This window comes from Takifugu rubripes, chromosome 8 (genome assembly GCF_901000725.2).
Source record: "Takifugu rubripes chromosome 8, fTakRub1.2, whole genome shotgun sequence".
In the NCBI taxonomy this organism is placed as follows: Eukaryota; Metazoa; Chordata; class Actinopteri; order Tetraodontiformes; family Tetraodontidae; genus Takifugu; species Takifugu rubripes.
Genome location: NC_042292.1, coordinates 6894024 through 7017606, shown reverse-complemented (window position 1 = coordinate 7017606; position 123583 = coordinate 6894024). Strand labels below are relative to the sequence as shown.

The 123583-nt window shown below is 43.4% G+C and overlaps 12 protein-coding genes and 1 long non-coding RNA gene across 24 annotated transcripts; 7 read left to right on the top strand and 6 right to left on the bottom strand.

Moving 5' to 3' along the window:
* Nucleotides 1-3414: 3414 nt before the first annotated feature.
* Nucleotides 3415-6340, top strand: LOC101066038 (ras-related protein Rab-9A-like). The gene is made up of 3 exons (XM_003966515.3): nt 3415-3568; nt 4784-4869; nt 5448-6340. The coding sequence occupies exon 3, from the start codon at nt 5515-5517 to the stop codon at nt 6118-6120; it is 606 nt and encodes a 201-aa protein (XP_003966564.1). The 5' UTR covers nt 3415-3568; nt 4784-4869; nt 5448-5514; the 3' UTR covers nt 6121-6340.
* A 719-nt stretch (nt 6341-7059) lies between these two features.
* Nucleotides 7060-22163, bottom strand: LOC101077481 (neuronal membrane glycoprotein M6-b-like). Its single transcript, XM_003966562.3, has 7 exons — nt 22006-22163; nt 11522-11708; nt 11285-11444; nt 10837-11005; nt 9817-9890; nt 9665-9730; nt 7060-9302 (listed from the first exon to the last, which is right to left on the bottom strand). Exons 1-7 carry the CDS (start codon nt 22073-22075, stop codon nt 9153-9155), a joined length of 876 nt encoding a protein of 291 aa, XP_003966611.2. The 5' UTR covers nt 22076-22163; the 3' UTR covers nt 7060-9152.
* Nucleotides 22164-25644: 3481 nt separating this feature from the next.
* On the top strand, nt 25645-39235 carry LOC101077028 (OX-2 membrane glycoprotein-like). Of its 3 annotated transcripts, XM_011606253.2 has the most exons (8): nt 25645-25729; nt 33867-33905; nt 33990-34082; nt 36665-36754; nt 37274-37525; nt 37884-38213; nt 38587-38680; nt 38760-39235. In XM_011606253.2, the coding sequence occupies exons 3-8, from the start codon at nt 34040-34042 to the stop codon at nt 38794-38796; spliced, it is 846 nt and encodes a 281-aa protein (XP_011604555.2). In that variant the 5' UTR covers nt 25645-25729; nt 33867-33905; nt 33990-34039; the 3' UTR covers nt 38797-39235. The 3 variants fall into 3 exon arrangements, with proteins under 3 accessions (XP_011604555.2, XP_011604554.2, XP_011604552.2); XM_011606252.2 differs by lacking the exons at nt 25645-25729; nt 33867-33905; nt 33990-34082 and adding exons at nt 34649-35584; nt 36388-36480; XM_011606250.2 differs by lacking the exons at nt 25645-25729; nt 33867-33905; nt 33990-34082 and adding an exon at nt 35664-36480.
* On the bottom strand, nt 31222-32976 carry gemin8 (gem (nuclear organelle) associated protein 8). 2 transcript variants are annotated; one of them, XM_011606254.2, is made up of 4 exons: nt 32885-32976; nt 32578-32646; nt 32004-32340; nt 31222-31932 (listed from the first exon to the last, which is right to left on the bottom strand). In XM_011606254.2, exons 2-4 carry the CDS (start codon nt 32578-32580, stop codon nt 31673-31675), a joined length of 600 nt encoding a protein of 199 aa, XP_011604556.2. In that variant the 5' UTR covers nt 32581-32646; nt 32885-32976; the 3' UTR covers nt 31222-31672. The 2 variants fall into 2 exon arrangements, with proteins under 2 accessions (XP_011604556.2, XP_011604557.2); XM_011606255.2 differs by lacking the exon at nt 32885-32976 and adding an exon at nt 32756-32797.
* An 863-nt stretch (nt 39236-40098) lies between the features above and the next one.
* LOC115250717 (uncharacterized) lies at nt 40099-45763 on the bottom strand. Its single transcript, XR_003889285.1, has 3 exons — nt 45500-45763; nt 40287-40333; nt 40099-40126 (listed from the first exon to the last, which is right to left on the bottom strand). It is a non-coding gene; the product is annotated as an uncharacterized lncRNA (long non-coding RNA).
* Nucleotides 40748-48282, top strand: LOC101076804 (OX-2 membrane glycoprotein-like). Of its 2 annotated transcripts, none has more exons than XM_011606248.2 (7): nt 40748-40904; nt 41709-41926; nt 42159-42482; nt 42869-43198; nt 43835-44119; nt 44210-44311; nt 46466-48282. In XM_011606248.2, the coding sequence occupies exons 2-7, from the start codon at nt 41872-41874 to the stop codon at nt 46468-46470; spliced, it is 1101 nt and encodes a 366-aa protein (XP_011604550.2). In that variant the 5' UTR covers nt 40748-40904; nt 41709-41871; the 3' UTR covers nt 46471-48282. The 2 variants fall into 2 exon arrangements, with proteins under 2 accessions (XP_011604550.2, XP_011604551.2); XM_011606249.2 differs by having other exon boundaries at nt 40758-40904; nt 41837-41926.
* A 790-nt stretch (nt 48283-49072) lies between these two features.
* LOC101065658 (splicing factor U2AF 35 kDa subunit) lies at nt 49073-53153 on the top strand. Of its 3 annotated transcripts, none has more exons than XM_029840454.1 (8): nt 49073-49227; nt 50051-50138; nt 50621-50687; nt 51425-51486; nt 51648-51746; nt 51866-51999; nt 52710-52802; nt 52871-53153. In XM_029840454.1, the coding sequence occupies exons 1-8, from the start codon at nt 49184-49186 to the stop codon at nt 52977-52979; spliced, it is 696 nt and encodes a 231-aa protein (XP_029696314.1). In that variant the 5' UTR covers nt 49073-49183; the 3' UTR covers nt 52980-53153. The 3 variants fall into 3 exon arrangements, with proteins under 3 accessions (XP_029696314.1, XP_029696315.1, XP_029696316.1); XM_029840455.1 differs by having other exon boundaries at nt 49074-49227; nt 51437-51486; XM_029840456.1 differs by lacking the exon at nt 50051-50138 and having other exon boundaries at nt 49168-49227; nt 51437-51486.
* A 547-nt stretch (nt 53154-53700) lies between these two features.
* On the top strand, nt 53701-61002 carry cbsa (cystathionine beta-synthase a). The gene is made up of 15 exons (XM_003966558.3): nt 53701-53857; nt 55859-56120; nt 56232-56338; nt 56422-56556; nt 56629-56708; nt 57108-57312; nt 57381-57472; nt 57566-57691; nt 57764-57848; nt 58402-58507; nt 58771-58848; nt 58936-59070; nt 59147-59255; nt 59940-60024; nt 60306-61002. The coding sequence occupies exons 2-15, from the start codon at nt 55867-55869 to the stop codon at nt 60437-60439; spliced, it is 1731 nt and encodes a 576-aa protein (XP_003966607.1). The 5' UTR covers nt 53701-53857; nt 55859-55866; the 3' UTR covers nt 60440-61002.
* A 426-nt stretch (nt 61003-61428) lies between these two features.
* Nucleotides 61429-72190, top strand: LOC105416776 (uncharacterized). Its single transcript, XM_011606246.2, has 10 exons — nt 61429-61609; nt 63386-63531; nt 63668-63749; nt 63887-64022; nt 64208-64410; nt 64493-64629; nt 65035-65176; nt 65254-65535; nt 66152-70925; nt 71040-72190. Exons 1-10 carry the CDS (start codon nt 61436-61438, stop codon nt 71048-71050), a joined length of 6087 nt encoding a protein of 2028 aa, XP_011604548.2. The 5' UTR covers nt 61429-61435; the 3' UTR covers nt 71051-72190.
* Nucleotides 72191-75560: 3370 nt separating this feature from the next.
* hemk2 (HemK methyltransferase 2, ETF1 glutamine and histone H4 lysine) lies at nt 75561-107098 on the top strand. 3 transcript variants are annotated; one of them, XM_029840674.1, is made up of 9 exons: nt 75561-75670; nt 78065-78228; nt 103218-103367; nt 104973-105059; nt 105137-105227; nt 106334-106417; nt 106493-106634; nt 106709-106822; nt 106956-107098. In XM_029840674.1, exons 2-8 carry the CDS (start codon nt 78209-78211, stop codon nt 106813-106815), a joined length of 681 nt encoding a protein of 226 aa, XP_029696534.1. In that variant the 5' UTR covers nt 75561-75670; nt 78065-78208; the 3' UTR covers nt 106816-106822; nt 106956-107098. The 3 variants fall into 3 exon arrangements, with proteins under 3 accessions (XP_029696534.1, XP_029696533.1, XP_003966604.1); XM_029840673.1 differs by having other exon boundaries at nt 75567-75605; XM_003966555.3 differs by lacking the exons at nt 75561-75670; nt 78065-78228 and adding an exon at nt 100297-102990.
* LOC101076347 (vascular endothelial growth factor C-like) lies at nt 79238-83560 on the bottom strand. Its single transcript, XM_003966557.3, has 5 exons — nt 82545-83560; nt 81352-81595; nt 80683-80873; nt 80282-80412; nt 79238-80197 (listed from the first exon to the last, which is right to left on the bottom strand). The coding sequence occupies exons 1-5, from the start codon at nt 82644-82646 to the stop codon at nt 80002-80004; spliced, it is 864 nt and encodes a 287-aa protein (XP_003966606.2). The 5' UTR covers nt 82647-83560; the 3' UTR covers nt 79238-80001.
* On the bottom strand, nt 106855-115040 carry gart (phosphoribosylglycinamide formyltransferase). 4 transcript variants are annotated; one of them, XM_029840672.1, is made up of 23 exons: nt 114452-114534; nt 114245-114307; nt 113114-113263; nt 112725-112820; nt 112472-112646; nt 111973-112084; nt 111724-111792; nt 111522-111647; nt 111358-111445; nt 111197-111282; nt 110656-110824; nt 110291-110522; nt 110005-110098; nt 109782-109892; nt 109424-109622; nt 109109-109360; nt 108524-108676; nt 108245-108451; nt 108003-108143; nt 107792-107922; nt 107574-107715; nt 107382-107497; nt 106855-107140 (listed from the first exon to the last, which is right to left on the bottom strand). In XM_029840672.1, exons 3-23 carry the CDS (start codon nt 113256-113258, stop codon nt 106937-106939), a joined length of 3048 nt encoding a protein of 1015 aa, XP_029696532.1. In that variant the 5' UTR covers nt 113259-113263; nt 114245-114307; nt 114452-114534; the 3' UTR covers nt 106855-106936. The 4 variants fall into 4 exon arrangements, with proteins under 4 accessions (XP_029696532.1, XP_029696531.1, XP_029696529.1 ...); XM_029840671.1 differs by lacking the exon at nt 114452-114534 and adding an exon at nt 115022-115040 and having other exon boundaries at nt 109109-109622; XM_029840669.1 differs by having other exon boundaries at nt 109109-109622.
* LOC115250757 (uncharacterized) lies at nt 114680-116524 on the bottom strand. Its single transcript, XM_029840676.1, has 5 exons — nt 116326-116524; nt 115843-116117; nt 115484-115750; nt 115264-115404; nt 114680-115180 (listed from the first exon to the last, which is right to left on the bottom strand). Exons 2-5 carry the CDS (start codon nt 116102-116104, stop codon nt 115017-115019), a joined length of 834 nt encoding a protein of 277 aa, XP_029696536.1. The 5' UTR covers nt 116105-116117; nt 116326-116524; the 3' UTR covers nt 114680-115016.
* Between the last annotated feature and the right edge of the window lie 7059 nt (nt 116525-123583).

The window sequence follows — 123583 nt, the reverse complement described above, 5'->3', positions numbered from 1 at the left end:
TGTGTGTGTACGTGTGTGTGTCATGCAATACATTCTGTTCAGAGGCGGAGACAAATACAGGATGTGATACAACCAGACTTCCACTTCCCCAGACATGCCCCCGTGGCTTCAGCACAGTGCAAAGAGCGCCTTCTATTGGTCACCAGGTGTCACAGCAGTGGTGTGCTGGTAAAATTCCATTGCCTCAGATAAGGGAAAGACTGGCCAGTGAAATTATTTTGATAAGAATCTATGGAATCTTGCATCTTCAGGAATCACAGTCATGTGTGGTTGGAAAAAGAAAAAAAAAAAGTCTGATAGAAGATTATTCTGCTCCTTTTCACTCTTCCATGTGCTCCCTGAAGGCCCGGCCAGACCCCACCCATCTTAATGCACAGAGACCACGCAAAGCTTGAGGTGAGGTGGTCGGGGAATCCAGAAAGGAAAACTGCAACACGAACCTGATCCCTGACATTACACATTACCACAAAGAGAATAAAATCGCCCCGTGCTAGCGTTTCAAAGGGTTGTTAAAGATTAACGCTGTTAAAAGCTTCGGCGCTCCAGCCTCCATTTGGGGATTTGAAAGTGCCGGAGGCTTTTATACAGAGACAGCGTCCGGCTCCAATCTGGACCACCGCTGCCTGACACCTGAAAGGCAGATTTTAATACAAGGACATGACGTCATAGCTCACGTTATGCAAGGTTTGTGTGAGTAATAGCATGTGTAATTCTAAGGTGCCTAAACCCACTGCATTAGGCAGATGGTTTATAAAAACACATGAGCAGCCATCTTTCAATAAAAAGATTGTGTAATCTTAAGAATTTAATTAAAGTAAGAGGGACTGTATGGAAATGTTTATAGTTCGTGAAGAGGAGGCAAAGAGAATAGAGAGCCCCATTTGCACAAAGACTGGCAACGACGGTTGATATCTGAGGTGTTTGTGGACAGTGTTGTTTTCTGCAACTATAAAATAATTGACTTAAATACTTGTTTTTGGTGGATTTAAGAAACAAGAGAAAACGTGTCTAGACAAAGCTCTTTTCAAACTGGGTCTGAACTCTAGTCTTTGTTCAGTGACACAACTTTTTAGGATTCACATCATGCTGAATAAATCAGAGTGAGACTTTTGAACCACCCAGTGATTATAAATTTGCATACGCAGAGGTCAGTCTCAAGCATATCATTATCACGTCAGATCCGAGGACATAATGACCACGGGCTTGAACCTGGCCTGTCTCCAGGCCTGGAGTTATCCCAAACACTCGTTTGTCTTCTGCCTAAAGAGCATTAAACTGGTCAACAGCTGTGTGGGGCTCGTCTCCTCACGTCATAGGCTTGTAGTCTCCCCTGGAGACCCCGGGACTGTGTATACAATGATTCACATGAGTGCCTGCCAATGTCACAGACGCAACAGGCCAGTCAGCCCTGATCATACAGATTAATCCATGAGCACTCTTGAAATCATTCCTTTACTGAAAGCTTTAATCCCACCTCAGTGTCACTGAGTATACATTCATCCGCTGCTCTTGTATACACATAAGTCCTTATAGGAAGATCTATTTTGCATAAATATTGTGCATAATTCAACAAGTTTATTGCTAACTTGCTTCTACTGAACATATCCCCCCGCCATGGGGTTGGAATGAAAGGTGAACAAAAACTCACTTTACTTGTGCCTTGATTTTCAAATCATCATAGCCAGGGATTCTTTGATCTCCAAACTACCAGGCTGCTACGACCACTGTTTCTTTTTAGCACTATGTGCAACTGAAACTTAACTTAATATGCTCTCACCTGTATGTGCGCAACGCTAGATAGCAACTCCAGGTTCATCACCTCTGCAACCTGTAGCACTTTATGCTTCTTACCCAATCTCAACTTGTGAGTAAAACAAAAAAACACAGCCAGATCCATCTGAACCTTTCTCCTGAAACTCCTTGATTTTGTTACTGGAACTATAGTCCATAATATATCGGCTCATTCAGCGAACACTCGAGTCTTACTCTCGAATATTGTTGTCATAAAATGACTTAACAAGATGAGATAGAAGTTAAATAAGGAATAGAAAGAGCTACCTTTTGTTTCGAAGTAAATGTTGGGCCTACAGCACCACCTAGAGGCAAATTCGAGCATTTATTTGACTGCATACAGTAAAGTATGGCGGCTCCCATGTAGGCGTGTTGTAAATTATTGCAACTACGCAGGACCGTTTATATTAGCATATAAATATTCAAAATATTGCCAAGTACTGAATTTATTGGCAATTTAAATTCCACCTCTTTCCAGCTGCCATGGATATTGTCTATTCTGTGCTGCAGCGAAAGAGAGCCTGCACAGAGAGGAATTATGGAAATATTCTGACTCTCCTTGGTGATCTTGATAAGGTTGCCATTACAGGGGAACAGCTGGATACGACAGAAGTGGTGTCCCGTACGGGATCCTGAAAACCTGCCCTCCAGACGATACAAAGAGGGCAGCAAAGGCCTTGTTGTCCTGATGGAAGAAACAGTCCTGCAAAGATAACCCAGCTAACCCCTTGGAAAATAATCTAGAGTGTGGAAGATCGAAGGGACTATAAAGACAGCTCAACTTCAAGGTAGAGTAGATAAAGTCAGGCTGAAACTGCAACTTTTCAAGAAGTGTCTGTAATCCTCCTGTTGTCTTATTTCCTGTGACCTCAACCTCAACGTTCCCCTTTTCATTCATGGCAAACCTTGTGAAACCATGACCTTTTCCTACACACCATCACATTCAAGAGGAGCAAGTGGTCTGCAGGGCACAGACATGTGAGCGTAGAGGGCTGAGCATGTGAGTCAGTAATCCACCCTCCCTCAGCCTGAGGCGAGGGTATCCCATGGTGCTTCACTGTGTCAACGTGGCTCCACTTCACGACAACATTGCGTCTGTGGGCCTTTGAGTGATGCATCTGGTCTTTGGTTTTTCAGGATTTTTCTTATTATTGCATAGAAAGAAAGGTCATATTTTTTTACCTGAAAAGCCTTTGCTGTTCTGCTCAGCCTCCCTTCTGAGGGGACGTGGAGCTTGTATCTTATCACCGTGCTTCTCTGTTTAACATCCATTCATAGATGCCTGACATGTTCCATTTTTAAAGGCAATGCTCATTATTCAGTAATACAAACAAGCTGGTGCAAACCTCCACAAAGCAGGTAATCCTATAATCCCATCGCAAAATAGATTACAGTCGATGCAGAACCAGAAATAAATTATATGTATGAATGTAGTGGTGTAAAATCTATTTTTTCTTATACAAGTACAATTCTTGTCGTACAAAGGAAGGAAAATAAATCTTCAAAAACACAGTAAATCACGCACAAACACGCGATGCGTAACTTTAAAGCGTAAAGCTTAAAGATGTAACGGAACCGTGTCAGGCAGCGGTGTGAGGGGAGCGCATGACGGGAGGGGGCGTGTCCTTCCCGGGTCATGTGAGCGTCATCAGCCGCCGGGGGCCGGACAGCTGCGGGCATCCCCGGCGCCATGTCAGCAGCCGACTGCGGCGCGTTCCCGCTCATGGATGCGGGGAGAGCCGCCACAGGAGCCGCGCCGTGACCACCGCACCCACAGGTAACCCCGCGGAGTTTAAAAGTCAGCACCTTTCCAGTGTCTGACCTTTTCTTTTCTCTCTCTCTCTTTTTTTTTAGTCGTTTTAAAGTCGTTTGAAGTTTTGTTCGCGTGCTCAGAGCCCCGTTTCAATTATCGGACAAGAATATTACGGAGGTTTTTATTTTCTTGAAAACAGCTCGTAACTTTCCCTCACTGCGTCCAAAACATGGTTTACTAATCTGAAGGGGAAACTAATTTTCGACTTAAATCGTCATATAAAAAAGTTATTAGCTAGCATATTGAAACTTTTATGCCCATCGACTTGATTTCATAGTTTGTGTCATGTCACAACAAGGGGAACCTGTTGAAAACATGAAAAACGCATTTGCCACTGCAGCACAGAATCCAATGTTTCTGTCTGTCTGTCTGCATGTCTATCTGTCTGCATGTCTGTCTGTCTGCATGTCTATCTGTCTGCATGTCTGTCTGCATGTCTGTCTGTCTGTCTGCATGTCTGTCTGTCTGTCTGCATGTCTGTCTGCATGTCTGCATGTCTGTCTGTAGTGCTATCAGATGACATGTAAAGCAGCGGAGAAACATCTTACATCCACACCTGACAGTAAAATACAAATTAGGCAGCTGTTAACCTGACAATTCCGTTATTAATGCGTTATTACCATAGAGTGATAAGACTGACTTGACCAGGACTTGACTTGGCACTTTCTTTTTTTAAAAAAATGTTATTTTAACTTTAAATAATGTTGAGAGCACTGTTCAAAATCAGCGTTGCACATGTATTGACATCAATAACAATAAAACAGCCGTTATATTAACGACCGTGATGAGTTATTGCCAATGCAGCAGTGTTATTGATGAGATTTGTGGATAATCACACCCCTCCATTTTTTAATAAAGCTGGCGTAAAACTAGTTTGTGGTCAGTGTGCCTGGAACACATTTATGTTTGTGTTTGTCTTTTAACTGTGACAATACACAAAGCTCCTCATCGTTCAAACCACCCCTTTGGTGAGATTTGCTGCTTTCCTCGCAGATTTGCTCTGGTATGTGGGTGGAATGACTGTCATTTAGTCTAACCCGGTATGCTAAGCATGCGAGTGTGTGGTACGTGATTAAATTTCTGCCTAAATCCTTGGGTTTTTTGCAGCTGAGTCTGGGAGGGCGGCCTCCCGTGGCCGCTGATGCAAAGTTTAATACTTGCTGTCTCTTTGTCCTGCAGATTTGACAAAAATGGCAGCTGTGTACGCAGAACAGTGAGCTTGAGCTCTGGTTTGTTGGCTCTCACCGAGTTGGATCCAGTCCGAGGTTAGTTGACTCACCAGTCCTGTGATCAGGGTCCTCATGACCCACAGCAGCGGGGGTTATTCCACACATAAAACATGTAGGAAGTTTATTAATGAGCAGATTATTTAATAGGATTAGTGCAGCTACTGACTTCAATCAGCTCTGCTTTTAGTCTGAGGAAACAACAATGGCGCGAAGAGTTTACAGGAAGTTTAGGTGAAAGCTTATAGGGAAGACTTTTCTACTTATCTCAACACGAGTCCAACTTTATCCGTTCAACATGTAAATTGTTAAATTATAGTTTGCCTTTCGGGGCTGTTCTGGTGAGAACAACTTCTCACAGCTGACAACCACAGTTGCCTGCAGCTTCTTCAACACAACTTAAAGGATCCTAAATCAACACTATTGCAGTTTCTACTTGGTCAAAGACACGTTTAAGATCTAAAGAACTCCAGCTCAACGCACGGATATTTCCTAGATTAACTCCAGAGACCAAAAGTAGTCCTTGTTTCAGTCGTCCTACACCTGCTTCGTATCATTAAATGTTATCCTTATTCCCCTGTTTTGTAATGCTAAGATGACATTTTTGTGCTGCTCAGGTGAATCCGCATCCTGAAACATCCCGTCTCAGTAGCAAATTTTCCCCCGGCCTCGTTGACCGCAGCCATGATGTCCAAGTCTGCTCTGGTGAAGGTCATCCTTCTGGGCGACGGCGGCGTGGGCAAATCCTCCCTCATGAACCGCTATGTAACCAACAAGTTTGACTCGCACCTCTTCCACACCATTGGCGTGGAGTTCCTCAACAAGGAGCTGGAGGTGGACGGCCAGCAGGTCACGCTGCAGATTTGGGACACGGCGGGTCAGGAACGCTTCCGCAGCCTCCGCACACCGTTTTACCGCGGCTCCGACTGCTGCCTGCTCACCTTCAGCCTGGATGACGGACAGAGTTTTCGCAACCTGGCTAACTGGAAGAAAGAGTTCACATATTACGCTGACATCAAAGACCCTGACAATTTCCCGTTTGTCTTGCTGGGCAACAAAGTGGACGTGCCCGAGAGGCAGGTGACGGGGGAGGACGTGCAGAAGTGGTGCCGTGAGAATGGCGGGTGTCCGTACTTTGAGACTAGCGCTAAAGATGCTACAAATGTAGCATCCGCTTTCGAGGAAGCGGTACGTCGCATTCTGGCTCTGGATGACAGAGCGGATCACCTTATCCAGACAAACATGGTGGATCTGAAGAAGAAGGCGCACCAGAATACGAGCTGCTGCTGAGCCTTCAGGGTGATTCCAGCTCACACGCTGCCGACAGTAGTTACCGTATTCTCGGTTTGGTCCGGTTTAACATTTCTAAACAAATACAATCTTTTTATTCAGACTGTTATGTGCCAACTATTGCCCCTCACACCACACAATATAAAACTACATAAAATGGGTTCATAAAATTCAAAGAACACACAAAAAAAACAATAAAATTGCTGTTCTCTCTTATGCACCATGTATTTGTTTCTGTTTTCAACAGTATTGATTTTGCCACAGTTCGGAGCACAGTTGCATGTTTTGACATCACTTATGCAGCAATTTTTTTCCGAAGCCACAAAAGGAGTCATGATGTTATTTTCTGCCCCAAAAAGCAGAAGTTGCATCAAGCCGATGCTCCACAACTACTATTCCGTAGAAATGGGATTCTGAGTTTGCACAAACCTTCTGTGAAGGTTGAGGAAAATACTAAACAATTGACTTTACATTTCATAGAAATATTGAAAGAGCTTTTCCGATAGGGATTTGGTATTTTTGGTGTTAAATGGAGTCTTGTGCAAGAAGGCGTCCTATCGTTTTTGTCCGCACGGGGGCGCCCACGTGCAAAGCTTTTATGAGTTACAGGTTGCAATAGATTCTACAGCCCTCTGCAGGTGTTGTCAGTAAATAACGTTGAACAGGTTGAGTTTGGAAAGTTCAGCTATAATGACGTGATTTCATAGGTAGACGGGTGTAATTATTACTTGCTGTTATTTTCATTCTGTCCAGTGAGGTCAAATGGTCAAAGCATCAGTGCTGTTTGAGCTGATTGAAAGAGAATCTTGAGTGACATTATTGCTAGTCCCTGTGTTCCTGTTACAAAATTAATTAATCTGCTAAGGTTTTCTAACACAAACAGGATAAATGTGCAATACAGAGACCCAAACAAAAAGGACGAGGCGGGATGCAACAGTGTCACGATCATAAAAAATATCGGTTTTACTAGAGAAGGTTACAAAAATCATCACTATATAGGAGCAGTAGAACTACTTCCAACTTAAAAAATAAAACCATAATGAAAACAACTACAGGGACTACAATGCCATCAAAGTACAATGGAATTTTCTTTAGAAAAGGGGGTGGAGGAGGGGGCAAACACCGCCTACCATAACTGTCAGTACAATTGACTACACATCACCTGAAAAAACTGACATATTCATGTCTCCTTCATGCAAATAACGAGGAAACAACAACACCCTGACAAGTATCGCCTTATAAGAAAGTTTGCCTTTACAGCAGCCTGTAGGCAAAGCACGTATATCTATCAACATAACACACATGGCAATATAGTCCTTTTTTATACAGAATAGACAGCTGCACACATGGACGATACTGACATGCTTTGTTTGGTTACAATTCAAAAGGGTTTTTTTGTCTTCAGTGTTTTTCCTCGTTTTTTTTCTCTTTTTTTAAGGTTAAAATAACCAGTGGCGGTCGATATAGGATATAGCTCATGATTATTAAAGAAGATCTGATTATAAAATCAATGTATGAAAATTCCTGACTTGTTTTATCCAGAGTGTAAACAGTCTCTGAGGCTCATCATGAGGCATCACAAGTGAAACAAAAACAGTGAGCTTTTTTTTGTCCTCGTCTCAGATGTGGACGAGTCGTTTGGCTGAAAAAAAAATGCACAAATGGGTTCAATAAATTCATCATTACGGAATCACAAGAAGAAAGAACTAAACTTAGCTGCTTAAAAGTAAAGAAACCACAATTCCAGCTTATTTTCTTCCACATTTTAAAATGTATAATGTCACAAGCACCTCAAGCCATCAAATCATACCATGACTGCACTGCATCCCTCTCACAACATTGTAATTATTATATCAAATGCAGAACTAGTAATTGAGTGCTAAACACATATCTCAAAGGGTATAAGTACATCTATCTGGGCGGGGGGGGGGGGCAAAATAAAATCAAAGCATGGCAACACAATGAGTGTTTTATCCCTTTTCGGACGTTTGGGTCAATTTGGCTGATTCAGCTATTTACAGGTGAAACGCCAGCCCATCAAATGTGAGCTGGGGCTTTGGAAGAGTAGCTAAAATCAAGTTTTCACCGTGATATCTGCAGTGTGTCACTTTGAAGATATGAACACATTTTAGCGAATAAGCATGCTAGGGGTAAAAGGAATAAACCAAAACTGCAACTGCCTCCGGTTACACTAATTAAATGCTAAGCTAACGCCAGCAGCCCATCAGCTTTCAGTGCAGCGCCACTAAGCTTGAAATGGATAAATAAATTCTAATTGTGTGAATGCACAGAATTCTATGAGATACCACATTATTTGAGTCATATTAAGAAAAACTGGGCACGAGGAATTTTCATTCTCCCAACTTTGCTGCAGTGCAACCATAAATTGAGTATCAACAACAGAAAGTTTCAAATGGAGAACAAAGTTAAAGGGGACGGGGATCCATGAGAGAAAATATAAGGAAGAAGAAAGATCAAAAGAGTTCCTGGCATACTTAAAAAAACATTTGTACACATTCGCACAATATATTCATGTTCATATATATATGCATATAAAACACCAAAAAACAGGGAAGTTGAGTCACTGCGGTTGTGGCTGACAGTGACAATTTGTATGTTTTGGATTTTTGTGTGTGTGTGTGTGCAGTTGTGTCGACAGGCTGTACTGGCTCAGGGCGCGAAGCCATCACAGCCGGGCCACGTTTCATGGGTCACCGCCCAACAGCACGTAGGAGGAGACACTTCCGAACCGCTGGGTCGTACCTGAGCTCGACCTGCGCGGGACGATCTCTCAGGTTCTGAAGCATCTGCCTCCGTTCGGGCCTGCCGCTTCTCCTCATCCTCTATTCTCTTCCCCGCAGCTCTTTGTGGACAGGAAGAGGATGGAGAATGGGGAAGCTGTGGGACTATCAAACATGACCGAGGTGGGGGGTTTTAACAGCAGGTGGGGGGGTGGGGGGGTTGCTTGGTGTCGGAAGGGATGGCGGCTGACGTGCGGAGGTGATGGGTGGTTGCAGAGGGGCAGTTTGTCCTTATGAGTAGGAGGAGTTCTGGCCCTCCTTGGACCGCGCCTCAGCCTCCAAATCCTGGTCGTCCTTGGTCTTGATGTCCTGGTAATCGTGCGTGGAGGCGGCACTCTTCAGGTAGGCCCAGTTGGCTGACAAGATCATCAGATAGTGGATCTGGAGAATGGAGATGCGAACAAGTTCCATTTCAGTTTCACATCATTTGACACCGCTCGATGTCGGTTCCTCCTATCTGTAGTAGTTGGCTGGAAACTGTGCGGTCATGTGACCCGGCACTACTCCTGCAGAAATGCTGAGTGCTGTTTTTAGAATCTCTGTGGACACACTGCGAATCAGTCCGCCTACACAGCTGAGTAAAACACTGACCCTGTTCTGCACATACGCAGCAGCCTGCAGGCCCGCTTTCCAACCTGCCCGATGTAAGACCATCAGAGACGGGGTTGCTACGGCAACTGAAATAGTGCCATAGCAACGTGCATATGAGTAACTCATCATCAGCGGGATGGCCAGAAACTTACCAGGGCGATGACGGTGGCGCCGGCGCCGGCGAGCGCAACGATGTAGAGATGGTAGGACAGGTAGAACTGCGGATGAGAAGGGGGGATGTAAGCGAGGAGGCGCAGGCGGAGATTAAAGCAGATAGAAAAGGGTCGGGGCGGCGGGCTCTCACCTCGCTGGTGTTACAGATGTCTCCCAGTGTGGCCCCGCAAGCTTTGCCCGGTGTGGCATTCCAGGGAATAATACCTACAGGATCAGAGAGATGAAACATTACAGGGCTGCCACCCCTTTCTCATCGGAGACAAGAAGCTTTTTCCTCCCCCGAGACTGTATGATTGAAGGCATTATGAATTAGGCTCGGATAAAGATTAAAGGAAACGGGGCTGCTGCTGCTGCTGCTGCTGCTGCTGCTGCTGCTGCCTCTCCTATTGAAAAATATGGGTCATTTAAATTCATTTTACTACAAGAATGATTGTTTAAAACCACGCTTGCAAGAGCATCTCCCAATCATAATTAATAGTATCATTGTAAATATGATTAGCATTAGCGGTTACTTGTCCTGAAATTCTGAGGATAATTTGATATGTGCCAGTAATTGGGGTTAATATTTCTGTGCGGTATAGCACAGCTGCCAAATGAAGCATTATGCGGTCCTCATCCTGCTTTGCTATCGGGCCAGCTGTTCCTCAAATGTGGGTCACATACTGTACATTAGGCCATCAAACAGATAACCAGATAAGCAATCACAATCGAGTGTTACTGCACTCTAATACTGCAGGAAGGTGGATTTTCACTGAGATTCAATCAGGATTTCAAGAATTCTTTTTTTTATTTTTTTTTTAGATCCGTTTGCTGATGTTTGAAGGTGGTGTTCATATTTGAACAGCTTCACCCAGATGATGTCAAATGATGTCGCCATGAAAAATAGTTGTGTACCAATTTTAATCATGTCAAAGCAAAAAGAAATGTTTTTGGATCACACCCTTGATAACATGAAAGCTCAGCGTGCAGTCTGACCATTTTTGGTTCAACTTTAAGTTAAATTACCCTGGAAAAGGGGCCGGGGTGGCACGCTAATGTGTGAGCCGATTTGAAAGAATCGCTTCATTAGCAAAGATAAAAAAAAACGTTTCTGATATTTTTCTGGGTTAGTATGACATCATTGTTGCGGGAATGGACAGTGATAACTCACCGTACTGCCTGACGTCCACACAGATGGAGTCAGGAGAGGTGATGTTGGCGTCAGGGGATCTCATGGCTGCACAGGTGGTCCACATGTTGAAGAAGAGGAAAACGGGTACCGCTGTGAAGACGAAGATGGCGATGAAGGTGAGAGCGAGGATGTAGGTCAGGAACATGAACTGCAGGAGAGGACAAAGGTGACGGGAAAATGTTGAGAGTTTAGTGCTTCAATTAATGTTACTGGACATCTGCAGGGTAATCAGGCTGGAAAGGATGAACTGTGCCAGAGTTCCCCTCCAGGCTTCAGGCGAGATTATGAGTGTGTGTGTGTGTGTTTATCATCTCTCTGTATGTGCCAGTGGATGCGGTCACGAGAACTTACACCACTGACTTGGAAAGTTAACATTTTCCCTTCATTTAACATGAATCGGAGACTTTAGCCAGTTCTGTTCACGTACGAAAGCAGTGATGCAGCGTCCACAGACGGTGGTCTTGAAGTCACTCTGCAGCTCCTTCTTGATGGCGCTGGTGGTGTAAAAGCCCTCAGCCAGAAGGATGATGGCGTATACAAAGAAGAAGGAGGCAATGCCGTAGATGATGTACTGAAAGATCTGGATCCTGGACACAAGCAAACAAATCTGAATTGTCGTTTTCTTGGAGCTGTGTGTTACTCAGACCGTGTCCCTTGAACTTACACCAGGGCGAGGGTGGCGTGGTCACTGGTGACCCTGGAGAAGTGGTTCTCCAGCATCGTGAGGGTGCCGGTCAATGCCACATGGCCACAGCCGCAGAAAAGGGCCACACCCGAGAAGCAGAGGATGGTCGCCACCAGGGAAGCGTAGGGCACCCCGCCCAGACACTTGATGCAACACTCGAAACATCCTGCAGAGGAAGATGACGAAGGTCGTACAGTTGCGGTCACCTTCAGTTCAACTGTTGCCATATTGTTTTACTGCTGTGGAAACCAGTGACTCGCTCAGAAAAGAGTTTGCATTGGCAGAAATCAGTGGCAAAAGTCAGTTATGTCTGAAGAATCAGCACAAATCTTTATAGGGAGATTTGTTGCCATCTAGTGGTGAGGACAAGGGCTTCCACACCTGTCAGTGGTGACCCAGAATAAAGTAGACTATTCCGAGATTGCATCCAAAAGTATTCAGAAATATGAAGTGGAATTTAAAGTTCTGCTTTTATACCTCAGCAATCATGGCTGACCAATGTCTAAATGATCGATTTTCTATTCTGGGCCCCTGTAGAAAGATGAAAACATTCCATGGAGAGGGACCCACATCAATATTTATAGGCCGCTAAATCAACAAAAACCACAACAAATAACAGATAGAGTTGACTGCATTCTATAAAAAGCAATCATATAAATATTAGATTTTATGTTCCTGGATGCTAACATGCCTGAAGGGGACGAAAGTGGCTGCCGAGTGAATGTGGACCACAATTTTCCTTCCTTGGATCAGCCCTGGTGAAACTCGGTGCAACTCCCAGCCGCCTTTTGTCCACTGCCGTTTAACAGCGGAGGCTCGTGCGGACACCCTTGTCTGTTCGCCTCTACAAGATACGCGCTGGCCTGTCAGGCGTGTCGTGCACCTAATCAGAGCATCTTCCACAGTTGGCGTTCCTTCACTTTGAGCTCAGTTGGCGAGTGCTGAATATTACATGGAAACTGCACTGCACACCCATCACCCGCTCAAAAATATATTCCATCTCCCTTTTGTCCATTCACAAGCCTTTCTACTGGTTCCAGATGGAATAAATAACTTATGTCTTCACCCAGGCACCACAGAGGTAATATTTAAGTGATATATCTTATAAAATACTGAGACGTCTCTGGTGCTAGATGGTGCTGTGCAGCTTGGTTTATGCCCAAGATAAGGGCGATAATAGGGTCGCAGAATGGTGATCAATGTGCGTTCGTGCTGGTGGAATCTTGATAAATTAGCAAAATTTGTTGTCCATTGAAGGCGGCAAGCGAGTGAAGAGTGATTTGGGATTCATGCGCTGCGCGGGATTGATTGTTGGTGCATGCTTTCTGCTGCCATCATGGTCAGGAGGATAAAGAGCAATGAGAAAGCCGAGGAAATAACACATTGTGTTGCACACAAGAGTCCCATCTTATATAACAGCCGGTAAAAATAGCTCCTCCAGCAAAGGGGAAACTTACTGTTGAAAAAAGGGACGATCTAAATGAACTGTCTTGTGTGCCACTTTTCTGTTTCCATGACAACATGCTCCAATTGGCAGCTGGGAAGTAAATTTATGACAGGTTGCATCTGCCAATTGGAGCATGTTCAGAATGTGTTGAATCTACACATTTCTGTTTGTAAAGGCTGAGCACACATCAGACCTGCGCTAATGGACGTCCACGCTCATTCTAATCGATCTCCTTGGTCAGATGAGAGAACCAGACTGAGACCTCAGACTGACGGATGGGGAATCCAAGCTAACGTCGCCCTCGGGAGAAACTGTTTGGCACCACTTAGAACTTTCACGAGAATCGGGTTTCAGTTCACTGAGGGAAAAAAAAAACCTGCGATAATTTTACCAGCATGATGGGGACTTTTCTCTGGTCACGATGAGGGGGAAATACGGCCCAGGTCTCTGCTGTAGCTGCAGGTTTAGCCTTCATGGGCTCATTGTATTTCTTCTGGGGAGCTTTCTTCAGGGCTCACTGCTGCAAAGAGTCCTCGAGTTCTGAGACGAGCAGCAGGGAGGTGGGTAGAACTATGGGTGGGAGGATATTTGCATATTCAGAGATGCTCACATGGCTGTAAGGAGGAAGGTGAAGGGACGTTTCTAAAATGGTCTCCCGGTTGTTGAGGTTCACCTCAGGCTCAAGTGATATGTGACCATTTAGATCCACCACATGGAGAGTAAATGAACACCCCGAGCTTCAAATGTGAGCACCACTTCTCCAAAAGTGTGCCACTGCTACTGTGGAAGAATCTGTGTTGTGTAACCAAGTGGAGTCTTGTTGCATAATAGATCCAAATCCTATTAATGTTAATGAAGGAATCACATTGATGGAGTGGTGGAGCTGATAAGGCTCTAAAATCCTGAGCTGAATGTGAGGGCTGCAAACGGACTCATGGGCAACGCAGCAGCCGCTGCCAGGCCGTTTGGCCGGAGTGGCTCAAGCTCAACAGGTAATTTGGTGTCACGATCCGCCGCAATTTCTGTGATTTGAGATGGGAGAAAAAACTGTCGCGGAATTCGTTTTCAATAGAAAATCAGGAGTCAGCTTTAACTCTCTGGAAGCCTATTTTTACTTCACACCTTTGAACCACAAACCTGCATTAAAGTCTCTTCCTCTCAGCCCACACAGTGTCATAGACGAATTAGCAGTTCAAAAAGAGGAAAAACAGCAAACAAGAAGCTTTGAGCAGCCTCTGGATGTGGCTGTTAGTTTGAAAGCGCACTAATGGGACCCAGGCAGTCGGAGTGACCAGTTTAAGCCAATCCAAACAGTAATCGATAAGCTGTTCATTAGAGTAGAGTTTAGGTGACACACAGGCCGGGCCCCCTCTCTTCTATAGCTCAATGCATTTCCCTCAGCCTGTGTTGCCAGTATAACTTTTCATTTCTTTGAAATATGACTGCACGGGCCACACTGCGCCGTCAATGGTCCAGCTGGAGTTAAAGCGCAATAAGCAACGCTCCAGTTATAAGGTTCTTATTGTTATCTTAACGATCTCGGATGATGTCGCATCAGGTTGGAGGGACTTTTTCCAAGCGGTGTGACAGATGAAAGCTTGTAATTAAGGTTTTAGGTTCCCCACTGTCAAAGCTTTGTTTTCTGCAGCAGCTTGAAGGAAGAATTCATTTGGTTCCTTTCAATTAGCGTCTGAGGGTGACAATCAAGCAAGACTGTGATTACAGATTCCTGATCTCGCTTTTTTCTGCAGAAATGAGGAACGAAGACCGGATGCATGAGATCGATATAGAGCGAGCAGAGGAACAAAGGGAGAACGAGAGAAGAGGGTGAAGAACAAGCGAGGAGGAACGGAGAGAGCGCGATTGATAAAGTGTAAGCAACAAGCAGTTCCTGGCCCGAGGGCCAGCAAACAGCAGTTGCTATGGCAACACGTTACCCACGACCCAATTCAGCGTTGCGCACACGTTCGCGTAGCTGTAGATGGACGTGAAGGGCTAAATGGTGATAAAGGTTGGGAAACTAGAGAGATGGAAGTCACACAGATATATTCCGTTTTTGTTAGTACATCTAAACATCAATCTGTGGTTTTTGAATTAATTCTAAAGTCAGTTTCATGTTTTAGGTCTCGGCCGTACATTTAACCAGCCATCGATGCCGGACCCACCTGACGGTCGTCTGCAGGTGGGCTGCAGGAGACGCCACACGCCACAGAGCAGAGCCAGGCCACATCCCAGCATAGGTTTCAGAGCTGCGCTGTGCAGCAGCATCAATTGACCAGCATGTTTCATACATTCTCCCTGAATATCAACGCTTGCACGTATCTATTAGAAGCCCAACAACAGTGGCGCAGCGAGCTTATGGCCAACTGTTCATACATTCAGTTCATCTGCCAGGAATAGCAGCATTAATAAAGCTTTGTGAATATTTCAGCGACCGGTCTGGTCCCTGCCTACGGCCGTACTCTAATTTAGAAGTGCCGTATTCATTATGGGGCGAATTCCTTCCAATGCATTGTGGGTAGGTTTTCACAAGAGCTGGGGGAGAGGGTGAGGAAGGATGTGGGGAAATGAAGGAGAGAGCAAGGAGGGGAGGGGGGGTTAAAAAAGCAGTCCCATCTGTTTGATGGCAGCAGACGAAAAGTCGTAACTTCGGCTTCATCCTGGGACAGTTCCGTCGTTTTACTCAAGCCAGAGGATAAAACGCTCCGCTGCGCTTTAATAGAAGTCATTTAAAGAACATTGGACCCACACTGAGGATGAGATCAGAACCGAGCCGCAGCATTTCCTGAAAGCGTAGTTACAACTGTCGCTAAAGGCTTGTACCAGGGAAGACAAATATCAAATCACATCTGCAGCTTCTCAGGGTGTTTTGGGTTGTGAGGTTCAGCACGTTAGCGTATCAGACGTTTTCAGTAAACGCCTCGTGTCCTGTCATTGATCGAGGGGCCTTGTTGTTTGCTAGGTAAGAGGATGACGCCTCTGCTGGCACTGTCTTCGATCCAGGAGTATTTTTCGACATAACTGACCCTAATCTGTTTGTGACAGACCCTGGGCAGCATGTGCTACTTTATAAACGCCACATCTGGCCGAGCATAATGGACCGTGACAGAGGCTAGAATCAATTTCTGGTCGATACTTTTATCCCGCCGGTTGCGCCTCTGTTTATGTGGTCGGTTCTGGGTTAAATTCCAACAGTGGGCACAGCAGCTCAGCCCAGACGCACCAATCACACCCGGCAGTGTGAGGCACCGCTCAGTCAGGCCAGGTTACAACCAATTACACTCCATCAAGCAAATAAATGACAAAAAGTACTGAGAAACAACTGCTTTTTAAAGAAATTCTTAAACTTTGACTACTGTATCTGGAAATTTGTTTTTCGTATTCTATTATTCAGTATTTTTCTCATGGGGCAGTGGTACAATATTATCACCTGCTATTATATAATTAGGTTTTTGCCCTCAAGGCTGTTTCACACAACGAGTAAACTACCATTAATGGTGTTTATTAGCTGTGCTGCAGGGTGTTCGGCTTAAGCTAAACTAAAATGGCAGGCATTTCTTTTGTAGTGTGAAAACTGGCTAATACTTGAGGTAGGATCACCTGTCCTGAGCTGCCATCCTAAAAGTCACCTAAACATGGCCCTAGGCCTGTTGGATTGTGTAATGCCCCTATCTAGCCGAATATGCAAACAATTTGGCTGGTGCTACTTATTCTCGAGCTGTTAAAGCAAGATTAACCTCCTCCCCTGATGTGATTATGAAGTTTCATATTCTGGTGGCTTCAGGGGCTGATGAACCCAGTGCACACAAGGACTGACTTAATGTGCAGTCACAAATAAATGCTACTGCACACTGATGTGATCCCCCCCCCCCCCCCCCCCCTTTAAACTGGCAGACTTACTTAAGCCAGGTGGTACAGTCAGGGATACAGTTTGGGTTAAACATTGGAGATAAATGTAGCTGCAAAAGGCGGGTAGATTATAAATCCACACATGGATGCATGAAATAAGAATGACTGGCAAAACAAGCATGCAAACTTTTGCCTCTAACCCTTAAGTGGGCAGTGAAATCATCAGTCAAAAGGGTGAAAAACTGGCTGGCAGCCAGCAACAGCACCTAGGTGGGCAGTAGCGGTCCCGGGGTGACCCACTCCTCACCCAGGCCCTGTCTTTTATTCATGTCAGCCATGGCTAATGATGACGAGTGCTAATCACCATCAGGGCTTTATGGGCTGTGGATGAGAGGAGCAGCTTGGACATCAGTGGGTGATGGAGGACGGCCAGGGGAGGCTGGCATCAGTCAGGAACAGGGCCTGCTGTGCCATCCTGCCACTTGCTGCTATTCATATTCTGCAGACTCATCTGTACATGACGGAGGTGAAAATCTCAAACTTCGGTGATAAAAAAAGCCTTTCATCTGATTGAAGGTCCAGTCCTTCAGTAAAGATTCTAAACAGGTCAATTAAAATGCTGAACTAATTTCTGTTTTTTTACACACTACTTGTGTCCTTTACATCACTGTGATAGGTGGATTGGCTGCCCCCTCCAGTTGTGTTCCCTTTGTCCTGTCTTTCCTATAAGACTGTGGGTTCATTTAAATACCTCAGACCCAGATTGTTCTGACTGCTGTCTCCGTCAACATCCTCTAATGTTCTCCAATTCATTTAACATCATTAATGTCAGGAAGACAAGCCTCTTGTCTGTGGGTAGATGTGCACGCCCCCCAGAGTGTTGCCTTAAATAGAGCTTTGAAAAGATGTGCTAGAGAGTGAAGGGATTTTTAATATAACCTAACCTGGCTTTCAGTATGGACCCGCATTTATCAACAAAGACAAGAACATGTCTGAGAGACATCTCTATCCAGTCTTGCTACCAGTACAGATGCACCTTTTCTTTAAAAGTGACTTGGACTGTCCGTATGTAACAGGTTCATGAAAAAATATTAGCACCAGAGGTGTGCAGCACAATGGTCATTACAACAAAACAACAAATAAACCACCAACAACACGTAAGTTCCTGCTATCATCCTGTTACCATATCTGATAACGACCAGTTTGCCAAAGATGAAGCTTTGCATCGGCCCTAAATAAATAAGCACATTTTAATTATAAATGTGACAACAGTGTCAGGGTCTGCAACTGTGCTTGGGTAAAAATAGCCCATATGCCTTTGGTGCAAGGAAAGCACCACCACAGACGTTTCCCTGAACCTCTCCTGGTCACTGACACGTAAACAAATAGGTGAGCACGCACCAACAAACAAACACACATATACATCCAGATGGAGGCTGACAGTGCGCCCTGTGTGATGGCTTTCACATGCTTCCACTACCTCACACACCTCCGGGGTGAGAGCGGAATAGGCCAAGTGTGTGCGCATATGTGTGCGGCTGAGAGGCAGATAAGCAAACGGGGGGGAGGTATGACGAGATGGAGAGGAGAAAACAGTATAAACAAAAGGCTTTTTTTTTCTATTAATGTTACAATTCATCCGGTTAGTGGAACATAAGTATGTATTGCTGAATACAATCAAGTGTTTTCATGAATACTGCAGGTTCAGCAGTTCGACCATGTGTCTCATATTGCAAAGGCTGTAGGTTCGAGTCCCTCTGGACCTGTGTGTATTTGTCCTGTGTCCGTGTGGGTTTCCTCCAGACCTGTGCAGGGTGTGTTCCTGATTCTCTCCCAGTGACTGATGGCATAAATCCCCACCATACCGATCAGGAAAGATCTTTGATATAAAGTGAACCCATCAACAAAGCAAACAAAGGCCTTTGTTTTTAAGGCACCGTTGCTATTAGCAACGCTATTTAAAATGATGTGGCTATTCCTTAAAATCCATCCATTTTCTGCTCTGAGAAAGCTAAAATGGTGGCAAAGAATCTTTTTAGGATTTAAAATTGAGTGTGTGTGATTTGGGTTGTAAAGTGGATTAAGTACAATAACACCGACAAGTTAATTCAGAAGCGGCGCGTGCCGGCCTTTTCCTAATATTTACAGTACAACAGTGATCCGTGAAGGATTCATTTGTTTTTATCTAAAGTGTGGCATATTGCGCATGACAGAAATGTTCAGTGTTTATTATCAACACAAACTGAATATCACCTTGAGCACGGGTAACAGTCCACCATCCCAGGAAAGAATAGCTAAGGCTTAATAATGATCATTTCAATCATTTGACCAGCTGTCTGTGCATGAAGAGGACACTTCTTTAAATTTGTCCCTTAGCTGAAACCACATTGCATTACCCTCCTGTCAACATCCTGCATTGCTTAAGTCAAACACCACAGCAAAGTGGTGAATGTTTTGGAATTTTTTTACGCTTCATGGGCAGGAACAGATCAAAACAACCTGCACTCTTCCCAACAGTGACATACAACCATGATTCTGACCTGAGCATCCTAAGGGAAGGGCATGAGCCACCAGCAATTAATGCAAGACAGGGCACACATATACGGAAGGTGTGTAACTAATATTAACAACAGAGTGGATACAAGCCACCTCCAACAGAGGTTTACAATGCACTCTCGGTCATCTTAAAGGTAAAAAAAAGATAGTAGGTGTAACTGCTCCTCAGATCGTAGATGACACGTCTTTATCTTCATCCACTGTGACTCATCAGAGATGAGAAATTATGGGACAAAATCCGATGATCTGCCAAAAACCCACAAACACCAACGGCATCATCTATACTACAGATAATAAAGCCCAAATTTCCCTTTGCAAAAATGATGGAAGTCAGGAGCAATTGGCTTGACAGACATATGATGTATTTGCTGCTATCTGACCTGTTCTTCAAAGTGACACCTAAACATTTGATGCACATTATAAGACTTATAATGTGTTGCAGGGCTAGCTGATACAGCTTTGGAACACCTGTTGTCATGGCATGATATAGAGGACTTGTTTCAATAAATCAAGTGTTGAACGCTGGATCATCAAGTTATTCCTGTATTGCTACTTTCCCCTCATGGATTTTCTCTAATTATTCATCTCAGGGCTGCTTATATGGCCGTTTATACGATTTGCTAGGTTTAATAAACACAGATGAATCACAGCTGGAACATTTTGCCACATGTGCGTCGTGATGCAGCAGGAAACTATAATATTTATCCTCAAACTTCTTGTGCTCTGAGTCAGAAACATGCCTGTTTTTAAAGGAAGGGGAAACGCTGGCACACAATCTCCACACCAATCTCCTTACTTGACATCCGTTGCGCTTCTTGCTCTGACAGTAAATCTTCAGCTGCTTAAATGATGCTATAAGCTTGTGGGTAAATTCCAGATGTCAACGCCAATGATTGCAGCATCAAATAAGCCGTCCTTCGGTCCGGTTATTTTCAGCACAGCGGTGTGGGTGGAAATGAGTTGCACAGTATCACACCTGGAGAACAGCACCCCAAACCGCTGATGGTGACCCGCAAATGCACCATGATAAAAAGTTAAATTAAAAAACAGATGGGTAATTGCGGGGAGTATAAATATTCCTTACGCCCTCATGCAGCCCGCAGCCTCGGGATCCCGAGGGGCGTAAAATATAGTGAAGTTGGAGCTCAAAGGCTCTGATTGGACAGCAGCCTGTGTGTGGCAGCATGCCCCATGAGAGGATGATGTCATGTCTTTTGAAAATATCACCAGAGAGGGACACCCCACTCTTCTGCGTGTTTACGTCAGCGACGTTGTGACCCAGGACGGTCGCAGCTGCGGGGTGCAAAGAAGCGTCTGCCTTTAAATGCTAACATCCTTGCTATTGCAGAGGGAGCCACAGTTTCTGCACAGGTGTGCACTGGTCGACTGTAACCTCATTTCTTATAGAGAGCCTTATGTCTAACCTCAATAGATGAGACATTAGTGAGAATTTGCTCATTTTGGAGCTGCTGATATTTGTTTAAAGCACACGGACGCCTCTGACACCTCCACAGGTGACGCTCCAGAAAACCTGAGAAGAGGCAACGATGCTGGGTGTTGGTGTGAGGTGAGTAAAGCCCCTCCAGCTACCTCCTCTCTCTCTTTACACACACACACACACACACACACACACACACACACACACACACACACACACACACACACACACACACACAAACATTCTATCTTTCTCTCTCTTTGGTGTCAACTCTGCTACATGCAGGACATAAAAAATCACCCCAAATCCATCAATGTAAGGCTCATCGTCCTGCTGTCATCTAACTCGGGTCAATTTCACTGTCAAACCACAATGGAAATAGTGGCCATAGTGCATGGCCCTCTTCCAACGCACAGTGACACGCCTACACTGTTCACGCACATATTCAGCTCGGAATCAACAGCTGGACTGGATACAAACGCACTTGATTTGCGTGCGCGTATTAACGGCGGCAGTGTATTTTCACGCAGGCTGCGTGAATTCTTCTGCATGCCTGAGCGCAAAGGTAGGGACAGACAGCCACGTCCATCCGCGCACCGTCGACTGTGAGTTTCTGCAGCAGACACAGCATCCGCGCACAAAACAACCCCCGTGCGTTGACTAATCGCTGACAGACAAGAGAGCGACGCTCCGGTGGGAGGATCGACGATAATCGAAGCGGCTGCGGCGGAGTGACAATCATGGAGCCGCCGCACCTGAGCCTGCAACCGCGGAGCCCGTGCGCGGCTCACGGTGGCAGCGATAATGCTTGCGATGTAGACGCCAATGCACAATTAAAAGAAAGAAAAAAAAGGAAGAAAATTGGCATTCATCTGGTGGACAAACCACACGCCCGCCAACGCTGTCGCCTGCCTACAAACCCGTCTGAAGGCGCACAATACTGAATAAGGTGCACGCGGGATTGGCGCGATCTCTGGAGTCTGGAGCAGAGAGACGGAATTTGATTTTGTGTTTAATTTAAAAAACATCTTCAAATATAGGAATCCAATTAAAATATGTTTATTACGCCGCTACGATGTCGCAGACAAAAGCCAAGTGGGGCGCTCGGGCTGGCGCAGACGCGCATGTCTCCCGAGAGGCGCAGAAATATACAAAAACGCGGTCTGGGCGTACCTTTGCTCTCCTGTCCTTCGTCTTGGTTCTCCTCTGCGTTGGAGTCCATGTTAGGCTTTGTCCCATCCATTATTTTAGGATTATATAGTCTCCCTGTGGCACTGGTACCTTATGGTCTTGATGGTGGAGCCTGTTCTGGTGACTTGATGCTCTCTCTCTCTCTCTCTCTCTCTCTCTCTCTCTCTCTCTCTCTCTCTCTCTCTCTCTCTTTCTCTCTTCATCCCTCCCTCCCACCTTTCACCCTTACTGTTCATGCTGAGTTCCGTCACCATTAAAGATAAGTTTCAAAATAGGAAAGCGATTTCACAGTAAAAGAAGATCAATTGTGTTTTTCTCTTCATTGTTGCACCCATCTGCAAATCCTTCTTTTATATTCTTTGAACAGGAGGGAAATACATTGTGAAATGATGGTAAATATATAGAATATGCAAACTCATGGGTAACCAACCATGAACACACACAGGCGCTCACGCACACACAACCACACCGCCCCCTCTCCATCTGGTGAATTAAAATCAGCGAGGAAAGGAAGAGTGAAGGGACAGAAATAAGAGGGGAAAATGACTGATGTCACTTTTCAGATTCTGTTTCAATCATAAAGCAGAAATGTACTGATGCATGTACGTGCGCCTACACACATGGTACAAAAGAAATATCAAATTAGCACCAACACAGAAAGAATTTCCACTTCTTCAAAGAGCTGTTTGAACTTGGGAAACAGTGGGACAGAGAAGCTAAAGGGACTGGTTATAGTGGGAGAGAGAAGCTAAAGGGACTGGTTATAGTGGGAGAGAGAAGCTAAATGGACTGGTTATAGTGGGAGAGAGAAGCTAAATGGACTGGTTATAGTGGGACAGAGAAGCTAAAGGGACTGGTTATAGTGGGACAGAGAAGCTAAAGGGACTGGTTATAGTGGGACAGAGAAGCTAAATGGACTGGTTACAGTGGGACAGAGAAGCTAAAAGGACTGGTTATAGTGGGACAGAGAAGCTAAATGGACAGGTTACAGTGGGACAGAGAAGCTAAATGGACTGGTTATAGTGGGACAGAAAAGCTAAATGGACTGGTTATAGTGGGACAGAGAAGCTAAAGGGACTGGTTATAGTGGGACAGAGAAGCTAAAGGGACTGGTTATAGTGGGACAGAGAAGCTAAAGGGACTGGTTACAGTGGGACAGAGAAGCTAAATGGACTGGTTACAGTGGGACAGAGAAGCTAAATGGACTGGTTACAGTGGGACAGAGAAGCTAAAGGGACTGGTTATAGTGGGACAGAGAAGCTAAAGGGACTGGTTACAGTGGGACAGAGAAGCTAAATGGACTGGTTACAGTGGGACAGAGAAGCTAAAGGGACTGGTTACAGTGGGACAGAGAAGCTAAAGGGACTGGTTATAGTGGGACAGAGAAGCTAAAGGGACCTTTAGGTGTCTTTGCACCTCTAATCACTTTAACTGTATTCAGCAGACTGGAATATCGATGGTGTTCTTGCTGCCTCGTTTGCTTGATGCAGTTTCCTGGTTCTCACCAAATCAGCATCAGGCAGCATCAAATGAGTCACACATAAAATACAGTCCCAGTACAATTAAAAACCCAACAGCCAAGCTCCGTGAATATTCTCCTTCTCATTCTCTCATGAGAAGTCAAGACAGGTTCAGGAATTGAGGAGGACTGGCTGGCATAAGGGTGCTGGTGGTCCCCTTTATTCAGAGAAGCGACCACCAGGAGGACTTCTGCTGTGGTTCTGTGGATCCACGTATGAATGATAGACACATCCTGTAACAATGGCGGGCCATCTGTTGTGAATCCTCTTAAATAAGGTTTTAAATCGAGCACGCGCAGCCCCGATTGAGACAAAAGATCAACACAACAGTCCTGGACCACCCCACCCCCACCTTCCTCATAGACACGGTGCAGGCTGAGGTGACACCCCCCCCCCCCCCCCCCCCCCCCCCCCCCCCCCCCTTGTGTCCTCCAACAACGCAGCTAATGTGACAAACGCGACAGTTGGTGGACCCTTTTAGCCCGAAGGCTGAAACACACACCCGCGACACACCAGACCAGGGAATCAAAGCGGGTCGGCTTCAGCTCTGGAATTTTGAAAAACTAACAGCGAGACACCAGAAGGTCTGATCAAACCGCACGTAAAAAATGTTTCTCACTGCGATATCGGCCCAAACTCTGAGTCGAGCTGCCTGACATGAACGTGGGAGGAATTTATCGTTTTCTCATTTGAATTTTTGTGATCCTGTTCGATAATTGTACAGATCAAATAGGAAGTATTTAACACAAAGCCCTCCATTGTTGATGAAAGAAGTGTGTCAGGTTTGAAGGGTGCATTTAAAGTCCCACTTTCCTCCTCCCAGAACCCCATAATCCCTCGCTGGGTCACACAGATTAAAGACTTGTCCAGAAGATGAGATACAGCATCCGCTGGCACTCCTCGCTCTTCACCATCAACCTCTCACACACAAACACACACAATGTGCACGTAACGTTCAGGCCCTTGGACGAATGCCCAAACCACCCACTGTGGTCCATAAACGCCAACATGTCCAACTTCAAATACGGCCAAACGTCTCTTAAAGTTTGGATTCCGGGAAGTGTTTTTCAGCCCACAGTTCCCCGGATTTGGTGACAGTCATCGCGTCGCTAAGCCGACATATTTGCCGTATCCGTGCGTGAAAAGACACAATTGTGGGGCAGAGTTTAACTTTAATAACACTTTTTAAACCGTGTCTGTGAGCAGGCCTGAGGAACTTATGATGTCGGACATATGTCAGGTGTCAACCCCCCCAGAAATGCCACTGGTTCTGCAGAAACAGACACCCACAGAGAAATGGAGAGGAAAATGGTCATTGCTGCTCCAATCAAAGGATTACAAAGTGGGTGTTTTGGGGGTGGGAGTAAATATATGATCCCCTTCATCCTCAGGAGAAACGAGAAACAATAAGCAAGGTTTAAAGTGGGTAAAACTGGGATAAATCCACCCTCACGGTCTGACAGGCAAACCTGTATCAACAGTAAAAGTCACACTTTGACATCTGATCTTCTCCCTCTGATCTTGTTCAATCACGGATCATCTTCAAAGATTTTGTGGGCTCCTGAAAGCATTTTTTTTTTTAAAAAAAATCTGCTTCCTGGATCCGTGAGCGCTCACTGAATGCTTGACTTGCCTCATTGCAGTTAGTCAAATGAAGGAAACGGGCCGACTCAGAGTAATGAGGGCAAAATGTTCCCCTTCTTGCCGTCAGATATGAAAGAAACAGGAAAAAAGAAGACGTAGAAGCAGAAAAAAGAGGAAACGGCAATCTCTGGGCACCTCTCAAGGCAGTCCTAACTGCCATTAAAATTGATTTTGAACTTCAGTACAAACAAAGGGAGACTGCTGCGGTCGTACTGACAAACATCACAGTGATCTCGAAGAGATATCGATTGCGCTGTTGCCATGGAGACTTGTAGCTCTGCTTCAGATCTTTTCGACGATGCTATCAGCTCCAAGAGAACTTGTCATACGGCCTCGTAACGGCTTGAATCCAGGAAGCGCCAGTCACCAAATTTATAAGGCAGCCATGAAAAGGGATTGTATCAGGGAAGGATCAGTACAGCGATTTCTACTCCCACTGCTGAGCTGGTGGCTGGAGTCGCTGCCAACGTGTTCTAAGCCTTCAGTGTGAAAGCAGCGGGAGGAGAAGCATCACTTGAACAGTTAAAGTGGCCTGTAAATAAGTAAGTTGTCCTTTCTAAGAGTGCGTTGTTCACAAACCATGCCTCCTGCTGTCACATTGGTTTCATCGTAATTCTAGTTTCGCTGCATTTGCTTGCGTTCGGCTATGAATCGAGAAGTTTTGTCCAACGTGAACAGGCACATGTCTGGTAAAACCTCCCCAAAATGACAGGAAATTTGTCTGAGAGGGAGTGAATTTTGGCCTCGAACCCTCGCTGAAAAAATGAGGGGGGAGGGGTTTGTATCCTACGCTGCAGTCTACCAACAGGGGGAGACTGAGAGCTTTTTCCTCGTGTATATAGTCTTTTTGATCTATGGACGAACGGTGGATATACGACACTGAAGCGAGTGCCTCAGTGCCGTATATCCACTGCTCCCACATGTTGACCCTTCGTGACCCACATGCTGCTGACCCACTCCTCTGTCGGGCCTGTACACTGTCAGACAGACAGACCGTGGTTTTCACTTTATCAGTGTTGAGTTGGACATGATAAAATCTGTTCTGGCACTGGGTAGAAAAATGAATGAATAGTGTGTGATCGAATAGGCACGGAAACATACACATGTAATGTCTCAGCGCCGGCTTCATGAGCCTCCCGCTGTTGCTTTAGTTTAATCCTTGTTATTTTAATGGGCTCCTGGCTTCCTGTAAGGAACAACTTTGGCAGAGAGTGAGACTGAAGCGTAGCGCCACGCTTCATTCCTCACCTGAAGCTCCCTGTCGTCCTATCATCCCATTCATTTGAGCTATTATGTAGCAGTGTGTTCTTTGGTGAACTTTGCGATCTGCGCCCTTAATCTGTGGTGGTGATGATGACCCAGTTTTACCCCCTACCCCCTCCTGCCTCCCAACCCGCCCTCCATTGTCAGTTGCTGAGAAGCTGCTTCCTTCTCTTCACCGAAAAGAACCGTCAGATGCTCACAAGAGCTGGATCAAACGCACAAGTCAGCTTTTTCTCATTTTTAAATGATGCTTCAGTTTCTTTTATTTTGCTTTTATGGGGTTGAAATTCAAATGGTCACTTATGTACTTGTGCATTTTGAACCACTCCTTTAATTGCACGTCGTTAAACTTATTTCTAAGCTGAAATTGAAATTGGGTCTCTTTTTTTAGGAATAAATTATGCTTTTCATTGCAAGTGAGGAAACATTCAATCACCAAAACCTTTTAGTGCTGTTGGACTGTGGAGATCTGCCTTATATGAGCACTCCTGGTCAGATTTTAAAGAAATTGGATGCTATGTAAGACTGCTTTGCTTTTCATTACTGGCTGCAGCTATCGTGTACATCACTGTTCCCTATATGCTGCCACACAGTGCTCATATTTGTGTGTTCATAGACCTTCTCAATGGCTGGCTTTTATCTATAAATCTATTACTGGACTTCTGCCCACATAATTGTGTTTACACCGATGATGCCCATGTTCTCAGGACATCATACAGATTCAGGTCCCGAGAGGCAGAACTGAACTGGGCAAAAGGGCCTTTAAATTTTCTTCCTGGACTACCTGGAACGGTGTAAAAAGGGATTTCAGATTGACATATCTTGTGGAGAAATTTAATGCCATTATAAGGAGCAGCAAATTAAGCTCAATTAGATCTTCATTTGTGTTTTGTGTTTGCTGCAACCCTTCTGTCTTTTTGTTTGTTTCTTTTTTTCTGCTGTCAGGTCAAATTTTTAGAACCCCGTTAAATAGCAGATATTATATTGTATTAAACTATTATTGCCTGACTCCCGTTGCACCTTTCTGCAGTCAGCAGATGAAACAGAACCATCACCATGGCTACTTTGATGCAAATTCATGCAAACTAGTCCTATTGAACCACGATCTCCATCTCTGTGTGCTTCGGGGATTTGGGTCAGCATTTTACCTTACTGGCACAAAAGGCTCCAAACCATCAATATATCTCACCTTTTTTCCAAGACCTGACTTCTGCCATCAGATGGCTCAACCTACACACACCTCCACCCACAGACGTCTAAGCGCCGCCCCCCCATGCCCACCGCCTCTTTCAGCATCCAGCAATTTATCTGACGAGCTGCTAATCCTGCTGGCCCAGATTTGGCCCACAGTCTGCTTTGCACACATAAAGTTATGTCGTCATTCCAATCCCCCCCCCACCCCCCCCACCCCCACCACACACACACACACACACACACACACACAATCTGAAACACCACAACCGCCGCTGTTGCTCCCGCCCCAACTTTGCCCTCATGTGCTGGAGTCATGTGACTCAGGAGCTGTAACACCTGTGACCTACTGTAACGCCGGCAGCCATCCATCCATCCACCGTATCTAAGCATGCGCATGAGTCACCGCATGGAGGAAATGCAAATGAGAGCAGGCTTGACTTCACCATCCTCATCATCATTACGACAGACAAGCTGTCTCTCCTGTGAATAAATGCAGGGCTTAATTTGTCATTTCCATCTTTTTTTCTGTGTGGGCTTGTGTGTTTCAGCGCTTCGTACTTGGGATAGTGCCCACCTCGGAGCTTTGTGCATCTCCACATCACCATAGCAACAGGTCTTCTCAACGACAACCTACTCTGACAAATCAGGGTAGCTGTTGACCTGCTGCTGAGCTCGAATACGCTCACATGGATGGAGAAAGGACAAGCAGAATGTGGCCTAAATATTAAGGTGAAGGAATGAGTGGGATGTAGAAATGATGGTTTTTATTTATAGTCTAGTAGTGGATGCCCTGTATGGTAGAGGTGGTCACAGTTTTAGAGATCCAGAGAAACAGTCAGACCTGCTGAAGAAGAACGCTACAGTAACCCAGGATTCACTTCTCTATGACTCTCTGTCTGTCAGGGTTCATGGCAAAGCTGAGTCTTTTCCCTCCATTCTCATCCTACCCTTTAGTTTGCTCCACTTTAAATGTATTTCCGTTTAAAATTGATTGTTATGGTAGTTAAAATAACCAAATCTGATGCGTCTTCCTATTTTTATCAGTTTCATCAGCATTATATAAAGACTCTCAATTGTAATGTCTTCTGTCCAATTTAATTAACCTACAATAAAAAGCCCCCAGTCTAAAAATATCACATCTTAACAGTTTCATGAAATTAATTATAGCTTGTATTTGGGTGTTCCCAGGCCCCCATTGCTGCATTTGAAATGTGGATGTGACGCCATTCTAATCAGGTCAGAGGAATGCTCCAATTTCTCCTCTTTATTTTCATCATTTCTTCCTTTAGAGTAACAGGAACGGACACAATCCTTGTAAACCTGCAGCCTTTAACATGTTTGCTTGCTCTATTCTCCAAATCGGTGGGGCAAGAAATACACACGAGGACGCAAGAGGTACCTGAGATTTCAGATGAGGAAAAAGTCTGGCAAAGAGAGAGAGAGAGAAAGAGAGAGAGAGAGCATAAAGACTGACTTCAGGGAGGCCAAACTTGGGGGGGAGGATGGGGATGGAAATGAAAATGATAAGGACAAAGAGGAGGCGGATGATGAGAGGCACAGATGAAAGATCAGATGATGATGATGAGACTAAAGTAGCAATACTAAGTTCGGAAAAGAAAGAGGTTTACGATGGCTGCTCCAGTTCCACTCGCAGTAAATCATGTCACTGGGCTACATCCTGCGTCTCAACTTCTCCACGTCCTGAAGGCGATAAACGTTATTGGAAGCAGATGTTGGGAATGGGAGAAGCAGAATGGCAGAGGAGGGTGAGGGTGGAAGTCTGTGTTTAAAAAGCAGCTTAAATACTAACAAGCCTCCATTTTGACTGGACCTGTGGCAACTGAATGATTTTTTTTTATATAGTCAGCAGTGTTGCTCTTGCTGATCGGCCTCAATATTATTTAAACCAGCAATGTCGACTACCTTTGTACATTCAATCCAGCTGCACCATAAGATGAGACAACGAGTAAAGAGTGGTAATGTGACGAGATCTGAACAAGCAGTGAAAGCACCGACATCAACAAATATGATGTGCACCTCCAGCGGCGCACGTTTTCATCATAACATACAACGTCTTGTCATGTTCAGACCTCCCTCCCGTTTAATCCTTGGTGAGGAACAGGATCACTCCTTTAATCCAATAAAGTCTCACATGCGGAGTTGGCATGGGGAGGGTGACGCAAGTATGGCGCTGACCTGCATGTCAGGCGAGCTCACATTTCACCTCGCAACACACGACATCCGCCTCAAAATATTCCGAATTTGGAGCGCATTTGTTAATATAAGGAGTTTAGCAAGTTTGCTGTTTGTTTTGTTTGTTTGTTGGAACATTAGAGCGCTGCACATTTGTCCTACAGCTGTTGCATTTAATGGTATATATATGATTTTTGACAGAATAGTGCCAGAAAATAGAGCATTTACCTTTGCCTACGACATGCTGTGCTTTTGTTCCGTTTGCTGTCAAACATCAAATTGCTAGATTAATACTTCTTATTTTGAATTATCTGTATTCTGGTATGCAAAAGTGCCAAATCTTTATACCCTGCACCTTTAATGTGCATGTTTCTGACAGTTTGCCCCATCAAACATGGGAAAGATAATTTTCAGCTTTTAGTTTATTGATTTTTTTACAAGGTTTTATTATCAAACCATGAATTGCCGATAACAAAATCGCCTCGTCTCGTCTTCTTAACTGCTTTGTCCCTTTTGGGGTCGGTGGGGTACAGATCAAAACAATAACATACGAGGAGCGCTCCATTACGCTCGGTTTAGGTGGCACGAGTTAAAATAAAGCGCGCGCTCGTATGTTTAGGCCACGCGCTCCCTGCCGCTGCTGCAGAAGCAGCGCGTGCACAAAGCAGCATAACCCAAAAACTGACCGGATTAGTTGTGACGACAGTAAACATAAACAGGAAGTAGTTCGCTCACCCATTTTAGCGGCTCCTGCAGTAACGGACCGTGAGCAGACGGAGGAACCTGACAGATTATTGTGACGTCCGGGCGTATTTTTGGAGGGACGGGGGTGACTGTTTGAGTAACTGGACGTCCCGTTTTGGAATGGGGGCGTGCATGGTGGCGTGACGTCAGAGATTTGATTTATCTGAGGTCTAACTCGGGAGAGGAACGAGGCTTTGAATACATTCATTCATACTGATTATCTGCATACCAACAAAAATAAACTCTAAGGATTGAGGAGCATTTCTCTAACAAGTTTGAAAAAGAAAACGTGTAACAACAGTCTTTTTTCACCCCCGATGTAGAAATTACATCAACAACAACCTTTTAAACTTTCAGGTGGACATGTGCTCTGCTGCTGACATTTCTCCTCTAAAGGTCACATGTGGTTTTAGGTAAATTAAAGCATATTTTTTCCTAACGTGCCCTTTATGCAGGGAATACAGCAAAAAGATGCATACAGATAAACACAACAAGAGAATAACCTTATTAACAGAAATGAATGAAAATGACAAAGGGAAAGTTCACAAATTGTGAAGGCAAAAACTTTTTTTTAAATTATCTTCACTCCTGTTATCTTCCACAGCATATTGGGACAATATGAACATAATATGAACATATGTGCCAGACCAGGCCTTTTGGGCAAACTTTATTAACAAATTTAAGACATGTCCCTTAAAATGAGGGTCACATGAACAATAAAAACTCCCCAGAGAAGGCAGACTACTCTCAACATGCAGCAAAGAGTTTAAAAGCAGCACTGCACTCTTTTTGTGAAAGTAAAAGTAAATATCAAAAGCAGCCATGGAGGGATGCTTCTCCATTTGAAGAGAGGAGGGGTATTTTTGTGCTTAACGCAAGCTGACAGGCATAATCGGAGCCACTGCAGCATGTAATATCAACACGCCACAGGCTAAACAAACACAGATTAGGTGGAAACACATTGGGTGGATGCATTTACATAATAGACAGTCGCACGTTTACAGTAGCCCCACTTCTCTGTGCCAGCACCAGCTTGTTCACATGAAATTTAAAGACAAATTGACAGCAACAGTCTGATACCGAAAGCGGCCTCATAGTTTAAGTGGGATGACGGGCCAGTACTTGGGCTGTTTGAGGTCATGGTTCCGGTCAAAAGTCAGCTGCATTGCTGCCTCCATGGCCATGATTTTAGCTGCATCTTCACCATACAATTTCTTCATCTCTGCCTTGCGCCTCTCACCAGGCTTCTCGTGAGGAGGGGCTGTAGTGCCTCGCCAAGATGCGCGGTGAAGATCCTGGTCAGCTGGCACATAGCTTTCGTGTTGCTCGTCCTCCATTTGCTGCTGTATTCCTGCAAGCATAGAAAGTGAATTATTCTAATGTGGACTTCAGACTGGCACCAAACCACCAATGTGTACTCACTCAGCTCCTCTCTGTGCTTCTCTGTCTGGGCAAAATATTGCCGCAGCTCCTCGCTGATCTCCATGTTGCTGACGTCACACTCTATTTCACTATCTGAGCTGCTCTCCTTCTCATCCTTGTCCTCTTGGCCATCACTCTCTCTGGCCTCCCAGTCTGCATAACGGCAGTAGCTGCCAAAGTCCTGCTCATGGCAGTGACCGGGGCCATAGGCAGCCTCCAGGGCCTTTCGGTAGGCACGCCTGTGTCTCTGGTGCCAGGCCATACCCTGCTGGTAGTGCTGCCAATAGCGCCTGTACACAGAGCTGGAAAACCAGGACATCACAGTGCTGACGTCGTCCTGTCAATGACAAATCAGAGCATCTACTAATTTAGTGTTCCTTAATAGCTGCCTTTACATCAGTTTAAATGTAGAGCAACTGATTTCACACATATGTAGATTTTTAAAGATATAATGCGTTAGCTGATCTGAAAAAGTTATGTTTTTGCTATTAAATTAAGGATGAGCTCCCACAGCATCGCCTCCGTTCAGAGCTAACCAGCTAGCCGTTAGCACTGATCTGACATCGGGACATACCATGATGGACGATGTGATGATGGACAGTTCAGGGAATGTTCCTGTTATCTTGCCATCAACGAAACGCTTCTGGGGGAAACAGTTAATCAAAGAATAAGGAAAAGACCTAGATTGCGTGTGCAATACAGCGGTACCGTACTTTGGCTAAATGCAACATTAACAAAACATAGTGCAATACCAAAAATAGACGCGTCTTCTATGTAGGAATTTACTTTTTTTTTTAAAGAGCATTAAACTATAACACCAATTTTAAAATCAGTCTGTAGTTGAACCTATGTGTTGAGAGAACACGCTTAGAATTATTTACCTGCGTGGTTTCAGTAGTTTACGGCTCTGGAGGGAAAATTTCCCAGCATTCTTTGAGCGACCGATAAATGAACGCTGACTAAGTGGCGCCACCTGCTGGATACTGTTCGAGCGTGCAATATATGGCCTGTAGTTTTTAGAGAAGCATAAATAAAACCACGTAATGTGTATTAATTTTAACTTTGATGTTTGTTTGTTTTTTTAACTTGAAAACGAACTGGTGCTTTTTAGCAAATCTATCACGGTATACAAGTTTCATTTTCTTTAGTTCTTTAAATAGAATAGATATTTGTGTTTTTTCCCCCTCTTATATTACGACAGGAAACATGAATAAATAAGCTCATGAACAGATGCAGTAAGACAGCAGTGAGGCTAAGCATCAGCTGTTTTTAGACATTGGTGTTGAATAGAGGTTCATATTTACCCTTTCCTGATCCAAGGCTGTGACACAATGTGTCCTGCTCATTTTCTGTTTCTGTTACCTGCAGTGTGAGGTATGATTGATCTACTGGATTGAACGATGATGCCGGGTCTCCAATAAATGACTTCAGCGTTACAGTGCCACTTTCATGTGGATTCAAGACTTTTCAGACTTGCAAAGGCAGATAGATGCCTTTTCCACACACAAACACAAACACACACACACTAAATCAGTTATCCTCTGACAGTGTTTGTGTCTTTAAGATTGGTTAGAAAACCATCAGTCGATTGTGAACTGCTGTTACACAAACTGAACTGTACAGCCAGAAGTTATGTGTCAAAAGAAAACTTGCAGCTTACTTGTGGTTGACACCCATGTTTATGATTTATTAGTGTTAATTGTAAATATTTTAAAAAATCAGTGTTTTGTGTGTGTGTGTGTGTGTGTGTGTGTGTGTGTGTGTGTGTGAGGGAGGGAGGAAGGGTGAACACTGATTAGATCATTCAACACAGTGCAGACTAATCTGATGGCCTGTATCGCAGTAACAAAGTCTATTTTGCAGGTGTTGGTGAAGCTCATTCATAGCAGAAACCAATCAGAGGTAGTTCCCCCATGAGTTATTTTCCCAATGAGTATCCCAGATAGCCTTCATTTTAACTTTCGCTTTCATTTGTTGGATTTAAAGGGCAGCCGATCACGCAGAAGTGAAAGCGTTCTCTGATCGCCTCGAAAACGATGTGGGTTCAAATCCTTATATTTTCTGTTGTCCTACAGAAAGGTAGGTTTGCCAGACACGTCCTGTACTTTACCTGTTTTAAGCAACATCAAGTTGCCATTAGTATTTTTAACATTCTTAACATTATTGCTTAGGATAAAGTAAATCAGCCCAGTCAGTTTTTCTTTGGCTTTGGTTTCCCCACTTTCTAATGAAGTCAGCTCACATTTTCAGACTGATTCAGATGAACGTAATACTCACATAGTATCTCCTCATCATGGTTGCAAAACAGGAGAGCAGCGCCACCGCTGGAGTCCAGGCTTCACTCCAGGACCTCAGAATGCAGCAGAGGTGAGCTTGGTGGAAACATTTCCATCCGTCCTTTTCTTGTTGCTATTCTCTGTGCATGGAGAGGCTGCTGACACCCTCATTTGTTATATTAAAAAAGTTCTTCATTTTCAGACAGAGGTGTGAGGTGATGCAGGGAAACAGCAACAGGAATGCACCTCACCCTAGTCACAGAGAGCTCCACAGGAAGGTTGCTACCAGCTCAGAGGCTGGGAATACAACCCAGCTTCCTTCATTGCTTCATCTGTTCGCACGTCTCAGGCGCTGACTCTGGCCAGCAGCAGTCGCCCGGAGCAGAAGTTAAATGACTGCCTTTGGGCCCAGGAGGTTTTCATCATCCTGGTGACCGGCTTGACGGCCTTGTGGAGCATCACTCCGTACATGTACTTTTCATCTAACTGCGTTCACTGGCGGAAAACTGAGAAACAAATGGAAACCAAAAGGATCTTAACATTAAAAATGAATGATCTGCCAGGTTGTGTTCTCACTGTCAGGAACAACATCGATGGTCTAGAAATATTAGACAATCTGATTGGTGACAGAAGAGCAGAGTGAGAACCGCAGTCCAAAAACAGTGGCTGGTCGCTCTTCATCGCCTTGGTTCTGTTCTTATCACAGGAGGTAAAAACACAGCCAAAGAAAGCAGAGAAAACTGTCTTGGCCTGCTCATCATCTCCACCGTACTGTCACAAACATGGATGATGATGACAATGGATCATCAGTGTCAGAGGTAACCTCATAAAGAATCTTTATTCATTGGAACGTGAGATAAAAATATAGCATAAAGAGAAATTTTTGACCTTATGTTAGAGGACTGCAGGAAGAAACCTGAAAGTACACCTGAAATCAACAGCCAAACACCTCTGATAGCATCTTTGATAGCATCTTTGATAGCATCTTTGAATCTAAAACTGTTTGTGGCGACCGTTTTGCAGAGGAGGTTGTGAAAGTGAGATGTCCCTCCTGCATTTTCTGTGCACGGCTTTAGTCTCCTCCTTCCTGTAGCAAACACTTGCACTGGTAAGTCCGGGAAAGTCATTCAAGTTTGCCCGTCATGATGGCTGGAAGGATCATCAGGATAGAGGCAGTGCAGGGAGCAGTGCCTAACACTCTAAAGATGGCTTTGGAAACCAGTCTGACTGCAGCTTCACACGTGTGTCACAGGACAACACTTTGTTCCTTTCACTTCTACTGTCTCCAGAAAGAACACAATGTTGGTAAGACTTTCATTTTCATTTTAAGGTCTCAGTTAGATGACCACTTGTCCTCTTTCTTATCACCAATTTGCACCTCGGTGGGACCTTTGGTCCATCTCATGTTTGTGAGAATTAGTGTTGAAAAGTACATCAACTGTTGCTGGCAATAATTCATTTGTTGTGTCGATGAGGGAAACAGTCCGGCAGAAGTGAGCTGCAATGTTTTGCACGTTGAAGTCTTGCGACCATATATTGAAATCGGACTTTGAATATATGCGTCATAATTCAACATAAAAGATGGACCTGGCTGTTGCTAGTCACCTGCTTCTGCAACACCTGAAATGTCCACACGGTGGAGGTTTTGGATCCAATTCAGAGGGAGAAGTCCCTATTCGCGTCATTCTCGCTCACGCGCAGTGAATTTGCGTTTCCCCGAAGGACGTCTCTCTTATTGATTTCATATCCATTTGTGAAAATCCCGTGGTTTTGGAAAATGTCCCCTTGAGTCATCTGATCTAAATGAAACACCACATGCAAATCCATACAAAGTACATGTATGATGGCTGAAAATCATCAGATCTCCGAGAGTCCAAACAACGAATGCTTAAACAACTTCCCTGAGAGGTTAAAGATGGGCGTGGCGGTTACAGGTATTGCTACCTGCCGGTTTTATCTGTGACGAGTATTTACATTTTCATCCTGTTATTGCGGGACCTAATGTTGAGGCATTACCTTGTGGAACTAGAGCTTTCTTGAGAAAGATTATATGACCAATCCCAGACAGCCTACATTTAACTTTCGCTTTCATTTGTTGGGATTTAAAGGGCAGCTGATCACCCAAAAGTGAAAGCATTCTCTGATCGCCTCGACAGCGATGTGGGTTCAAATCCTTATATTTTCTGTTGTCCTACAGAAAGGTAGGTTTGCCAGACACGTCCTGTACTTTACCTGTTTTAAGCAACATCAAGTTGCCATCAGTCTTTTTAACATTCTTAACATTATTGCTTAGGATAAAGTAAATCAGCCCAGTCAGTTTTTCTTTGGCTTTGGTTTCCTGACTGGGAGACAGGTGGATATTTAAACATGTTTATGTCCTTTCAGCTGTGGAATCCCTGATCAGCGGGTTTGGGAACCGAACAGCTGGCTATGGCGGTGAGGCTTATTATGGATGCGCTGTCAGCGACCTGCCAGGTTTGTAAAGGTTTCTCTTTTAGAAGCCGCATGAACCTTTAATAGTGTGTAATAACTTCACTAAAGCCAAAATAACACACTACTCCTAATAATAATAATAATAATAATAATAATAATAATAATAATAATAATAATAATAGCCCTGCGATTGACTGGCGTCCAGTCCAGGGTGTACCCTGCCTCCGCCCATTGTGCTGGGATAGGCTCCAGCCCCCCCGCGACCCTCAGTGGAGGAACAAGCGGTAGAAAATGAGTGAGAGAGAGATGATAATAATAATATAACTTGCTACGGGTCTCCTCCAATCGTATTTCTACAGTGGCCAATAATACAAAAACTGACTGAACTGTTCATTATTTACATTTACTAATTTTAGTCTGTATGTTTCACCATTAGGTGACACTAACTTAGACTTTGAACCAGTTTGCTGCCACAGAACTGAAATAACGTCGAGGTTCAAGTATGAACCTGGATGAAATGGATAAGAATCATAGTAAATGCTTCTTTTTTTTAATTTTTAGGTGTCTTGCAGGTCACCTGGCAGAGGCTGGCTAAAGACGAGCGCGTTGAGAACTTGGCGACATACAGCAAACGATTTGGGCAGCAAGTGAATGAGCCTTATCAGGGGAAAATGGTCTTCACAGAAGCTTCCCTCAGCTCCACGGTAATCAAGGTGAAGAATGTGACCTGGGAAGATGAGAGCTGTTACATTTGCTCCTTTAACGCCTACCCCGATGGATCCAAACGGAGGCAGAGCTGCCTCAAAGTGAAGGGTAATTTCTTATTCATATATAGTCTGACCTTTGAATTGGTTGAACGCTTGATTGACAAAAGAAAATGTGCCCTGACTTAGGCAGTTTAAGCATGGGCTCTGAAGCTTGGGAAATCTGAGCTAAGAACAAAGTTTCCAATCATGTCACAAGATCAGTTTCACTTTTAGTATCTTTTTTGTTGTTGTTGTTTTAAACTTCAGTTGATACGAATCAGAAGGTCGGGTTTTCCAGAACCATTTGCGATTACTAACGTATCCCTGGATGTTCTCCTGTTTGATTTTTTGATGATTTTGGGGCGTTTCAAACAAGAAATGAACCCAGTAAAATGCCACGCGTGACATTTCCGACGTTTCTCCAGGGATCTCTGAGGTGACAACGGCTGTGCACACTTCCAACACTGAACACGAGGAAGAAGCTGTGGAGGTCACCTTTACCTGCTCCGCTACAGGTAAACCACCACCTACCATTCAGTGGGACCTCTCCAGCCGGGACCTCAACGACAGCCAGGCACAAACCACCACATTAACGAACAGCGACTCCACCTTTACCAGCAGTGGCAACATCTCCCTGCGAGTGCCCTCAGGCTGGAAGGGATATGTGGATTGTCTGGTGAACAGCGGAATGGTGGGCGAAAGGCGGGAGAGGATACCGTTAGCTTTAGATCCTAGGAGGAAGAAAAAAGACCACGGTACGTATGTATGGATGTGTATTATTCGGGGGTTGCTAACTCAGGTGTGTCTGCCATGATCGCTTTAGAGATATGCTACATTTGGGTGATCAGAGCAGAGTTTTAGTAAAATTGTGAAGGACTCATCACTGACAGGTGGTAATAAACCTGTTTACATAATTACATTAAATGGTAATTACAGAGATTAGCTCACTGGGGAAGTTCCCAGTGATTCTTTGGTAATTCTGGTGTATGGCCCTGACCTTTGGCTTTGCGTGCATGCATACAGTTTCATTTCACGTGAATCAGATAGTTTTACGCTGAGTCACAGAGTCAAAATACACAAAATATTCCCAGGAATTGTCTAAAGATCTTTGTTTACTTTCTTTTCCAGCTGATTCATTTCCAAAACACCTTTTCATCCTGGTGATTGCTGTTGTGTTCATTTCCTTCATCCTGGTTGTCGCAGTCACACTATGGAAGAAGAGGTGAGTATTCATTCAATGTTGATAGTAACAAGAGGGAAATGCTCAGCCGAGTAAGACTCCTTTTCTTTCCTCCCACCAGGTTGAAAAAATTCAGACGACCTGAGATCATTTTATGATTTCCACATTTGCAGCCACCTCGAGATGTGAAGTGACCTGAAATACGTAATCAAACAATGAATGTAGCTCTAATCTTCTTTTTTAATTTATTCAGCAAATCTAAATGCACTTTAATTGTATGCATGTGGTTCTGAGAGGAAGAGAAACAGAAAGTTCAGGAAAAATGAGCTGGATGCATAAACAAACAAGAAACAAACAGAAAGCACACTGTATGTAGTCACAAGATACCTGTGGAAAAAGGAACTGAATTGATCTTCTGATGTGTGAGGTTGTTGGTCATCCCCTTAAATGTGTGATCCTCAGTTCTGTTTTTATTTATTTATGAAATTCTATATATTGAGTAACATTCAACACTTTACTCTAATCTTGTCTGTTTGCATTATATTCTCAGCGTAATAAAAGTGGCACTAAATAAATAATAAAATCTGCTGTATAATGTGTGTGGGTGTGGGTGCGGGTGTGTGTGGGTGTGGGTGTGTGTCTAAATAAGCAGTCCTCACATGCTCTTGTCTAGTATGGCACAGGGCTTTGGTTCTTTCATTCAGTTCCATGGCAAATGCATCTATTAAATAGCTAAATAGCTCCTGCACTTATAGTCTAAGGCATTTAATGTAAACACCATCTGTAAAATATGTTTATAGCACAACCTGGTAAACGACTGTAAAAATAACCACACATACTGTATTTATTAAGTTATTATCCTCACTTGCTGCTTCTTTTGCACTTCTGGTTAGATGCTAAACTGCATTTTGTTGCTCTGTACCTGTACATGTGCAATAACAATAAAGTTGAATCTAATCTAATCTAATCTAATCTAATCTAATCTAATCTAATCTAATCTAATCTAATCTAATCTAATCTAATCTAAATTCTCTCTCTATCTCTATCTTTCTATCACTTTCTATTCATTCTTTTCCTACTCACCTGTTAGGTTCAAACGACCATGAAACAAATGAGGCAAAGACAACAGTTTTGAATTTTACTTGCAAGGAGAACGGAGAGATGTGCTCAGTTCCAGATCTCCAACACGTTTTGACGCACAAGTTCTGCCTTCCTTCTTTTATTGAAATTAGGAGGTCCCTAGTTACACAGAATTCACATGTGTCTAAGGGAGGGGGAAAACACAAGATAGCAGGTCCCAAACAAAGCAAAAGACTGTAAATCATAATGGTGAGATTATACGTAGGTCTTCACTGATTTGACTATCTTAGCTCGCACACAGCACATTCTTCCATATCAGACAGATTAAAAGAACAGCTCCTGGGTCAGGCCCTGCAGCTCTATCTCCGGTCAATGTCACTTCCCCACAGCAGCTGTATTTCTGTCGCCCTTGACCAGAGAAGTTCGAGTTCACACATCAAGCATCATGAACATTAAGCATTAACAAATAATAAGAAACATTAAATAATGAGAAACAATATAACAAGACTAAAGAATATAACAAGGTAAAAGCAAATAAATAACTTTAATATAATGGACATAACATCACCTTTTCAGCAGAGGTCTCTCTCCTCTCATTCTTTGTGCTCCTTTGCCCTATAGGGTGGTGGAGAGATTAATAATATAATAATAATATTATTATTATTATCATCCGCTGATGATACTTGTAGCTCAGTTCTGTCACCTTACATATTATATGGGGTCAAGAGAACGCACCTATCTCAAGACACCAGGACCTTCACACAATATTTCAGTATCTCAGTAGCAGCGTTCCTTTACAGCTGGAATGTAACTTTTGGCCGTAAAAGAAAAAAGTGAAGACTTTTGCAGAGATGGTCGACAGTGTGTAAGCCAGGTTTTTATCTGTCAAGAACGGAGCATTTGATTTATTAATTACATGGTAGTTTCTGCTGTTAGCTGGGGGCTGGACCTGACCTCAATTGAAGTTTAATTGCTTTAATCTATCCACCAGAGGGCGCCGTTTCCCCCCTTTTTTCCCCTCAGATGAAGGGTTTATTTTGAGGAGTTCGGTCAGAAGCGGAGCATCGAGCTGCACTTCATCGGCAACGAAATCAAACAAATCTGGATTATTTCACCAGTTATTATTTCATTGTCTTCACAAATGTCGCCAAAGAACTGACCGCTGTGACCCACATCCCGAGAGACGGTGAGTAAGCTCTTTGTAATTCGATAAAAGGATTAAGTTGTTGTCCTCAAATTTGTTTGGAATATAGTGTCAAACAGCTAAATTAGTTCATCTTGGAAGTGGACATTTCAGAACCCTCCATGCATAGCATAAACACTTATTGTTTGGTGTAGTATGTTCAGCAACAGCACTGCCAACGTTCATGATTACAAATATCAATGCAACAGTTCATTTTTATTCGGATTTAGCTCCGTTAGTTTGCAAATCACATAATAAATGGAATAAACAAATCAGAATGTGGAGTTTATCCTCTGAGTTCAAGTTGATATGGTCAAATGGAATATTTTAATAGTTGTTGGCAGACATGAGGAGGGTTTTTAATCGTGGAAAAGTGATTTAAGTGCTGCCACACGGGAGCAGCTGCGAATCTGAATGCAGATGCCTGGCACCATAAACCTTGAAACAGCGCCTGTAATTCCGGACCTGCTCTATCATGTGGTTCAGACAGGTTTCTGCTTCCCATCAAATCCACTTGTGGAGTCTGAAACCTGCTGTTTGCAGCTTTTCTCCCCCAGCATTACACCTCGTTGCTCTGTTGCACTGAAATCTTTCTGCGCTGATGTGGTCACCTTCATGGCACACCTCTTTTCATCTCGTATTACCTTGTGATTAAAATTGATGTCATAATCTCTGCTTGGTGTGGTGTAACCCCTCCACTGCACCCACTTCTGAGCATTGCTCTATTGGAGCATTGTAATAGAAATGACTCAGAGTTTGCAGTAAATATTTGTCAGTGCTAATATCATATCATTTTGCTATTTACAGCACTCTGACTCTTGCCAGTAAGATGTGGCTACAGGTCTACAGCTATTAACAGAAGCTTTCCAGAGACTGGATACACTGGACAGTGACTGGAACTGGATCACACAGTCACACTCTTTTTACCCTGTTAGGATCTGTGCTGGAAATCCCACCAGTGGGAGTGAGGATGTGTGAAGTGCTGCTCTGCCTGCTGCTCTGGGTGGCTGTTTCCAGAACACAAGGTAAGTTCTTTTTCCCCGACACTAATATAATGTTTTTAAGCCAAAATTGAAAATGTTGGGAAGACCCCAAAAGGCAAGGAGAAGTTACCAATCAATTAAATGCAACGTTTATTGTTGAGGGTTTCAGATATTAATGGATTTTGTGATGACAGATTTGACTGAAACTGTTGCCTGATTAGAAATGAGGAGATGCGCAAGACTGGTGACACAGTCGTGTGGTTTCTGAGAACAGGTGAAGTCAGGGCTGCCCCCACTGTCACAGCTGAGGTGGCTCAACCCCTGCTGCTCAGCTGCAACATCGCCATAGCAACAGACCACATCATCCGTCAAGTGCGTTGGTACGACCAACACGACACGTTGCTGCTGGCGTATGAGCAGAGCAACCCTGTGGCGATCAGCCACCAAGACCCCGGCGTGCACCTCAGCCCTTCGCCAAACAACCGCAGCCACATCACCATCAAGAAGGTGCGTCCCGATGATGAGGGCTGCTACCGCTGCGTATTTGATGTGTTTCCCATGGGAAAGCAGGAAGCCGTGACGTGTGTCAGCGTGACTGGTTAGTTGATATTTTGAGTCTTACAATGTGCATTTATGATGCTGAACAGCTCTTGTGCTTTCATCAGCTGCTGGTTTCTCTTGGTTCCACGCGGCAGCTAACACCTAGCATTTTGAACTTTTTCCATAATTTCAGGTAACTTTGTTTTTTTTCTCCAATTTGAGGAGGCTGAAAGTTCTCAGCAAAGGTTTGAACTTTCATACTACTGTAGCCAGGAAGAAAGCCACCCAATGGTGAAGGGTCCACATACGCATTTTGATTACTTCCAGATTCTTGTTACCCAGACAACGCGCACACAGGCTGCAGTCCTCACAGCTGAGCTAGATTCAGCCCGAAAACACGTGCATTCCTTTCCTAATCTAACCACAATAATTCCTGTGTGTCAGGTAAAGCTCACGTAGAGGGAAATGAGACGGTAGTGAGCGGGCAGTCGGCCACCCTCTCCTGCTGGTACAGCCTCCCCAAGAAGGTGCAACAGGTGCTGTGGATGAAGACAGCCGAACAAGGTGACACCACCACCGTGGCCTCCTACGGGAGGCACGGCCAACTCAGTATAGCAGATCAGTTCATCCGGCGGATCAGCTTGAGCCGTAGCCTTGGCGACACTCAGCTGACCATCAAGGATGTCAGGACAGAAGATGAAGCGTGCTACACCTGTGAGTTCCACACGTATCCGGATGGCTCCAAAAGAACCACATCCTGCCTTTCCGTTCATGGTGAGCACCTATAGAAATGTATTCAGACCATTGATTGGTGACAGTGTTGACTGTGATTGATGGGAGTGACCCAGGAAAAAAAAAGAATAGAAGAAGACTGATGGCTGATATATTTGTTAATTTAGGTAAGTAACCTTTGATTTAGGCTGAGAGGAATTAAACCGCACAGGAACAAGAGTGAAGTGCTTTGTTTCCAGAAACCGACCACAAGTCATTAACCTGCTTCATTATCAGCTTTTGGAGCCCCCTGCCAACAGTCTTAAATCTGCTGTGCTGTTGGAAAGTGTGTAGTCTCTTCCTGACCTTCAGAAGAGTGTGAGTCTGTCCTAGAATGTGTGTTTGTGCAGTGAAAAGGGTGTCACTTAGGTGAAAGAGGTGATTAATTTGGGAGAGAGCCCAGTGCCAGAGGAACTCACTGTTTGCTTCAGCACAAAAACCTCTTCTGTGTGTGTGTGTGTGTGTGGGTGTGTGTGTGTGGGGGTGTGTGTGTGTGGGTCTGGAAAAGTTGCTTGGTGTCTGTTTTCATTGTTTTGTGCTGTCTGGGCACACTGACGGGCCTTGTTCTGTGGACAAATCTCTGCTGTCTGTTTGTAAAATGTAAAATGCTAACAATCAACAAACAATGCCTTGCACCAGTTTTACCAAAACCAGAGGTGAAATACGAGACCTCGGCGTCTGGAGAAACGGAGGCCAACTGTACCGCCCGGTCCCGTCCTGCAGCTCACATCACCTGGGACGTCGGCGGGGACAACCGGACGCTCGGTCCACCTGTTACATCAGCCGACAGCCAGGGTGACGGCACAACCATAGTGAGGAGCACGCTGCTCTTCCATTCCGGGTTGCTCAAGGACGTGTCCGTCAAGTGTATCATCCACCACCAGGGTCTGAAGCACCCTCTGACCGTGTCTCTCAACACGAATGGTGAGAAGATTGCAACTCCTCATGTGACCAATTGTTGGCCTCGCCGCCTGGTTTTCATTTTTAATTTGAGTTTGTGCGTTTGTGCGGCAGTGGGTCCGGCCACAGTCATCCTCCTGTCAGTGTGTGGCGTGGTTTCCGTCCTCTTCTTGAGTCTGTGCATCGTTTTCTGCAAGTGCTTCGTCTGCACGAATGGTGAGTCCGGAAGCACTTTGATTCGGAAATATCTGAAAATCTGTTTTCCAAGTCGTTTGAAGTCATTTAATTGTAGGCTGGTCTCATCTTCTGGGAGTCTGTAGGTGGCTTTAAATGTTCTGTTGACAGGAAATCATGGGTGTGTTCTTGTGAGGGAGTAAAATTCCTAAGGTTTAACGGCGGCTCCAACAAGTGCACAACTGAAAGATGAGGAGTGGAGTGTTCATTTCAAACGTGTTTTCTTGTCCTGTTCCACACAAGGTTGACACGGAACCTCCCACTCCGCGCCGCCATGTCAGGCCTTCCCAATAAACATGGGTTCTGACCACTTTGTCCTAAATGTTCTGATCACCAAGGTGAGAATCGGAAGGACGTGTTTGAGTTTATAACTCAAGGTCAGTGCCGACAAGGAGCTAAGGAACTAAAGTCTGCTATCGAAGCCCTTTAATCTGTGAAAAACACTACTCGGGATTATTTAGAGTTCCAAAACCAACAACCTTTTGGACTGCATAAAGCCCCGCCCCCAGTTGCAGAGAATTCCAGCCCCTCTAACTTTTCCAGGACATCCTTGACATTCTCAGGGGCTATTTTTGGTTTGAGCATTTGTGCTGCCCTCACTCTTTCTCGTGCGTCTGTGGTCAGTGTGGCAGCTTTCTCAAGAATCCTGCTGAACCCCCAAATTTAAAAAGAAATTTGCAAACATTTCCGTAAGACTCTCCTGATTTCCGAACGTCTTTCCAACTCTGTGGACCCTGAGCAGAATAACAAGTGGCTGAATAATAAGTGGCAAGGCCGATTGTCTTGAGCTAGGATCCAGAAGAAAAGAGCCTTTTTTCTTCATTTAATCCTTTGGATCTTGGAAAATCATGGACATTGTGGAGGATCTGAAAGCTTGCCAGGCTGATAACAACATCCCTTCTTCCGTTCAACTGGAGACAGAGAGTCTGTATTTCTGTCTTGCTCTGTCTGACATGTCAAAGAACACAATCTTTCACTGTGGCGGGGGCAGATTGCTGTTTACATGTTGGCTCTAATCCCAATTGTAACTGCTGTATGTCATTACACCACTGAAACCGACATCTAGTTTCTAAATCACGATGTAAATGAGCACTTTAAGCACAAGAAGGTCATTTGGTCAGTTGTCCAGTTGTGAATAGCATCAATGAAATGTAGAGAAATATTTTATACCTGGGAGATGAAGCTTCAGGGAATCCTCCACCCATCCACCCAGGGAGAGGTTCACCACAAGCTACTCGTGGAATTTTATGGCCTCCTTCAAATTTGTTGTGGGTGAGTGTGGGAAGGAAGGCCGAGACCTTCCTGGAAGCGCCAGCTGCTTTATTTGTGCCTACATTTCCTGACTTTGCTTTGGTGTGTATGGCTGGAGGCAGGACAGGTTTTCTTAGTAACACTTACCGAGAACAGGAAGTTTGCCACAGATGTAACTATTTTCCCTCGGGCACCAGCAGCGTGTGGTATCATACTGTAGTTTGTGTCGTGACGAGGACACGTGTTGTGTCTAGAAGCGTGGAGGCTTATTTTCTTCAAATGAGTCACCTCCTGGAATTCTGTTGGAGGGATTTGAGTGATCCCTGTTTAGCTTTGGGCGACTATAACTTGCAAATATGGACTTTTGTGTTCATTGTTTTATTCTTACGTGTCCGCCCTTTTTTGGAATTGAAAGATGAGTCTAAAATGTTTGGATATGTGGGCATTGTTTCTGTTTCTGCCCACGCACGTCTAACCAGGACTATATGAGGAAAACAATTCATTTTCTGACATTACTATTAGCCCCAGTACGTTTTTGTTATGTGATATTTGACAAGTATTGACATGCTAAAATGCTGCATATGTTTCTGTTGACTAGTTTGTAACATTAATTACATTCAGATGATTTTTTGAAACATTTAAAAAAAGATCTTACCACTGTGCGTAATGTACAATATTGAAACAATTTGTTTTTTTTCAAGTAACAACCGCTGTGCTAATTAGAACCTGTCTTTTCCATAGAGGCTTTAACGAGGCAAAGGCACCATGGTTAATGGTGCTTAATTATCGTCCATATTTGAGCGCACTCTGCGATAGTACGCACATAGTCTGCATGATTAATGGAATTCTCCCACTAATTGTTCCATCCTGTTTCTTTGTTCTCAGACTGATTCGGATGACAGCGTCATGCTGCTTTGATGACGGTCCAGTGACGCACTGAGCGCGGCCTCGCTGCTCGGGAACCAGCGCTTTGTTTTACAGACGGAGGGAATTAACCTGTGCCGGTCTGCTCCCATGAGCTGGGATGATGCTGCTAGTTTTGACACAAATCTTTCTTTTATTATTTACGGAATCAGCAGAACTAAAACTGTTTTATTTAAAAGACTCTACTGTTGTTATAGAAATGTCTCTGTATTATAACATTTCATTAGCAATATTATATTTTACACGAGTTACCCGGCAGCCAGCAGTTGAGAAGAGCTGCTGAAATTCCTCATCTGTGTTTTAAAGAAGTTGTAGAAGCCCGTCAATTTCAGCAGACAAATGCGAGTTAGAGAAATGATGAAAGAGTGGTGAGACTGAGGTGTGTAGTAAACCAGCCATGAAGGACTTTCCACCCGAACCTTTCCTGTATGACTGATTAGGATGTGAATCAGCAATGAGGTGGTGTGTATGTTTTCCACATACCTTCCACATTATTTTCTTTTAAAAAAAAAAATGCATTTATTTCTTTTTTAACAAAAAAGACGTGTTTGTGTTGTGTAGTATTGGGACTGTATGGGAGCACCTGTGTGGGGTTTGTTTAAATTCTCCTGATAAAAACTGCTCTTTGATACCCTGAAGCTCAACTTTAACAACGGAACTGTCTTTACCTAACGATAACCTTGAGTTTAGCATTAAACATCAGACGTACAGTGTATTGTTTACCCGAGTTTGTTAAAGTCAATCACTCGTTTTTTCTGCTGATGCTGACAAGGACGGACAGATCTGCAACATTTATCATCTGTTGTTCCTCTCTGGGTTTCTCTATATGGTGTTCTTGTGGGACAATGTTTGGGCCCTTTGTTCCCAAACTGCAGTCTTCAAAATAGCTAAAATAATTTTTGACATTGTTGTTGCGAACTTTGCATAACAGGGAGCTTGTGTCCTCCACACGCTACTCCAGTCATTTTGCTCCTCTCATTGATCTTAAGATCATCTTTGTTTATGACTGTTTGTTGGTTTTTGTGCAAAAAAAACCCCCGTAGCTCTATGTCTTATGATTGACTCTTGTTTTGATCTTATCATCCTGGTAACTTGGCATGCTGTATTTTTTCCACATGGGAACATTTATTAGCATAATAAAAATGTTTTCATTTCATTTTCCACAAACGCACAAAGAGAGGAAAAGGGTAAGTACTTCCTCTGGTGTTGATGTAATGTTTTGGGCGTATCAGCAATGCTTTTCCAACAAGACTGACGGCTAATATCCAGGACCAAATCAGCTACATCCTTTGTAGATTTGTCCAGAAGAAAATGTGGTCTTGATTTCTTTTTGGGACTTTAAACATTTTAAAAGTTCAGTTTGTTGAACAAAACAGTAAAAAAGGTAAAAGTCAGATATTTGTCTTATTGAAATTTGTGATTAAACAGCAGTAAACTGAAGTTTAGTTTACACATGTATGCCACATGAAAAACACACTTTAGATTTGTTTATAAAACCATAAGTGGCAAAAGAAAAGTTCATCAGAGAATTATGGGCTCCTGGTTCCAAGTTTAAAACAGAATTAAGGAACACTGAGTGGGTCACTGCAGTGAGCTGTTATTGCATCTGAAACAGCAAGTGTCGAATGTTCAATGTGAGTTTTGAACTAATTTAATAATTTTAATTTAAAAAAACTTAATCTGAACGACAGATTTGCAAAATGATGATTAATCTAAGGTTATTTAGGGTGTGAAAAGTTGAATATCACTGGACTTGAACAATAAACCATTTCTGTAAAGACGGAAAATTTGTTTATGAGAGGCTGAAACCTGTTGCCTGTCCCCGTCTCTGTAGTAAACAGAGCGGGCACAAATTAATGTTTGGTAAATGATGCGATTTCTCACTGTTACATTGTCAGCATTAGGATAAAAAAAATGAAGATTCAAAGAAGATTTTAACACTCGAGAAAGACTGTGTCTGGTGGAGAATAGAGGTGAAAGTCCTGTTTGTCTGTCTTATGCACGTGAGCTTTCTGAAAACAAGAAAAAGTCTCACAACACACCCAAACAAACAAAAAAGGTTGTAATGAGCCCCTAAAGGATGGAACTTGACAGCAGATCTTTCTAAATGTAATAAAAATCAGTATTTACATTGAATTTAATGAATGAATTCAGCTTTTACCAAATATGGGAAGATCTTTTGGTCTGATTTAACATCTTGCATGAGCTACAGAGGAGGAATGTTATGAACACATAAACACTGAGAAAGAAACTCTCTTAACTGTCAGCATTGAAGGTAAGGGTTACTATTTTCCAAATGGATACATGTACAATGATCCAGCACCAGTGGGAGGACTTCATCATTCATCATGCTGCTGTCATCCTCCAGCCTCAGTCACTCTGTTTGAGAATAATAGTCTTTACTCATATTCTGCAGTAATATAGCAAAATAAATAAATAAGAATAAAAATTCAGAACGTAGAAATGCACAAAAACAGTTCAAATGTAGGCTTATCATGTTCTGTCATACTGTTCATGACATGATTATACCCCATCACCTGTTTTGATATGTTTAACAACAGCGCCGTTGCCTGGCGACCGGTGCTATGGCAGGTCAGCTGATTGTCGCTCCGACTGCGCAGACGCGCCCCGTTCCGCTTACGCGGTGACGTTCTTCTCGACGTCGTCGACAAGCCGATAATGGCGGAGTACCTGGCATCCATTTTCGGCACAGAGAAAGACAAGTAAGTTTTTTAGAGTCATTGCATGCATTTGCATCCTACACTGTGGGTTTAGCACCGGGAACACGGCCCCAGTGGGCCCCCATCACCAGCGCGTCCTGGCGCAGTCGCCGCGCTTTTGAATACCTTCTGTTCATGCCATTAGCGGCGTGACGCTATCCTTACGCTAACACTTTGAATGAAATCGTGGAAGGCATCTTTGCTACCTTGCAGCAGTTCAGTGCTGCTTGTGCAAAGTGCTCCGTCCTCTTGCAGAATATACTCGGGAGAGTGATGGTGCACACGAAGAAAGTGGCATTGTGCATCCTTGGCTATCAAGTGGCCAACTGAAGCGCAGCCTTGTCCATTAATGGACCTGGTAGCATGCTAGTTGTTTTGTTCTGTTTCACCGATGGAGTGCAGTAAGAGCATTTACTATGCACCTGTGACACATGCTTCATGTGACACATGGTCTTCTTGTTTGAGCAAGGACTTTAAAGGAGCAAAATAAACAGTAACTCCCTGAGATTTCTTCCCCCATTAGCATTAAAATGATTTAGGGGGGAAATGCACGAAGTTGTCTTCATCATTGCTATTTGTTCTTTTAGAGACAACGTTATGTCGACAGATTTAACAAAAACAATCAATCACCTTTTTGTTTAAATTGTTTTGTATTTGCTTTTATCATCACTCCTTGTTCGCTGTTTTGGTTCAGTGTCACTGCCCATCCAGAACACTGTAGTTATATTTTGTTTCTTTTTAACTGATTTGTTTGCTAATGTTTTTTTTTTCTTTAATGAATCCGTGGATAGTCTAACTGACAGAACCTTTAATTCGTTTTATACAGGGTCAATTGTTCCTTCTATTTTAAAATTGGAGCTTGCAGACATGGAGATCGCTGCTCAAGATTGCACAACAAACCCACTTTCAGCCAGGTAAAAAAAATCCTGTCAGCACACAAATGACGCCACAAGACAGGAGAACTATGAAATGAGGTAGTTGCATTTGTAGTTTAAAGGAAGATTGCTTTAGGTTCCTACTTGCAGTGGCTTTTCCAATCATTGAATAAAGTATATACACACACAAATTTAACACACACAAAGATATATATTGGCCACGGTGTTGTACTGATTGGGCTTACAGCTTTTACATGTTTGAACATATTAGCTGTGCATCTGTGAATGCTGGTGTCTGCACGAAAAGAAAGCAGAAACTAATTTCTGTTTCCTAATGTGTTAATAATCTATTTGTTAAATGCGTACCAAGTATTTTTATTTTTAAGAATAGGCGTAAAAATGTGGTGAAAACGTCCGTTTCTCTCTTTGTCAGAAAGGAAAAGCACAAAAGTAAATGAAACACTGGTGACATTCCTGGGTTGATAAGTGACAATGCTGCGTCATGCTTTTCGTCCTTGCAGACTATCCTGATTCAGAACATCTACCGTAATCCCCAGAACAGTGCACAAACAGCTGACGCCTCGCGATGTGAGTATAAACAATTTTCACTACTTCACGTGGTCAAAAACAATATACATAAGGTGTAAATATGGCAATATCACCATATTCTGATTATAGTGCATTATCCATGTTTTTAGCAATGTTTACAAGTGTTGTTCTGAGTCACAACTGTCTGTAAGAGCCTAGTGGCAAAACAAGCAAATTCCAAACAGAAAAGGTTTTTCAGAACAGTGGTTCTTGGGACAGAACTTTGGAACTATCTTTTCCTACACGTATTTGTGTCATTTGTCAAGTTCTAGTTATGTAGAGTTTGACGGCGACTGTATTCTGTTCAACTGGTTGTAAATAAAGATGTGGGGAAAAGACATTCCAAAACCCAAGATGAAATTAATGATTTTCCCACTGACATCACAATGTTTGTGCATTGACAAACATATTGTAATTAAGTAAAGGGTCAACCTATAATCCAGTTCACCAAATACATTCAGTTAAATAAGCTCTTATGTAAGCGAGGCAAATGTTGACCAAGTCAAACTAAACAACATTATCGATAAAATAGAATTAAAGTCTGTAAAATGGCTGAGACTGCAGCAACAGTCAACACAGACGCTGTGGAGGTGTGTGTGTGTAGCCGGGTGTTTGTGTTTGGGTGTTGTGATATTAGATTCTGTGTGTGAAGAACATCAGTATCAGTGTTTAACACGCTCCATTTGTACTCCCATCTTTTACAACCAGACTCCATCTGGCTTTACCTTCTATTATTGGTGGTTTTGTAGGTGCTGTGAGTGATGTGGAAATGCAGGAGCACTATGATGAGTTCTTTGAGGTGAGTGAACATCGTGTTTTTGGCCCTGTTGAAGGAGAGATGCTTTTCTTTACGCCTTTGTCTTGTATAAACAGGAAGGTAACAATGAACCTGTCAAACTTGCCAGCGTGAGATGTGAATACAGGCTGGACAGGTTAATGGTTGTTGTTATCTCCCCACAGGAAGTGTTCACAGAGATGGAGGAGAAATATGGCGAGGTTGAGGAGATGAACGTGTGTGACAACTTGGGCGACCACCTTGTGGGCAATGTTTATGTCAAGGTTGGGTTTGGTCATCTGTGCCGATACACCCACATGCTCCGGACGTTATTTTGATACAGGAAAATGAATGTTTAGCTGCAGTTTTCTTGGCCTGACATACCTTTTTATATAACACGTAGTTCCGTCGAGAGGAGGACGCTGAGAAGGCAGTCATGGACCTCAACAACCGTTGGTTCAACGGGCAACCCATTCACGCAGAGCTCTCCCCCGTGACCGACTTCAGGGAAGCTTGTTGTCGCCAGTATGAGATGGGGTGAGTCTCTGTTGTGATGTGCTGGTAATTGTGCTATTCCTCTTTTACATGTGTGTGTTTAATGCACCTAAACAGAATTATTGACTTGTTGAATATGGAGGAAATAAATTCGGCGCCTTTGATTTGTTTGACACTTTATAGCAGCACATTAATACTCAGGCAGGCTTTTCCCTAATTATCTCTAAAAGCAGTCAATATTTTACTTGCTTTGACTGTTAAAATAATTGCCGTGTTGACAGACTGACGTGGCCACTGAGTCACGTGTTGTAGTTATCAAAGAAACTGACTTTGGTCAAGGCAGCTCGAAACAAAAAATTAGCTATTGGATTAAGGGGTGAATTTGCAATGGAAGATTAATAATCAGAGTGATTTTAGACTGATGGTCTGACCCTCGGTTTGTATTAGTCATACTTTTATCTGGTGACCTTCCCAGCTTCTGCACTCCATGCCAGATATTAGGTAACAGCTTCATGTTGCACGTGGACCTCTGTTCGTTCCTCGGGCACTCAGATAAAATCCATTTTCCCTTGAAAATACAGGGATTAACTGTGAAGCGTGAATAAGCTGCTTTAGAATATTTTGTTGTGAGAAGCAGACGTGTTGCTTCATGAATTTTGTATCCGTCTTTGTAATCACTCACTTGGATACACCTGTTTCACCATCCAGCACCCTTGATGTGTTTTAAGTCGTTACTTTTGGTGTTTCGACAGAGAGTGTACTCGAGGCGGTTTCTGCAACTTCATGCACTTGAAGCCCATATCGAGGGAACTTCGACGGGAGTTATACGGCCGCCGCAGGAAAAGGTTCAAAAATCATTTTAAGAGCAAAATATTAGTCAGAGTGGTGTCTCAAATAAGATTATTCCCATCAGGCACCGCTCTCGCTCACGCTCCCGAGAACGGCGTTCCCGCTCCAGGGACCGACGACGGGATCGTGAAAGACGAAGGTCGCGGGATCGAGAGCGCTATGGAAGGTTCTAAGCAAGCCCCAACTGATGTCCCACCAAGACCCTCACCATTTCCCCCCAGCTGTGATGACAAATTTATTTTTCTTTCTTCTTTTTTTTGTCAAATTGTTGCAAGTGTTTTCCTTTATTTTCTTTTTTAAGACAAGCATCTGTTTCTTTCTCAATAAAACAAATTTGTAATTCTTGATTCAAGAAATTTTATTTTTCAATTGCAAATGAGCAGTTTGAGACCCACTGGTCATCTCTTCTCGTTCGTTGGTTTATAATGAACAAAGCAGAATTTCCTCCAAATTGGGAAAAGTAAGATTTGGCTACAAACCAACCATCTGAATAGTTGTTATTTGTTTTTGAGGTATGATTGGGATGCAATAATACATTTATATAATAAAACGTAGTCTTTAGCTGACAGGTCTTAACTTTGTCCACCATAAGAACAGAATCATGAGGATTAAGCAAACATTTCTAGTCCCTTTGACTGCTTTGACATCCTGGCCAGTCATGTGGCTATTTAGGCTTGTCTTGAACTGCCCATGAGAACTTCTCAATCTGCCACATGAGCCAAAGTCCGTGTATGGCGTGTTGGCTCGGTAAGGGAACACAGGTGGCCAGACTATTTGGTCACTCCGGGTTCCCTAACACCCATATTGAGAAACCAAGGCCCTGATTGGTGGGCTGCGCCACACAAACGCCCCCGCCGCAGCCAATCAGAGGGAGCCTTAAATCTTGGCCCACATCACCTCAATCGGCGCACGTGTTTCGTCACTACAGTTGTGCTCTTTAACGGAAGTTGTCCAGGCGGAGCTGTTGTTCTGGACCATCCTGGTGGGAGCGATCGCGTCTGTGTGGGTTTTGTTTACGTACACGTTTTTCGGGCTCCTAGTCACTTAAGAGGTGAGTGAGACTCGACAGATGCGATGTAAAAAGATGGGATGTGAAAATGTTAAAAGAACCACGTGTTTTAAACAGGTAAATGTGGTAGTTTATGATGCGCACACAACTGTGGCGCTTTTGGCTGGGTCACGTTTAGGTTCGTTGTTGCCGATGCATGTAATAGGATCGCCAGTCGTGGTTTTCGGGGGGGAAGGGAATGTCGGAGCATGGTTAGTTAAAGGGGGCATTATTTTGATAATGTTGGCAGTGAGGATCAAGTGTGCGGAGATTGCGTCATTTATTTTGTCGATGGGTGACTAATTGAAATCCCCTGAAATGGAAAACGGAGAGGAAAGAAAAGATTATTCTAAAAATCTACCACGCTGAAATAAAATTAGTCATTATTTTTTGCCGCCTCTGAAATCTTGGGTTTTGTTTTGTTTTTTTAAATTAAATATCTCCAGAGCGTTCGTTGACCTTGGGGCGACAAGACTCAAATGCGTACGTGTCTGCGGCTCCACATTGTTTATTTGCAACATTCCTGCTTTTCATTGGAGGTCATATATTTGGTTTGGGTCAGCGACTGTCTATTGGCCTGGTGAGCAACCGATACTGTGGTCGTTGCTGGTAGGCTGATTGTTTGATCTACACCATAGCACAGAATTGGTGGCGTTTTTAAAGCTACAGAAGAAGATTAGAAATGCAACATTAAAAAGATTTTTTGTTGCCCCCCCCCCCCCCCCCCCCATTACTTTTTGGTGGTGGTTATTGTTTTCTTGATCTAGTTAGAGGGTTAAATATGCTATTGCATGAGTTTTCTGCCTTGCAGTGTTGGCTCTGGCACAGAGGATCATAGTGCTTCCATAAGCTCAAATTTGAGCCTCCTACTCTTTCCCACAGTTAGAAATTCAGGTAAACCAGATGTAAAAAATGAGAGTAAACAAGAAAAACAAGAGTAAACTAAATGGGAGAAGAGCTATGTCACCTAATAAAGTGCCCCATCTCTACTTACTGTCTCATCATAATATATGAAAAGATAAAGAGAACCAGTCAGGAAAGGGTATATACTTCACTTTTTAAATTTAAAGAGGGGCTAAGAACATAGGGGTGCAATTTTCTGCAAGGCTGAATGATTGTGGTTATTCCAGTGAAGCACCTAATCATAGGTGGAGTTTGTGCACACACATCGGTGTCCAGGAAATGACTTGGGGGGGGGAAAAGAATGGAATCGGATGTCTGACAAACTAGTTTCGATGTTCTGTTAGAACAGAAACCGAACAGTTATTACTATTAAATATCAGCTATGCTAGGAGTTTAAAGGCTAACATTTCAACTTCAGGCCTGCTGGCTTGTCTGATGCCAGTCTGCTTTATTACTCTGCGTCATATCATGTTATCTTACATAATTAACAGCGTCATTTATCAATATTATGTCCATCTGATATTCAGTTAATACTACCTCTCACAGAGAATGGAAGCAGAAAACATCTGATTGGTGCTGGACAATGTTTAACAAAGACTGATAAGTTAGGGATTCTCAGGATGTGTTATTACTGCTAATAATTAATTCCCCTTGTTTGAAAACATACATAATCTTTATGAATATGGACAACACATGCAAATATGTTTTTTCCACCCACATTATCTTGAGCGTCTGAGCGTTTCCCACACTTAAACTTGAGTCACTCTAGCTCCTAGAATATGTTAGTAACTGTCAGCTGACTGTATAAATGGGAAAGAGCTTTGTTAAAGGAGCAGCAACCACATGCCGGTTTTTCACGTTGACTCCCTCTTAATGGGACGTGTGAAGAACGCTGTGTCAGTTGTTGACCTGCATGAGTTGCTGAAGCGCTGCCTCAGATCGTTGGCCACTGAGTCACGGAAAACATTTATTTGAGGAGCACCAAATTTAAAAGTTGGCATTTATTAATGTATTTGCTGGCATGCTAGAAAACAAAAACTGCTGATGTCATTGTTACTCATGAAAAGAAATGTTCCACTATAATTGCATTCTTTTCTCCAGGGTAAGCCATGCCATCAGTTCCCTCAGCCAAAGAGAACCCAGTGAATGGCCCTGTGTGCCCTCATGCCAGCAAGCTGCTCCACTCCAACGGGGTCGACAAGGTGACCCCGATGGCCAATTCAGAGGATGCGGACAAAGCCATTCAGCTGAGCACAAAGAATGCTGCTGCAGAGAGAAAATGGATCCGCCCCGACCTTCCCAGCCGCTGCAAATGGAGTCTGGGAGCCTCAAAAATTGATTCCCCGCACTTTCAAGCTCCAAAGTAAGACACTGCTTTCAGGTTTTATCTGTGCTCTTGCAAAATAAAGAACAGAAATGATGATGTGGATGAGTAAGAACAAATAATCATCTTTAGCCCAACTCCTCTTTTTAGAGCCAGCTCTCCGCCCATTCTTCCAAACATCCTGCACAAGATCGGGGACACCCCGATGGTGCGCATCAACAAGATCCCCAAAGCGTTTGGACTCAAATGTGAAATATGTAAGCTTCCTTGATGCATCTCTACCTCTGTTTGCAACCCAAACGTTGGTCATTGAAGCCTTCTGTCTGTGATGTATTTGAAGTTGCCAAGTGTGAGTTCTTCAATGCTGGCGGCAGCGTGAAGGACCGGATCAGTCTGCGGATGATTGAGGATGCCGAGCGGGATGGCACCCTCAAACCTGGAGACACCATCATAGAGCCCACCTCTGGAAACACCGGTAGGTGTCCTCGCTGCATTTCAACAAGATTCCGGTTGCCGCAGCTTAGGAAACTTCTTTCCTGTTTTTCAGGTATTGGCCTGGCTTTGGCTGCAGCTGTCAAAGGGTATCGCTGCATTATTGTCATGCCTGAAAAAATGAGCATGGAGAAGGTGGGGCCCGGTTTTTGTCTTTTCAAACACAATTAATCAATTCTGGCTAAAGGAAAAATACCGTAATATAATATTGAAAAGCATGCAAGGGAGCACTTTACAGCAAACTAGCCATTGGTGACATGAGTGTAACATAAAAAACTTGATAAACTTAATAAAAAGTGTATCTGACCTCAAAAATATTGACTGTTGTAAATGAGAGAAGTCGAATCTCTGAAACTCGCAAAGCCAAAATGAAGGAAAACTATGTGCTTCACCTAAACACGACGTGCGACTGCACACTTGGGAAATCTTTGCCCCTGATAATGAAGGACTTGTAATAATGACAGAACACAATTTTATTTATCTTCTATTAGTCTGTTATTAGACTTCATATTTTTTCTGTTTTTTTGAATACAGGTGGACGTATTGAGAGCACTTGGAGCTGAGATTGTCCGTACACCTACCAGCGCTCGCTTCGACTCACCAGAGTCTCATGTTGGCGTGGCTTGGCGCCTTAAAAATGAGATCCCCAACTCTCACATCCTGGACCAGTACCGTAACCCGAGCAACCCTCTGGCTCACTATGACACCACAGCCGAGGAGATCCTGGAGCAGTGTGATGGTAGGCAGACAGCATTGCCTAATTCCAAAATATCCTGTCTGGATCTTTGACTGACCTTTTGCCATCAGGTAAAGTGGACATGCTGGTGGCAGGAGCTGGCACGGGTGGGACCATCACAGGCATCGCCCGCAAACTCAAAGAAAAATGCCCCAACATCAAAGTAAATCATCAAATTGTAGAACAAGTTTAAGTTACATTAGATACCCTTTGTCAGTGTACTAGGATTAACCCATGAATGGTGTGTTGTGTGTAGATTGTTGGTGTTGACCCTGAAGGCTCCATCCTGGCTGAGCCTGAGGAGCTCAACAAGACTGACAAGACCCAGTATGAGGTGGAGGGCATTGGGTACGACTTCATCCCGACCGTCCTTGACAGATCAGTGAGTTCCACATCTTGTGTTTTTGTTTCCCTAAAATATATCCTCTCACTGTCACATGACTTTTTTCGTCAGGTAATTGACACATGGTACAAATCAAATGACGAAGAATCTTTTAACATGTCTCGCATGCTGATCAGAGAGGAGGGCCTGCTGTGCGGTAAGGACAAATAAATACTGACTTGGTAAAGTATTTTCACTTAAAAATAAATGGAACTCTCCTGAATTAAATGATGGTTTAAAGTGGCAAATGATTGTCATCGTCTCAACTTCTTGACCACTTTATCTCTTTCGGGGGTCACGGGGAGGGTGCAGATATGGGTGAAGGCAGGGTCCGCCCCTGGATATGTGTGCGTTTGTGGGTTCGGTACCTTGCTATAGGGTACCTTGGCAGTGCTCTGAAGGTGTTCTGGCACCTTCCTCTACTATGAGAACACCTACCGTGTTTCGTCCACACCTGGGCTTGAACCCAGGACCCTCCACTTCTCAGCCCAGCCCAGTTATAAGATAACATTTTTGTTGTTTTCAGTATTTTTGTTGGAAAATGAGTCATTAATTGCCACGTAGCTCACTGGAAAGATTCAAGCAAGTCAATTCTCCAAACATTTGCATATAATACTTCAGGACGTTCTTTAACTGCTAATAACATAGGTAGAAAATGCTTCCTTTATGTTTTATTTACGCTGAATAGTTTTTCCTCTTTGCTCTAAAAGGCGGCAGCTCTGGGACGGCCATGGCAGCAGCCGTCAACGCTGCCAAAGACCTAAAGGAGGGTCAGCGCTGCGTGGTCATCCTGCCAGACTCCATCCGCAACTATATGTAAGGATTCCAATTGAGTGAATTTCAGGATCATATTTTTCCATCCTTCTTGTATTACCTAATCATTTTTCCCCCACACTTGTTTAGAAATATAACATTAGTTTCATGAAGGGTATTTTTTTTTATGTTGACTGTGTTTTATTTTCCTTTTATATGAGAGTAATTTGTATTGGTTAACAGGTCCATAGATCAATCAAGTGTGACTTATTTGATACACTGGTGCTGAACAGTTTACTTCATGTTGATTTATTTTGATTTGTAAGGTCTAAGTTCCTGAACGACAAGTGGATGGTCCAGAAGGGCTTCCTGAGGGAAGAGGACATTATGGTGAACAAACCATGGTATGTGCATTACCAAATCACTTGTGTTATTGTGGAAATCTCCTGTTTCTGGATATTTTGTGAAATTTGCTCCTCTGCTTCTCTCAGGTGGTGGAACTTGAAGGTGCAGGGTCTGAACCTTTCGGCCCCACTGACTGTCCTTCCCACCGTCACCTGTCAAAAGACCATCAAAATCCTTAAAGAGAAAGGCTTTGACCAGGCCCCTGTGGTAGATGAGTCAGGGTGAGTGTCCAGCTGGTCACTGGATCCCTTTACGGTGCCATCAGAGCTGATGTCTGTAGTATGTCTCTGTGTCCAGATTGGTCCTGGGTATGGTGACTTTGGGAAACATGTTGGCCTGTATTCTGGCAGGAAAAATCCGGCTGTCTGACCCAGTCAGCAAAGTTCTCTACAAACAGTTCAAACAGGTCAGTGCCAAGTCAAACTCCTCCTTTGTGTAGTTTAACCTTCATTAGTTAGTTTGTGCTCGTTGCAATTACTAATATTTTTCAGTACAGTGTTGCAGTGTTTCAATTGGGATGCATACGGCGAACATTTCAGGGGGGAAAACGTAATTATTTTCTATAATTGCCAACAACTCTACCACAAAGTACTGTAAAGTTGTGCTGGAAGAGGGCACATCATCAAAACCATATACCCGTAAAATCTTTACAGTCTAGCGCCATTATTCTTTGAAAAGACGGAAGATAACGTTCTTTTACCATTCTGAAACTGCAACAATTATTAACCTCTTGTCATTCCACCATTTCTATTTATTCAACAGCTTTATTGCATGTTTTTCTGATGTTGCTCAATTCTTATTGTAATAATTTATGGCAACTGTTCCTTTGGGTTATTTGAGTGCATATCTGAACATAATGGGTTTTATTACCATGATTTGTCTGTAATCTGTGGCTTCCCAGTCCTGTTTCAGTTGCTGACTTTGTAGTGTTTGAGAACATGTCTATTTTTTGGAATATACTGGAACTGATTATCAACTATTTTAGCTCAATGTAATATAATTCTGTCACATGGATCTGCTGCTCTGTAAGCCATAAAAAGTGACGTTGATTGCTTCATTTACAAAATTATTGCTTTGTTTTCATTTAAAGATTCGCCTGAATGATAATTTGGGAAAGCTGTCTCGCATCCTGGAGACTGACCATTTTGCCCTCGTGGTACACGAACAGATTCAGTGTAAGTACAATATTATCACAAACATGCTGTCATTGTCAAGAAAAGCATGTACCTGTAGGCTTTCAAGGACGTAGTGCAAACGTGATGCAGCCCCACACATTTTAATAGGTTTTCCTCAAGGCCCCCTCAAATGTATCTTAAATGTATATCTGTCTCTTGGTATTTTTATTTTGATCTCGTATACATTTTGCCGTCATATGGAACTTTATATTACAACTTTATATTGTAGATTGACATTTGGAACTGCCTTGATGACTTTTCTTTCACTGTTCATTCTCCAGACTTGACTGACGGCTCTGCAAGTCTGAAGCAGATGGTGTTTGGGGTGGTGACGGCCGTTGACCTGCTCAACTTTGTCACTGGACGGGAAAGGAGGGAGCGATCCATGTCTGAATCCACCGACGAGCTGAACTGAAACTGTGATAAACATTGCCAAGAGAGAGAATTTGCTTTTACCAACTCTTCTAAAAATACAATTATAAACATTTTGTTTTGTGCATGTAAGTCTTAAGAAATAATCAGCCAAAAAATTCAGAGTGTTTACCATCTGTGACACTAGATTACGTTTTTTTGCTTTTAGGCCTGAGTGGGTATTTCAAAGTATGCTGGGTTTTTGTACTTTTTTCCTTGTAAGTCTTGAATAGAAGCCTCTGTGTTTCTACTTTGTCTTGGACATTCACAACTGTGGCTTTTTGTTATAATTGAACATGAAAAGCATTTGATAAGAGTAGACAGACAGTTACTGTACAAAAACACATTCGTAAACAGTACTGCTTATTTTCTGCTGCTTTTTCATTTCAGCTTGTTTACACATTAACAAACTACAGGCAGAATGCCATATGTAATTTGTCAGTGCCATGTCTGTACTCTGTAAAGTGGTCTTGAGTATTTAAGCAGTTTTTGAGAAATATTTTCTATTCTCATTTTTTTTCTTCTTCAATGATTGTGTATGATTACATTAAAAGAAGTAAGACTTTTGTCTTGTCTGCCATCACTAGAGGTGACATGGCCCCTAGCAGATATTCCTTTTAAACAGCAAAAAAATTTTGATTACGGTAGTCACATGATATAGAATTGCGAAAAAGACGTGACAATAATATCTAAATACTGTAAAAGGACAATGCGATAACGAAAGCAGATCATATTAATCGTTGTTTGTAATATTGGGGGGGGCGAGATAAGGCGAATTCTTTGACCGAATTTCATTTTTCTCGATTTTACGCGACGAAATCTGAGCGTAAAAGCCGCGAGCGGTGTTTGTGTTTACCAAGTGAACTCTTGCCATCTAATTAGGCTTGATTATATGCAGTCTAAATAAAGACCGCCACGCTCGCCTCGCTACGGGGCACGCTGTACAGAAAATGAAGCGAACCCCGCGGTGTCGTCCAATCAGCGACGTCAATGCAAGCGTATGTATGTGTTGTGTTGTCGCTGCTACGAGGAAGGCTCGACAGGCAGTATGGCGGAGGGAGATGGTGTGTACGAGTTAGAGGAGCTTGAAAATCACTTACAGACTTTGTTGAGCCGCTATTCCAGCGATGACTTGCGAGTGGATTGTAGGCCGTTCTGCTCCGACTTTTGCAAGGTAAGGGCCTGAACCTGGAGTTGGTGACAAGTTTTTTTTTGTCGAAGATAAGAGCAAATGCTGTATGTTAGCCTACTCCCCTCCCCCAGAATTGGCCGATACGCTGTTAGCATTAGCTGTTGCCTCGGTAGCGTTTGACGTTTAAGTCTTTGTCGCTGTAAAAACAAATTGCATCCGCTAACGCATGTGAAATAACGCATTTTATATGACATTTTCGCTTTTAGTCGGCCCTTTTGAAGTCCCCAGGTGTCATATTTGTGATACTTTGTTACTGTGACTGTATACTTAATAAGCTAACTTGGCTATTCCATCCGATAGCTGCCCAGTTAGCCTCAAATTTACCCACAATTTAGCCAGAATGACGGACTAAGAACTTTCTGCCCGCTTTTCAACGGTTTTGGCAGTCAATACACGTGTATATGATTAAGTTGCACCCATAAACTGCAGTGCAATTTGTATGTTTAGTAACCAAGTAACAACTTTTATATGCGGATAGCTGATAACATTTTGATTCCCGAGTCGCGACCTTTAACTCGGACTCGGCTGCTGTAACATTAAATTGTCAGTTGCATAAAATAATTAAAACGCACCACAGCGTGCATTGAGTCATAATATCGGTTTCCTGGAGCTGCATGGGTTACTTGTGCAGGATTATTGGCTGTATTCGGCAGCTAACCCATCTGAAACATTTCAGCCAAGCTTGAACTTTCTGTTTGTACTCTGTGAGATGATTAGATCTACGGCTAAGGCGCCTCTTCGGTGTTTTGAATTAAATGACAAGAATAAATAACTTGTGAGGCTTCTGGACTTGTTGAAGTTCTACTTTAAATGGTTGCACTGATTGGACCACACGGTAATGACATCATCATTGTTGACGGTACCGTTCCATAGGGGCTCGGTGGCGTGGATCTGCACCGTTAGAGGGCATTATTCCTCCCCCTGTCTTTGGGTCTGGGTAATATCTCATTACTTTGGATCTCTTCCATATGTTTGCCATACGTTTACATGGATGCTTCCATGCTACACACACAGCTTAAGTGATTTCGCCGTAACTTATGATCTACCTATTTATGTAAGATTTTTCAATTTTATGGAAATCAGGTTGGTCGTACTAAATATTCCCAAAATGATCATAAAATATTTATTGAGACCTCGGCAATGAGTTCATTAAAAGGAGAACCCAAAAATATGGAGAGGCAGACGGGGCTGATTTGACCCAAGAGGACAACGGGTCGAGATAAAAGTTGAATACGAGGCTAATTGTTATTTTGAAAAATTGTTTTAAAATCTGTTAGTTAAAATGCGATCTTTTTTCTGACTTGCCACTGAATGCCCAAATTTCAGAGCAATGGGATCAGAAGATCATTTGGGTTTCCAACTTCAAATTGTAACCTATGCATCTTGTTTTCAAAAACATATGGTATGATATGACTGTCAGTTCGTTCAGGAATGCAGTTCTTGTATAGATATTGATGCAGGCCTTCGTCCATATTTTGATTAGCAAGATTATAACATTACTCAGTATATAACTTGGCAACAAATGTATAAATAAAACTCCATATATCAATATATCTGCACTAATAAATGTCTAGCCTCGAAATAATTGCCAAAGAAGGCATTAAAATGATGATTTCTCATCATGAGATTCCAACACTAACTTAAAACAAGTGAATTTAAACTGACTTTAAACCTGTTATTATATTAATGAGGATTATAATATAATCTCTACCTGCAGGCTTGTCTTTGACTTTATTAATCCCCCTATTCTTCGTGCAGGTGGTGGAGGAGTTTGCTGCTCGCTGGCAAGTCCCGTTGCCTCAGCTCAGGATCTTGAAAATAGCCCTGTGCTTTTTCGCACAGGCTTCCCCTGCATTTACATTAAACTGTGACATTGTACATCAAACAATTAGCAGTCTGGCCTTGTAAGTATATGTATATATATATATATATATATTCCTCAATGATGATACTTTCCTTTTCATAAGAAATATGACTTTAAAGGTAAAATCATGCTGCATTTTAAAGACAGAACACAAATGGTTTTCAATGTTTCCACAGGAGTGTTTTTGAATTGCTGCTGTTCTTTGACCAGAAGGACTTGCATCAGGAACCACTTAAACAATTTACTGTTGCATTCCAGGTGAGAGTGAAGTGCAGTTCATCGTCCTGGTAGACGAGTGTACAGATATTTCTTCAATACCTAAATAAACTACACCTGTATATGTACAATAACAAATACAATATAATGGAGCTATTTCTCTGATATTCCTCTTTCAGGAATGTAATCTGGCCCTTGCGAGGCATCAGAATGTTCATTTGCTTCAGGTGGAACGTTTAATATGCGAGGGCGGCCCTTGGGCCTGCCCACTCTTAAAGGCAATCTTGAGTGATTCCAGTTTACCTCAGAATGAAGGTTGGTATTATTCAAGGCATAATACTCATGTCTTTTACATTTATCATGTCACTGTTTTGTCGTCTTCAACTAATTGTTCAGATTTTTAAGTCGAAAAAAAACATTTTGTTTTCAGCCTCTGTGGTAACAAGTTAAATTGAAAAATGCCTTTTCCCCCCCTCCTTTCCTTGCACCATATTCCCTAGTGGATGGCTTCATTAGCTCTGAGCTGCCTGTCTTATTTGAGCTTCGGGTGCGGTACCTCTTATCCTGTGAGCGGGTCAGTGAGGCTATGGCCCTGGCCAAGTGTTGTGCTTGGCATCCCACAGCAGGACAACATTTGTTCTTCCTCCAGGTCTACCTCTCATGGCTTTTAAAAACATCACAGCATGACATCCTGCACAAGGAAGTAGGTCTTCTGTTATTTTGTTTCTGTCAAAAACCCCAAATTATCTTTGTTTTCTGGATAACTTAATGGTTGCAATTTTTAGGTGGCTGGCTTGGATGGTAAAGATGCTGTTTACATCATCTGTAGTTTGGAATATGAGGAGCAGGATGAGTTGCTCTTGGCCCTCAGTCGAGTCTTCCTCTCCCAGCAGCTCTGCAGGGGTGACATGCACTGTTTGTGGTAAGCAAATCTAAATTCAGAGGGAGGGTTTTCACCTACAACACATTTTGGCCTGTAACCCGGATGCAGAGCCATATTGGAGGTACTCGGATGTAAACACTGTGCTGGATATATGTCCCGAATCACTGAAAAGCTCCTCAAAATGCATTGTCAATGCAAATGCTTACGGTGAAGGACTCAGTCAGCAGGGAACTGCACAAATTTTGGAAAAGTTATATTTTATTGCTGTGCGTCATCATGCAATACTCGAATCTACTTCAGGACGTCTGCCTTGTTTACCTTTCCGAGTATCTTCAATATGGCATCTGCTGGATTGAAGGGCTGATAAAACCCTCTGAGTAGTCATTATCTGTTGTCTATGCAGTTGTTCATCATTCACTGAGGATGCTTGTTTTTATGTTTCAGTGATCTTGTTTTAATTTGGAGTACGTTTCATCATCGATTGAAAACACCTAAGAAAGTTCTTCTGGATGAGATTCACCTGCTGATGCAGTCTGCCACCAATGTCAACTCAATATTCCCCTTCATTAAAGCCGTTCTGCAAGAAGTGAGGCAGAAATCTAAACGAGAATTTTTTTTTTTACTCTTTTGGATGTTATAAATATTTTATTTTGCTTTATTCAGGCTGGTGATGATGGAATCCAGTTTTGTGTGGAGCTTTGTGCTAATGGCCTACAGTCTTGCCTTCCTTGTGACATTATCACCAAGTCCCTCATCTACAAAACTATTGCTAGCCTGCTACCAAATGACCTGGAGGTCTGCCGGGCATGTGCTCTTCTCGTCTTCTTCCTGGAACGCACCGTTGAAGCCTACAAGACCGCATACCTTCTTTACATGCACCCAGATCAAGATTACCATGTGGACCACAGCCCTATTAGAAACCACATTCGCTTTGAAATGCTACAGGTAGAGAACATTTTAAACTGATGTTAAAACTGGTCATGCACCAAGAATTAAGCCACTAAAATGTTTCTGCTGAAAAACACTTTTATCGCCAAAACAACAGGCAGACAGGATGTTGTGAGGGTGCAGCCAGCGCGCCGTCACAAATATATTTTTTGGTTTTAGGACAACCAGTTCGCACTCATTTTTCAGCACATTCTCATTGTCGTTACACCTACGGTGGCAGTATATATCGTAAATGCACTTTTTATGGTATAAATATGTCTGAAAACAAGTCCAGAAGTGGTCTGAACAACTTTAAGTTATGTCATATTAACCTGTCTCGATATTAAAGTAGCTGGAAGTGCAGCTGGTTGGATTCTTAGCCTAAGAGCTAACAATTTAAGCTAATGCTGGCTGTATGTGTGCCCGCTCACCTTTCCCCTGGCAATCTACAACCAACAACTTATTCCAGTTCTGTGGGAAACACTGAATCAGAATCCATCGTGTTTCAATTTCGGTTTCGGCCTTGATTTCTTCCATTTCAGTTTCGGCCAAGAATCCTTTTGATGTATCCCTAATTCGAACTGATTAGGTGTATGAGCTTCTGATACCAACATTTTTCTTGGTCTCTGCGCAGGTCTTGAAGAAGGATCTGCATTTTGATCCAGAGTTTTGGAATCTAATTGCGTTGAGGACCAACTGTTTAAAGCTGTTGAGTGAAAAAGTGGTGAGTTCTGCCCTCGAGGAAATCATGGAGGACAAATGGATCCTTAACTACTGCAGCAAGGAAACGGCTCCAGCATCGAGCAAACCAAGATGTCAAAAAGGAAACAGAGGGGCTCGCTCGACACAGAGACGCTATCGCACAGGGGACAGGCTGAAAGAGGATCTTGCTATTCCATCCAAACGATTAAGGTTGGGTCCAGGGAAAACACTGTTTAATGTGGACCGTACTGTGAAAAGGAAAAACACCCAAGCATCAAGAACTGTAAAGGGTAGAACAGCCGAACCGCTTAGGCGTTCATTTTGGCAGCTCGACGGATTAAAGGACAGCAGGGGTTATGAAGATCGACGCATCACACGACTCTCGGAGAAGAACCCACCAAAACGAAGGATTAGAACACCCAAGTGGCTTCTGGAAGACTCAGGGACTCTTGAAAAGAATAAGTCTAGAAAAAAGATCAAGAAACATGGATTGAAACATCAAAAGAACCTCGAGGTCTCTACAGAGAAGAGTTCTGAAGCCATTCAGATAAAAAACAATGCAAAACACAAACCTAACACGAACTGTGAGTCACTGACGAGGGAAGCAAGCGGTAAACACCAGAAGGGATCATCTGCGGACAGCCTTAGGCCAGCTTCTCCACAAGTGATTCTGGAGCTCTCCCTACCAGACAATGAACTCTTTGGCACATTTAGTGAGGACACTTGCAACAGACAGAGAGGGCTTCCCCAAGTTCTGTTTTACAAGCCCACGATGAAGCGTCCGACCACATCACAACCTGTCAAGACGGTTCACCGCAAAGAAGTTATCCTTAGAACAAGGGACCTGACTATGTTTGTGCAACAGCTCCATTGTTACACTCGACGGCTGAAAGGAAAAGGCACTGGAACAAGTGTGCAGGGGTCTGTATCTAAAATCACACGCTCCTCTGTGCAAGGAATGCCTTCCAAGGGGACTGAGAAAAACGGGAGTAGTGATGCTACCCTAGAAGATAAGGATGTGTTTGTTTCCCCCCCACCCAAAGCAGAAGAGGCTGAGGAGTGTTCAGTTTTAGAAAAAGCACAAACTATAGAGGCAGGTTCTCCAAAGAGCGGTAGAGAGCCGTTCAAGAGCAGAGGAGCTGATGATTTGCAGTCAGAATCTCAAGTTTTAGATGTCAGCACAGACCACATTTTGCAAACCAATACAAGCAAGCACAGAGAGTTTGCCACCCAGTTGAAAGTGGCCAGTGCACTGCAGAGGGCAGCAGAAGACAAGCTAACAGAAGCCCCGGCGTTGGAGAAGGGCAGACACGGTCAAACAAAAGAGCCTTGCGAAGTGTCGGCAGTCGAGATGAAAGTCACCTTTGCTTCGCAGACGCCAACCGCAGGCAAGTTGTTGGAATCCTCCGTTTTAGACAAGGTCTCGAAAATCCCACCTTCGGCTGATGTTTCTGCTGTAGGCCGGAGTCCAGTTGAGGACAACCCTGTGATCAGCAGCACTGCCGGTGCTATTTCCATGCATGCGCTCACTCAAAGTTCTGTCCTTAAAAATGAGCGACGGCCTGAACCAAGCCCTCTGCCCTCTCAGATTAACCTTGGTTGTCCAGAGACGGCCACCAAGGTCAACAACAGTATTTCTTCAACTGTCACTTCAGCCAAACTCTCAGATGGACAAAGCGCATCTACAACGGATGCAAGTGCACCAGACAAAGGTTCCACTGTAACCCCTCCAGGTTCAGACAGTATAAATGACATGTCTGATTTTACAGAAATGGTTTCAAAGCAGCCGCCGCCAGATATTTCAGGGGACTTCATACATGAAAAAAGACCTAATTTTCTCCACAAATCCCACAATTCCTTCAGCTGTTCTTTTCCTGAACAGAGAATTTCTGCAGTTGATGATACTCAGGAGAAAAATGAAGACTCTGATGATTTCGATGCAGAATCGTCTATGAACACGGAACCAGTTGAATCAGAGGAATCCAGGTTGGAATTCTGTTGTACCTTCTGCAAGAAGGTCTTCAATGGAAGTCGAGTTGTAGCACATGCAATGTTCCATTTTCGTAAGGATGAGTGCATGTTCTGTGGGACAATGTTTAAAGACGACCTGCTGGCCATGATGCACCTGTCCGACCATATAGAGAAACTTAAGAAAAGCAAAGAATTTGCTGGGAATAAAGTTCAAGAAAAACAGCTTTGTGACACCAAAGATGATCCTACGTCAAACTCCCCTGCCAAAGCCAATACCAACAGTTCTGGAAGTCGTTGCCGTGGGAGACCAAGAAAATGTGCTATTGGTCCTAAACAAATGAGCCTCAGAGAGTCAGGCACCCAAGGAACCAGGAAGTTGAGATCCAGTATTGAGACACCGGTTGCTCCATGTGGACAGGGAAAGCAAGCAAATGAATTAAAGAATCTTAATATGAGGACTCCTGGTCCCAAGATTAATGGGAATGTTGCCAAAAATACAGTGCTGGAGAGGCTGAAAATGGTCATCCTTAATTCTAAAGCTAAGCAGCCACGTCCTCAGAAAGGTGAGGGAGCAAAGAAACAACAGGGAAGCCTGTCTTCTGATCAACAAACGGTGATGGAAATGCAGCATGTCCCAAAGACGACCTCAAAACACAACAGTAGAGTTGTTCAGGACAAAAACGTGGCGCCACAGCAGAAAGTTTTCTGTCCAGTGGAAGGATGCACTTGGGCTTTGGTCCTGTCAAAGAACAGAGTTGCTCTCTTATATCACGCTCTTGAAGAGCACTGTGGGGACATTAGACCATTGAAACTAGCTTTTCGCATCGGAAATGGGAAATGTAGTATTTGCATGAGGGTTTTGTGGAGTTTTGAACACTTTCAACACCACGTTGAAAGACACAGACTCACTCCACGACACCCTTGTCTTCATCAAGGTTGTACTGAAAGATTCAAAACAGGAATGGAAATGAGACGCCACACCAGAAAACACAGTCCACTGCAGGCAGTGTGCTGCCTCCCTGGTTGCTCTAAACTATTTATTTGTCTCTGGGCATTAAATCTTCATGAAAGAGAACACTATTCTGCAAAATCTGTAAAACCAGACAAGAATTCAAATAAGCAAACAAGTGACAAATCTAACATCCCATCTGAAAAGACTCAACGGGATCCTTGTAACGGATCTGATGCTGTGGATGAGGCCGTCTGCGTGCCTCGGCATTCCAGAGGAGAACCCGTGTCCAGTTTATCAACAGAAAAGCATAAACTGGGAGAGGCTTTGCCAAAGCGCGATGTCTTAAAGAATCTTAGTAACAAGGAAACCTCTGAACAGCCTGCAGGCCCCAATCTGAGATTAAGACGAGACTCTAACATTCATATTGCATCTCAGAAATACAGAGCATTACTCAAGAACAAATTTTCTTCATTTTTTAAACGCAAAATGAAGGAGAGGCAAAGGTTGAAGAGGCGGCTGAAAATTAATAAAACTCTCCAAAAAAGAGGACGGCCCACAAAGTTAATGCAAGTTGGGAGGACAATGAAGGACAAAACTACAGAAACTTCAAAAGAGCGTTCTGAGCCGAAGAAATCCGCGAACAAAAGGTTTAAGAAGAATCCTATCAAACAAAATGGAGTTCCACAGAACACTTCGGCATCATTAGAAAGGAGATACCTCAGTTCATCTTCACGGTTGAGCAAATCAAAGAGGCCGACTGTTGAGTCTACTCACCTGAATTTAGTAGCAGCCCAGATGGCAGAAGAAGGAAATGTGAAAGATGTGGATGAACAGGCAGAAAACAAAGATTCTACACACAAACTCTGTCATGACTTGTTGTTAAATGATGCCTCAGGAGAGCAAACTGAGAAGATCACAGGAGAAAAGTCCCAAAAATTACGTTTTACAAAAAAAAGGAGCAACAAAAACAAGCAAACTGTTTCAGAGTCCAAGAAAAATAACGAGCGAAAAACACATTCTCATCTAAGCAACCCAAAAACAAAGCTTGGAAGCAAAGCTTGTTCAAAGTCAGTCAAAAGTTCAGGAGTTCACCATGATGAAGATAAAGCAGATGAGGAAGATGGCACCAAACCAGCAACATTTAACCCTGGGTCAGACAGCTGCGGTACCTCTCTCACTGCTCTCCCAGCTAACAGTTTAAATGAAGGGGTTCCTCTGGCTCCAGCCAGAGACGAGAACAGGAAGGAAGAAACAACGTTGGAAACATCTGAATCTTGTGTCAAAACATCCGACTCAACCAATGTTGGTGAAAAGCACAATGTACCTGATGGCGGTGGGGCACAAGCTGCCACGGACACAGCCCACGGTGCTCAGGAAATGGTGTCGGAGCGCTCCCGGGTAGAGGGGGGAACACTTTCATCCCCAGTTTTGGAGTCTGGAGCCAAGTCCCGCAGTTACTCTGTGAAAATAAATGGACAAGTGGCACCCGGAAACTCTTCAGTGTGTATAGAAACTCTAGCCGAGTATGGTAAGAAACCATACAAGCGTTTGCCACCGACAGCTTACCTGGATGAGAGATACACCACCATGCCAAAACGAAGAAAGGAAATGACGTTTTCCCCCTCATCAGAGAGAATTCCGGTGAAGGAGGAGGTGGGAGCACCTCTGCAGAGACAGCGCTGTGCCAATTGTTTTGTTACTTTCAGCAGTACAGATGAACTGCAGGCCCATCTCCAGCTGCAGAAGTGCTCAAATCTCTTTGGATTTGACTCTGATGATGAGGGTGAGTCATGATTTTTCAACAATGCATTTTCCAATGGTATCTTTCACGAGTTGATTTGTGCCTGTGTCCTCCAGTTTGAACTACAATGGGCCTGTACTGGCTGTTCTCTTTCAGGCAACAGTTAAATTATTGGCATCAAGTCCGAATGACATGAACTTTTGGACTGACAGACAGGACCGTGAACCTGGATGGATCGTACCTGAACAGGTTGGCAGTGTCTGGATATCTTCTTCACTGCTGTGCACTGTGGAGAAGCTGAAAGTGAACCTATAAAAAGGGGCTCGAGTAGACCAGTGACCTAAATACCAGTGGTTCACAGCTTGTACTGAAGTGCCTGTGCTGGAAACTTTGTGTTGCTTCCAGGTTTGATGATAAGACATTGCGGTTTAAGGCTGGACTCCTGAAAGCTGTGAAGGGGAAAATGGTATATTCGATGAAAAGGCTCCTCTATCGTAAACAATGATACATATTTTTCACAGCAGTAAGCCATACAATGCCATTGTTTGCTTTTTGCACTGAGACATTTCCATTTTCTTTTTGCTCGTACTCGAAAGGGATGAGATTGTATAATGGAAAGGAGTCATTTTCATCTGTTTGTTGTATGTTAACATTGTAATATTATTTTTAATTTAGACCAAGTCTAACATTTGAACTGTAAGTTGGCTGTATCACCTTTAGAAATTTCTAAAATTTTAATTCTTTAAAGACTAATTGCATTTCCGCAGATCTCTGGGGGCTCGAGTGCTCCGTGCTTGTTGTAATGATGTATAACCAGTAGGGGTCAGTGTGAACCACATGATTTTGCAGGCACCGCTTTTCTACAAACAAAGCTCCACTTTAATTTTTGTCTCCATGGGCTAAAATGGCTTCTCTTCCAGCCTCGTCCCTTAGTTCCCTTTGGCAGTATCAGTCACAGGATGTTAATGATGATCATTTATCCATTTGTTGCCTCAGGAGCAGCTGACATTCTTTTAGTCAGATTTTATCTGTTGTATTACCTTAGAGACATTGTGATTTCTATTTTGAAGGTGTTTTTCGATATCATATTTTAAGCATCGGAATTCTCACTGAATCTACTACAGCAAATAAGTGTTATGCGAAGGACACACCGGTCTCTTTCTCTCAAGCAGCAGGTTATATTTATTTATGTTTTATTTTCTATCTTTTGTAAATATTTGAAGAAACTAATGGCTTATTATATAAGGGTGCGTTGGAGGTGGGTTTATATTTTATTCCTGAAAATAAAACATTTCCATTGGCATTTATTTTGACATTTTACTGAAAATAGTTCTCTTTTTTTTCCCCTTTTATGCTCATTTTAAATCTGTTTTGCTAACAATATGTAAATATCACGGTTATCTTGAAATGAGTGAGGGATGGGGACGACTGTCACACCACGCCACACATACCAAAATAGTCAGGTTGGTGGTGTCGGTGGTATCGTGTGAGTCGATGTGGGCCGGTACTGGCAGGATTATGAAGCCATTAAAGAATGAAATGAGTTAATCGTGCGGATTGATCAGCCAGACATGTTGAGGCTGTTCAAAAGAGACCAGACACAAACAACCATCTTTGTTTTTCATTTATCTTAGTCAGGCGGACGGCAGGCTCATTTGGTGTTAATCAGGTACAGTGAACTAAACATTCTGAAAAATATTTATTTTATCAAAACTTCAGAATTATATATCAACAAAGGAATTCTTTATCGATGCCACAGTCGGTCATTTGCAGACTCGTTGATAAAATGAGTTTATAAAGTAAATTATTTCCACTGCAGAGGCAACACATGATTTCAGCTCCCCATAATTACGCCACCATCACTGTTTAGCCACCATTTTGTCTTATATACATTATCTTACATCTGCACAATGATTCTGTATTACAATTGAAATACAATTAAAATCCATAAGGTTAAATTAAGTAGAGATTGCATAAGTGTATGCGCATGTTACTGAACATCAGTTGCAGTTGAATTCAGTCATGTGGAAGTAGAATTTTTTTTTTTTTTTTAACGGAGCGTATAATAACAGTTTTGGAATCTTAATTTTTTTGTCACACTGTTGAACTCTTTTTTTTTTTTAAATTATGATTATAAATTTGAAACTAAGCAACCACGGTCTGTTTCATCCTACACTTCACGGGCACATTACTCATTTCTGTAAAAGGTCTTCACCCCATTGCTTTTATCACAAAAGGCAAACGGGGCGTCTGTTTTTATTTTATTCCTCCTTCCGTCTTGGACATGCGGTGTTGCCTGCGGCAACCTGACAGAACGGCGCTGTGTTTCAACATGTTGTGGCAGAGATGAATGCCGCCTCATCCGTCCCACCTCGCTGTCATGCCTTATAGTTTCCAGCTATGAGTGAGTACTCCTGGGATCCCACACAAGTCTCTCTGTTTCGGTTTTTGGGGTTTTTGGGGTTTTCTTGCTCCATGCGTGTCACTTGTCTGGTGTGGCTGGTGTCAGAGCGAATACAGCACTAATAAAACCCCCTCAGCTTGCTGTAATCCATGACATGTACTCCTTTTCAGTTTTGTTCTCCTCCCTTGTTTTTAGCTCTGTGAGATCACGTTGAATGGTCATAAATTATGTCCTGGTTTTTCTTTTTTCTGTATATGCTGATGACGAGTTAATTCCACCCAGGCCTCATGTAGTTGGGGATGCACTGGCAGACTTGGGGGCTGTAGTAAAAATCAGTCTGGCACACTGGCCTGTGGTTCCTGCAAGGCAATTTGTAGCAGCTAAACATGGAGGGAAGGAAGGAGGAGAGACACAGGATAGATTAGATTCTATACAGTCATTGACATAACATTTTTTACTTTGGGTTGTGGGTATTAAAAATGGTTTCTCTGTGTGCGGAAAAAAGACAAATGATCAGATCCAGAGGAAGAAAATGGCTAAAGTAACTCTGGAATTTCTCCTTCAAAAATCAAAGTGATGTGTGGTCTTTCTCATACCACCTCCTGTGACCAAATGTTGAAACAGATATAAAACAAATATACATAATAGACAAAAGAGCACAAGCGTGCATAGTTGAATGAGAAAGTCCTGAAATGCTTTATCTTTTATGGATGAGCTGGAACTGTCTGCTGCATCGTGAATCCATTTAAAAAATGCTAGATCCTTTTGCTTTCTTATCCCAGTTTGACGTGAAACTAGGATTTAAAAGCTTGCAACATGGAGAGGTTTAATCTTTTAGCTCATTAAAACATCAAATAATAGGAGTCTAAAAGCTTTTACAGTTGTCAAGGTAAAGCTATGTATTCCCACACTGGCTGTAGACTCTGCAACAGAGAACTGGGTAAATTGTCAATGTTTTGTTCATTTGATGGCTCTTTATCAAAGGAAGATGGAGTCTGAAAAATATTTTGGCAACAGATCTATCTATCTGGATTCAGACATGAAATGGAAACCTCTTCCAGTTCCATTTAACAATCCAGTTGATGCTTCATTAGACCTTGATGGATTACAATGACCTGGTGAATGAGAAGATCATTGAGACCGAGATTGTTTTGAGAGGCTTCAGAAAGTGAATAACCTCCTGCCTGCCGCCCTCACCTGTCCTCGTAATGAGGACAAAAATACTTGAATATTCTTACTTTATTGTCTGATAGAGGGGAACGGGTTGAATGTCCCATTGCCAGATTATATACTTCTATTTATGTTATATTCTCAAACCCTTGATTCTCGAGGGGATGCAGGTGACTGATATAACAATCATCAGTTGTCGTTTTTGTGGTAGAACACAGTTAGTTGTTGTTCCAAACATTAATTTGTTAGAATTTGTTAATTGATGAAACATTTTAGAGAAATTAGGGGTAGGGTTCTCTGCAGACTCGGAGGCAGCAGTTTCAGGACACGTCTCGGGCCCTCTGGTTTTCCCATCGGCCCCTTTGTGAATCGACGACACCCTGCATACGGTCCTGCTGGGACTTTGTTGAACAAGTGCAATATCAAAAACGTGAGTACTCGTGTTATTTGAAAGCAACAGCATGCTGTCTGTACTCGGTGACCATGATGAATGTAGCCTGCAGGACAAACAGATAACGCGCGGTTATGCATGTTTAAGAGTCTGTTGTTTTTAAAGTTTTACTGAGGGCCTCTCCTCAGACAATGGTTGGTGACAGTCGCCCACTCATAGTCCTGGGAACCTAATTGTTATTTAACATTTAAAGATCTATAAGAAGGCATTTGTTCAGATTCTGGGTAAGAGGGAAATCAGTAAAATAGTGCAAAACTGCCACATCCCTGAACCACAACTTAATCAAAAGTCTCAAGTGTCCAGTTTTAACAATCATACTACTTTTTTCTCTCTTTTAAACATGCATATAACAGGACATAAAGACAACGCTGAGCAAGATTAGAGCTCATTTGGACTTGTATTTCAACAGGGCAGTCTTCCTTGCAGGTAAATATCAAAAACATTGACTTTTATGTTATTTCAATGTTTCTGTGCATTAAGAGCCTGAATGAAATCACCACTTTCACTGGAACAATCAACATCTGCAAATAAAACTGATAAAGACATGAACTGATGAGCTGAAAAGCCCACTGTCTTCTTTTTGACTACAGGTGCAGTCTGAAAACCAGTCCCCTGGGAGTGCTAGGACCTTGTTGGTTAATCTGGCACCTCAAGCTCCTTTAAGACTGATGCTGCAATGCCGTCCACAGCTTTAAACGTGAGGAGCAGTAACTTAAATTCAGCTCTAATGTGAACTGAGAGCCAAAAGTGAGACCAATACTGGTGAGGTGCGATATATTTCTTTGACCCAGTCAGAATGTGGGCAACTGCATTGTGGACCATTTGTAAACTATAAAAATTCTTCTTAGGCAGACCTGACAGGATTTTTTTTTTAGAGCATTCCAGTCTAGAAATCACAAAAGAAATGGACAGGAACTTTAGAAACCTTAAATGTAATACTGAGCACTCCACATTTTAAAAATGTGTGGCAGCAATATGCTTCCATAAAGTAAAACCTTTAATAATGAATCACAGTTCTGCAGTATGTATGCAGACCAGGAAGCAGGCTGTCTTTCCAGGTGGCGCTGTTGTGAAAATCAGAGGGGACTAGAACTCATTAAACTGTGGTCCTGAGCTGCTGATGTCCAGGTCTGCAGACAGATACTTTTGGGAAATTCGCAAATCTAAAGAGACTGGTGCTGCCCAGTGGGGTCAGTGGTCAGTGGTCAGGTGGTCACAACCACTGCGGGTGCTGAAGAAACTGGTCATGACCGATGGTCCTGGCCAACTGCCTGTTGTCTGAACAGTTTCTTAATGGTCTTGGCAGTAATTACTGGTCTGTGCCACGGAGCACCTGGTCATGACCACTGAAAGTCTGGTCAGGACTACTGTGACACTAGTCAGGAGCCTGCATAATCAATACAGAAACTTTTTTTTTTTTTCTGAACCACCTTCTTTTGTTTCATGGGGAAGGTGCTGAACGTCCAGCTGCATATGGGCGTAGGTAGGGTACACCCCTGGATGAGTTACCAGCGCATCCCAAGGCCCTATGTGAGCATTTGGGCGTTCAGTACCTTGCTCAAGGGTACCTCAGCAGTGATCTGAAGGTGTTCTGGCTCATTCCTCTACTATCAGAGCACCTCCCGTGTTTTGTCTACACTTCCCAAACCTCCCACATGAATGCTAGCTTGTGTTGACACGGCCTCGAGGCCAGAACAGCTGGTCAGCAAGGCCGATTTCTCTGGATGGGCTGAATCCTTTTAATCAAACCATCCTCTCTTGCACAAGTTGTGTAATACCTCATCGAGGGAGAAGAACATCTTCACCGGCAGTGAAATATTTTACTCATTTGGATACCGGAGAGCAAGAGTGCTTTTTAAATAGATGAATAAAATAGACATTCATAGACAAAAGATGATGATTTCACATTCATTTATCTCAACACAGTGACAAAGGGTAACAGCATGTTTAGAATATAAATTACTACAAAGACCACTAGACTGTCCAGACAATAATCACTCGGCAAGGACCACAGGACGGACCACTGTATTTAGCACCCCTGGTGGCACTGATCACTGGTCCGTGCCACCGTGCCATTGGCCAATACCAGTCTCTTCAAGGCCTCTAATGGTTGTGACGGCTGATCAGTGCCAGACTTCCAACCCCCTCTCAACAACACACAGATAAAGTCTGCCTTTGTGTTTGTTTTTTGGCCTGTCACTCTGTCTTTTTCAGCTTGCTGTCATCAAGCCCCACCCCCCAAAAAACAAACAAAAAAATAAAACGCCCCTTTCTGTGGAAGACCTCACAGGTCAGAGAGAGTTGGGTCTCTTGTATCCTGGCTGTGGGAACCACCAGACATGCAAAAAGCAAACATGCAGCTGAGACTGTGAACAAATATTTGTGAACCCTGCATCCTAAAAAGGTCATGTGGAAAAATGTTCACGAAAGGAAATGTTTTTGGGGGGTTTGGAATGTTTGACATGGCCATTAAGTTCATTTGCTTTCTTCCATGTTCTTAACCACATACTGAAAAGTTTGAACTGCCCCCTTGACAAAGTCTACCTTACCAGTGATCTGTCATGCTGCAACTATAAAGTTTAGTTTTGGAATGAACCAACTAGCAAAACTATATCCCAAATAAAATAAGAAATAAAAGCAAAGTTTTTTAAGGGACTTACTAGACTTACTAGACTTACTTTGAAATTTAGTTTTACTACAATGATTCATAAAATGGAATGACAACAACGTGGCTTTAGTCATGAATCATCTCGCAAGTCCATAGTATGACAAACTGCATCTACCTGCAAGTGTTGCGGTTGAACTTCTTGCCCTGCCGCAGACACGACTGTAAACTCTCTCTACACTGACACGTGCAGGTGTCGGGGTTGAGGGGTTGATTCCGCGGACACTGTGCAGCACATACACAGCCGCAGAGCTCCTCATCCCATCGCTGGCCTGTGGGACACAACCTACCCTCACCTTGACCTTCACACTGGCATTCACCTAATTAAAACAGAGAGAGAGAATCAGATATTCTCATTCACATGCTTCCTTTCTTATTGTACTAAATGTCTGACATGTTGCTCACATAGTTGCACACACTCCCCCAGTATGAGATCAAATCTTTATCAATTTAAATAAGAATTTTTTAAATATCTGAAGTCTTTCTTACAGGTTGTGTGGTCCAGTTTCCAGCCTGGGCCACAGCTGTCTTCGGTGAGTCCGTTTCGACAGACACACTCGCAAGTGGTTTCATCCATAACCCTGTTGGGACCACAGAGAGCCAGAAGACCTGAGTCCAGCACATCTGGATGCAACATGAAAGGAGAGCAAAATTGGTAAATAGTGGTCAATTTGGACTTTTGTTTTGGCTTTCATGTCATATTGGGTAATGACATGGCAATCATCTCTGCAGTTTTCCAGCATTAAGTCTTTTTGTAGGTAATTCTTGGGTTGCCTCATCTACTATGACTTTTCCCAGAACTGCTTATGGTTTTAATTTGATGGTGAAAAGAAAACGTACCAACAAAAGTTGTGGAGCCTCAAGAATGATGAGCTTGAGCGTCAGTGATTAAAGTCATAAACAAGATATTGCTTGAGTTTGAAAAATGAATTTCCATTGTATCAATTTGTTAAAACAGAATGATGAGTGATTTCTTGGTTTGTAATGATAAAAGGTAGGGACGAATGCAGAGCACAAATTACTGCATGAATCTACAAGTAGAACGCTTCAAAGATGGTTAGACTTGCCTCTCTTTGCTTGAATAAACATGTCCGGGGGGGGGGGGGGGTACACATCTACTTTCATTTTGGCACCCAGTTATCTTTATATCTTCATGTGGCTTTTCCAAGGGAACTATTGACAACAAACTCGTTGAAGCCAAACTAGAATTTAGCTGCCATCACAAAACCACTGTTAAGGTGTTGCCACATTTTTTCATGACATTGCATTTAAGGTCAGAGTGCCGAGATTTCACAGCAAAAGTGTATCCGCCTAAAAAAGAAAAACCAGCCCAGTTTATTTATTTTTTAAACATTTGCTGGTTACAACATGTTTTGGGTTGGTGTTCACTTGATTGCAGTAGCGTTATACCACATAAAAGCAATCATCTTTTAGATCTGCCTGATGTTGCATCATTTTCTGTTCTCTGATCCATCTAAACTATCCCTGATGGAGGGTTTGGGCTGAAGGAACCCACACGGTAATTACTTTTCTTCATGGATGGACTTTTTATTTGCTGCAATTTATTTTTATGTTTTTTTAGTACACTTGCCATTGAGACAGCTGGGGGAAAAAACGGAGAAGTCATTTTCAAAGATTTAAATGGGAAATTTAAATACCGTAAGTGGACTTATACAAATTCCTGGTTATGTCTCAGGCATTTAGAGGAAATCCACAGACTATCAGAATGTGTAAATTTTTGTAATGTAGAGAATTTGTGAATGGACAAATGATAAGGAAATTCTCTAACTAAGAAGGCTATGTTGAGATTATCATATAGACAACACGTGCCTGGCTATTTTGGAAGGACTGTTGATGTCACATGGTTAAGTTACATGAAAACACGCAATGGTCAGCATGAGCTTGGAGCATGTGAAGACATCTGAAAATGGAAACTAGATGTTTGGCAGCTGGACAGGAATAGTTCTCCAATCAGGCTGGGAATGTCACCTTTTTAGGAAGGCTCACTGTAGTATATGTGCTGTCTGAATTTTTCCCTTCAGAGATGCACTTTTCTGATGTACACTTGTACTGGAGTTTTGCTGTCTCCAGATTGCGCAATATAAACGTACTTCCCGATCAGTTTTCCATGTCAAAATGTATTCAGAGGGGATTTTTGGACAAAATCTTCCATGACACGAATGAATAAAATCTCATTCTGGATTGCAATTGTGAAAACTGCTTAAGATGGACATTGACGTAATGAGCTGCTTTAATCATTCAGCTGTGGTTTTAGCCTTAAAAATACCACAGAAAAAATCCACCTTGCACTTTTCAATATATTTTTTTTGTCTCTGAAATACATCTTTAACATGTTCAAATTCACATTTGCTAATCATTTAATGCAGACCATAAAGGAAATCAAATTTCAGATGTCCTATTATTATTATTAGCAAAGATCTTCACACAGTTTCGAAACATTTGGAGCTTCTAGTATCCAGTAGGACAACCATGAAAAGTTCAGATGTGCATTTTCTACAGACTTACCAGTTTGAGAGTAGTTTATGGCATCTGTCGAGACACACCCACAGTTTATTGGATCCCACAATGACCCAGAGGCACAGGGAAATTCAGGTTGGGAACACCTATGCAAATATTTGACGTCATTAGGTTAGAAATAATTGTATTAAAGCACACACATGTTACATGACGTCACTCTTTCCTCTCACATGTGATCTGTTGCGGCTCTTCTTATGATGGAGTGCAGCGGCCGCTTGGAGATGCATTCACATGAAGTGTGATTGATGAAGGTTACCATGACTGCTTGTCGGTCCATCCTAGGTGGGGACAGCTCCATCAGCTGATGGACATACAGATAAACATTAGCAGGATGTGTCTGTGTATGTGCTTAGCAGAACAGAGTTTGTTGGCTGTGATCCATCTATAGATTTGCTCTGTATATTTGAGTCGGTGTGGGAAATCTGATCCTGTTGATGAAATATTACAAAACTTTGGATGCATTTCCTATGTCCAGTTGCAGCCAAAGGGCGTCCCCCTTCTACAGGGTGTGTTGGGGTACAAAAGAGTGTGTTGCATAACTATGTTTTAAGCATACAGCTGCATGACTTACTGTCTTGTTGACAAGTGCGTAACTTGTATTTGTGCAGTAAAAGGCCTCACTGGTGCAGCATCCTCCGCAACGATGCAGGGATACACAGCGGGGGATGTAGAAATGACTGGTGGATTCTCGGTACTCTTTGGTAACCTCGACACACACTTCTCTGGGCTGGCAGGATGTCCGTTTCATCTCCTCTAGAATGACTAGAAACAAAGAGCTGGATAAGTATAACTTTGGCTCCAGCTTTAGTTGTAATCTGAGCCTAAGGGAGCGCTTCAGTTTGAATTCATGCTAAAATGTTTTCTTTTGAATCAAATATTGGAAGCAAGAATCTCAATCAGGAAAGATGAACATCACTCCACTTTTAAGTTAAAATCACAACAAGGTTTATCATAGAAATGTCAGTATGATAAGAATTGTGTAGATGTAATGCCTTTTTTATTGTGTGGTTGAATGTTTATTCATGTATGAGCATTTATTTTGGCTCAGGTTCTAAGGAAACAATGTTTAGGGTGGACCGTGAGGAGATATGAATGAGACATTTATTATATGATAAAGTGTGGTAGTGATCTGGTTCTCTTTATACATTAGGCAAATACTTTTATTCGACCATCTTCAGATCAAAATCAACCGGTTCTAACATACTGTTTCTGACTGTGTGGGAAACATGTCATAATTTACCTTCCAAAGTCTCATCCATCTTATGAAGCGCCTCTTCCCTTGGCTGACCCCACAGATCATCATCAGTAGAATGGAAAGCATTTGCAGCAGAGTCAGGAAAAGGAGGGAAAGCTGAGGACATGCGCCATGATTTCTTCCTCAAGCAGTGCTGAAGCAAGCTGTATTCAGGGTAGAGAAGTTGTAACAGCTGATCTACGCTTGTCACTGTTTCCAAAATAGGCTGGTCATCAGACAACTCTGGAGTCTGGGAGATAGAAACATTTGAAGAAACATAAATGACTAATTTCAGGCTTGTAACTAGATCCATCCATCCATCCATCCATCCATCCATCCATCCATCCATCCATCCATCCATCCATTCATCTCTCTCTCTATATATATATATAGATATATATATCATATATATATATATATAGATATAGATATATACATACGCATACACACACACACACACACACCTTTTATATATACCTTTTATTTCACTTTTTTCATAATGAGAGCCATTTTTAAACTATTCACAGTACTTTTACATGGAGGAAGTTTCAGATTATTATAAATGTTACTTAAGACGCACCCCTCTCTGATTCAGCCTTGTCATGGTTTTCTGGCTTCACAATAAAGGTTCAGGACTGCCTTGGGGAAATGCACTGGATAAACGAAGAATCAATTGTGTCACAAAGGCGCCTGTATGCCAGCTGGAGCCTGACATGAATTCCTTGGATTTGGGTGATTGTTAAGCTTCCCAACAAACTCAGTTGTACAGTTGGCATTACCTCAATAGAAACCAAAACTCTTTTAACGCCTCATTTATCTTCTTCTGATTCACTTGCTGGTTTCCCCACATAAGACATTACCTAGATTGGAGTCATTTTTATTTTTCATTTGTAGTGTCTTTTCTCACAGAACAACAGATCTGTTGTAAATTCCCATAAAACTTTAATTTCACAAAGTGTGAATCTTATAGTATTGAATTTTGTACTTGAAATCACACCAGCAGCTCCATGAAGAGGCACATTGTTTGTTTCTTTGTTTTACGAGGACCATCAGATATATACAAATGTGTTCCACAAGGACCAGTATTTGCCCCCCTGCATGTTAATTCAAGTCCAAGAGGATTGATGATGGAATGTTCCCGTTTTCATGTATTTATTGTATAGTCAGAATTCCAAGTACTCTGAAAAACAATATCTTACCTCAGTGACCATGTCCCCAGCGTGGTAAAAGTCGATGAAGTCTTGTCCTGAACACAGTCTGCTAATGTTAAGAATCCATAGGAGCAAAGCTGGTATCCACATAGTGAGGATGTAGTCGGGGTATAAGGGTAGAAAAGAGGGGACCGTAGATTTGAACCTGAATGTAAAGTGAAAGAAGAGGAGGATGAGAGGCAGGTGGAAGAGTCTGAAATGAGAGGGTATCAGCAGGTATTTTGGCAGGTCGGCAGGTATTCCTTTGCTCCTTTCTTCATTTTATCCTGGGACAAAGTTGCTCTTCTGACGTAGGTTGTTTGAATTTTGGGAACCAGTTGTTAAAACCATGATGAAGAAATAGTCTCGTCTTTTCTGTGTCAGAGACCGTTCCTTCGTTATTTTCCATCCGCAGTCATTAGCGGTCCGTATCCCTGCCTTGTTCCATTCTCTCGCTTGCTTAATTTGTTGTCAGGTGCCTTTGAAATCACCGATTGTCTTTGGATTTGATCTCTTCCAGTTTTTCTTCTCTGTGCCTTTGTTGACCTTCAACTGGAATATTCTTCAACATCTCCCATTTATGTCCTGTCTTCTTACCAGCCTCGAGTTGTCCTCGTCGGTCTGTTCTCGCCCTTCACACTTGCTCCTCCACTCGCTTATTTTATCTATATTTTCTCTTCTTTTTACAGAACAGCTGTGCTCTTCCCTCCCACTGTCTGCCTCTCTCCCAGATTATTGCTGCCTTGTTATCTTTTTCCCGTTTCTTTGTCAAAAACCTCTGGGCAAATCTCTGTCTGCTTCTCTTCGGAGAACTTTTTCTAAGGCTGCCTCATTCCAAGTGGCTGACTCCAAGTTCTTTTCCAAAGAGTTTTATTTGTTTTGTGAGAAAAAGAAAAGAAGCTTTATAAAAGTGTCCAGCTTTTCGTGTTAAGTTCTTTTCCAGAGTGAATTTGCGTGCTGCTCTGAGGGATCCTGGTGGAGTGAATGAGCAAAAAGAATGAAAGGGTTGTTTCGTGTGGGTGGAGTGGGGATTTGAAAGAGAAGATTTGTGCTTTATAGCTGATTATACTGCCACTTTTTCCCTCAGAAATTGCAGGCTACACAGATCCTACTGAGTCTGGCACCATTTCAACACCGACACTGTTTAATTTCCTCTTTTTATGGGATTTAGAATATCTGCAGAGGTTTTTGCTTTAGTATGTTCTGAACTTTCTTGTCCCCGGGCGCAACAATCAGATAATTCTCACATTTTCCCTTGTCCCTCCCACCTTTCTCGCACGTTTTTCTTATCCATCTATCTTTGTAATTCCTCCATGCAAAAGCAGCTTGCCAGCGGGTCGTTGAAGCCACATGTTCAGTAGCAGCCTGCAGTGATGCATGTGCACGTTGCTTAACTTTATTACCCAAGTGTCTATGAGCTTAATGCCTTCATTGTCTCACTCTTACTTGCCCCAGTGTTTGTGCTTATGCCAGCTGCTCCAGTTCCTCCTCAGTAAGCACCACTCTTGATTTCTCCATGTGTATATGGGAGAAATACTCAACAGAAACCACAAATTATCATACCTGGACCGAGCATCGTTGGTTTCATCTGTCTTACTTCTTTTTCTGTGTGACTTGGCCATTTAAGGTTCTAAAAATGGCAAAGTTTGCATACCTCTTTAATTATAGTGCCCTAAGGCTGTAGGTATGTGTGTCTGTTACGATGAGGAGAGGAAGGGAGGGTAAGAAGAGGTGAATATCTACCGCTACTTATATATTTGTCTGAATTCTGTGTTTTGTTTTGTTTTTTGCATCTATTTTCTTCTAGACCAAACCAATTTGTGACACATTTACATTGAATCATTGAGGATAGTCCGTCAGAGGAGGAATGAGGAAACGGCAGGCCAATAATTGGCAAAAGAGGTGTGTCTTGGAAACACTCGAATGAGAAAACATCCGATTTTTGAACCAGCCTTCTTAAAGATTAAAGACACACCCCCGCAGAGCTGCATGTGTCTGCTTGTCGTGTGCTTATGTGTTGAAATTCGTGCAACCAAATTCCACATTCCAGTCATGGCTTTCTCCATTTCATCATGTGAGCTTGAAACATACAATAGGATTATAGATGATAGAAATGCTTGCACTCAGTTTAAAATACACGACCTCACATCAGCATACGATTTGTCTTTGATGACAAATCTCTAACCAAAGCTATTTATTTGGGCTGCAGTCAATATCTTTAACCTTACAAATGAAGTAACAAACAAAACCAAAAAACTAAAAGATGTTTGTGGATTTGGAAATCTATCTCAAAATCCACTGCAGTTACAATGATTATAAGAAGATTGTAACTGAATGGATGAGTTTCATTTGGATGAACCACCAGTTAAAACATCGAATTCTGAGCTTGTGATGTTTTCTCTTCAGTATCATTTAGTGGAGAGCTTACAAAAATCTATCATAAAGTCAGATTTTCACTCAAAGCCTAAATAGATGAACTTATTATATAAATGTGATTATTACCTTTAATAACTAGAACCATATTATGAAAGATTGTAGCCATAAAAAGTTGCTTTTTAATATTTTAGCCTTCTGCATCCATTCTGTAGTCAGACTTGGGATTTACAATCTTGAAAATGTAGGTATGGTTTGAGCTTTGGTTGCCTTATTGACATAAAGAAATTAAATGATTGTATTATTTACATCCTAAAAGATTGCTCAACTTTCCCTGTAGTCCCACAGAAGAACTTACACTCAAAGAATCACCATCCCTTATACCTGCAGATCACCTAAAAATGTACACACAACACAGATGAAACACCATAGCTGTAATTTCTGCTGTAGTATATCACGACTCAGCTCTGCTCTAGTTTAGAGCAACAAATATGTCCACTGCTGCTGAGCAGATGTTGACAGGCCTGGAAGCTGCCACTATGACGCTTTTAATACCATCGTGTTTTCAGTGTGTCTCAGTTTTTTGAACTTTTAATGATTTCTTCACTTTTAATGATGAAGACAACCTCCTCTGCAAGTCTGGGGCAAGGCTGATAACAAGGGATGAAGAGCTTCTGTCCGATATTCTCTTCTGTCTATAGTTATATAGTATATAGTTTATTGAGGATATGCATTGAGGATCTATGTGCATCTAGGTCTTGAAAAGAGCTACAGCTCAATCAACAGCAGCAATGGACGAGTTTATCTGTCAATACTTGGCATACTTTTTGTTTGTATGTTCTGCATTTAGAGCACCTAAGTGAATCCTTTATTTCAATGGGCTCGTCGAGCATATGGCCAGTTGCTTTACAACGTTTTAAAAGAAATACACATTTTCGGTTTTGCGCCCATTCAGGAAGTTTAAAATATTAAGTTTTTACAGATACATTAGCATCGCGGAGATCTCCTCCTTGTTCCAATAATAATTGGCCATACTAGATCACCTGTTTGTAAAGCTTCGGCTTCCAGGTCAGTGAAATATGACATACAGCCCATGCACAGCTCGCCGTCCACACGCTCTCGCCAGCAGATTCAAAACCGAGCTGTCTCTGGGTGGAAAGTCTGGCTACAATAGAACTACTATGGGGCCATTGAAGTCGCGCTACGGCGACCACGTGCTTTTTGTGTACTCAAGCCACGACAGGAATTCGGTTTCCTTGAGTGAAATGAACTGATTGTGAGTGACAAGTCACTCAAAGAAGTTGAATGTCTCTAGTTTTACTTTACACTTCCTGAGGCCCCATTTACACGATAACATTTTCAGAATTCGTTGGAAGACGAGAGTTGCAGAGGCCCCGTGTCCAGTCATGAAAAGTATCTCCTTGTGCAGGCCACCGATACCATGTATTAGACATACCAGGCCAGTAGATGGCGACAACGAGCCGGACAAACATGCTCTTCAAAAGAAGCGAGTGATCACAGAAGTGAAAATTTTCAAAACAACAGCGATTATCATGGCGACACCAACGTGGACCGATGGCGGGATGGTGTTGCTTCTAAGAGCAACCCTCATCGTTAAAGTTCGTAAACCTGTGGAGGACGTAAATTGAGAGTCGCTCCGTTCTTCTTCTGCTCGCAAACTTGTTCTACGTCACGTGTAGCGTAGCCGCGCGGGCTCAGTACCCTGCAGCTGTAGTGCGCATGCCCGAAATCGCTGCAAACTTTCCGCTCTGCGTTGACGCAACAGCTGCGGCAGCTTTTGCGAAACCCTCCACTCTGCAGCACATTGCTCCGGTTTGAGGGGTTCTGGTACAACGGGCAGCCCAAACGGAACTAAAGCGTCGTTGTTTTAACAGGGGCTACCAAAACACAGCACGGAATTTACAGTAACTCCAAATGATCTGTTTTAAATTGATTGAATAGTCGATATCACTTTTGAAACTATAATAACTTTTAGATTTTTTTCCCCTCACCCTTTTTCGTGATAGAGTTGTCAGTAACTACGTTTGTCTGAGTTGCGTGGATCTTGTAAAACCGTCAGGCACATAATTAAATCCTTTGTAGATTTCGTGCAATGCGTGATTGCATGATTCATGCAAGTCACTGATTCAATGGGAAAATCCCAGTTAAACCCGTTCTCTCATCCTCCGAAAAGCACAGAGCTGGCTGGTGTGTGTGTGTGTGTGTGTGTGTGTGTGTGTGTGTGTGTGTGTATGCAGAAACCTCGAACCATCAGGGTAATATTAGAGGGGTTTGGCTGATTTCCATGGCTGCATCAGTATCCCTCTGAACCCCAGTCTGATTTTTCCTTCCATGCTTTGTCGCCATATATAGCACATAAGGGACCAATGAGCCATCACAGTACTTCACAGTGTATGGACACGCTTAAAAGCTGCCATTTGAAGATATTCCATACCTTTTGATTATGTTTGATTGAGAGGCTGGTACATTTTCACCTGAATAAATCCCTCAAAGTTATTAGTGAAGAAGTAGTAGTACAGGGGTTCTTACTCTGATTGTTTGACCTGGTTTGAATTTCCTCAGAACACATATTCGATCCTCCAAAACAAGTGAATGTAGTTCATTTCATGAACAAGGAAAATACCTGGCGCCATCTGCTGGACAAACTCGAAGCACCACGCTGTCGTCAAGCAGCAACATGAGGAAAAAAATATAAGATTTATATAGATTTGTATTTTGCCAGTAGAGAAATATGTGACACTTACTATCTTTTGGATCTATTTATTAGTATCTTAACATTTCTGAAAAGGTTATGGATGAAACCAGCAATCACAAGGAAATATTACAGGGATATGTTTAAAAATGTAAATAACATCAAGACAGAGAAATAATTAACATTTTAAAATAAATGACAAAAAAGTATTACTGTGCAGATGCTTTGTGCTGAATACGTAACGAGTTTATGTATAATACGACAGTACCACAGACCACTTTTTTGAAGCCTTGTTGAAACCTTTAAACCAAGACGGCTGATTTGCTTGGACACGAGGCTAAGAAAAAAGTCCAAATACGTAGTTATGTTTTTTGGTTTTGTGTTCTTAGTGCAGAGAGCAAGTAGTTAACATCACAATTTCCACATTTATTAATCAAACATCATAAGATAGACATCTTATGCTGTCAATGAGGAAAATATTCACTTAAATTCAATTATATTTAAAGCTAATCGTACAATGAATAACTGAGGAGCATTTGTCAGAGTTGGTACGAGGGCAGAAAATGAAAAAAACATAAATATGTGAAAATATATCAATGCTGTCTAAAGTAGCTTGATGTCATTCGAGTACAAACGCAGGATTTTAAATGTGACAATGAGTTTGATAGACCTCCTAAACCAGGGATAGAAGAGAGCATAAATCAAAGGGTTCACACAAGAGTTGATCATCAAAATCCAAGACAAAACAGCAAAGTAAGATAAGTTATTTGAGGTGTCTCCACCTGCGAGAGCTGGATAGTAATAGGGACAAAAACACAAGAGAAACACAGTGATCACAATCCCCAGAGTTCTGGCTGCTTTCCACTCTGATTTTGTCACTCTGGGAGCTGCGTTCACAGCGAGGGCAACATTCTGAATACGAATGACCCGCATTTGGGCCACAGCAGCTATAAACACTCTCATGTACATAACAACCATGACAGTACAGGGTAAAACAAAGGTGATAAATAAGTCAACAGTTCCAGAAATGTGGCTGATGACAACCACACACTCTCCATGGCAGGAATTGTACCTTTCCTGGCTGCTGGAGGTGGCCCATCAAAATACTTCCGTTATACAGTAGAGAACAGGCCCAACATAGGCAGATTGCAATTTTAGCTCTTGTCAGGGTTACCTTGGTGGTATAGAGCAGAGGGTCACAAATAGCCAGATAACGGTCAATAGAAATGAGCACCATGTTGCCCACAGATGCAGAAAGTACACAGTAGGACACATAAGGAGTCAGAGCACACATCAGACTCCCGAGCCACCAGCACATTTCCACATAACGCAGGCCCTCGATCGGCATCACCAGCAGCCCCACCACCAGATCAGAGACAGCAAGAGAGAGGAGCAGGGTGTTGGTGGGTGTGTGAAGCTGCCTAAAGTGAGAGATAGAGATGATGACAAGAAGGTTAAGAGTCACAGTGAGCAGAGAGAGTGAGGCCAACAGGCTGCTGAACACTGCAGTTTCAGAGAAGGTTTGGTTGAGCCTCTTGCAGGAGGAGTTAAGCTTAGCAAAGCAGGGCAAAGGTTCCCCAGTGCTCTCCATGAGACAGGAGAAGAAAAGGTGCAACTCCCCCATCAGAAGCTAATTTATCCTCTTCAGGTTGGCCTTATTTCCCTCTGATCACCTCACCACTGATGCAACTTAATTTTCCCTCCCTTCAAATCAAATGTCAGTCATTGTTGTATTCGGTCCTCATAGATCCCTTGTGTAAACCTGAATTCTCTTCTTTCTGTCCTAGTTGGAACTTGCCATTGATAAAAAACATAAAAGTGAATTTATACAGTCTTTAAATTAAATGATATTAGTAGTTTGAGTCTTCACTGAAATAGTCAACTACTGCGTCAAAGACTGTTCCAATTGTATTTGTGAAAATAAATTCCCCATAGATTCAACTGTGGGTACTCAGGAAGAGAAAGACACTCTAAGCCTAGGGTGTTCAATAAATGTGAATACTTCTGTACCGAGTGTACACAGAATATAGTTATCTTGCACTGCTAATGAAATCTGATTTATTATATAATGTGCATGGATATATTTTATTTTTTCTCTTGATGGTGTTTTCCCTTTTGAGGCCGCGGGGAGGGTGCAGGAGCCTTTCCCTGCTGCGTGCACCTCAAGGCTGTCCACCCCTGGATGACTTGGCAGCTCATCCCAGTGCCCTATGGGAGCATTTTGGTGTTGGGTATATTGCTCAAGAGTTCCTCGACAGTGCTCCGAATGGGTCCTGGCACCTCCCCCCTGCTGTCAGAACACCTTGTGGATTTTGTCTGCACCGGGTCTTGAACCCAGAACCCTCTGGGTTGTTGGTGTGCTGGTAATGCACTAAAACGGTTGACTCCCTCGATCTGCCTGAGGGCCCTTGATGTCGCAGCCATCCAGCCTGGCTGCCATGGTGCTTGTTCAGAGGCCAGATTTGTGTGCCAATAGAGGACTGATATGACAAAGATGCTGGAGACTGAAACTTGGGTCCACATGGAGTGCATGATGGTGACTGCAGGAGTTGTGCATCAGTCTACGTCTGGTTTTAGGTCTCCTGTGTTGGAAACTGTAAAGTCAAGACGTTTGAATGTAGAGTGGGGGTGAGTCAAATGTCCATATTAAGAGTTCAGCAGCTTTTATTCAGCCTGGTGGTCAATCAATCTTTATCAATTATTATTTCTTTATAGAGCATCTGTTACAATCAAAATGGTCACTAGGTGCTTTACAGAATCTCCGGGCCTGATCCAACGAGCAACAGTGCCAAGGAGAAACTCACCTTTACCAGGAAGAAACCTTGAGCAGGACCAGGCTCATATGGGAGTACCCTCCTGCTGATGGCCGACTGGGCAGAGAGGGGTGAGGAGTCGTGGGGAGGTCAGATAGAAGAGAGAATAGGCGTAGATCATGCACTAGTGCTGCAGACCCTTTTTTCAAGGACCATGTGTTGTGGCTCGGGTTTCTCGCCTCCACACCCACCTGCAGGATCGGCAGGCAGGGGCGGGCCGAACTCTGATGAGCGCTGAGCCTCTGGCGCACCTGCAGCGCATTACCTTAATTCGGCGGCTACTTAAACTCCCCTCTCTTTGCCTCCGGTGACGGATTGTTGTTTCGCCACTAGCTCCCACCCTCTGTGATCTCCAGTTTTTTGCCTCCTGTTTTCCGTGTTTACTTCCAGCGTGTGAGTTTGTTCCAGTGCCTCGTCACTGCGTTTTCGTTTGTACTTTTTCTCGACGGTTTCTTCCCTTTATGGTGATTTTTAGTTCGTAGATTTTCTGTTGTTACTTTGCTAGAGTTGTTTCCGTTGCTACTTTGATTGATTCCTTCGTCTTGCACCTTTTTGTTATCAATAAAAAGCCGTATCTTCTACTCTGCATCTGGGTCCAGGCCTCCTTGACTTTCCATAACAGAACAATCCGGCCACTATGGACCCAGCAAAGTCAGATCTGCTGAAGCAGACGCTTTCCGTGCAAGCAGAGCGGGTCCACCAGGTGGAGTCGGCTCTGCGCCAAATGTCAGAGCACATGCAGCGCATCACGGCCGGCGTCTCTCAACTCAGTGGTCAGCTGGTGGCCCTGGACGAACGGCTTCCTCGCGTACAGGACATCGCCGCGTCAGTCCCAGTCGACAGCCCGCCGACCAACCCTGCTACACAGCCACGTGAGCCTTATATCCCCATCCCAGGAAGGTATTCAGGAGACTTGGGGACATGCTCCCAGTTTTTGCACCAGTGCCAGCTGGTTTTTACCCAGCAACCCCTCACCTACTCCACCCCGCAAGCCAAGACTGCCTTTGTCATGAGTTTGCTCACCGGACAAGCCGCTGCCTGGTCCGTAGCTGTCGCCCCACAGCGACAGGAGTTGATGGGCGATTACACCGGGTTCGTGGGGGAGATGAAGCCAATTGCTAGACCTCCGACAGGGTAGCTCCTCTGCTTCTGACTACGCTGTAAACTTTCGCATTCTAGCGGCAGAGAGTGGGTGGGGGGATTCAGCCTTGCAAGCCATATTCCTCAAGGGGCTAGCAGGAGAGCTGAAGGACGAATTAGCTGTTCGTGATGAGTGCCACCCCCGCAGAGGGGACAGTTCCACACCTGCACCCAGTTTTACTCACCTGACTCCTTCCCGAGATCTCCTGCCGCCTCCCACTACGCCCAGGAGCAACCGCCGCAGCCCGCAGAGGAGCCCATGCAGTTAGGAAGGACACGCCTCACGGCAGCCGAGAGACAACGCCACATGCAGCACCAGCTCTGCCTCTACTGCGCGCAGCAGGGACACTATATTTCCCGATGTCCTGAGGTGCCAAGGGGACGGGGTTCACCTATAAGCCGAGGGACCGAGCTGAGTTGTATCTCTTCCTCCTCCCTACTAAAGTGTTAGTGGATTCCGGCGCAGATGAAAGTTTCATCGACTCAGACTTTGTTAACACTCATGGCATCCCCACTTATGACTTGTCGGTCCCGAAAGAGGTGCACTCAGTAGATGGTAAACTTCTAACGTTAGTAACGCGCAAAACGCAACCCCTGAAATTGAATCTCTCCAGCAACCACCACGAGTTCATAGAGATGTTTGTTATCTGCACTCCTCTGAATTCCATCATCCTGGGCATCCCCTGGCTGAAGCTTCACAACCCCCACATCGATTGGTCTACTGCCACCATCCGCAACTGGAGTAACCATTGCCACGCCCACTGCCTTAAATCCGCTCTGCCAACCAGGCCCACGAACCCATCTCCAGCACCCGAGGAGATCAACTTAACCAATGTTCCTTCCGACTACCACGACCTGCAGCAGGTTTTCAGCAAAGCATCTGCCTCCTCGTTACCCCCCCATAGACCTTACGACTGCGCCATAGACTTGCTCCCCGGCGCCACTCTTCCCACCAAGAGACTTTTTCACCTGGCCAAGCCAGAGCGGGAGGCGATGGAGAAGTACATTACGGAGTCAGTGGCAGCCGGTCTCATTCGTCCCTCCTCGTCTCCCGTGGGGGCGGGGTTCTTCTTCGTAGAAAAGAAAGATAAATCCTTACGCCCCTGTATTGACTACACCGGACTAAATGACATCACCGTGAAGAACAAGTACCCCCTCCCTCTGATTGACTCAGCTTTCAGCCCCCTACACACAGCTACGGTGTTTACTAAATTAGATTTGAGAAACGCTTATCACCTCATCAGAATCAGGGAGGGGGACAAGTGGAAAACGGCTTTCAACACCCCGCTAGGTCACTTCGAATACTTGGTGATGCCCTTTGGACTAACTAATGCCCCTGCCGTATTTCAATGTCTAGTCAACGACATGCTGCGGGATCTGCTGAATAAGTCGGTGTTCGTTTACCTGGATGACATACTGATCTTTTCCAGGTCGTTGGAGGAGCATGTTGGACACGTGCGGGAAGTGTTGAAGAGACTATTGGAAAATAAGCTGTACGCCAAAGCGGAAAAGTGTGAATTCCATGTTTCCTCTGTAAGTTTCCTAGGCTTTGTGATTGAGAAGGGACAGCTTCGCGCAGATCCTTCCAAGGTGGCAGCAGTCAAGGACTGGCCCATGCCCACTACTCGTGAGCAGCTTCAGCGTTTCTTAGCCTTTGCCAATTTCTATCGACGTTTCATACGAAACTACAGCCGCCTGGCAGCACCACTCACGCGTCTCACATCCCCCAAGCTCACTTTCGTCTGGTCTCCAGATGAACAGCAGGCCTTCGAAAAACTAAAAAACATGTTTATTAATACCCCTGTCCTTACGCACCCAGATCCGGAGCGACAGTTCGTGGTTGAAGTTGATGCCTCAGACTCCGGGGTAGGGGCCATCCTCTCTCAGCGTCATGCCACTGATAACAAGCTTCACCCCTGCGCCTTTTTCTCACGCCGTCTCTCCCCAGCAGAAGCCAATTATGATGTAGGTAACCGGGAACTCCTGCTGGTGGTCCTGGCTCTGCAGGAGTGGAGGCACTGGCTGGAGGGAGGGACACAGCCTTTCACCTTTCACCTGCGCACCGCTCGCCGCCTGAACTCACGACAGGCCCGCGGGGCCTTGTTCCTCAGCAGGTTCAGCTTCACGATCACGTATCGCCCCGGCTCGCGGAACACAAAGCCTGATGCACTCTCCCCCCAGTTTTCCTCGGAGGAGAGGGAGCCCTCCAGGGAGACCGTCTTGGACCCGGAGTGTGTGCTGGGCGAGGTCCACTGGCCAGTCGAGGCGGAGGTTCGGGAAGCGCTCCAGGGACAGTTGGTCCCAGACGGATGCCCGGTCATCGGTACTCTCATGGGGACACACCTCCCGAATAGCCTGCCACCCAGGAGTCCATCGCACTTTAGCCCTCATCCGACAGCGCTTCTGGTGGCCATCCATGGCGGCGGACGTCCGGACCTTTGTTGCGGCGTGCACCGTGTGTATACACAGCAAATCTTCACACAGGGCCCCCGCAGGACTCCTGCAGCCGCTACCCATTCCCCCTCGTCCCTGGTCCCACATCGCTGTGGACTTCGTTACCGGGCTGCCCCCCCTGAAGGTAACACTACTATCTTAACAGTAGTCGATTGTTTCTCCAAGGCGGTACATTTTGTTCCCCTTCCTAAACTCCCCACCGCCTTGGAGACGGCAAACCTCCTGATTCAACATGTTTTTAGACTTCATGGAATCCCGCAGGACATCGTGTCAGACCGCGGACCTCAATTCACCTCTCAGGTGTGGAAGGCGTTCTGCTGGGCCCTGGGAACCACCTCCAGCCTCACCTTGGGTTACCACCCCCAGTCCAACGGGCAGACAGAACGAGCTAACCAGAGTTTGGAGGCATCCCTGAGTTGTGTGGTCTCCCGCCTCCCGTCCTCCTGGGCCTCACATCTACCCTGGGTGGAGTACGCCCACAACTCTCTCGTCAGTGCAGCAACCGGTCTGTCTCCCTTTATGGTCAACCACGGCTACCAACCTCCTCTGTTCCCCAGCCAAGAGTCCGACGCGGCGGTACCCTTGGTCCGAGCCCAGTTCCGCCGGATCAGACGGGTGTGGTGGGAGACTCGAGCCGCACTGGACAGGACAGCGGAGCATAACAGACGCCTGGCGGACCGCCACCGAGCACCGGCGCCTAATTACCAAGTGGGTCAGCAAGTGTGGCTCTCCTCCCGCGATCTCCCCCTCCAGACTGATTCCAGAAAACTCGCCCCCAGGTACATCGGCCCTTACCCCGTGGACAAAATCATCAACCCTTGTGCAGTCCGTCTCCGCCTCCCAGCTTCCCTGAACATCCACCCAGTGTTTCATGTCTCCCTCCTCAAGCCCCCACCAACCTCCTGCGCCACCACCGCCCCCCCGCACCTTGTCGAAGGCCATCCGGCCTACACGGTCAACAAGATTTTGGATGTACGCAGGCGGGGAAGGGGATTCCAGTATTTGGTCGACTGGGAGGGGTACGGCCCGGAGGAGCGCTCCTGGATTGGGCGCGCCCTCATTTTAGACCCGCAACTGTTGAGGGATTTTTATCTCAGGTTCCCAGACAAGCCAGGTAGGCGTCCATTGGGGGGGGGGGGGGGTACTGTTATGGCTCGGGTTTCTCGCCTGCTCCCCCACCTGCAGGATCGGCAGGCAGGGGCGGGCCGAACTCTGATGAGCGCTGAGCCTCTGGCGCACCTGCAGCGCATTACCTTAATTCGGCGGCTACTTAAACTCCCCTCTCTTTGCCTCCGGTGACGGATTGTTGTTTCGCCACTAGCTCCCACCCTCTGTGATCTCCAGTTTTTTGCCTCCTGTTTTCCGTGTTTACTTCCAGCGTGTGAGTTTGTTCCAGTGCCTCGTCACTGCGTTTTCGTTTGTACTTTTTCTCGACGGTTTTTTCCCTTTATGGTGATTTTTAATTCGTAGATTTTCTGTTGTTACTTTGCTAGAGTTGTTTCCGTTGCTACTTTGATTGATTCCTTCGTCTTGCACCTTTTTGTTATCAATAAAGAGCCGTATCTTCTACTCTGCATCTGGGTCCAGGCCTCCTTGACTTTCCATAACACCATGAGGGACAACAGTCTTTGGTGGGGGTGTGACAGATTAATGATGATGTTCCTTCTCAGGACATGCAGTGCTTCAGTGCAGTGTCCTCAGTGGAGGGAAGAAAGTCCCACTCTCCTCACAGTCTTGCAGACAGAGGGGCTGGATTCTCCACACTTCATAGAGATGCAGTTGGTCAGAACCTAAGGATGGGTGGGGGGGCAAATGGGTTCCCCTCATCTTACCCAGGAAGTAGATATTCAGCTGACACAGTCACAGACCAGGTGAGGGAGTCTGTGAGGTGCTCCCTCAGGTGCTTAGTGCTGCTGACCACGTGCACAGCTGTGTTATTGATGAGGAGCCTTATGCTTTTACATCATGTGTAACTATATCTAGTTATTCCGGGCTGGATAATTTTGTGGTGCCAATCAGTTTTTAAAAATAGCTGTTTACAACCAGTTGAATTTGACCGGGTTTAATACTGACCCTTAAAATATTGGCCCACTCGTCATCTTTTATTTTAACTGTCAGTTTGAAGTATGGTTAAATCTAAAATGAAAACGTTTGAATGCATTGTGAAAGAGTTAAGTAACATCTTTCAGTCAATAAACAGGATCTACTGTACGTATCGGTGTTAATGTGTGTATATAGGGTGGCTATAGAGGAGATGATAAGTTGACAACTCTGAATAATATTCACTGCACCTTAAGGCACATTCATTTCACTGTGTTTATCAGTAAAACAGGCATTTGTTTGGCCCCTTGTTAACATCAGTTTCTCTCCTCATTCTGAGACAAACATTAAACCTCATCTTGATGTTTGTTTGATCTGAAGATGGAGGCATTAATTTATTAAAACTGATCATGTGGAGTATGTTGTCATGGGCTTATTGATTTATCATACGTTATCATGTACATCACGTTATCATGAGGTTTTTTTGGGGGGGGGGTTGCCAATTTTATGTTTATCTTTGTGATTTTATAGAATAAAATGAGTGGGGTTCCAATTTGATTTTTAAGTATAACATCACAAGGAAGCAAGTCAAAATATAGGTTATTTTGCCTTTTGTAATTGTTGATTTCACATTTTTTCTACAAATACAAACAGAACATAACAATAAAGGCAGTCAAATGATAGAAGCAACTTTGAGCAAGAAACAAAAATGGGAAAAAAGTAACACTAATAAGGATAACAATAAAAATAACAGCAATATTTTAAAGCAAACACATTTTTCATATTCAGTGTAAAAATTTGTCTCAAGGAGTCTTTCTCCTATAAATCCACCTTGGCATGAAAAAATAGCTCTAGTTAAGTGTTAAAGATATTTGCTGGAGGTTGATTTTTACTCAAAAGGCTTTGCAGATATTGTCAAAGACACATGGTGAATATACAGTTTGCCTTTATAGTGTAACTTTTTTCCGTGGTGAAGAAGACTGTCGATCAAGAGTAAAAGCACAGTTTACACCTCAGGTGATCTTGAACAGTAGTTATAAGCTAGAATTCAGATGAATAAATTAAAACTTTCTTAAATCACAAACATCTTTTCTCCACACACTTTGTTGTGTTGCAATATGAATGCTGCCCTCTGAGAGTAAAATGGAGTTTGACAGCATTGTTAAATAAATGGTTATAAGATAGCAGTCATAAAAAATGTTACCCCTATCTAAAGGAGTTTGATATCATTCGAGTATGAACGCAGTATTCTTAATGTGACGATGAGTTTGATAGCCCTCCTAAACCAGGGATAGAAGAGAGCATAAATCAAAGGGTTCATACAAGAGTTGATCATCATAATCCAAGACGAAACAGCAAAGTAAGATACGTTGTTGACAGTGTCTCCACCTGCGAGAGCTGGATAGTAATAGGGACCAAAACACAAGAGAAACACAGTGATCACAATCCCCAGAGTTCTGGCTGCTTTCCACTCTGATTTTGTCACTCTGGAAGCTGCGTTCACAGCGAGGGCAACATTCTGAATACGAATGACCCGCATTTGGGCCACAGCAGCTATAAACACTCTCATGTACATAACAACCATGACAGTACAGGGTAAAACAAAGGTGATAAATAAGTCAACAGTTCCAGAAATGTGGCTGATGACAACCACACACTCTCCGTGGCAGGAATTGTACCTTCCTGGCTGCTGGAGGTGGCCCATCAAAATATATCCATTGAAGAGTAGAGAACAGGCCCAACATAGGCAGATTGCAATTTTAGCTCTTGTCAGGGTTACCTTGGTGGTATAGAGCAGAGGGTCACAAATAGCCAGATAACGGTCAATAGAAATGAGCACCATGTTGCCCACAGATGCAGAAAGTACACAGTAGGACACATAAGGAGTCAGAGCACACATCAGCTTTCCTAAGCGCCAGCACATTTCCACATAACGCAGGCCCTCGATCGGCATCACCAGCAGCCCCACCACCAGATCAGAGACAGCAAGAGAGAGGAGCAGGGTGTTGGTGGGTGTGTGAAGCTGCCTAAAGTGAGAGATAGAGATGATGACAAGAAGGTTAAGAGTCACAGTGAGCAGAGAGAGTGAGGCCAACAGGCTGCTGAACACTGCAGTTTCAGAGAAGGTTTGGTTGAGCCTCTTGCAGGAGGAGTTAAGCTTAGCAAAGCAGGGCAAAGGTTCCCCAGTGCTCTCCATGAGACAGGAGAAGAAAAGGTGCAACTCCCCCATCAGAAGCTAATTTATCCTCTTCAGGTTGGCCTTATTTCCCTCTGATCACCTCACCACTGATGCAACATAATTTTCCCTCCCTTCAAATCAAATGTCAGTCATTGTTGTATTTGGTCCTCATAGATCCCTTGTGTAAACCTGAATTCTCTTCTTCCTGCCCTAGTTGGAACTTGGTGTTTGTACCTTGTGAGTGATGCAGTCATCTATATTTACCTCTATCAAGGAGGGTTGTTTGACAGTCTGCATTTCTTTCTTGGTGGTCTGTGATTTACGAGTGCTTTTCTAGGTATTGATGTGAATCCACACATAAGACCTTATAATCTCAATGTTTCCTAGATGCGCTGGTCAGAAGGCCTGTCTGCTGGAAAATCTTGAATGTGTCCTATAAAGTCTCTGTCATCCCCATTGGTGATGAGGGAAACAATGGCTGTCATCTGGAAATATTCTTGAGCTTATCAATTGTTGAACTGAGTGCAGATTCTGCGTTGTAAAGGCTGAACAAGAAAGGAACTCGGACCGGAGGCTTAAGTGTCTTTATTAAATTAGATGTGCTGCTGAAGCTGCTGAGGTCCTTGAGTTGAGGAGTATTCAGCACCTGAATGATACAGGATGTCTTCCACAGCTGTGACACTGTCCCCAAAGGCTGACTTCTTTCTAAAGCTGTTTTTGTCCTGTTTGATCCTTCTATTTCGTTCATATCTCCCATATTTGGTTGTTCCTTATTCTGCAGACACAAAAGGTCTATTTTTTCCACAGTGTGTGGTTCTGGTGGGTTCAGATTTCTCCATACAAAAGTTTCCGTCATAGGCCAGGCACTTTGTTAGTTTGTCCTTCCCATGTGTGCCAATTGAATCTTCCCACAATCTTCATCAGGGTCTAGACTAGAGGAGAGTCAAATGGAATGTTGAAATAAAACTGGAAGACATTTTATCTCTCATTCGAGTGGTTCCTTCAGTACTGACTAATTATACGTTGGGTCTTTCAAGGCCTCATCTGCTTCTCCAGATGTTGTTTCTGTGGTACCCTTCCTTCATGATATGCTCAGGATTACATCATCAACAGTCCCAGCCCGCCATCCTTTCTTTTACCACTCTTCTTTTGTCTGCATGTAAAAGTTGACAACCATCCAATTTGTGTGGTGAAGCCCAGTTCGACATATCTCTGCAAATCACTTTCTATGACAATGGGTCGGCGCTGCTAGGTCATTCATCTTGTTGGGGAGAGATTTTGCACTTCACATGAAGCTGGAGGGGAGGACAGGTTAAATCTTCTCTCCTATCTCATTGCTTAGTTCCAGGCGAGCATTCTTCCCCTCTCTTCAGGTAGCACTGCCATGGTACAGAATGCTAAGAGTTGATCCCTTATGTCTGTCACAGCCCCTTTTCCCCAGTTCCCTCCTGTCCCAGTACTTTTCCACTGCCCTGCTCACACCACACCCTCTGATCACCACACCTGCTCTCAGTCACTGATCACACACCTGCTCTCAGTCACTGATCACACACCTGCCCTCACTCATCAATCAGCTCACCTACCAGTGTATATATTCTCCAGCCTCACATTCACTCAGTGCCAGATTGTTCTTCTGCTCTCATGCAAGACTTTCCAGCGTTGTTTCCCTGCCGGATTACCCGTTACCGACCCTGCCTGTCTTCGTTCTGCCTGCCTTGCCTGTTCCCCGGACAACCTACCTGCTTTCTGCCCCTGACTACGACTTCTGCCTCAGCGTCTCTGGTTCCTGTCGGTTCACCTGGTTTAGACTTTTCCGCCCGGCCCCGACTTCGCTGCTGCTGGTCCCACTCCCCGAGCCTGCAACCCGTAGACTTTGTGCGGGCCCAGAAGAACGGACTATTACCTGTGTTTCCTGGTCTGCCTGAGTACCTGTTTGCCCGTGGGTTAATAAAAGTCTTCACTACGGTCCAGCTTTCCAGAGTGCTGCTTTTGGGTCCTAAACTGCACCCGTCACAATGTCAAGTGTCGATGATCTCTGGACACAGTCATCAATTGCAATTGAAAGAGCCACCAGTACAAATGTTACCAGTTTCTCCTACATTGAACTCAAGTTAAAATAGAAAAGTAGATGAAAGGAGCAAAAGCAAATGAAAACCTGACTTGAAAGCAGGAGCTGCTACAGGCCGCCCCGACTGTTGTGTAGGAAAGGATAAGTGTTTTCCCAAAACATCAGATTAAAATAGAATAGGGACATTTGACCCAGGACTGTGCAGAATTGGAAGATATAATTTAATCATTGTTTTGGGATGTAGTGCAATCCTCGCTCAGTTGGTGTGGAATCTGACTATTTAATTCAGCTGATGGAGAAAGTGCCTGAGAAAGTCTTCTGTTGCCTGGTGCAGGACAGCATCTATGGTGGAGAGGGGCTTTGCGTTGACCTGTCATTTGGAGATCACGGGAAAGGGAATGTAGGACACCACCTGATGACCTCTCCTCTTGGAAAAGTCTATTGTATGTCAAAAACCCTGTTTTAGATACGGTGGCTGAGAAGTGCAATACAAAATGACATTTGTGAAACACTTTTTTTTTACATTTACAAAACAAAATAATTTAAAAAAATGTGAATTAAAAAAAAATCACAAACCAGAATAAACTTTTATAAATGACACAAATTTACAAGTGGAGAAATACTTTCACCAACTCTAAAACAAATTCACAAATCGGATAAATTTGTCTGTCACCGTGTGTGTCATCGCAAAAAAGAAAAGATCCTGAAAGCAGATGTATGCCAACCCATCTGCACACCATTTTTACAACTTAGACAGGGAGCTTTTGCCAATATGGCATTCGTATTTTTACTTATGTGTGTGTTCATTCATGAAAAGTGGGATGGAGGTCATATGTGAGATCTTATTTTTCCTTGGGTTGAAATCGTACACTAAAACACATTTGACTTGACGAGTTGTTGTGATAGTTTGTTTTTCTCGCACCTCTGACTGGTCAAATACCTCAGAGGTTCAGAGGTGTCAAGCTTTGAATTTACAGACTCCTAATGAGACATGGGTGTTTATGTTTGGGTGAGAAGCTGACCTCCTGGGCATGGGATTGTTTTGTGTGACTTCAGTGGTTGCCTGTTTTTATTTCCAGAAATTATACTATGTATATATTTTCCAAGGATGCAGCATAGCCATGTTTCTGAATAACAGTTACAAATTGGTCAAATTGGGCATGTTGGCATTAATTATAAACAAACTTGAAAATGAAGTAGGGATCTGTATCCATCATTAAAAAGAATAGACATTGAATTAAAGGAGAAAATGGATTCTTTAATAGTTGAGAAATTATTATGGTGTTGGACAATTCATACCTTATGTTATAGGCCCAGTCAGTGTACCTCAATGCTTAGTTCCATGTTCTAATGATTAGTGCTCCATTTTTGCTGATGATTTGGTTCTTTTTTGGTTTATCTTTTCTTTCCTCACTAATCAGCAAAGTTGCATCACATAAACCATGTTCCCGCTAGTTAAAAGTTGCTTTGTACATCATTACCAGTTGCTTTAGCAGTTTGGATGTGTTACTTTATTCACGTGGGACAAACTCCTCTGAGAGACTTTTCTTGCTGTGTTTGATGCATTGTTGTTATGTCTGTGTGTGCAAACTTTTCCATATTTCTGGATAAGATTGCGTCATGTACAGGTAATAGGTGCGGTCGCAGCTGTCATGTCAGGCTGTTTTCTTTATGTCATGTTTTCTTTTTTCATTCATTAGGGAACACTTAACAGCCAACATGACACTTCTGTTATTTGTCTTGTGGCCTGTTATTTACTACAGATTATTGTATACTACTTTAGAAAAGTTAAAACAAATACAATAAGACAACCGACCACCGAAAGGAGCCTGAGAGTTTCTTAGTTAAGTCACTCTGGAGGATTTACCACCCTTGGAAATATTCAGTTCTGCATACAAAGTCCATTAAGTTTTAAATGAGACAAATAATGCAGACACATGCACACACATCTTTTGTACAGTTTTCATGGATGTGACAACATTCAAAGCAGATTTTACAAAACTTTCAGGAAACTTTTTTTTTTTGCATGTAAATAAAACCAATAAACACAGTCTAGAATTGCACAGTTATATGATTCATACATTAGTGAAACCACTGAAGTGACATTAAATTGCTTTTACCTTGAAATAGAAAATTAGCAAAGTTACAAGTACATGTTTAAGAACAAATACTCTACGTACTGTAAGTCCAGACTTAACCAAATTTAAGAATAGGCCACATAGAGCTTTATTTTTTGGAAAGTTGATTGAGTTGGCCTTAAACAAGATGTCCCAAAAAGTGACTGGAGCCCCCTGAGCATTAAGGAAACAATGTTTAAAATAGGCATTATCGGCCACAGAAACAATTCCACCTTGCATACTACTTTAATAAGTCAGTATGTCAAGGGCATAAGCTGCTACGTCACCTATTGTATGCTCCCCCCATTTGCAGGTAGAATTTAAAATTTGGAAAAATACTTTAATTTTCCGTCTCGCAGTATTAGTTTTAAATAATATTTTTGCAATACTATCTTCCTTAATACAAATGTTTGAAAACGGACCGTATGGGAGACGCAGTCAAACGAAATAATGTAGTGTGGGGTTAAACCTGGCGGTGGCGGTAATGAGCTTACACTCTGGATGTGAGCTGCGTTTCACCACTAAAAGAAGAAGAATTGGGACCAAGCGGAAGTTAAGGTAAGTAATATGTGATGGAACTACTACAATGTTTCATTTAAAATTAACCACCAGTGATATTGGCATTGTTTATATTTTAGCTTCCACGTTTCGTGTGTAATTTGTCGTTGGTAAACAGGGCTGTAAGCGCACAGGCAATATTTCTGTCTTTACGTGCCATGCCACACGTGGGTGGTGAATGCTAATGGTTAAATGTTAACTCCTAATGACAACTTCTGAATTTCCAGCCGACGACTCAACATGTCTGCCAGTTATCCGACACCAGTTTACTCCCACGTCGGTCGAGGAGACTTCAGAGACGTCTATGAGCCGGCGGAGGACACTTTTCTACTCATGGACGCCCTGGAGAAAGACGCAGAGAGGCTGCGGCAGAGCTGGTGAGTAGTGGAATGCATCCAAAAGTATCGACTCATTTACTGTACTGAAGCACCAATGCAAAGAACTGCATAGTAATGCAAAGCATACCCGAATACACTCTTTTCCTAGTCCCATGGCACTCTTTGAAACGCTAAATTTAAATGTAAACTTATTTTCAAGTCACTGCAAAACATATTTACATTTTGATAACGAACTCTAACAATCACAGCTCAACTTAAATAATTGTAAAAACATTTTTTAATTCCAACACATTGCTTTTAGACCAAACCTCAAAACATGAGTAGGTCAGAGATGATCAGTCAGAAAATAATTTCAAATCCCGTGTACAGCGCCCTCCAGTGGACAAACAACACAACTGCAAACCAGCAAAATGGGTAAACTAGATTTTCCTTCGTCATTTTGCTTGAATTTTACAATTTTACAGTTAGTAAAGGTAATGAGGCCAATATCAATAGAACAAAAATACTATTTAACATAATCAGCATTTTCGGGTCAATCACTGAGTTTGAATAATCAAATTTGATCCGATCACTTGAGGCAGCAATATTTTTATTTCAATACCATCTATGCACTTGATATACACACCTTTTTTAAAAAACAAAATCATATATATAAATATTCAGCACTGTAGATATATAACTTCAAAGTAATCAAGACAAATCAAAATAAAAGACAGAAATAATGGCTGAAACAAATTAACCTACTATAATGACTTTTACATTGATCTGTATCCATCATATTTAAGATTCCCAAATAAAAATGTCCACATAGAAATAGAGCTCAGAAAAGACATATAAAAACACAATTAAATGTCTGTATTTTGCTTTGTTTGTTTAAATCAAAAGAAGCAGTTTTCATTGGTTTAAATGTGATTTTCTTCTTTGTATGGGTAGTTTTGACACAATGATTAGCCAGCAACATAGTAACCAGCAGTCAAATACATTGGTGCAATGAAACTTCGCCATTATGGCCGATCATACATATTGCATAAAATCTAAATATTGGCTGGTCCAATATAGCCAATTAGACTGGCAGACAGCCTATATTTTACTCAGTGAGTCTTTATGCTGCATGGTCAAATGAACAGGGCTGCAGCTTCCATCTCGCTTACTTTTGGGTTCTAATACAGTAGACATCATGTGAAAGACAATAGTGATCTGGGGATGGGTCAACACTAAATGATCACTTTTGGGTGAAAGAATCTTTTCATGGCAAAATGAACGTACACAGATCTAAAGCACAGCCCTGCAACCCTAATTAATTGAAATCCAGCTTCACTGGCAAAAATTCTCATCAGCTTCAACAGATTGTGATCATTTAATGTGAAGTATAGTTTCTTATGGCTGGTCATTGTTGTACTTTATATCAGCACTCGTGGAATGTCTCTTGTTCAAATGACTTGGTTTGAACTACCTCTTATAAAAATAGTTCTTTAAAATCAGTAATCTGCAGTCCTGTTCACAGTATCTCTACCTTAACCAAATACATCTGAGTCATTCTTCCAGCTCAAAATTTAAGATGTGCTGCAAAGTTACTTTAAAAATATTTATGTAGTACTTGTCGCAGTGTGTTCAATGAAATATATTTTCCTTTCCTGCGTGTAGTCCAGCTGTGATTCTGGAGGTCGGCAGTGGTTCAGGAGTGGTGTCTGCATTTCTGGCATCAATGATCGGACCTTCCGCTTTATATCTGTGAGTGATCCAGCCTAGAGCCGTATTCTTTTTGCTCTGCTAGGTAACGTATATTATTGTGTGTCTTTGCCTTCCAGTTGCACTGATGTGAATCCCGCTGCAGCACAGTGCACAGCAAAGACATCCTCCTCCAACAAAGTGTCGCTGCAACCTGTCATCACATCCCTGGTGAGTTTTCAATTTTTGCTATTCTGTTTGTGGAGCTATAGAATCTTGGTTTTGATGAAAACTGCATCACTCTATGTGGAGCAGACGGGAGCTTTGTGTTGTCAGTTCAAAATGGTGAGTGCAAGAGAGGTGAGTCTGACATCGTTCACTCATCTTTTATTTTGATGACTGGATTGTCTGATAGAAATATCTTAAAGTGCACGTTGAATTGTGTTTTGTGTTTGGGTGTTTTTCAAGCAGTTAATTTAGATGTGTCACTCAGTCAACTGATTGGTTGATTTGAATGTGGTGTATGAGGTAAAGTTTTTACTTTACACAGTATCTTGTGCTAAATTTGTTGTTTTGAGGTCACTTCCCAGCATTAATGGAATATGTGGCTGTACCGGGCCAGTAGGTGGCACTAGAGGTTAAACCAGGTGACAGAATTGTTGTGTAAAAAAAACTGGCAAGTTGGTTTTGTTCACGTTATTACTCATTAATAGTGATGAGCGAATGAAACTTTAGTGAGGTCCTGAACCACTTGGCCCAATTATTTTGAAAAGAGGTTAATTATCCCGAGGTTGTTATAGCGACCTCTTCTGGAGAAAAGTGGGCATTGCACTGCAGGATTTTAGTCAAATTGAATTAGGCTAGTTGGTGAACAGGAGGCGCTTGAATCTTTTTTATTTTTAAAGGCTAGGCTAAATTTCATCCTCTTTGGACAAATAAACAATGAATGTGTGTATTGTTTTAAGGAGAAAATGCTGGAAAGAGATTGGGTGTGCTTGTGTAACAAAGGGGCAATTATGTGGGATGGGGACACAGATTTTTATTGAGGTACATTATTTTTTTCCACAGTATTTGGATTTAACCAGTTTCTCCTTTTGCTTAAAATTTCTCCACATTTGGAGAATATTCTTTCACAGGGTCCAGAAGATGCTGGTGTGCGTAAAATTGTTTTGGCCAGCTTAAAAAGGTTGGGGTTAACATGTTTGTGGTAAAGCCAGTAGACTCGTGAATGTGCTGATCTGGCAGCAGTGGGTCGCTCATGTTCGGCTGAAGCTTCAGTTTGTCTTGCCATCACGACTCTACAGGTTAATTTCAATCATTATGTTTGTCTCTTGTAGGTGGACAGTCTTCTGTCCCGCTTAAGTGGGAAAGTGGATGTCCTCGTCTTCAACCCCCCGTATGTGGTCACCCCATCTGAAGAGGTGTGTAAATTGTGCTGTTGTGACTCTACTCCACACACACACACAGGGCAAATGAACAGCCTCATTGTTTTGCAGGTCGGCAGCAGAGGAATCGAGGCTGCGTGGGCCGGAGGGAGCAGAGGACGGGAGGTCACCGACAGGTTTCTCCCCGTTGTGGCTCAGCTGCTCTCCACCAAGGGGTCGTTTTACCTCATTACGATTGCCGAGAATGACCCAGGTGAGTTTACAGACGTCCTTGGATGTCTCACAACGCCATAATAGGTCCTGACTGTTTAATTTTTGTCCCTCCAGAGGAAATCATCACTTCCCTTTGCCAGCAGGGTCTGCAAGGGGAGTCTTTCTTGACCAGGAGAGCTGGAAATGAAAGACTCTCGGTTTTGCGCTTCCTAAAGGGCTGATGCTTTGGTGAGTTGACTTTACAAAATCACTTTTCCAAATGATTTTCAGCAGGTGCATTTTAATTGGTACAGCAGTTGACCTAAACATATTTACGGAATGTATAGAAGGGAATGTTAATCTTTAACATGTGTTCTTCAAGGGGGACTTCCACTCAATGTGTCCATCGTTTCCAAGACGGACAGTACCACTGGCCACCAGCTCAAGAGCCGTGGGGAAGGCTCTGTGTTCAGCCTCCCTGATTCTGTCACACAAGCTGTCCTCCGTGTCACCAACTAACACAGGCACAGCCTCCTGCACGATGATGGCACCTGCATCCACTTCCTCCTGCACAGAGCACAGCCAGACACTCAAGGATGTGAGTATTAAAAATAAATCCCATCTGTATTTACAAAGTGCAGCAGTCTTTGAAGACACGGTCACGCCATCGGGAAATACGGCCACATGAGTGGCCTCAAGAGTTGGATTACAATGTCCTTTCCAGGTGGGTGTGGGGCAAATCCTGAATTTTAGAACTGCCCCCACCCACCTGACGCATACAAGAAAGAAAATGAAGGTTAATACTTACAGCGACAAAGTGGACTGTGCAGCCAGCGACTCTCACCCCTGCCTGCAGAGCCTGTTTCTGAGCATTCACACCCTTGAATGAGGGCAGCAGAGATGGGTGGATGTTCAGCAGCTTTCCTGAAGGAAGAGAGACTATTAAACAGCGCAGTAAATATCAATTCAGTAATAGATTGATTTGAATGTTCCCTCATACCAGTCCACTTCTTGACAAAAGTCCCTGTGAGGATCCGCATAAACCCAGCAAGACACACCAGCTCCACTCCAAACTCCTCCAGTACAGTGTTGATGGTGCTGTCAAACTCTGCACGGCTCCCGAATAGTTTGTGGTCCACCACCTGTGAAGGCCAAACAAATACATTAACTACTGGAAAGAATAAAATCCTTGATCGGACTGGACTCCTCCATACTTACCCGTGTCTGGATGCCAGCCAGAGATGCCCTCTTCAGGCCCTGAACTCCAGGTCTGTTGGAGATGACCACCACAATCTGTGCAGAGCTGGACGGACGCTTGGCCTGGTCTATCAGTGCCTGCAGGTTGGTGCCTGTGGCCACCACAAGAAAGACATTTCCAGCTAAAACCAGCTGTGCCAAAAATGCTCAATTGGAAAAACAGGACACACACCTGTTCCAGATATCAGCACACCAACTCTGGTCCTCTTGTGAGGTGCACTGCTGTCCTGGTTGACGGCCATCCCATCACTACATGCAGGTTCTGCTTTCAGGAGGCTGTGCTTTAGGTTTCGCACCACCACAGGTTCTCCCCCTGCAATTTTTAAACAAAAGCAGTTGGTTTTGCTGCACTTTACATCAAAGGTCTACTTAAATGACACGAAGATCAGTGACCAGTATGCACTCATTTCTCACCAGGCTGCTTATGGGCCAGTGATCCGACGATCCAGGCTGCCGTCTTCTCTGCATGAAGCTGGTGGAGGACCACCTGAGCATTGATGGGCGACACCACCAGCACTGCCCCCAGGCCACAGTTGAAGGTGCGGGTCATCTCCGCCTCACTCAGTCCTCCCTCCTTGTAGAGCCAAGAAAACACAGAAGGGATGCTCCACCGAGATGCATCTGAGCAGCAGAGTAAATGTCAGCAAGGCAGTCGGAAGAGCTCCAAGATGGGGAGAGTATCATGTTTGTCACCTATATCGACAGCCAGTTCCTGGGGAAGCACCCGCGGGATGTTCTCGAGCAACCCTCCACCTGTGATGTGCGCATAGGCCTTAACAGCACCACTTCGCAGTATAGGCAGCAACAAGCGACTGTAGATCTTGGTTGGTGTCAGCAAAGCCTCTCCTGGGAGTTGCAATAAATTGAGTCATTAAACAATTTTGGTGATTTTATTTTCTCGATGTGAATTAAACAAGACCGTGTCTGTTCAACAACGACATTTGCCATGCAGTACATTAACATGGTAACAGTTTAAGGTCCTGTCGGGCAGATATGGCGACATCTTGTGGCGATAATATACATTGCAAGAAGCCAACATTTATTTGCGTGCATGAATTTAACGTGAGCCAAGCAAAATGCCAATAAATACCTTGTGTTTTAAAAAAAAAAATTTAAATATAAATTGGGCTTTTATAAACTCAAGGGTATGAAGATCAAATGAAAAATCTGGGATGATTTCAATAGGTGACTTTCTAACCAAATTGAACTAAAATTAGTCTCACAGTATTTGTGAATGATTAATATGAATTCCACTTGAATTCTGTAGTGGTGACTCACCAATGGTCTGTGCTGATGTGCCAAAAGGGGACGGGGAGCTGTAGCTGAGGTTGGCTCTCTCCAGGACTTTACGGACAAGGCTGAAGCCATTACTGTGGACCCCAGAGGAGGCGACACCAATCAGTAGGTCTCCTTCCGTGATGTCACCGATCCGAGGCAGGAGAGCTCCACGTTCCACTGCTCCGACACAGAACCCGGCCAGATCGTACTCCCCTGCACTGTAAACACCTGGCATTTCTGCTGTCTCACCACCTGGAGAGGCAGAGAAAGGTGTGACAGATGGCAAAAATGAAGAACACCCATGATCGTCCTCACCGAGCAGAGCACATCCAGCCATTTCACAAGCTTTGGCAATGCCACCGATGACTGAGGAAGCAACGTCGACATCCAGGCTGCCACAGGAGAAATAGTCGAGAAAGAAGAGCGGCTCTGCACCCTGAGCCAGCACATCGTTCACACACATCGCCACCAGGTCCTGGCCCAGGCCGCCATGGCGGCCGCATGCCTGTGCGATCTGAAAATAAATACATAATGGATGCATTGCAAAAATAAAAACACATGAAATTAAATAAAGTTTGTAACAATGGCAACCTGTCCCTTGTGTAGATTTTTAAATAATAATATAATAATCAGCAAATGATTTAAAAAAAACTAAACAAAAAAACCCAAAAACCTTGAGTTTGGTTCCTACTCCATCAGTTCCAGACACCAGGATGGGGTCCACAAAGCCTGCTGCCTTCAGGTCAAACAGGCCAGCAAAACCTCCCAGTTCAGCATTACAGCCTGATGGGAGGTGGGGGAGCAAACCCCAATTTGGTTTAGAGTTCAATATTCTGATCAGTCAAATCTCATTTTTCATTTGTGTGTAACATGTACACACAAGGATGAAATTACCAGGGACGAGACGTGGCCTTGGCCAGTGGTTTGATGGTCTCCACTAGCTTGTTGCCAGCAGCGATGTCCACTCCACTGTCCTTGTAGGTCAGACCCTGTCAGAGACAGCAGTGAGCGGCGACTTCAGATGTAACGTGTTCAAATCAGTAGAAAATATACAACAACAAAATGAGGCAAAAAAGTTTACAAAAACACTGTCAAGATCAAAGATTTTATTCAACTTTACATGACAAATAAAAATAAAGGAATATTCAGTGTATCAAATGTGTGTTTTAACATCACACACACCTGCGCTGCTTCAGGTGGGTGATGGCTCTGTGACCAATGTCGCGTCGGTACACAGCTCCAGGGAAGCCGATGGCAGCCACACCCTGGTTGGCTGCCTGCAGTGCTGTCTCCAATGCAGGCCTGACTGCAGTGACAGTGAGGACGCGTCCACCGCTAGACACCACGCATCCATCCTTGAGGGCAGTGCCTGCATGAAAAACCTGCAGCTCCATGTCCTGAAGCTGAGACAGACCTGAGAATAATTAAAAAAAAAAAAAAGCTCAGGTGAATTCAGAAAATTAACAGCTGTCTTTTACCATTTTAAATATTTATAATATTTACATCAAATGTTGTAATTTAATGCTAAGCAGACATTTGGAACAAACCTTTAATCTGGACTCCTTTTGCATAGGTGCCAGGATACCCAGAGCTGGCCATGACCACGGTGACTGCAGAGCTGTCATTGTGCCACACGGGGGCGCTGGTGGCCAGTTTACCTTCCAGGGTGTTTTGGATAACTTCGTATAAATCACTTTTCAGGAGAGGCAGCAGCACCTGAAATTTTCATGACACGTGTTATCATACTACCATTAATGGACCTTCTTCCCATTAAAAATATTCTTATTCATTTAATATGTTGTTTAAATGGAATAATGTGTCAATAAAGCCAGTAAATATTGAAAATTATTAGTTTTGATTTTCTCTCTAAATCAATTAGTAGATTTGAATTCTTAGACATTTTAATTATGTGAATTATTTTTTAAAAACCATCTATCAAGGAACCCTAGGGACATTTGGTGCCTTTTAATTTAATTAATCTAATGTTCTAAATTAATCTATTCCTAAAATAGCTAAGCACCACAAGACAAATGACAAGAAATACACATTGAAACATAGATTTGGTGATTTTAATGTCGCCAAACCCACCTGACACTCGGGATCACCAAAGCGGCAGTTGAACTCGAGGACTTTTGGTCCCTGTTTGGTCAACATAAGACCTGCATACAACACGCCTGGAACACAGAACAGATATCAGAGCAGGAATCATAAGAGTGTGGGGCGAGATACGACATATTTAGCCGACTTGCCAACATAAGGAGATCCTTCCTCCCTCATCCCGTCGACGGTCTTCTGCAGAACAATCTCTCTGATCTGCTGCAGCAGCTCCTGACTCACCTGTGCAGGACAGCAGCTCCATCAGAATTCAGAGTTTTGAGGATAAATCAGGAACAAAAGAGAATTTCAGGCTTACCTGAGGGGTGGGGCAGTAAGCCCCCATGCCACCAGTGTTTGGACCCAGGTCACCATCCTGCAGCCGCTTATGGTCCTGAGCCGGAGGCATGGGAGCCACAGAGGAACCGTCAGTGAAACACAGACACTGTGGGACAGAACCCAAGCCTCAGATACACAGCATCAAGCTGAAAGGTGGAATCCTGCAGGTGAGCTGTACTCACAGACACTTCCTCCCCCTCCAGGAGCTCTTCCACCACTACGGTGTCTCCTGCAGAGCCAAATGCTCCATCCTGCAACACGGTCTACGTTAAAACACTGATAATCAGGAAATCAACACAACATTTTCACATTGCTTCTGAAATTTCATTTTAAATTCATGGATATATATATTTTTTTTTATTCCTACTCAGAATTGTTTGCATTTAAAAGCTCAAATCAGCGAGTGCCCTTTGAGTGAGTCAATCACAAACCTTCATGATGTCCATCACAGCCTGACAAGCCTCGTCTTGATCTGCCGCCACGATGACACCCTTGCCTGCCGCCAGCCCGCTCGCCTTCACCACCAGCGCTGGGAAGTCGGCCCTGTGGACACATTTCAACAGGTGAGCACGTTTAAACAGATGCCGTGTGGAGCGATTTTATTGCAGAACCATGTTTGTCAAGCTGAATGGAGGCCGTCTAAGCACAGCAGCTGCTTTATGGCTTCTTTCACCCTCAAAATGTTCCACTCGGTCGGTTTCAGTGGCTCGTATCAGACACAATCATCACATCCTTACATCATTAACCCCAAGCTCCATCCCAGAGAGCAAACTTCTGACAATTAGTTTTTCCATCATGGCACGGCTTCTGTATTTAATGGCTCCAAAACCAAACAAACATTTTTACTGAAACTTTAATTCAATCATTCAGGAACTAACATCGTGAAACGTGGGTCTTTCTGCTGTAATTGTTGTTTCTGTTTGTACTGACGTGCGGATGAAGTTGCAAGCCTCCCGGGGGTCAGTGAAGGAGCCGTAACGGGCCGTTGGAATGCCGTGACGCTCCATAAAGGCCTTTGAGTAACTTTTGCTGGCCTCAAGTTGCGCCGCCTTGGATGACGGCCCAAAACACGCGACTCCAGCCGCCGTCAGGTCGTCCACAATTCCTGGAGAACAAAAAAAAAAATCAGGGGGTTAAAGGAAAAATCCGGATGCACGTGACGATGTAATGGGAGGTCAGGAACCTGCAGCCAAGGGTGCCTCTGGTCCCACGATGACGAGCCCCACCTGGTGATCCTTACAGTACTGAGCCAAGATGGAATGGTTGCTAACGGAAACCTCTGCACCAGACAAAAAAACTGACGTTAATATTCTGTCTGTAAAGGCTTTCATGTGATAAAGGACTTTTATGACACTGCTGGAAAACAGTAAAAATCATCTTCAAGTGGCGACTTTTTGTCCCAATTCTCCATCAATGCTGAAATTGATAAAATTGAATTATCTTTGCAAACGAAAGCTTAAATTCCATTGAATGAGTTCGGTCTTGAGATCATCTTTTCCTCAGTTACCAGACCACGAGCTTCATCGTTTAACGATGTTCACGTGAATGCTTCAATATCTTATTTCTCTTTACCCGAGTTGCTGATCTTCTCGCCGTTTGCTGTGCCGGCGTTTCCAGGCGCCACCAGCACCTGCTGAATGTGCGGCGACTGGGCCAGCTTCCAGGCCAGTGCATGTTCCCGTCCACCGCCTCCGACCACCAACACCTTTACCACCATCGTGCCTTGAGGAAATGAGAAATGAGTCGACTTTGACAATGGCCTTCGCTTGGCTCATAAAACACCCGTTTAATTGCGTGTACGTATTGACCTATAGCGAAAGTGGCGTCCTGAGCTGTGAACAAGCGCTGACCTTTATAGGCTGCAAATTATTTTGCAATGTCAGTGGAGGACAGATGTATTGGAGCAGAACAGAAATGGTCTTTGGACATCCAACTCTGGAGCCCCCGGGACCAAACAGATCATTTTTCCTGGCTGATGAATGTTGTGCTTCCTTGCAGAGCTTTTCCTTTGAGACGTCGTGTTGATTAACTCCAATGAGACAGGAGTGTCACAGTCTGATTGTAATCTCAGGAAGGCAATATTCTAATTGATTTTTATGTTAGTAAATAGGGACTTGACTTTAAATTCTTAGCTCAAACATTTTGTTCCAAGAAATGAGCACAAAACAAAAAAAAGACCTCAAACAAATCAGGATCATAGGTCAGATCATCCTAATCTTGATGATGCAACTCCCCCACAGGCCAGTGGGTGCAGATTAAAGTGGCTAAAAGCTGCACCGACTGTCTCAGGACAGCAGAAAAGGCCGAGTCTCGACCTCTATGATTGTCTTCATCGACTTTAAGTGGAATCACTCCACTCATGTGACTCATGTCAGGAGAGAACATCACTTGCCTTTAGATGGGCTTTAAGTGGGCAGCCATTTTACCCTAATTCACGAGCCCCTAATACTGCATTTTTAACAAAAGTTAATATCAAAAGACCAGAAAACTTCTAAGTAACAGTTTAAGGTCAAAGCGCAATAATACAGTAGGTTTTTGGTTTTTTTTAGTCAGTATGGCTAGCGTCATCCACAAAAACATCTCAAACAAATACGAGTAAGGCTCCTTTTCAAAGTGCATATCGTAACATTGCTAAAGTGTTTATTTTTGGCTCAATCAGCTTTAGCACCGACATATTTTGCATTAGTCGTTTTCAAGACTCACCTCTAGCCGCAGATTCAAAGAAAGAAGCTGGATCCAGCCGGAGCCCCGATCAGTCTCCTCTGCCTGCAGAATGCAACACTCACGTTTACACACGCACATACAAACCACGTGGATCTAATTATCACCGCGAAGCCGAACTGGGGGCGCTAAAACAAACTCGGAGTCGCCCCATTTTGTGTTTAATGAATTCACAGGTCTACCTCTTACCCTCCAAATCCTGCTGCCGAGTTTTGCTTTTTTTTGGGAAAGTTTCTTAACTTCCTTTGGCCGCAACGGCCAAATGAATCATGGGAATTGTAGTTAATCATTCAGTAATTGATTTAGCTTACTAAAACTCATGTGACATGTTGAATGTTTTGTGTAATGCTATTCGCCGTTCGTTTTTGTAATTTTAACGGTTAAAATGTACTTAAAATAAAATATCAAACAGCGATCTTAAACAGTGACTTCAAAAGTTTTACTCATAATTGTATGTTCATCAACAGGGCTCAATATTTTTGTCAAAATATAAAAAAATGTGATGTTTATTAACCTTATATGAATGTGATGTTTTATCCCTTATTAATGCAAAATACAGAGAAATATGCATTACATATCCCAAAATACTGCGTGTTTACTAAAAAGATACCATGAAAAAGTCCAAAATGTTTTACACACACTAAGCAGACCACCAAGCATAACCTGGTCAAATTTAGTTGTGAATATTGGTATTGTCAAAAACACCTGACAACCATTTTCTTCAGCTTAGTCCCATTTATACTGATATTAAATGCTAACCCAACAAAGGGAGCTCAGGAGCCCTGATGAGCTCCTGACCCAGCGCCGACTGTTGCAGAGCGAAAAGTGTGATGCCTGAACTGTACGCTGCAGGGATCCTGATGTGTGCTGACTTGGACCCATCCTCCTCTTCTTCTTGGCACATCATTCTCACCTGACCTAAAAGAACCAACATTTTACAGAATTTGGAAAACTGTAACTGAAAAAGTCGTCACAAATACATGTATAAAGAGGTGCTTCACCTTGGACATCCAGCGCTTCCCATCGCGGTTCAGATAGGTTGGCCAGGCAGCAGGCAGGTGTGAGGCGCTGCAGGACATCTTCTCGCCGGATCAGGAGCACCGACTCGCTGCAGAGTCTCTGGTGCAAGATGTCCTCACTCACTGAAGAAGAAAACATGCAAGACCGGATCTACTTTAGAATATTCTTCTGGAAAAAGGCAGATTCCTCTCCATCACTCACCAACATCCAGAGGATTTGTCATGAAAACTGCATTTGGCGCCACACCAAAGATCAGTTGATGGTGCCAAGCATCTGGCACCTCCTCCCCAGCAGGCACAGCCAGCTGCATGTTCATGGTTGCCACGGGAACAGCACCTTTACGGATCCAGCGTGCGAGCCAGGTGACCAGCTTGACCCTTCGCCGAGGGTAAAGGTGAAAGAAGCGGCCTGACACTTTCCCCCGACTCGCCTCCTCTGCGCCCTGGATAAGCTGAGCGTGAGTTGCACCTGGACAAATAAGAATTCATGTTTAAAAGCAGATTTTGAGAGTCCTTTAAATATTACCGACTGCAATTGTGTGATCCTTTTGGGACACTCACCAGCTTCACTCCGGGACAGCAGGTAGTCAGGCAGCGGTGCCTCGTTCCTCCTTAGACAGGTTTTAACACAACGGTCGGCTTCCTCGGGGGCCACGTCCACTGTGAGAGCCTTCAGCACGTCCACCACAGCGGTGGCTCCACAGGCAGATGCACCAATCTGCAAGGTCTGCTTCTCTAAAGCCTCCTGGATGGACCAGAGCATGGCTCCCTTTGCCAACTCTTCCTCCTCCTCTTCACTGACCGTCGGCGTCAGTTCTTCCATTTCAGATCCTCAACTGAAATTACAGAAGTTGAAAATCATGTTTCACAGATGTATTCAGATCGATATAAATGGGTGTTGTGAATACAGTTAAGTACAAAGACTGTTTACTGTTCTGTCAGTGCAGTTGTCAACATAATGTTAAAACTTTCTTTAATCTTTCAGAAACAGCAATAATATATTTACTTTTATATTTTCAGAAAATAAACCCATTTCCAACATACCTGTTTACAGATTTCTAACTTAACATTTCTGTCTCCTAAGCAGACTCAAGCGGACGACCAGCTGCGTCAGTGCGCATGCGCAACTCACAGTTCAATCGTTTGTTTTTCTATTTCCGCAGGACCGGCAAACAAAGATGCGTCTATCGCCCCCTGGTGGCACATCAACAATCACGCAACTGTCAAAATTCTGTCAATCTTCATTAAAATGACCTAAACAAATTTGTCTATACACCTCAGGTAGCCACTAGCAGAATTTTGACCCGAGTCAGTTTTTTTTTTTTTTTAAATTTACTGATAAATCAAGGCCAGGCATCAATCCCCTACTAATGAGATTAATGCAATATCAGTAAACAACTAAATATTATTTTATTTTCAGAAATAAAATGAATGAGGTCAGGTTCTGTTATACTGGCAAATGCAACTCAGCTTGTGTCAGGAAATATTAAAAAGAATTTGCAGATAGATGTCTAAATACAACCAGTTCACAACAACATTAAACAGGAAAAAAACAGTAATTAATCACGTTTCTCCACAAAGAAACATTCTAAAAGTGAGTCATGAATAATTCACCATCAATCTTCATCATTTTATCCAGCAAATGTAAAATGGAGATTTAATGTCAACAATGGAGACACACAAAAGTCACACTTATCAACTTGATTTATGCAAGCCAACATATTGTCTCCTCATTTTTTCCCTGTTGTTACGTCACATGCTACAATTACATGGAAATCTCTTTATTTTCACAGAGCTACTCCTCTCTGTCGAACCAGATAATTACAGGCATACATAAAGCACAGAGCAGTTTTCATGTATCAAACCAACTGTGATTTATGCTGCATGCAGTTCTGGATGAGAAGAAATGTGTGAAGGGGGAACGGTTGCTGACATTTAGAACCTGACAGAACTGGAATAAATGAGTAGCTTCAGGTTTTCAAAGTGCCACATTTTGAAGAGAAAACACATTAAATGTGCTTAAGATGTTGAAGAAAAATTATACAGTGCCTGGTTGTTTCATTTACAGAAATACATATATTTCTAAAGCACATCTGAAAACAGGCTGGTTGAAAAGTACTTTTAAAATTTAAATTGTGGGTTTCAGAGCTTTACTTTTATACAATGAATAATGGCAAAAACATCTGTGCTTTTAAAATCGTTTTTGTATAATAAAAAGTACCATTATTTTTTTTAATAACAATCTAACACATATTTACAAATAGTTAAGAGCTTATTAGTTCAATATCTTATTGAAGCATTTTTAAAAGCTCAGGATTTTCTCTCGGGGGTTTACGACGCTTTAATTTTTGGATCATTAACAGACAGGTTTCCATCCGACCACTAGATGTCACTGTTGCTACACGTGACCGCAGCGCACTGGCACGTGGCGGTGTTACAGTACAGTATGTGTGAGATGACAGGTGAAAAAGACAGCCGGAAGTCACGCAGCAAATCACGCTTGATACTGTGTATCATGTGAGAGGAAGCAGCCCTTCCTTCCATCCTTCCATCCATCCATCCATCCATCCATAAGTCTTCAAGGAAAGATGACACTGATCAAGGCATGTACTGGTAATCAAGGTTCAAGTTGAGCCTCTTAGATCTGCTTCCTGTCCTGGTGGAATTGCATGTGAGCTGTGCAAGAACTCCACGTTGGGAACATTTGTATCACGTATGATTTGTATCACGTATGATTTAAACTGACATTAAAAAGTGATGGAAACCATCCTGCCGGCCCACTGATGTGCCCACTGAGTTGGAAATGACATTTCAACTCACTCTGGTGATGAGGAGATAAAGTGACAAAACCCCGATTGGACCACAGCCAGCGTTAAATGTCTGTAATTGTTTAGAACAGCCTACTTTTGAGCATCAGTGGGGTTAGGTCTTCCAACGCCCTCAGCTCCTCCCTCAGCACAAGCCTCCAAGATCGACTAATCATCGCTCTGTCCTGGTTGGTATTTGTCTCACGTCCACATTTTCCTGGTTTCCCAAAACAGCTGGGAACACCATGTGTAGACAGTGATTAAACCTGACTGGGCTCCATGAACGTGACCTGGCAGCCGAGATGAAGTGCATCAACAAAGACACGGGGCGAGGGGTGGAGGTCTTGGATGAAAGGCAGAGAACTGGGAGCCTGTCTCAGTATCTCAAAGGCAGCCTTCACCTTCTGCCATTTGGAGGTGCAGAGGAGCTGACGAGCTGAAAGCAGCACGGCAGGGTTTTGTGTGCGATGAAGTTGTCGCAGGTCTCAGCCGTCCTAATTGTCAACACACGGATCAATACTGTTTTCTTTGAATCCACGCTGAGCTCGTGTTCATCAGCAGTCAAACTATTAACAATTTGGGAGGCTTCAAATAAAGAGGAGGAACTAAACAGCCCCCTCTGATTCCAGGAGCTGCTGCTAGTGGAAATGAGTCAAACAGGGTATTTAGGAACTTGTTGGTGAAGGCGCTGATTCAGGAAACATTGAAAGTTATAATTTATGAATAAAACAATATTTCATCTCAAGAAATCGAAGGAAAATGAAGAGGCAAAAAGTGTCTTCAGACAAAGGGATCATCTGCACTGAGGCCTCTCTCTAATTCACTTTCATTTACTCCACTCATATTCTCTCCTTTTTTCCCTTGAACTTCCCGCGTGCCCAACTAATCTGAGATGTCTTCACTGACTAATAAGTTTTCCAGATTTACCTGCAGCCTGGCAACAAGGAAATTCAAGGCTGAATAAAATTCAAAGCTGGAAAATTATTGGGGAGAGAAATGAATACTAATGAGGCGCTTTGTCTGGTTCTGTCTTCTATAAAAGAGATTTTTGTATGTTTTTCTATCATTTCTGCTCCACAAGTGGAAAAATGAAAAGCAGTATCGGTATAAACTCTCCATTCTACTCATAAATAAGATGCAATTAGTTTTTCAAAGTCAGACAGAAATCAAACTTTAAAGGAAGGTGATTCCTTAAAAACTTCACAAAGTCACTGATTTACTTTTCCTCCTGTTGCTTGAAAGGCCAGAAACATATCTCATCATTGTCTCTGTTGCCTGCATGTGTGCTGCTCCAGAACCACTGCTAGGTGAACAGCCGGAGGCCCTTTGTGATTGTTTCTTGTGTTATTCTAGTGTCCATATTCCAGACATTTTATTCTTTTCTCTGTAAGACCCCAGGCAATGCCTGGCCTCTACGAGCTGCTGAGTTCATATAGATAATTTTCATTCTAGGAGGAGGGAAACAAACGGGTGTTGTACTACAAAAAACAACATCTCGCTAATCCTGCAATCTTTACCTTTCTTCCACTTAGCTCATGTGCGGTACAAAAATGGATAAACAGTGAATGTGCCAGCCGTGCGCAAGCCTGTGGAATAATAATGGAGGCAAAGTCTATTTAAACACTATCTCCATGACCTCTTGGTGCACAGCAGCTGTGCAGGGATCTACGGGATTAAGCATCACCTCTCAGGTAAGCTGATTCATAATAAATAGCAGCGATGCTTTGAAACACCCTTAACAGCGCATTAGCATTGAAATGAGGTAACAGTTGTCAGGCGGTAGCACTGGGTCGCAGAGACAAACGTCAAACACCACCCAGGAGGATAGGCGATGGGGGGTGCTTCAGCACACACTTGGATATTCCCTCCCGGCCGTCTACATCGGTAACAGAGTAAACATCCCGACTCTTCTGCACAGATGTAGGCTATGGATTTGTTTAAACTTCCGGGGGGCAGACCAACAATATTAGCTCAGACGTCCTTTGATAAATGCATGGACACGTGAGCGTGAGATGGCTGGGCTGCATTTTTCCGCCGCAAAAGGAAAATCAGACCTGGAGGGAGAGCAGGATCCACGTCCTTTACCTTCCAAATTCAGCTGTCAAAAGCTGAATTTTACTTCAATTCAAAACCCCATCAGCCGTCTGTCCACTCCTGTAAATACAGCACTGATTGTTCGTTAAGTGACGAATAGAAGGTTTCCTTTCTTTGGGAACTCATTAGCGTGTGTGATGAAGCACCAGGTGGCCATGTCAGTTTTCAGTGGAGAAAATCATGCTTAATGACTTAAGTAATGCCTGTAAATGATTGATGCCTTTAAATGAGTGGTGCACAACCACAGTGGGTCTTTTCCCCCCGATACACTTGAATGCATACATGACATAAAGCGTCATCATGTCAGATCATTAAACATTCAACAATGAATTCTTCAAGCTCCTTTAGTCCAGAGCAACAATCACCACGCACCGGGACTGGAACAACTCCACATGAGGCTGCGACAGCTGATAAATCAGGTATTAGTAGACTCTCAAGTATATTTTCAAGAAATACTGCTGTATATTCTATTACTATCAAAGAGTTTATTATATCTGGAAACGGTGCACAGGTGAAAGCTGCAGTAAATCATATACTGTCCCATAACAGTATGCCAGATGAAAGTGACACATGGCTGTTGTTCTTGAGTTTGTGCATAATCTCGAGAACCAGCTTATTGCTTTTCTGATTAGGATTCAGCTCCCATCCTGCCCAGCATCTGAGCTAGCTGGGAAATGGAATACATCATCACCTAAGTGCAAAAGCAAACTGTCCTTGGCAGATAATGCTCCCTAAAGTTGCTTTAGCTGGCTGATTTTCCTCTGTTAGAGACATTTGTCAGGTTCCTCTGACACCGAGACAATTTCTGAGCAGTGCTCATGGGTAGCTGCATCAAAAAAAAAAGATGAATCTTTTTCTAAAGATGTCAACTTTAAATAGCTGGTTTGACATTCAAAATCACAAATATGACTTTTACAGAGCGAGAGGCAAACTTTCCTCGCCGCCACCGCTTCAACTTCAATTCTGACGCGGCCGAGCTTTATACAGCGACTGGCAGATGTGAGTGAAAGGTGCTCTTTAGGTCCCGGCGCCTTCATCGGCCGGCCTGGTATTAGCTCATGATGTCCGCTACGGAAGCTGTCACTACAGAACAACAAAATGCCATTTTCTCTGCTCCATTTCTGCAGACCCCTGCTGTGCTGCCTGCAGTTCAGCTATCAAACACTGACATTTATAGGCTCCCTGCTTCTCCAAAACACCTATTATTTATCCTGGAAAATGTGGTAAAAGTTCAGCGCGGTCTCAAAAAGATCTATGCACCATGTGCAGCCCCTGCTTTAAATGTGAGGGTTTGGCAAAAGAAGACAACAGAAAAGGTTTAAAGCCAGAGGTTTGGACTCTTGACTCTGGAAAAACAGATATCGGCGATCTGTCACAGCATCTTTCTCCTCCACATAAAAGCATCAGGTGGACAATTTTGTGTGAAATTCAATGAAGTTCCTTCACACCCTAAAAGTCTCATAGTGTTCTGGCTTCCTTGATGAGTGTTCCGAGTATAAAAGTGAATGGTTCTTTTGGGAATATTACCTTAATATGACTCTTCTGTGTTTATTCATGTGCATGTGAAATACAAAGAAGCATTAGAACGGGACCATCTGCAAATCTAGAACCAATTTCTATGCAAATGCTACGATTTGAAAGGAGCTGACAACAATTGTTCGGCTCCTGAATGCATTGTTGGCTTAGGGCATCATAACGCAGGGCTGCAGAGCCGGCTGGGACGGAGTGTCTCCTCTGCTCATCTTTCTTGAACTGACAACTGGAGGTGCGATCCATTTATGTTCGCCTGGACTGCAAACTGCTGTAGGGGTAAGTCATAACTTTGCTGGGGGATGGAAGCAGGCTAATTGTGTGACTGCAAGAACATTTCCTTGAAGCCAATGGTGCAGCAAACTGGGCCCCTCATATTTCCTGTCCAGTAAATGGTGGCCCCAAAGCATGCTCCAGGTAAAATCACCATCTGTTTGCCGCGGTCTTTTCTCTGCAATAAAATTGCTACTAGTGCTACAAAAGACGGTGGTCAAATGAGCAGATCTGCAGCAGAAGTGCGTTTCTAGACTATCCCAACCACCCAGGAAAGAGAGAGAAAAGCAGAATGATTTCAAAAGAATATATAAATAGACAGCGAAGGATTTGCTCAGATTCACTGCCTCACATTTTCATTCAGCCGTTATCCTTCACATGCCCCGACGCAAACACTCACGCACCCACGCAAAATATCTTGAGGTACTTCTGAGGACTTCGATGACCCTTATTTTACTTATATGTTCCTAGATTAGTTCAGACACTAAACGCAGCATAAGCAATTTCCCCCTGCAGCACGGGCACAGCGCTGGCCTGCCTCTCGTATGCTCGAGTCTGACTTAAGCAGCAACCACCGCCATCCACCAAGGGGGTGACGCCATTTTACACCTTCAATAAAAGATTCCTTATCGCTATGCAAACATGCACTGAGGAAAACTTTTGTTCTCGTGCCACGATGGCGGGGGAGAAGAGCCAAGTCTTCCAGTTAATTATGTGCTAAGATGGTCTCACAGACATGCAGAACTGTAGATCACTGGTACTCACAGTCCTGCTCAGGGGACACTCGGTGCCTGTGAAAGACTTTTCAATAGCCCTTGATCATTTTCCTGCCTGAGATGTACAAAATAGTGTTCAAGGCTGTGGAGCTACCTCTACATTTATAGAGATAATGAACTTTTCTCCCTTTTTTATTTTACATTTCTTTACACAGCTCCTCTGAAGAGCATTTTCAGCTCACGTCATTGGAATTCTACTGATAACGTGGATTCATCCACACATCCCTCCACCTAGCGCCACGAGTCGCGTTGTCAGAATTTAGAACACCCTCCACCAAGTGCTGCCATTACAGGTCTCATTCCAAACTCGAAAAACCTCCAAAAGGAAACGGCCCTGAGACAAAACATCGCCCAGTTCAAATGGCCTACATGAGCACATGTAACAACTTTGACCATTTACCTTTTCTGAGATGCTAATTTCACTATTGATCAGGCGAGGGTCAGCCTAGGTTTAGGGTCAGGCTGGGGTTATCAGGCTAGCAGTCTGATAACTGCTCACAAGCATGGAAATGGAGAATTGTGCCAAATTCAGAACTCCAGGAAAATAATGGCAGCCATAAAGATGTGTGTTAAGCAGAGAGACTGTGTGACGTCCAGTTTTTCACTTACAACCCTGACGGTGATTTCACAAACCAAAAACAAGATCAAGATCGATATAAATCCCAAAGTTAAATTAAAATCAGTAGTGTTGTAGCACCAATTTGGAAAATGTAGGTAGCAGGGTTATCATCACGGGTGGAAAGATGTATATCTAATGTAATGGATTAGAAAAATATTAAACATATGAAAACGGGGCATTAGACAACAAGAATAAAGCGTGAA

What these genes read in the sequence shown, in the direction of transcription:
- LOC101066038 (XM_003966515.3), top strand. Translation starts at nt 5,515, where the DNA reads ATGATGTCCAAGTCTGCTCTGGTGAAGGTCATCCTTCTGGGCGACGGC.
- LOC101077481 (XM_003966562.3), bottom strand. Translation starts at nt 22,075, where the DNA reads ATGGATGGGACAAAGCCTAACATGGACTCCAACGCAGAGGAGAACCAA. An exon ending in CGAAGGACAGGAGAGCAAAG is followed by an intron (nt 11,709 to 22,005) that starts GTACGCCCAGAC and finishes CTTCCTCTGCAG; the next exon opens with GATGTTTCGAGTGTTGCATC. An exon ending in GACGCTGCATCACTGCTTTC is followed by an intron (nt 11,006 to 11,284) that starts GTACGTGAACAG and finishes CCTCTCCTGCAG; the next exon opens with TTCATGTTCCTGACCTACAT.
- gemin8 (XM_011606254.2), bottom strand. An exon ending in GAAGCACAGAGAGGAGCTGA is followed by an intron (nt 31,933 to 32,003) that starts GTGAGTACACAT and finishes CTATGCTTGCAG; the next exon opens with GAATACAGCAGCAAATGGAG.
- LOC101077028 (XM_011606253.2), top strand. Translation starts at nt 34,040, where the DNA reads ATGTGGGTTCAAATCCTTATATTTTCTGTTGTCCTACAGAAAG. An exon ending in GAGGAAGAAAAAAGACCACG is followed by an intron (nt 38,214 to 38,586) that starts GTACGTATGTAT and finishes TTTCTTTTCCAG; the next exon opens with CTGATTCATTTCCAAAACAC. An exon ending in GTCACACTATGGAAGAAGAG is followed by an intron (nt 38,681 to 38,759) that starts GTGAGTATTCAT and finishes TCCTCCCACCAG; the next exon opens with GTTGAAAAAATTCAGACGAC.
- LOC101076804 (XM_011606248.2), top strand. Translation starts at nt 41,872, where the DNA reads ATGTGTGAAGTGCTGCTCTGCCTGCTGCTCTGGGTGGCTGTTTCCAGA. An exon ending in GACGTGTGTCAGCGTGACTG is followed by an intron (nt 42,483 to 42,868) that starts GTTAGTTGATAT and finishes CCTGTGTGTCAG; the next exon opens with GTAAAGCTCACGTAGAGGGA. An exon ending in ATCCTGCCTTTCCGTTCATG is followed by an intron (nt 43,199 to 43,834) that starts GTGAGCACCTAT and finishes GCCTTGCACCAG; the next exon opens with TTTTACCAAAACCAGAGGTG.
- LOC101065658 (XM_029840454.1), top strand. Translation starts at nt 49,184, where the DNA reads ATGGCGGAGTACCTGGCATCCATTTTCGGCACAGAGAAAGACAA. An exon ending in TTCGGCACAGAGAAAGACAA is followed by an intron (nt 49,228 to 50,050) that starts GTAAGTTTTTTA and finishes CGTTTTATACAG; the next exon opens with GGTCAATTGTTCCTTCTATT. An exon ending in TGTCGCCAGTATGAGATGGG is followed by an intron (nt 52,000 to 52,709) that starts GTGAGTCTCTGT and finishes GTGTTTCGACAG; the next exon opens with AGAGTGTACTCGAGGCGGTT.
- cbsa (XM_003966558.3), top strand. Translation starts at nt 55,867, where the DNA reads ATGCCATCAGTTCCCTCAGCCAAAGAGAACCCAGTGAATGGCCCTGTG. An exon ending in CCGCACTTTCAAGCTCCAAA is followed by an intron (nt 56,121 to 56,231) that starts GTAAGACACTGC and finishes TCCTCTTTTTAG; the next exon opens with AGCCAGCTCTCCGCCCATTC. An exon ending in AGAGGAGGGCCTGCTGTGCG is followed by an intron (nt 57,849 to 58,401) that starts GTAAGGACAAAT and finishes TTGCTCTAAAAG; the next exon opens with GCGGCAGCTCTGGGACGGCC.
- LOC105416776 (XM_011606246.2), top strand. Translation starts at nt 61,436, where the DNA reads ATGTATGTGTTGTGTTGTCGCTGCTACGAGGAAGGCTCGACAGGCAGT. An exon ending in TCTGCTCCGACTTTTGCAAG is followed by an intron (nt 61,610 to 63,385) that starts GTAAGGGCCTGA and finishes TTCTTCGTGCAG; the next exon opens with GTGGTGGAGGAGTTTGCTGC. An exon ending in GGTGACATGCACTGTTTGTG is followed by an intron (nt 64,630 to 65,034) that starts GTAAGCAAATCT and finishes TTTATGTTTCAG; the next exon opens with TGATCTTGTTTTAATTTGGA.
- hemk2 (XM_029840673.1), top strand. Translation starts at nt 75,585, where the DNA reads ATGCCGTCCACAGCTTTAAAC. An exon ending in ATGAAAGGAGAGCAAAATTG is followed by an intron (nt 78,229 to 103,217) that starts GTAAATAGTGGT and finishes CTGAATTTCCAG; the next exon opens with CCGACGACTCAACATGTCTG. An exon ending in GAGAGGCTGCGGCAGAGCTG is followed by an intron (nt 103,368 to 104,972) that starts GTGAGTAGTGGA and finishes TCCTGCGTGTAG; the next exon opens with TCCAGCTGTGATTCTGGAGG.
- LOC101076347 (XM_003966557.3), bottom strand. Translation starts at nt 82,646, where the DNA reads ATGTGGATACCAGCTTTGCTCCTATGGATTCTTAACATTAGCAGACTG. An exon ending in GATGGATGAGACTTTGGAAG is followed by an intron (nt 80,874 to 81,351) that starts GTAAATTATGAC and finishes CTTTGTTTCTAG; the next exon opens with TCATTCTAGAGGAGATGAAA. An exon ending in ACGCACTTGTCAACAAGACA is followed by an intron (nt 80,413 to 80,682) that starts GTAAGTCATGCA and finishes TATGTCCATCAG; the next exon opens with CTGATGGAGCTGTCCCCACC.
- gart (XM_029840671.1), bottom strand. Translation starts at nt 113,258, where the DNA reads ATGGTGGTAAAGGTGTTGGTGGTCGGAGGCGGTGGACGGGAACATGCA. An exon ending in CTGTGATGGACATCATGAAG is followed by an intron (nt 111,793 to 111,972) that starts GTTTGTGATTGA and finishes ACCGTGTTGCAG; the next exon opens with GATGGAGCATTTGGCTCTGC. An exon ending in TGGCTGGCATCCAGACACGG is followed by an intron (nt 107,716 to 107,791) that starts GTAAGTATGGAG and finishes TGGCCTTCACAG; the next exon opens with GTGGTGGACCACAAACTATT.
- LOC115250757 (XM_029840676.1), bottom strand. Translation starts at nt 116,104, where the DNA reads ATGGAAGAACTGACGCCGACGGTCAGTGAAGAGGAGGAGGAAGAGTTG. An exon ending in GACAAATCCTCTGGATGTTG is followed by an intron (nt 115,405 to 115,483) that starts GTGAGTGATGGA and finishes TTTCTTCTTCAG; the next exon opens with TGAGTGAGGACATCTTGCAC. An exon ending in GGAAGCGCTGGATGTCCAAG is followed by an intron (nt 115,181 to 115,263) that starts GTGAAGCACCTC and finishes TGGTTCTTTTAG; the next exon opens with GTCAGGTGAGAATGATGTGC.